The sequence below is a fragment of the Pelmatolapia mariae genome, linkage group LG2 (genome assembly GCF_036321145.2).
Source record: "Pelmatolapia mariae isolate MD_Pm_ZW linkage group LG2, Pm_UMD_F_2, whole genome shotgun sequence".
Lineage (NCBI taxonomy): Eukaryota > Metazoa > Chordata > Actinopteri > Cichliformes > Cichlidae > Pelmatolapia > Pelmatolapia mariae.
In genome coordinates this window covers 22,504,049-22,647,192 of record NC_086228.1, presented here as the reverse complement: position 1 = coordinate 22,647,192, position 143,144 = coordinate 22,504,049, and the positions used below count along the sequence as shown (strand labels likewise).

General features: G+C 40.3%; 7 protein-coding genes and 1 non-coding gene across 20 annotated transcripts; 3 read left to right on the top strand and 5 right to left on the bottom strand.

Annotated features, from left to right (window-relative positions):
• Positions 1–34,918: 34,918 nt before the first annotated feature.
• On the bottom strand, positions 34,919–50,580 carry cenpi (centromere protein I). 2 transcript variants are annotated; one of them, XM_063486027.1, is made up of 20 exons: positions 50,271–50,580; positions 46,630–46,767; positions 46,029–46,147; positions 45,350–45,457; positions 45,122–45,170; positions 44,933–44,979; positions 44,604–44,693; positions 44,385–44,516; positions 43,893–44,036; positions 41,378–41,498; positions 41,016–41,110; positions 40,751–40,868; positions 40,453–40,517; positions 40,167–40,276; positions 37,635–37,770; positions 37,139–37,263; positions 36,611–36,659; positions 35,950–36,168; positions 35,553–35,594; positions 34,919–35,386 (listed from the first exon to the last, which is right to left on the bottom strand). In XM_063486027.1, exons 1-20 carry the CDS (start codon positions 50,431–50,433, stop codon positions 35,252–35,254), a joined length of 2,205 nt encoding a protein of 734 aa, XP_063342097.1. In that variant the 5' UTR covers positions 50,434–50,580; the 3' UTR covers positions 34,919–35,251. The 2 variants fall into 2 exon arrangements, with proteins under 2 accessions (XP_063342097.1, XP_063342106.1); XM_063486036.1 differs by having other exon boundaries at positions 35,950–36,165.
• A 2,109-nt stretch (positions 50,581–52,689) lies between these two features.
• Positions 52,690–55,243, bottom strand: tmem35 (transmembrane protein 35). The gene is made up of 2 exons (XM_063486015.1): positions 54,967–55,243; positions 52,690–54,027 (listed from the first exon to the last, which is right to left on the bottom strand). Exons 1-2 carry the CDS (start codon positions 55,084–55,086, stop codon positions 53,662–53,664), a joined length of 486 nt encoding a protein of 161 aa, XP_063342085.1. The 5' UTR covers positions 55,087–55,243; the 3' UTR covers positions 52,690–53,661.
• A 3,693-nt stretch (positions 55,244–58,936) lies between these two features.
• On the bottom strand, positions 58,937–63,903 carry arl13a (ADP-ribosylation factor-like 13A). 2 transcript variants are annotated; one of them, XM_063494800.1, is made up of 10 exons: positions 63,786–63,903; positions 61,942–62,058; positions 61,696–61,766; positions 61,357–61,609; positions 61,118–61,223; positions 60,785–60,990; positions 60,600–60,708; positions 59,723–59,996; positions 59,519–59,635; positions 58,937–59,405 (listed from the first exon to the last, which is right to left on the bottom strand). In XM_063494800.1, the coding sequence occupies exons 1-10, from the start codon at positions 63,803–63,805 to the stop codon at positions 59,350–59,352; spliced, it is 1,329 nt and encodes a 442-aa protein (XP_063350870.1). In that variant the 5' UTR covers positions 63,806–63,903; the 3' UTR covers positions 58,937–59,349. The 2 variants fall into 2 exon arrangements, with proteins under 2 accessions (XP_063350870.1, XP_063350879.1); XM_063494809.1 differs by having other exon boundaries at positions 58,937–59,230.
• A 4,760-nt stretch (positions 63,904–68,663) lies between these two features.
• Positions 68,664–81,385, top strand: xkrx (XK related X-linked). Its single transcript, XM_063494787.1, has 3 exons — positions 68,664–69,546; positions 75,677–75,936; positions 79,714–81,385. Exons 1-3 carry the CDS (start codon positions 69,197–69,199, stop codon positions 80,577–80,579), a joined length of 1,476 nt encoding a protein of 491 aa, XP_063350857.1. The 5' UTR covers positions 68,664–69,196; the 3' UTR covers positions 80,580–81,385.
• Positions 81,386–81,724: 339 nt separating this feature from the next.
• Positions 81,725–91,786, top strand: nox1 (NADPH oxidase 1). 2 transcript variants are annotated; one of them, XM_063494774.1, is made up of 13 exons: positions 81,725–81,817; positions 81,993–82,088; positions 84,278–84,388; positions 85,604–85,688; positions 86,482–86,627; positions 87,072–87,253; positions 87,343–87,469; positions 87,565–87,657; positions 87,737–87,978; positions 89,440–89,602; positions 90,021–90,167; positions 90,290–90,414; positions 90,902–91,786. In XM_063494774.1, the coding sequence occupies exons 1-13, from the start codon at positions 81,773–81,775 to the stop codon at positions 91,026–91,028; spliced, it is 1,689 nt and encodes a 562-aa protein (XP_063350844.1). In that variant the 5' UTR covers positions 81,725–81,772; the 3' UTR covers positions 91,029–91,786. The 2 variants fall into 2 exon arrangements, with proteins under 2 accessions (XP_063350844.1, XP_063350835.1); XM_063494765.1 differs by having other exon boundaries at positions 87,069–87,253.
• Positions 91,787–91,861: 75 nt separating this feature from the next.
• cstf2 (cleavage stimulation factor, 3' pre-RNA, subunit 2) lies at positions 91,862–106,430 on the bottom strand. 4 transcript variants are annotated; one of them, XM_063494744.1, is made up of 14 exons: positions 106,330–106,430; positions 106,002–106,080; positions 105,717–105,886; positions 105,492–105,628; positions 104,513–104,632; positions 104,246–104,374; positions 101,398–101,515; positions 99,056–99,115; positions 94,462–94,561; positions 93,695–93,891; positions 93,466–93,590; positions 92,804–92,887; positions 92,252–92,404; positions 91,862–92,143 (listed from the first exon to the last, which is right to left on the bottom strand). In XM_063494744.1, the coding sequence occupies exons 1-13, from the start codon at positions 106,424–106,426 to the stop codon at positions 92,279–92,281; spliced, it is 1,542 nt and encodes a 513-aa protein (XP_063350814.1). In that variant the 5' UTR covers positions 106,427–106,430; the 3' UTR covers positions 91,862–92,143; positions 92,252–92,278. The 4 variants fall into 4 exon arrangements, with proteins under 4 accessions (XP_063350814.1, XP_063350806.1, XP_063350798.1 ...); XM_063494736.1 differs by having other exon boundaries at positions 92,262–92,404; XM_063494728.1 differs by having other exon boundaries at positions 91,862–92,404.
• Positions 106,431–112,341: 5,911 nt separating this feature from the next.
• On the bottom strand, positions 112,342–112,414 carry trnav-uac (transfer RNA valine (anticodon UAC)). Its single transcript has one exon. It is a non-coding gene; the product is annotated as a tRNA-Val (tRNA).
• A 90-nt stretch (positions 112,415–112,504) lies between these two features.
• Positions 112,505–141,716, top strand: bcorl1 (BCL6 corepressor-like 1). Of its 7 annotated transcripts, XR_010096324.1 has the most exons (13): positions 124,059–124,182; positions 127,794–127,879; positions 127,977–130,586; positions 130,849–130,978; positions 131,246–131,710; positions 133,887–134,074; positions 134,254–134,520; positions 134,613–134,779; positions 135,266–135,411; positions 137,677–137,754; positions 138,820–138,991; positions 139,961–140,547; positions 141,009–141,716. XR_010096324.1 is itself a non-coding variant. In XM_063494706.1 (12 exons), exons 2-12 carry the CDS (start codon positions 127,874–127,876, stop codon positions 140,307–140,309), a joined length of 4,578 nt encoding a protein of 1,525 aa, XP_063350776.1. In that variant the 5' UTR covers positions 112,505–112,609; positions 127,794–127,873; the 3' UTR covers positions 140,310–141,715. The 7 variants fall into 7 exon arrangements, 6 of the variants coding, with proteins under 6 accessions (XP_063350776.1, XP_063350773.1, XP_063350787.1 ...); XM_063494706.1 differs by lacking the exon at positions 124,059–124,182 and adding an exon at positions 112,505–112,609 and having other exon boundaries at positions 139,961–141,715; XM_063494703.1 differs by lacking the exon at positions 124,059–124,182 and adding an exon at positions 120,450–120,543 and having other exon boundaries at positions 139,961–141,715.
• The last annotated feature ends 1,428 nt before the right edge of the window (positions 141,717–143,144 follow it).

The following is a 143,144-nucleotide window of genomic DNA, read 5'->3' as shown; positions in this document are numbered from 1 at the left end:
GGAAATTCTATATTTCTGCTAGCTTCATGTTCTTTGCTGACACTGAATAGTGATCTAGTTACTCTCATGGGGAACAAGAGCATTACCACACCATCGCCATGCAGCTATCCCATTTTCCTAATCCATCTAACAGCGTCCTCCCACCGCCTTGCTTCCCTTTGACAACTTTAAAGCTCTACCTTACCCATTACCCTTGGGCAAGAGCTGCCCTTCCCTGGACCACACTGACATTCAGATGCTATTTAGAGCCATTAGGCCACCAAGGTCAGCACTTAACTTCCATTTTCACAGCCTCCGGCATTACCATCCCCCCCCACACACTCTTCTTTTATTTCTCATTATTCCATTATTGTTGTTTTGTGTGGCGCACTGCACACAAGTCAGTGAATCGCTCATTAGTGGCAGCTTATGGTGCCATAACGTGCTGAGTGGAGAGAGAATGCCAGAACATACAAGGCGACATTTTTAGTCAACACAGTTACAGCATCTGATGAATTAGCTTGCACTGCAGGCTCTCCTTGTAACCCTGTGGAGAACATCTTGATTCTTTAGAGGGAGGATGGGATAAAGGCCAAGGATATGTCATTTTATTCACAAGGAACCATTTTTAGCAGGAGTGAAAGCAAAGACAGACCATCAAGCAAGTCCTTCTAGTTTCCTTTGATAGCACAGTCATGGTTCATACATTTCTTGATGGAATGAAGCTTGACTTTGTCAGAAATAAGACTTTCAAACAAAAAAAGAAAACTGGCCAAAGCCTTCTTTGGGGAGGTTGGGAAAAGAACAAAATATGGTATCAAAAGGCTAGTGCATGACCCTTCAACAGAATAAAGATCACGCTTTCATGACTTATCCTGTCAGGAAAGCAAACAGCCTCTGGAACAGATCTCATCCCGTCTCCAGTCCATTTAATGTGTTATTTATTGAGCCAGAGGGAAACTTTAAAAGAAAATCACATTCTTTAAACCTTTACAGAAACAGTCACAAGGAATTTAGTGTATTCATTATTTTTGTTTCACTTTTTTTTCACTTTTAGTCTTTTCACAGTCGTATCAATGTTGAGAATATACACAAAGCATTGTTATATAATGATCTGGCAATTTTGCAAAGAGTAGATGCAAGTGATGATCATTATGGAGTAACACTTTGTAAAATGCGTGAGAAGTTATGGAAGCAAAGTGAGAAAAGAAAACTCAAATTCTATATATAAAATTAGAAAGAAAAATTTACTTGCATTTGCAGTGAAGTTTTGCCAGATTGGGTATGCATGAATGCTTGGATTCAATTTTTGCACCCCTACTATGAGGTGATGATGCATTTTTATATTACAGTCACATGAAAGAAAGTACACCTTCTTTTAATTAGGAGGTTTTATGTATGAGCCATTTTCGTTTGCTTATCTGGTTCAGGGTCATGGGTGCCAGCAGGACAAAAGGCAGTGTTCAGGTCAAATCATCACCCCTCCACTCTTATGTTTGACTGTTAGTATTGGGTGTGTGTTGACATGCTGTGTCTTAACAAAACACATTTCTACTTTGGGCTCTTCTACTCCATGGATTTTTTTCCAAGTCTTGTGGTTTGTCCAGATGCAACATGGCAAACATAAGCCATGCTGCTATGTTCTTTTTTTAGAGAGAAGAGCCTTTTTCTTGGCGACCCTTCCAACGGAGCCAAACTTGTTTAGTCCTACTTTATTTGTATTGTCATGAACTTTAACATTTAACATGCTAACTGAGGCATGAGATGTAGCTCTTGGGTTTTTAGCAGTGTCTTGGCATTGTGTTAAAACACATCTGAACATTCCAGGCCGCAACACTCCTAAAACATCTGCTTTTCCAGTGGTGCTCACGCATGCTGATGAACAGTTAATCAAGTGCATTTGATTAGCAGCACCTAGCTGCTACTTAACTTAATCCTTTAAGGACAAAAATTGTGTATTACTATTTCCTAACGCATGAAAAGTCGCAACCGAAAGAAGCTGTACTTTCTTTTTCACATAACTGTATATTTATATAGTCCTGAATAATAAAATGATGTGAATGTATAATGTAGAGTAACTGAAATGAACTGAGCCTTGATAGCTTTAGGGTGGGTAGAATATTCAGTGAAGTAATTGCATTAAGACAACATGAACATTTTATTTGCTGTGTATTTCTGCTTCACCCTGCAGCCATGTGCAGATTATCTTTTGTTTCTTTTCTATTCCCTGTTCAAGATGTTTGCCAATTGATCGCTTCTCCTGGAGTGAATCCCAAAGTCACATCCCAGCAGAGCAAATGAGCAAGCTGTAAATTAAGTTTAATTTCCTAATGACAAATGCAATTCTACTGCAGCAGGGGTATGACATTCATATTTGATGAGCCAGTATATCTCACTTCAAAGGTCTCAATAAACCAGCAAGAAAGGAGTTTTTTTGTAAATAGGAAGCACTGCACCGAGTAGACTGCAGCCCCTCATTGCCTGGCAACTCCCCATAGGCTGCTATTGCTCATTCACAGCTCTGTGAGATGTCAGGGTTTGGCGCTTATGAAAATTGAACTCCAAACTCATCTTCACCCCAGGCCAAAAAAATGCTGAACAATGCCTTGTCATTTTCACACAGCAGAGACTAATCTGCGAAGGAGAGCAGGCATCCACAAACCTAATGACACATTTTGATGTATTGACCGAACGAGGAGGGGAAGGTGTGTGTGTGTGTGGGGGGGGGGGGGGGGGGGGGGGGGGGGGTTTGGGGGGGTGTGGGGGTGGTGGAGGATGTGGATGTGGCGAAGTCATACAAATGGAAAAGTGTGTGTAAGAGAGGAAAATGGACAACGGGGCAGGGGGAAGTGGGGGTGGAGGGGTGCCTTTATTCAATTCTACCAACATTTATTCCAAACATTAATTTCACTGCGCTATCAAAGCCGTTTCAGGGTTGTGGAATGAAGGAAGGAGGAACAAATTGCTTTCAAGTTCTACGGAGCATTCCCTGTGGATGGCACAGACTGGGACGTCTCTCCCTCTAATTAAATCCCCACTGTTGTATTTAAAAGCATAAGATGTAATTAGAACATTTAGTTTCATTTAAAAACACTTGAATTTTTTTTCCCCCTCCTACATGCCACAGTTTAATTATATTCAGCATATCGGGAAGTCCTGGCAAGAACAGAGTTGCTATAGAGATGACCATGGCTGAGCTGTGCTTGGAAATCCTTCAGACTGGTGTAAATTTACATAGTGAACTCACAAACACAAGCACACTCACACACAGAGAAGCAAAACTGCAAACAAGCGTGAGCAGGTGAATACCTCTTTATCATTTTTCTCCTGTATATACATACAAATATGCAAACACATGTATACACAGCCTCAAGCTCAGGCAGCCAGCACCTCCACCGAGCGGCAACAAGCAAGCACATTATTCAATCAGGTGTCAGCCTCCTGCACAGATACAGACCACAGGAGATGCACCTTTATCACTGGGAGCAGAAGCCACCCCCACTCTCTCTCCTTTCTCCTTGTCTGTAGCAACCTCCCTGCCTCCTTTGTTGCCTCTCGGCATCCTGCAGCGGCAGATGGTGCCGTAGGTGTCTTCTTCACTCTCCCCCTTGTTGTCTTGATTGGGGCTTTGAAGCTAGCGCAGCAGGAATCAATGGCATGCCCACTGTCACACTCATTAGGTATCCTGCTATGATGAAAGAACGGACGGCATTGCCGGTCCTCAATACAGAAGATTTACCCCAAACGCTCACAGAACAATCATACTCTCACACATTGTCTTTAGGCTATGAGCTAGTAACTGTAACTGTAATAAGTGACAGTATTTTTGCAGATACTAGTTGTGGCGCAGTTAAAAATCAATGCTGAAAAGCATTTTTTGCAGCGTTTTTTAAAAGTCACACCAGTGATTTACCCTGTGGTTTACAAATCAATAGCTATAGCACTGATGCATTGGCAGCTGGCAGAAGAGAGGTCACAGATATTATGAAGAGGGTTTTTTGTCATGCAAGAATATACAGCGCTCCAGCGTCTTATTATGCGCAGCTTAGACATGGCTGCTTAACATTTGGTGAGCAGAAATAGCACCAAATAACTGTTTTCACAATAACTGTTTAGAAACAAGTCTAGCAAAGACTGACTTAGTTCATATATAAAAAGAGATAATGTTATGTATGGTTGACTAACAAGAAGCCAAAACCAAGTTGATTGCCATGTGTCATGTTTTTATTTAATCACAGAGTGCTTTAAATGCCAGTTTGAAGAAAAGTTTAAAAAACTTTTAAATGCTTTAAATGTTTGTTGATGTACTGCAAGCGGGATGTTTCATGGTCAGTGCTGGTTAGTAACACAATAATCTGTAAAATGTGATTATGTTTTCAGTAGCCTAAAGGAATATAATTTAAAATTCAGTTATTACATTACATTTACTAATTCCAGTAGCACTCCTGCTGCTTTGGCATTTTCTGAGTGCATTTGCTGTCTTACTGAGTGTGTATACTGTCTTGATGTAGCAAGAAATAGCAGCAAAACCCAAAAGTCTAAGATGAATGTTGCTGATAAAATAGCTTAAAAGACGGAAATTTGTAGCAATTTTTGTATTTAAAAGATATACTGGTTCATAAAGTGAAACTTCTGCAGTGTACTTCATCATGTGCTGAGTAGGCACAACGTGCTTTCCCATATTTAAACAATACTAATCACCCTCCTTTTCTGGGTCAGTCTCCTTTTCAGTCTTCTGATATATGTGGCCATTTGAAACAATCATAAACACGTTGATTCCCACCATGGGCTACTCCTCACTTATTCCAGTCCAATTAGTCACACATTGGAAAAATAGTAGACCTCTCAATCCACGAGAGAGAGAATTACGCTAAATAATCTCAAGGGGCATGACTATAGTGTCTACACTGCTGCTTAATTGAATTTAAAAATAATGATGTGTGCTAGACAATTGTTAAGAAGTGGGTTAAATTAAATGTCCGTAAAGCAGTTAGGTGGATTTCCCTTTTATGTAACCAGTATTACCAGTGTTATCTAAGTCGGTATGGCCCTCAGGAAAAAGCGTTGCCCGGCCCTGTGTAAAAGTAGCAAAGTGTGGCCTTAAAATACTGTAGAGCACTCAGCGGAGTGTCACTTAAAAGGTGTACGAGTCCAAAATATTTCAGAGCATTTCCAAAAAAGCATGAATTACCTTCTTAATTAAGATTTAAATTATTTTGAAAAAAAACTAGACTTAATTCAGGATTACTATTTAATAGATTTAAATACTACGTTAATTACGCTTTCTTGGTTCAAAGAGAAATATACTGTAATGGTCAAACGGTTTCTTTATAATCCACAATAATCCTAGCTATACTGGAATCTGAAATATAAACATCGCAAGAGACACAGCAGGGCGGGTGTGTACCAAAGCACTGCTGTGGATCATCCACCTCCTTACTACGCAAATCAGAAGCCATTAGTGTCAATAACGACAAGAAAACCTAGTCATGTTTTAAAAGCACATCACCTGACTCAAGCAGTCGCATGCAGTGATGATAATATTTACGGTATGGTAAGTCCCTGCAGTATCACACACACACAAATACACAGCCCTCTCCACAGTGGCTGATTCAAATAAACTTCAGTCCTCCACACGGCCTGTCACAACAACTCTGCCCTCATCGCTACAGGCAGAACATTTCAGTTACCTCTCGCCCACACAGGAACTAACATAAGAGTGAGCCTCTGTTCACTTCTAACCCAGCTGGTCTCTCACTTTATATAGCAATTATCCACTTCATCGGCATTCACAAAATATATTTATGGAACAAGTAATTGTTCTTTTTAAGCGATATGTAGCATGAGCTATCTTTCAAATCACGCTGGAGAAACAACAGAGCTAAAAAACTGCGTGCTAATATTCTCACCATTATACTGAATTTGCATGCTTAGATTTTCTGATTGCACACAAAATACAGCTGTAGCTGAAGTCTTGCATGCATTTGGACATAAAGCATAGTAATATATACATTTACACTCACCAGCCGCGTTGCTGCATGAGTTCAACTGCTTCTTAACAAGACATAACTACACACCAAGAGACAGCAAAAGAGAGAGAGCAAGACAGAAACTGGCAGAGCCACACAGGAGGACTGAGAAGCCATGACAGCTACTCTATAGATCAAGTTTCACATAGGTTTCCCTTCCTAATTGTAATAACCTTAAATTGATATCTGCAGACACTCTTCTGGCTCATTTTCAATATTTGAATTATTGCATAAATGATACTAGATTTAAAAATGTGTTAAAGACAAGGCACTGAAGACAGTTTAAGGCAGGTCAATTTCACTGCGACTACCTATCATTAAGTTAGAAAACAATAACTAGTATTATATTTTAGTCTCATTCTCGAATACAATACAGAAAAAAGAAATTATATACATACCACTGATACTTTTGCAGTCAGCTATGGGATTCTTCAACAAAACTACAATTAATTAATTAATTAATTCCACTTTCAGATTTAAACAAAGACGAAATAGTGAACTGTACTCTCTCTGTACACCTGTTCAACTGCACAGGTAGACATGGTCAAGACGACCTGAAGAAGTGAGGATCATAATAGGGAATAAAGTGGATTTAAGTGACTTTGAATGCGGTTGAATGTTGTTGGTATAGATGGGCTGGTGTGAGTATTTCAGATATTCACACAACCATCTCTAGGGTTTACAGAAAATTGTTGTAAAAGGAGAAAATATCCAGTGCTTGGTAGTTCTCTGGACAGAAAATGCTTTATAGATGTCACAGAGAATGGTCAGACTTTGACATAAAAGGAAGGCAAGGGTAATTCAAATAACCACTTGTTATACCAACAACTGCACAACATCTCCAGTCTTAAATCAGATGGGCTAAGGCAGCAGAAGAACACACTCGGCGCCACTCCGGTCAGCTAAGAACAGGAGGGCACAGTTTTCAGGGGCTCACTAAAATGTGACAACAGAACAGTGCAAAAACATTTCCTGGTCGGATTAGTCAACTGAACATTGTTGAAATGCCACAGTCCACCTGCTGCTGACCATGTTCTACAGTCAGGTCCATAAATATTGGGACATCGACACAATTCTAACATTTTTGGCTCCATACACCACCACAATGGATTCCAAATGAAACGAACAAGACATGCTTTAACTGCAGACTGTCAGCTTTTATTTGAGGGTATTTACATCCAAATCAGGTGAACGGTGTAGGAATTATGACAGTTTGTATATGTGCCTCCCACTTCTTAAGGGACCAAAAGTAATGGGACAATTGGCTTCTCAGCTGTTCCATGGCCAGGTGTGTGTTATTCCCTCATTACCCCAATTACAATGAACAAATAAAAGGTCCAGAGTTCATTTCAAGTGTGCTGTTTGCTTTTTGAACCTGTTGCTGTCAACTGCCAGGATGAGATCCAAAGAGCTGTCACTACCAGTGAAGCAAGCCATCATTAGGCTGAAAAAAACAAAACAAACCCATCAGAGAGATTGCAAAAACATCAGGCGTGGCCAAAACAACTGTTTAGAACATTCCCAAAAAGAAGGAACGCACTGGTGAGCTCAGCAACACCAAAAAACTAGGAAGACCACGGGACACAACTGTGGTGGATGACCAAAGAATCCTTTCCCTGGTGAAGAAAACACCCTTCACAACAGTTGGCCAGATCAAGAACACTCTCTAGGAGGCAGGTGTATGTGCGTCAGAGTCAACAATCAAGAGAAGACTCCACCAGTGTGAATACAGAGGGTTCACCACAAGATGTAAACCTTTGGTGAGCCCCAAAAACAGGCAGGCCAGATTAGAGTTTGCCAAACGACATCTGAAAAAGCCGTCGCAGTTCTGGAACAACATCCTATGGACAGATGAGACCAACATCAACTTGTACCAGAGTGATGGGAAGAGAAGAGTATGGAGAAGGAAAGGAACTGCTCATGATCCTAAGCATACCACCTCATCAGTGAAGCATTGTGGTGGAAGTGTCATGGCGTGGGCATGTATGGCTGCCAGTGGAACTGGTTCTCTTGTATTTATTGATGATGTGACTGCTGACAAAAGCAGCACAATGAATTCTGAAGTGTTTCGTGCAATATTATCTGCTCATATTCAGACAAATGCTTCAAAACTCATTGGACGGCGCTTCACAGTGCAGGTGGACAACGACCCAAAGCATACTGCAAAAGCAACCAAAGAGTTTTTGAAGGGAAAGAAGTGGACTGTTTTGCAATGGCCAAGTCAATCACCTGACCTGAATCCGATTGAGCATGTATTTCACTTGCTGAAGACAAAACTGAAGGGAAAATGCCCCAAGAACAAGCAGGAACTGAAGACTGTTGCAGTAGAGGCCTGGCAGAGCATCACCAGGGATGAAACCCGGCGTCTGGTGATGTCTATGTGTTCCAGACTTCAGGCTGTGATTGACTGTAAAGGATTTGCAACCAAGTATTAAAAAATGAATGTTTGATTTATGGTTCTTATTCTGTCCCATTACTTTTGGTCCCTCAAGAAGTGGGAGGCACATTTGCAAACTGTTGTAATTCCTACACCGTTCACCTGATTTGGATGTAAATACCCTCAAATAAAAGCTGACAGTCTGCAGTTAAAGCATGTCTTGTTCGTTTCATTTGGAATCCATTGTGGTGGTGTATGGAGCCAAAAATGTTAGAATTGTGTCGATGTCCCAATATTTATGGACCTGACTGTATATGACCACACCTGCTATATCACAAAGCTCAGATCATCTCAGATTGGCTTCTTTAACAGGATACTCAGTTTTCTATACACAAATGGCATCCACAGCCACCAGGTTTCAATCCAACAGTGCACCTTTGGGATGTAATGGAAGAGGACATTCACATCACAGATCTGCAGCAACTGTGTGATGTTATCATGTCAATATAGACCAAAATCTCTGAGGAATGTTTCCAACACTTTGTTGAATCTATGACACAAAAGTAGGTCTGAAGGCAAAAGGGAGTACAACCTGTACAGAAAGGTGTGCCTAATGAAGTTTCCTGTGAGTGGGGTGACAGAAAAACAGAAACATCAGATAACGTGACTGATTTTCATCTTTTGGATATTATTATAATTCTCAACAAAAGTGCAAATTATAACCAGCTGAAGTCATTAAAATATTATTCAGACAATGACAATAACTAATGAATTAATTTACTATTTTATTGATGAAAAAGTATCCAACTGTCATTGGATGTATTTCAGATCATAATTTTATAGCCAAATCCTGGACCCCAGCATTTTGCCATACAAGCAAGAAAGAAATTATGAATTTTGTTCTTTACACGGCTATTTCTTTTCACTTAATGTCAACAACCCAGTGCAAAAGGAACAACACTATTCCCCTACATGATCTTTGAATCTCACCCTGTTCTCAAATGTGGGCGTTTAGGAAACCTTTAAACCTTTAGTGTGTTTTCTCACTTAGTTGGACAGCAAATTAGTTGATCTAATTTCAAACTAGTTCTTTTTGAGTACATCCGCGCCTTGAGACATGCCGTGCTGCCTCTGAGGTTAGAGATCTGACATTCACCCCCTCGTTCCCACCCATGGCCCTCTCTGTATGTCATAAGACTTAACGACAGATAAGGGAGTGAAAATGGGGACGTTCGCAGGTTTAACACTCAGATGAGTGCAGCATGGGGCCTGACAGCCTCACGGAAAGACGGGAAGGTGTTTGTTCGTGTGAGCGTGCGTGTATACAAACAACCTCTTAAGACAGCCGCGTGTCCGTGTTTTAAGTTTGTGTGTTTCTGTCTATGAATATCTGCATGAGTAAAAAGTGTCCAGAGGAGCCGTGAGAGTAAGTTATGGTGCGATGTCAGGTCTAATTAGCCAGCCCTGCCTAAGGCTAATTTATCACAGACCACTGGGAGGAGGAAATGGGGAAAAGATGCGGTGGGGGGATGAAAAGGCCACACGGGAAGCACTCACCACAATCGAAGCTTCATCTCTACAGTTCTACCCAGGTATGAGACAAGACTTTGATAAGGGCACACGCACCCCCCTCGTGACCTTGCATCAACCTCCTCCTGTTCCTTTATGCCTCCCACACTCAACACTTTCTTCAAGCATTTACATGAAGACTGAGCAAGAAAAAATGTTAAGGTTAACTGAAAGCATCTTCTTACCTTGATGATGAAGTGGTTGTCACCGAGATATGTGATTAGAAAAGGTAAGAAAAACAAATTCACTGGAAGGCATCACATATTATTCAGTTGTTGAAGCTTTCATCAGGGTGGTTATTATTAGTGAACAGTATGGCTGATTGCTAACAGGTTAAGTACAATGCTTAATAATCAGACCCAGAAAAAGGTTTGAGTTCATTCAATTACAGTCACTCTGACAAAGGCTTGTTCTAAAAGCAACTAACCGAACAAAAGAGTTGTGCCTGTTTCATTCTGAACCAGAACTGAAGTAAAAGAGAAAAAAACAGAAGAAGAAGAAATAACAGCCAGCAGCTCAAAATTGAGATGTGTGTGCATTTTTGACTTGTGGGTTAAAATCTCAAATACTGCAGGCAAGAGCTCATTCTGCTATTGTATTCACTGCGAATACAAATACTTAAATAACACCTTTTTCTCTGACAGTTTTCATTTCATTCACTGCCCAAGAATTGCCTGTTGGGTCAAACAGTTCACTCTCAACTGTGCTCCACCTCCTCTACACCGAGTTGAAAAGATGTGTGGTGCATCCCTTTGCTTTGTACGAAAAATAAAATAAAATAAAATAAACCTCTGATTCTGCCTATTTTGTCATTTCTTGACATATCTGCTTTGGAGATTACAGGATTATAAAAAAAACATTTCTCTGTGTTAGTCCCTCTTTGTGTGATAAAGAGGTAAACACAAAGGGAATGGGATATGAAAGAGATATACCAGAAACCACTAAATGAAATTTAATTTGCAACTGCAGTGCAGGGGACGACCTTTAAATTTTACAGGACTATGTGATAATAATAACACTGCTCTCTCCATTTGAGGCTGTCAGACAGACGTGTGGATGGAACCACACAAATGTCGGTGCATCAAAGGTGTTCAAAGGTCGAAAATCACATGCAACGCGATAAAAGACAAAAGCTCTAATAGACATATTACCAAATCGGAGTAGAACCCTACACTTGTTTATGGTAGTCTTATGTGCAGTTTCCTAAGGATAGCATGTGCGTCTTATGTTGGTCTAAATAATGGCTAAATGTAAGGTAATATTTTTGAGAGAAATGTAACAACATTTTAGTTAACTGGAAACATACTTTTTAGGAGATTAGAGATAAGGGTTTTCCTCTTCAATGTGGTTGAAGAACACCTGTTTAGAAGATCAAATTTAAAATTTAGATTTTCAATTAATCCATTTTGATGTTGTTGTGTTGTTCACTTTGGAACAGAAATAAAGGGCGCTGAGGCTCTCAACAGCAATATCGCAACTAAAAGGTTAACGTCACAGCTGTAGATAATGCAATATAGACTTTAAATATGGTAAGGTCACAATCTCACTATAATAAAATAAAAAATATTGAGTGAATAACATAATGCCTATAGCTTTCCAGTGAATGAAGCCTTAGCTCAACCCTCCACTTAGTCGCTCTTTTCCTTTTTTCCAAAAATCGACACGAGTCCTTGGTACAGTTTTTAAATATTTACTTACGAATGTCCAAACAGGTACACAGTAACTGAAACCAGAATGATCAAAACTTCAGTTCAGTTCAAACCGGATGCAGAGAGATTGAGAGGTGTGGCTCCACTCTCCTCTAGCCTAACTTCCTGGCTCTGCCAGACTATCAAAATAAAAGTATACATTTTAAGCACAAGAAATCAAATTTTAAACTTATTCCATTATTCGTAATATGTCAATCTGTAAGTATTACTTCCAATATAATACAACACTAAGCAAGTGAGCCATAACTTTATAGTTTTAATCACATAAACTCCACAAATTGCATCTAGTCTCCTACAATGCCTTTTGTGCATACGTTAAAAAGTTATATGTTACTCAGATTATTGCATAAGTTTAGAATGAAATGTTCTTTGTAATACGTCCGTCGTGGTTCCAAGGTTTTTTTTTCCTGTTTATCTATCCAGGTCTGAGTTATTATGATTGCCTTCTAGTTTACATTGTCTAGTCTTCTAGTCTTTGTCTTAGTGTTTATGCTTCCTGCTCTATTTTGATAGTCTCTTATCTCATGTGCATTATGTTCAGTTTTGCTTCCCTTGCCTCACTAGTTGGGTTCAGTTCACTGTGTTTCTCCCCAGGTGTCTCTATTCTGGCCTCATTTCCTCTTGAGTATTTAACCCCCCCAGTTTGCTTGTGTTCTCCATCATAACTGCATCCTCCTCGTTTCATTTGTGAGCCATAGACTAGCTGGTGCCCGTTTTTTTTTTTTTTTTTTTTTAATGCTTCTCGAGAAATTTAAGCAATAAAGCTGTTACCATACCAAAGACATGCATGCTTGGTTTATTGATGGTTTTAAATTACCTGTATGTGAGCATGAATGATTGCTGTCTTTCTATTCAGGGTGTACGCTGCCCCTCCCCCAGCAGTCCAAAGATTCAATCATCTCTTCTCATTTTGCAATCCCTATTAACTTCTCACCTTCAAGTGTTTATGACTTCATAGTGTCACACTGCAGATCATCCAAATTATATCAGAGCTTCTACTAATAAAAAGCTTTAAAAACAGTGTTATCAGCAAACAGGAGAGATTCAGTCTGGAGTCATTGTAGAGACGAAAGGCAAACATTACATTTACTCTTGAGCTTGTTGGGAACAGCTGCATGAACTCCAAAAAAAAAAAAAAAGATAAATTAGATGAACCAGATTAAGAATTTTCCATGACCCATGACAATCTGAGAGCAAGGGGAAAGGTCTGCTCAAGTGTACTACATGAAATAATGAAATTAGCATTTTTCCATCTGAATCTGAATTGGAAAACTGGCTGGAGCCCATCAGTTATCAGCCCTCTGGCATCAGCTTTTCAAAAGAGATTTTTACAGGGTGATTCCAGTAAAATGCTCCTGTTCCTGGAGGGATGCATAATTTCCTTCCACAAGTGCACATAACTGCCACCTTTCATGACCTGTTCTTTTCTCGGGTTGTTTGAGTATCTGGTAGAGTCAGAAAAGGTCAAAGGTTTTTTTTCCTTCTTTTTTATACTCTGACCAGCAGAAAATTCAGTGTGAGTGATAAACAAAAATATATACCAATCCACATTATATATATATTTCTTTAATTTTTAATATATGTTACTACTTATGCTCTTTGTGTTAATACTGAGGCATTATTTCCAGTAGGTGTATGAGACCATGAAAACTTTAAAAACTGAATACCAGCTACAGCATTGTTCTTCATTTGCTGCATTCATTTCCACAAAATCCTCCCTCCACCAGACTGTGAGATATGGATCCAAATATCCAAATAACAATTTCCATAATAATGAAAAGTGGCATTGTGTTTTTCAGCTGTTCTCTGAAGTGTAGAACTAATCCAAATGTAATTAAAAGTTTATAAATGTGTATGCTGAATGTAATAATAATAACTAACACGGTCAACTGTGGAACTCCTTTTAATTTCACCTCCTGGATATCCTTATTTTGCACTTTATCTTTCACCTGGACCGCCTAAGGCTTCCCACGATGCACTTGAGTTTTCCCATGACAACATTTGCAAACTCCCAGCTGCATTTTAGACTAACGAGATGTAGCACACGCAGTCCCACAGGCAGAACCAAACACCGTCTCATCTCCCAAGAAGCATAATTCCAGGGTTGTCCCTCTGTCTTTTCTCTGTATCCTTTTCTTTTTGTTCCCTCTCTACAGATGAAAAACTAACCCTTACTCAAAATGATGAAAAAAAAAGACACTAGCCTGATTCTTTGAATTTCCTCTCAGAACCATATTAAAGAGCTAGAATGAAACAAGCCTCACCAAATCTCTTGTGTTTTGAATAACGGCATGAAAGAGTACAGGGATAAGGACTGTCAGTCTGAATTCCAGAGATAAGTTTTGATGTTAAGGCTGTATCTATGGAAGACGAAATCAGGCTCTGGAGTACACAGCAAACACAAGTCTGGCATTCAGAATAATAGCAGTCAAGACAGCCTTAGATAAACAGTCAGCTCCAATGGAGGTCAGTGTCCTTCTAGCTCAGCACCTGCTTCAGTCTGTCATCTATCCATCTATCTGCAGCCCTGCACTACTCAGCTGATTAAACACTGCTGATTGATCTTTGCAGCAATCTAAAGTTCGTGTCTTTTATTCTTCAGGCTCATTTGCATATAGACTGAGCTCTAAGAACAAATGACTCTTTGAAGCACTCGCTTAGTTCCTCCAATCTATTAGACAGAGAGTTGAAACTTTGAATACTTTATCTTAACCAGTAACTGGGCTGAAATAACACTACTGCCTCACAAGAAGAAGCTCCTGGGCCAGGTCTAACTGTGCACAAATCTCATAGTTTGCAGGGGTACTCAAGTTCCTCATACAAGGCAAGATGAGGCATATATGCACCACATTTATTTGCATAAGACTTGGCAACTAGACAGTTACGGGTATGAATTTAATTAAATGACAGGTAAAAGTCAAACAACAGAAAGAAGACTGATGGGAATATTTAAATGTTGCTTTTTAATTAAAAGTTAAAAAGATTAATAGGTCAATCCTGTGTGACATTTTCTGAACATTTATTCTGGATCTGTGCAGCATTGTAGCTAAAAGCCACTACCTTGTGTCTGTATTTGATTGGAAGGATGGTTATTAGACTTATGGTAGTCAACCTCTGTGGGCTGATGCTGCAGTGGAAGGTAAGAGATGGATTTTTTTATCAGTTTACTAATGAAAACAGTGTTTCAAATTAAATCTTCTGAAAGACTTAGACTACAAGGTGTTCAGACATTAGTCTCATAAATAAAACGTTTGCTTTTTTTGATGAGTTGCGTTAGAATAGACGCTTTCAAAAACTGGAGCAAAGCTTGTGACACCACATTAACTTAAAGACAAATCCAAGGATGCCTTTTTGTCCTCGGTTCTTCTCTGTCACTCTTTGCTGGTTCATTTCTTTTCAGGTGATGAACTAGGTTGACTTTGTGGTTACACAGTGTGACAGTTTTCAAATGCAGCCATTTGTGTTGTTGTAGAGAGTTAGGTGAGAGGATCAATACCACATATCTGTCTGTCAAGTGCCAAGGTACCGCCAAGAGGTGTTAGCGATTAAGCTAAAAACAACAACACCTTTAGTGACTCTACTGAGCATTTATAAGAAGTAGACAGGTATTTTAAGGACAATCGACTGTCTTTCACACAAGAATGTATGGTACTCTGCAACAGTCATTTCTGTATATTTTAAAAGGAAAATGGGAAATAAGCAATGTGCTGACATGCACAAACATGCTTGGGGAAACAGTATATTAGGCAAAAAGAGAGTTTCTGTTGAAATTTGACAGTCGATATTTGGTATGACCCCCTTTATTCTTCAGCATAACCTGAACTCTCTTAGGCAAGCTTTCCTGTCATTTCTTTTAGTCTTCAAAAACTGTTTGTCAGGCTTCTTGAAGGACATTCACAACTCTTATTTTGGATGTTGGCTGACTTGTGTTTCATTCTCTTTCAAGATGATTATTCCGCACTGCTTAAAAATGTTGATGGTCTGGATTTTGAGAGGCCAGCTGATGATTGATAGTGTTTGATTGTGTGGGGGTTATTTTGTCCAAGTGTGCTTTTATTGCATTGGCATTGTGTTTGGGATGCTTGTCATGCTAAAAATTATATATAAAGAGCTGAAGATACTTCTGTGCATTCATAATTCAATCAATTCTGACAAGATCTCCAACACCACGAGTTGAAATGCAGCCCCAAACCACAACAGAGCCTCCAGTGCGTTTTACAGATTGCTGTAGGCACTCACAGTTGACCCTCTCTCCTGACCTTTTCTGTAAATTTTAATGACAATTTGAAGAAAAGATTCAAAATTTGAAATCATCACTCATTAAGATCTCTCGACAAATTTTCAGCTAACAGCTCTTTGGGACTTACCTTGTTGGTGCAAAAATGCTGTTTTATGCTCCTCAGACTATCTTGTCTTTGATATAATCAAAGATTCAAGTAAAGAAATAGGAAAAAATGTTATGTTTTTGCAACGATTCCCTAAATATATGAGTTCAAGATGTGTCTTTGCTAAGTTGTCTGTTATGTGTAGCCTCAACACTGGTTCATCCCTGGAGTTAGATGCCTTTTTAGTGACCTACTGCTACTGCTTTCTTTATATTTTAAAAATTACAATAAAAGTCTGTCTCCTTGGAAGCAAAATATAAAGAAATTAGATTTGGCTCAAGATATTTGAACAGTGTTGTGTAAACTGAGCAGCTCTATGTACAATAGGAATGCTTTTAAAACAACTTAGCACTAACAAATAGCTACATTATCTAATTATAAACAGGCTTTACATAGGACACAGCATGCTGCTATTCTCCTCCAACTGAAAAATAAGCACGCTCTCATTATTCAATACCCTTCAGAAAATGCCTTTAAATACCTTGTCTGCATTTTACTGAGTCTTTTTTTTTTTTTTCATTATTCTTGTATGTGACTCATAACACTGGAGTAGCCTTTTTTTCCTTTTGGAAATTATTCTCCAGTCCAAAACTTCGAAACGTCTTTCATAGCGTGCATTCTTCAAATCCAATTTCATCCAGAAGTGTAACCAAGGCATTTTCTATCATAAGCCAAGGCTTAAAAGAAAACACACACACACACACACACACACGTCTTTCTCGCTGAGGTGGCTACATAATTACCAGAGACTGTGGAGTGTTTTCCGACCGCTCCATGTCATTTCAATCAGTGATGACAAATTGTTGCATAACTAGCTCAGATTAATACGTTAATCACTCCAACAAGTAAAAAGCAGTCTGTGGGGAGTTTGTTTAGACCGCAGACAAATATTTGAAAATTGGAAATTAGCTTGCAGATATTTCTTAACGTCTGCGGTCTCAAACTTAAAGATAGTGAATATATTTTTAATATTTAATAATAGATTCTGCAGACTACATCTCTGGAGAAGTAATCTTCTGTAAGTTTATCTTTAATTTAAGTTGTCCAGCAAACTTTCTTTGTTCCTTCTGCCTCTTCATGTTGGAATTAGTTCTGGGATGAAAATTTTGTTGAACTTTCAGACTTGAAAGACTACAAAGTAATCAGAATCTCCCTAAAGCCCAGAATATTTTGGCAGTGATGTGTTGGATCTTTACAGAGATTCCACATTTTAAATAAGTGGCAATCTAGCTGTTACATAACTAATTCACACAAAGTGTGGCAACCATTCCTGGACAGCAAAGCAACTGTAAACCACGACCCTTACCTCTTTCTTTAATGTTATTTAGATCTGAATCCACCAGCGTATGCACGTTTTTTTCTGTGTTTTGGCCACTGCAGGTATGAACAGCGAAGCTCAAGCTCAAAAGAGTTATTCTTACTCTGTTGCACATTTAATTATTTCAGCTTTTGTTTCTGGTGCATGGCTGTCTCTGTCTCTGGCTCTCCCTGGCCAGTCTCACTCACCTGATTTCCACCCACCTGCTCATCTGTTCCTCATTCCCCAATCACCCCTTCAGTATTTATACCACCCATTTCCACCTGCTCCCTGCCACATCGCCACACTGTCAGTGACGCCAGCTTGTCATAACGCTCTAGCCTTCCTGCCTGTAACCAGTTCCTGTTCCCACCTTTTTCCTGTCGTCCTTCCTGTGTTATGACCTAGCTGTCTCCCTCACCACACAAAGTTTCTTTTTTGCTCCTTTGAGCTTGTTTCTCACTTGTCTATTTGAACTGTCATTAAACAAAAAAAAAAGTCCACCTACTTCATTTTTCTCCACAAGTGCAGTTAAGTCCTCTATTCTCCTTTACTGACACGTGGGGCAATTTCTAAGAAATCCTGTTTTGTCATTTTAGTAGAGCTTAACGCTCAGACTGCTAACCATAAGCTTTGGCCATTGTAGACACGAGAAGAGGTCGGGCAGGGACGTAAATTCGAGCAACAGCGAATTCAAAATGACTGTTGCTGACAACAAAATACATCATACTTGTGAATTCACAAACAATTATACCAGAATTTAATCTTTCTATTGATTTATGCTGCACACTGTGTTCACCACCATCTTCAGCTCCTACACACTTTTAACTGCATTACACAGAATATAAAGCTTGGTGACTGGAGCATTGAGAGGCATACTTAGTAGCTTCAAAGAAGCAGATAATGCAGTGCTAAATATCTTTTGCACTGATGATTACCCAAGTGAGTTTCAGGTTTAACTGAGAGTCATATAACATATCTATGGAGAAACTTTACTTACACAGTTGAAATAAGTATATTTTTTTCATATTTTAGCCATATTGTTTTAAAATAAAGTACCCTATCGTACCCTTAGAGGTACACTTGTTCCTTGGAGATCCTACTTGACAGATGAGCCTTATTTCTACCCTTATGGTTTACCCAACGGTAAGTGGTCCTGAACCTGTGACAACAATTATCAACATTAATCATTGAGTGCTGAATATTATTTATATATTAAAAAAAAATTCATAGACTTGGAAATGGGCTAGGATATGCAGAGTGCTTTCCCCATCTTACTCTACATCTACATCTGCACCAGGCAATGGAAGAACAAAGGCAGGTTCAAAACCAGAACCTTTCTGCTGTGAGACAACAGTACTATTCACTGAAAACTCTGGAAATGGTGCACATGTACACCTTTTTTACCTGGAAACACAAGTTTTTGCAAGTTTGGCCCACAAAGAAGGTACAAAATTAGCCTGAGTTACAACAATTAAAACTAAGAGATATGTGAGGGACTGGTAAGACATGAGGACACGGTGGGGATTTTGAGAAAAGTGGGTTTTATTTACCCAAAGATGCAAAAATATACAAAAAAAAAGAAGGACAATACACGACTTTGATCAGAAGCCAAATAGCAACTTAACAGAACTCCAAGTTAACTGCTATCCAACATAAAACTGATCTAACACACAAGAAACAAAGGTGACTTTAAATACTGGTTGATCAGACCAGGTTGAAAAAAAAAAAAAAAAAAAAAAAACAGTTAGTTTAATAGTTACTTCAAATTAACAATACTCAAGGCAAGACTAACCAAATAGGCAACTCATAAGTCAAAGAAAATATACAACAAACTGCACATGGTATTGACCAATCAGCACTTTCGGTATATAGCACATCGTTGTTCTTCATGACTCCAGCAGCCCTGAGCAGGCACATGGACCCGCCCAGCACCGGTAAAGAAAAAAAGCCAAAGAATGACCCAATAAAATCAGAGGACAGTAAAAGCTCAAAACATAGGTTGACTAAAATTTGCATTTTGGGTGTTCAAATGCATCAGCAATACATGCATGTCTCCAGACTCTTGGTTGGTGGGCAGAAAATATGCTTCACTGTGAGAAATAAGAATGTACTGCTTTGATGACTGAGTGGGTGTATGAAGTGTTTAGCGAACATCCTGCTCCAACTAATCTGTGATGCAGAAAGCCAAATGAAGCCAACCAGAGTCACACCACGGCAAAACACCGGCAAAGGATCCGCCAGCTGGATGTTTACTGATCAGAAGGACATATTGTATCTGGTGGGGAAAAGAGCGCTTTTTATGCTACCAAACAATATATACTGCCAAGCCACAGGGGCTTGGCAGTTCACATCCATTGGTTTTAGCATGACTCACTGCTTCCTTGCTAACAGCGAGCATCAACAGGAGACTGAATCTAAAAATAAAGAAGCACTATCAGCATTTCCTCTCATTCTATACATCTTGCACTGGTACTGAACCAGTCAATCTGGGGTAAAAAAAAAAAACAAACAAAAAAAAAAGGTAGTAGGAGTGCATGCTAATTTCACAGACAGTCACGAAATAATTTTGGTGCAAATTTGGTGACGTGAACAAGGATGTCTGGAGTATATGTCAGCATTTAATATGATAAGACGAGAGGCTTGTGCTGGCACATGGAAAGGTCAGCATGATTGGAGGAAATTTGAAAGGTTAAGCCAGTAAAATGATCAGATATCCAAATTACTGTAGTTTAGTCAAAGTTTGTTCCACAGCTCCTGGATCTTCAAGAAAAAAGCACAGAAGGGGAAAAAAGCTTTTCAAGACTAGCTGCCTTCAGTCCAATGCCCTGCTGCCTTGTGCCAAAAAAAGCAGGATTTGTCATGAAGAAGAATTTTCTGCCTGGGCAAAGAGTTCTGCAGCTTTGCAAGATTTCTCTGACTATTGGATTGTTTTGCATACCAATAAGAGTGAACTCTTAACACTGCAGTTTCCATAGGAACTATGTGATACAGCTATCAGCACATAAGACAGATTGGTGAGACATTTTTAAGTGCATGAGAAAGAGTACTGATGTTCAAAACAGAACCAAAAAAAGGCAAAACAAAATGATTTGGGAACTGATTAAGAAGGATTATAAACCATCTTTATGAAACATGTTGAAAAATCTTGAAATTTTGCCATAATGCAAGCAGTATAAATATCACAAAAATAAACACTGCCTAAGGCAAGGTGCCTAATCTGAGATGGAAAACCTTTTCCAAAAACAGAACTGCAAAAGGAAAAGAAGCTGCCGGATTTGCTGAGGGGAGAAAATCCACAACAGGCGTTTAATTGACTTAACTTTTAATTATGAACATTCACACTCAAGACATATTCTGTGTTTTAGATAAGCTCAACTCTTCCGTGTTTTTTGTTTTTTTTGTTTTGTTTTTGTTATTTTGCATGCACAAATATATTTATTTTACCATTTGTCATGTAAAATTCCATTTTCATTCATGCTGGTGACATAACTTTAGGAACAGCCCACCATTTTAGTCTTAACCAAGATATCTCAACAAGTCTTACAGAGATCAATATTACAGTCCTTTATGGTTCCCAAAGGCTATGCCATATAATGGTATGGTGCCAGGCACGAAAGCATATCCTTTTTCCAATAATGTATCCAATCTAGAACCAGTTCCATGCTCTTCTATCAAAAAAAGGAAATTTCCCACAGTGATGACATGGCAGAAATTCTTGGAGCCAAAGGTAAAGCCATTGATTTCAACATCTATGAGAGAGGGTACTGCAAGAAAAACACAAAAGATATGTAGATGCATGCAGTACTTCCAATGAAAATTATGCCAACCTCTGCTAGCATCACTGTGCAACTTTCATTATTACCTGAAATGTGTGCTGGTTATCAAAAAGCCACAGAGGAAGAACTGTATTAATGTAAAAGTGGTATATAAGGTTGTTTTCGTCCAGTTCTGCATGCATATTTATGTCCTCATGATGAATTCTCAGAACAACTTGTTCTCTAGTTCCACCGTCAGGTCTAATATTTGAACAACCTCCAGTAAAACTAATAAAATCCCAGCTCACCACAGCTGGAGCCTACTTATATTAGTACACCAGATTCTAATGGTAAACATGAACACTATAACTTTTCTTCTAAGCAGTTTCTTTACCTTCTTCTTTTTTTGCTTTATGTGTGTTGAAAAATTTCAGTTGAACATAGAACTGAACATATGCAGTCGCTTAGGCCCAATATAGAACTGCCCTGTCTTTATTTAACTGCCATCCCTTCCTGAAGCCTCATCCTGAAGACAGCCCATGTAATGATATCTGTCACTACAGGAGCGAGCACTCCTGAGCAACACCAAATAAAAGCAGACAGAATTAATTGCAGCTCGCTGTAGTGACCTTTTCTGTTTGATAAATCATAAAGCCTAAGAGACTGCCATTAGCCTTATAGAGGGAAAATACGCAGGTTTGAGAAATGATCTCAAATTCTCAGGATCCAAAGCGGTATCGACCGGCCACTCTGTGCTTGAAGCACACATACAGAACACACCCACGCTTGCATGCAAAATTTGTATTACCCTATCCTATTCACTTGAAATGGGATAGAGACACTGGTGCTTTATTGTCTGAGAAGAAGTCAAATTCCTATTTCATCATTTAGTAAAGGGAAGCATTCCCATGGCGCTCAATTAAACTTCAACAGTAGGAGCCACACTAGTCTCTGGACTGTGCATAATGTAGACAGTCATTAGGTTATTTTCTGATCCATTTTAAGAGGAAACCACATTTCATTGGCTTTTCGAGACAATTTCAACACAGAGGCTTTTGAACTTCCCGAACTCTTCCGACTTTTTTTTTTTTTTTAATCTGTAGCTTTTAAATAAAAATTTCAAAAATGGGAGCTGAGTCAGAGCCAAGACAACACTTTTAACTAATCAGGTAAGCACAGATTTAGAGAAGAGTAATTATTTTCAAGGTGAAACACGAGTTTAAAGAGTCAAGGGTGATTTCTGAGGGATTTCATCATGTACACAAAGTAGTTTTTGCTCTATTATCTATAACCTTCTGTACAATGTGAGGGTATAAAATCTGAGCAGCCGTTTCGCTCCATCCTAGCTCAGCTCTGCACAGATTCATAGCACTGTCATTATATTCAAATAGAACGTACACACAATGTGTGTTTTTTCCTCCAAATGCACACACTGATCCATGATGAAGGAGCAGCCTTACAGCTGAGCGTGTCTGCATCATCCTTTGGTGTCTTGAAAAAAATGATTAATTATCTCGGCGGAGTGTTAGAGTAAACATAAAAACTTGTGTTATTACATGTTCCTGGAATACAATAATAAACAAACAGGTGGAAGTCAGCACAAAAACAGAAGGTTGTCTGCTGGTGGGGTGAAAGTGAAAAGACTACAAAAGAGAAAAGTATGGATTTTTAGGTTATGCAATCGTTTACCTCTTTGAGGGGAAATCTGCACCGAGGTAATGTGAAAATAGGCTCAACTTGTACATGTACCACACTGTCAATTTTAAACAGTATTCCCTACCGAGGCTTTATCGATGACATCAACAGCTTTGCCTTTTCATTTTGGGCTTTATTTTGATTTTATTCTGAAGGGAAGGGGTATCATGATCACCTTTATTTCACTTTAACTCACCTGGATCTTCTTTTTTTTACTGTTAATGATTGATTTAAAATAAATAAATCAGTCTGAGTTTCACGTGAACATTTCTGGACTCTTTTTTTTCCCATTACAACCAGGCCTCACTCTTTGAAAACCTTTAAGACTAGCATAATTACAATTTGCAAATACTAAAAATGATTGCCTCAGTTTGTCCAGTTACACCATGCGGTTTGTCTTTCAGCCTCATTACACTGATGAGTTTCCACCAGCAAATGAAAATGACAGTAAAGTTCTCAGATGCGTTGCTGCTCAATTTCCATTTCAGCAGTCAGAATGAACTAGTGATCACATTCGGCAGAATGCACTGCTTTACTGTATGTGACTCACCTCTGCGTTAACTGCTCCTCATGACGCAGAGCAGACAACTAAAAAGCCTTAGACATTTCATTTTAATGATATTTAAACATCAATGCAACACAATCAAATGAACAAAGCGATTGCTGCGTGTACTTGAGGAGACCCTGGAGCTGATCGAAAAGGAGAGAGCATCACTTATAAGGGGGGGGGTTCTTTATCAGCTTGGCCCACATGATTAATAAAAGTCTTCAGCCACATTTTTATTTCTTTATATTTTGTTTCTAAAGAGCCAGACTTTCTGGTGCTTTTTTTAAAATGGTCTTGAGCAACAGGCTTTTTGAAAGGTTTCAAAGCTTTTCTTTGGACAATGAATATTTTGCTACAGTCTTTGTACCTGAGAATTTTCAGAGGAATGTGTTTTGTTTTTCGTTTTGTTTAGCCACTTAACATTAATCTATAAATGATTCAAGCATAAAAAAGACACCGAACTCCAGGGCTGAACCGGTGCTGCATCTATACATAACTTAGCACAGAAACAATTTAAAATTGTATCTGTAGGCACTTTGTAACTAGCAGCCTGTTGCAAAAACACATCATTTGTTCCCATTTTTTAAATCTGAATCTATTAAAGATATCAAAGATAACATAAAAATACAGCATAAAATAGTATTGTTGCACCAACAAGGTGATTCCCAAAGTGCTATTAGCCAAAAGCATCTACGTAGATGAAAAGTATATGAAACAGTCGTCGTTTGAGTCTTCGTTACAGCCAGTGGTGATGGGGATCTTTTCTAAATTGTTGAAATTATAAACAAAGAAAAGTATTGTCAGATGTCGATCTACCATCTGGAAAGACTCTTATTGCCAACAGCTTAATTTTTCAGCATGACGATGATCCCAATCGAAGAGCCAGTGCAGTAAAAGCATGCCTGCTACACTATCAGTCATGGCCTGACCTCGCCAGAGCCCAGACTTTAACACTATTGAAGCAGTGTGGGATCATCTTTACAGAGAATAGAACAAAAATTAGCCAACATCCAAAGAAGAGCTTTGAATGTCCTTCAAGAAGCCTGGAGCACTATTATTTAAAGACTACTTAAAGAAATTACAGTAAAGCTTGCCGAAGACAGTTCAGACTGTGTTGAAGAATAAAGGTGTTCATATCGAATATTCAATTTCAAGCTGAAGTTAATTGTAAAAAATAATTGCATTCTTTGCTTTATTTCCATGCACGTTTGCATATGTTACAGTAAATTGCTGCAGGTATTTCCAATTTTCTTGCGAAATAAGAAGAAATGAAGGGCGACTCAAGACTTTTTGCCAGTAATTATGTGATGGAGGAGAGTAAAAATGTTGTAATAACAAAGTGATAAAAAAAACCCATTTAAACAGAGGTTTACTGAAAGAAATAAAGAAATATATTCCCTGTAATACTTATACCGATAAATATAAATTCACAGATTAAAACAAAATAAAATAAAGGTCAAACCTTTTGAAAAAAAGCCTCATAATGTTTAATTTCTTCAGACTGTGATCTCGTTCGGTATATTGAACATAAGCTACCTGAGAACAACACATAGAAAACATGAAGTGAAAAGACAGAGTGGAAGAACTGAATAAGAATCATCTCTAGCACTACGTTTTCCCTCCTACGTTTCCCAGCCTGAAGGTTAGACTAAGGAGGGGGAACATCATGAGTCATTTCGAATGAGTTCACCACCTTGTGTATGGTAAAGAGGGTTTTCAAATTGCCATAAATATGCCATTATGTCTGCAAAATGACATGAAATGACTGTCACCCAGCTCAGTCAATCCTATTTCCTGAATCTAAAAATAAGGGATAAAAAATAAAGAAAAAAAAATACCAGCCCCGATTGAGGTGTAGGCCAGGGGCCTGTTTCACAAACAAACTACTCACATGCAAATTGCAAATGGCATCCAGTTTCACTGACAAATTGCAGATAAATCTGCCTCCAGTGTTGTTGCATGAGTCACAAGTATTATGTTTCTTTTGATGAGTGAAAAGTGCCAAAATTAACACAGGAGAAGATGATCTATTTTTGCAAGTCACAGTGTGCATGTTTCAAATTTGATGTAGTGGGTGTCAGTGCCAGAATACCCAACACACACCCATAATGTCATCCCCATTCATGTCCTCCGTGAATGTTCTGGAGTGAGCTGAGGGAAGCCAACATGGGTTGCAGAAGAGAATAAAGCCCAAAAGAGGGTCACACTGCCAAGCACCGATCAGAACATCAGAACTTGTCGGCTCCAATTAGAAGCGCATAAGCAGAATATGAAGTGTGACCAGACGAGCGGCGGCGCCACGTTACCCTAACCAGAGCTGACACAAGAGTGATCACTCCACCTGAGAATAAAATTTACTGGGAACCGTAAGGAAGCACATAAGTTATTTAACACAGCTTGGAAAAGAAGCTGCAAGTGGCGAAGCACACTCTGCAGCAGCCACAAGAAGTATGTTGCACTCAGTGCAGGAGCCATTAACTCCAATTAGAGGGTAGCAGCTGGAGGAGACTGCTGAAGTTATGTTATTGACCAGAGTGTCTACTACAGCCTGAAGATCCATCCTGAAGAGCCGTTATTTCAGTCTTTTTGAAAAAGATTAGATGGAGCTTTGCATTTAAATGATACACTTTAGCAGGAAAAGATCATTAAATCATTGGAGTTGTCGCTGGGCAACAAACAACAAACTCCTGCCCTGCACGCTGACAAATGCATATAAAAAGCAAGATAACCAAAGCCAGCATCTCTGGTGGAAAGGCTGAAAAGATTAAGATGTCACCTTCGCATTTTGAACTCTCCCAAAACTGTTTAATTATCTTTTAACAATGTGGATTTTTCACTGTAAATTTACCATGAAATGTATTAAACGCAAGTCTGAAGCAAGTGAGCGAGGCGACTCTAAAGCTGTGCGTTGAATAGAGATTCCCAGCATCCTCTCAATAATGATGCTGACACACGACACAACACACAGGCTGAATCTTTTTTGTAATATGACGTATTATTATTTGTTTAATTCACATATAACATTTTCTGACTATGCAAGCTTTGCTGTTTTTAATACTTTATTTCCTAGTCGGTCTGTCTGTGTGGAGCCTAAATCTTAAATTGGGTGCGATTGTATAGCGTCTTTAAACCTCAACTAGGTTCTACAAGGCGCTTTACAGTTTGTTTTGCAGTCACCTATTCACACACTCCTGCAAAAAACTCCTCGCTACATAATTGAGCTCCTCATAAGAGACGACTCGGGGCTTCGGGTGTGCAAACTAGCTGTACAGCTGAGAGAACTGCATCATTTATATCATGTCATACACTCAGTTCTGGCAGCTGTGCCATGCAGAGTGCCACTGGGAGCAACTTGGAAGCAACTTGGGGTTGTGTGTACCCAAAGGAATTTTGGCACAAGCCTGCATAGCAGACAGGCAGCCTCACCAGGTATCAGTGGACACCTATTGTAGAAGGAATTACCACAAGGGTAGTTCTGAGTATGTTTTCAGGGGTTTGTACCATCTGCCTGTGATATTTCCTGTGCAATAGAGCTATAACCATGCAAGCTGCAGGCACAAAACATGTTTGCAGCTGACATCAAAATGCAACTGCAACATAAGCTCTAGTTTAGTTTGCAGTAATTTGGTTGTAAAGTAAAATAACTGAAAATTATTTTTTAAATAATTTCCTTTAAAAAAAAATAAGCTAATCAAGTTTCAAGGCAATACACCCTACATAGCACATACTGCATATGTTAGAGTTAAAGTAACTAGATGTATCATCTGAGAACCACAGATGTCTGCATTCAATTTTGTGCCAATCCATCAAGCACATTTTACGATATCTCACAGGGTGTGTGACAAATTTAACCTGCAGTGTAACTGGATAATAAGTCAGAGATTCTCGATTCCAAATTTCATTCAATACATCCAGAATGTGTCAAGATATTTCAGACTATAACAAAGTGACTGAGTTACACTGCTGCCCCTGCAGCCTTGCCACCAGGAGGGCATAAACCAGAATACCACAGAGAGAAATTTATCAGCTCGCACAATATTGCACCTATGCAAATTGAAAAACCCCGCACAACATTCTCTGCAAATTAAATGAAGCAACTGGTCGGCCATTCCCTCCCTCACCCATCGTGCCATATTACAGATGACTTGCCACGCGGGGCCTGACTGTGAGCTGGCCCTCAAAGCAGCTCCAAGAGCAAGGCCTGCAGTGCCGGGCAGTAAATAACCAGCATAAACGTGTCGTGGGAGACACCCCGCAGACACCAACCCATTTAATGTTAATAGGAAAGCATCGGTTACCAGATTCTAAATAATAGCTCGCAGTCACCATGGCCAAGGATAGTTACCACAGGCGCAGGAATTTATGGAGTTAGCAAATTGCTTTTCTATCCCCATTCTTCCCCTATTTGTCCGTTTTGCCATCTCTCAGCGCAGGATGGGGATGATGGAGCAGTGCAGGGAGATGACGGGACTACTGCAGCCTGCCTGACTGAGCACACCTGTCCTACGGCCACATAGCTCGGGATGATGATGCTCCTAGGTGTACAACAGCTATCATTCCATCTGGGTCTCAGGAGGGACAGCCACTTGACAGGCTGCTGAGATATTTTTATTCCAGCAGGGCCTGAGGTGTTTCAGTGTGACTGCTGGCACTTTTATTTCTTGGACAAGAATTGTGTATACACACTGCTCAACTTGAATATGCTTGCCATTGTTATATGAGCCCAATAAATGTCATTTTCAACTGTTTATTGAAGGTATTAAAGACTGATGAAGGATCTGTCTGTTATTTTGCAATTTTCTACCTAATTAAATGTCTGAAAAATAAAATTACACCTGTTTCTTTGTTTTTACTTTACAGTGTCTACAAAAAAAGAAACGATGTGGTGCCAGTAGACTATTTTCAGTTCCTTTACTGTCAACAAATATCATAAAAACATCAGAGGCAAAAACATGTCAGCCTGTCTCTTAATACTTTCTGACTTCTCCACCCTGTCTTTGGCATCCTGCTGTCTTTGAGATCTTAACACCTGCTGAAAATCCTTTTTTCTTACCTTGTTGCAGTGAGATTCAATACTTTGTGAAATCACTGTCAGGTGCATTTAAGCAGCGTTCACATGTGCATATTGTGCTAAAACAAATGGTGGGTGTGCCTGACATTTAGGGGGTAACTTTGCCTCTGTCACAACAAGGATTGTTGCTCACCATAATGATCAACATCTCCTTCATTTTGACAGTGAAGGACAAAGGCTTAGTCACCCAAAAATTGATTGTGCAACAACCTCGACCTCTGAGCGTCCACTTTGAATCGCAAGGAGATAGCACAGGTCGCCCGGTAGGAGGAAACCTGTCTCCAATCGCAATCTGACTTGAACCGACGGCAGTCACTCTCAGACAGGTTGACAAAGGTTTGCAAAATACTGACATGTAACATATCAAAGCAACAAACTGCAATCATTTCCAAGTCGGTCTGCACAGATTAGTACAACTTACCTGTGACATGTCTCTTTGCAATAGTAGATTCATGTATTCTGGTTATATTACCGTATAAACAAGGGCTGCTGAGCGTCAATACAATCTCATTTTGTGTTAAATTGTGATCCTTTCAGCAAATATGTCACCATTTATGAATTATTATTTTAAATCTGGAAGGTTCTGGCTGGACTCTGAATGTAAGTAGTCATTGTAACTGCATATATGCAGTTTTTGCCAATTATTACATTATTACAAAAAGATGTCATGTAATTGCAAAATGACATCAAACTTATCACCATCTCATCATCGCCTAGACGCACCAAAGTTACTTTGAAGATTCCAACTGACTGCAAGCGGTTGCAGATCTGGTCTCCCCTTTTCAAAGAAACCAAGGCTGCAAATTCATTGCCCACGGTCACAGAAATTTTGGTCATGCTGTGGTCTCCAACCACTAAGGAAGTTTAGCACAGCATTCAAACTATTCAGTCAAAAACAATGATCAATGATTAATTAACTTAACACTCAATAGACAGGAGCCTGGCAACTATTGCAAGTCTATGACTAAGACTCGGCTACACAGACAGTTATTGTTGTTAGGATGAGTTCAGTGTTGGATTTGCATTTTCATTGTAGGAATGTACTAAAATTTCACTGTACTTAATTTTAACAGTGCTGTCAGCTAACAAAGCTGCCCTAAACAAGAAGACACAGAAGTGGCGATCAAGGTTCCACTTCTTACTGATGTATATTCACCTTCTTCTTCTTCTTCTATACTGTCACAGATGACATCTCGTCCAGTCAGATGGTCTCACATGTTCTCTGCATGCAAATGAAAACCTTAAACTGAAAAAAGATGACACAAATGTAATTTACAAACTACGAACTGAGTGGATTTTTGTTGTTTAGTCAAAGCTGGTTTTCATGCTGTGCAAGGAGTAGTATGAAATGGTTTCATCTGACTGGAGGAAAATGAGCCCTTATGTCTGCAGCTATGATATCTGTGTGCAGATTCCAATGGGATTACAGTACATTATTGCTAATTATACTTATGTAAAGATGAAAGGCAGCCCACATTAATGTCACTTTAAATACTGAAAAATTAAGTCACAAAAGTGCCATTGCTAAAGATATTCAGTCTGGCAGCATGGAAAACAAATCACTGAGGTCCTCATCTTCCCCACTGGAAAGCAAGGTGATATCAATAAGGTCAGAAATATGGTCAGTGCTAATAAAATCACAAAAGCACTCAGTTCAGCTCTACTCCATGAGGTACTATTGAGGTCTCAACCTGTAAATTCATCTCAATGTTCCTCTTTGTAGAAAGAAAATACGAGACCAGACTGATTATTCATGATCACAGCATCTGAATCTGACCTACAGTCACTTGTTCATTGTAAACAAAGAAAAATCTTCTGGATAAGAATATGCAATGTCACTACAGCACTTGGTAGGTTGCTAATTCTTAACGCTCTGCTAGAGTTACTGGAGACCCGGGGCAGACTTTAACAGAGGATGACATTTTCAGATCACTCTCCTGAATTAAAAAAGGAGAGAGAATAAAAAACATGCCCGAGACAATCTTTAACACAGTTTGCTCCCTACATAACATTATAAATAATGCAATCCCGAAATACATTCTTAGGATTCATGAGAGGAGATTTAAACAAACCATGAAAGGCATCAGCTCTCCACTTGGATTTTGGATTAACCTTGCACCCTCCCAAAACTGTGAAAAGTTGTACAAATCAGAAGGAAAAAAATGCTAATTCCCAGCCAGGGTTGGTGTGCTATTGAGCATGGATGCATGGAAATAAAAGAATTTACAACCTTTTACAATTTATCCATCACATGCTGTTGAGAGTGTCAAACCTGTTAATGTAGACTTCTAAAAAGGATAAAAGTCAAATGTCTCAAAAAATTCCCTAAAAGTAATGAAATTGTTTCTGTTTGATATCTAAAAACGAATGCATAAATGGTTCTAAATGCTACTAAAAGCATCCCTAATGGATTAACAACTGTAACAGTTGTGATTCACTGATTGAATAAGATAGCTTTCCAAGAGACTGTACAGCCAAGCGGTTGTAAATGTGGCCAAACCAATTGTTTGACACGAATTCAAATCCACATATTTGCATGCAACATGACGGCTGGTGTCAGGGAAGAGGTACTTCAGAAGTACTTCAACTGACAGGGCTGCGAGTGCGTAGCAGACATAAAAGGTTGGGAACCCCAACCTTTACATTATCTGACACGAGCGGCAGTGGCGCCGTCCTCTCCAGAATGAATGAATGACATTAAAACAGGAAGACGCTGAATGATTTAATCTATATTCCGCTGAAAACAGCTTGAGGGAGAGTGTTGAAAATGCATAACATGAAACATGACCAGCAGGCATGTAGAAGAAGAAAGGCGCTGAAAATAGAACACGCTCATAGTCCTTTTAGAGTCTTTCACAATTATAGTTCATCACTGCGTGGACCCTTAAGAGTTCTGCCAAATCTGACTACAAAAGAGAAGCACACGATATGTGAGCTGCTAGGGCATATGCTACCATTATTAAACCCGCTACGTGGATTTATTTTTTAATATTACAGATGTTTTGCAGCTGTGCTCAAGATCAAAAGCTGTGCAATCCTGTCATCAAATCAAATTGGATTTCGAGAAAGAAAGAAAAAATCTGATGGGCTTCTGATAGCCTTTGGGCTTGGAGGAAAATGCTCTTTCAGTGTAAGTACAGGAAGATTACTGACCATAAAAATGCTCCAAGTGAATGCAGATTGATATAGCTGGAAGGTCCTGCAGAATGACAACATTAAAGTCATTTTAAGATGAAATTCCTTTTCGAGATAGGATGTCACTCCAAGCCCTTTTGGGAGAGAAATATTGTGCGGCTCTTTTTCTTTACCAGCAAAATAAACCATTTAAAGCTCAGAGAGACATTCAGTTTCAACCTGGGCTGGGCCATGAATAAGAGTTACCGGGCTTTATGATCACAGATGAAAGGAAAAGAATAAAAGAAAATATCACCGGCCTTGTAAGAATGAGGGAGAGCAAGGCTTTTGATGTTGAAAACCAAGATTTTTTTTATATTTAACTGATTCTTAGAATAGCCATCACAGCCAGAATGTGGACTGTGGACAGTGATAATATGGCAGATATTTTTGAGGCAATACTTAAAAGAACCAGTCAGTAATAATGCAGAATATCCATAAATGAAAACTGTAAAATTGAGGCCAAAATATGCCAAACGTGTCATAAAATCTAAAAAATAAACTTTAGCGTAGTTTATGTTGACACCTGTCAGTCAGCTCGGGAGTAAGAGCGGGTTCAGATGTCATTTAGTTAGTGGGGATTTCATTTGGTTGACATTTGGGTTTAAATATAGGCTGCTGCTGCTGCTGCTGCTGCTGCTGTCACGTCCACGGAAGCGCACAGGATTACCTTCCTCTCCTCCAAATATATTCCCTAAATTATCCCACACTGTGTTGCATTCTGGGGCCCTGAAAAGAGTCTCGGGGCTTAAGACGCACACCGTGTAATTGTAACCATAATTACTCGCGACATCCAGAGTTCAAATCCGGCTCAACACCTCAGCCTGCCATCACACGTCAGTCTCCACCCATACAAACTGATGAGGCAGAAAAGCCCTATAAATTTTTCTTTCTTTCTTTTTCCCTGCAGAAAGCGACACTCGTGAGGCAACTTGCAAGGGAAGAAGAGAGGGATCTGACAGGCTCTTTTCCTGTGAGCTCCACAAAACTAGCGCTGGGCGCACACTTAATCACTGTCTTTGAAATTACTTCCTTTCCTTCGCAGTTAATGAATTGATAAAAATGTGGTCTGTGCACAGCCTAATTCATTCATTCATTCAAAAGAAGAAGAGGTGAGAAAAGTCAAAAGAACAGTAGAGGTTGCCTAAACGCCCGACACCTTTTGATCTGGCAGCTCCACCGGTCAGAAGAGCGCGTACACTGTGCATACACAGGTTGTAGTCCTGAAGCTCATCCGGCAAACCTCATCCATCACACAGATGTCCTGTTTTAAAAATACATCTGGCAGACTGCGACCAGGACGATGGCCAATACTCAACTGCAGCAGCACAGCCAGTCTCCATCTCAACACGCACAAGAGTAACCCAAAGGCAATTTAAGAAGCCAGTTACTGTCAACACCGCGTTCCTCTGTTTGCTCTGAATGTGAGGGTAACCGCTTGAACACATTTCCTGCAGTAATCGCTTAAGAAGAAGAAGAAGAACCCTTGAACAACAATCTTACCTTTCTCTCCCTGGAGCGAGGATTTGGCTCAGCTTGGACTGACACGGCTCAGCTGCTGGCGAAGAAGCCGCTGAAATAAATGAGGTACTCCAGTGGATGCAGCCGCGACATGAGCTGAAGAAAGTGAGGAGAGCAGCAGCGCAGAAGATTTGAAACGGCGGAGCAGCGCAGCGCTGTACCGGCGGCGGAGTCTGTGCCTCTGACGCTGACATCAGAGGGCTGCTTTAAGGTGGCTCCGCTCGTTCACATCAGCGACACGGCACACACGGGGAGGCTTCCATGCGCCCGGTTTAACTATCGCAGTAAAGATTATAAGCTGCGAATAAAATTAAACTGTAATAGAAAACTTGCGTTGTTGGAGGTGAGGTGGGGGATCGGTGGGGGCTGAATGGGAACCGTCCAAAAAGAGCTCAGGAAGTCATTTAGCGCAAGGTTGAGAGAGAGCGCGCACAGCTCCGTAACTCTTCATCATTTTACAGCAAACCCAAAACTTCAGTCAACCCTGGAAGATGTGAAACAAAATTCTGAGTTTCGGTTTTTCCTTCCAAACCAGTTCTGGGTTATGTCAGCCACAAAATATCAGCAAACAATGAGCATAAACATTTCTGTTGTAGAGGTCTATAAGTACGGAAGGGATGGCGCACTTCTAACATTAATGGAGAACTACTATGCTCATTTCCAGCCTTATATTTTATTCTTGGAAAAAAACAGATTTGCTTTGCATGATCAACAGTTAAAAAAAAAACCTCACTCTTAAAACCAACTTTTCTCTGATTGGCTGCCCCTGTCAAACAGAAGATTTGAACAGCAGGTGGGCGGAGCTTCTGCAGTTGGAGTTTGCCGTGTGACTGAGAGGGCCACATTAAATATATCCCCACTAGAATGCCGGTTTAGCTCCTTTGGTGGAGCAGGTGACCCATATGGCAAAGGCTAATACAGACACCTGGTTTGAATTTACCCTGATCAGTCCTTCACCCAGATTTTCTATGTTATTGCAATAAAGGCCAAGAATCTACCTTAAAAAAAAGGATATTTCTCTCTAAACATTCTGTAGAACAAACCATAGATAAACTTAGCATTTAGAGGATTACTTTCATATAACCTGACCTTATCATTCAAAACCTTGGCCATGTTTATATCAGTATCTGGGCTGCAAAGGTACATATGTGAAAGAAAATATAAAGCATTACAGATTTAAAAAGCATTTAAAGTAGTGTAGAGCTCAACACACTGCACCATGCACAGGACTCCAAGGATGCAACCACGGGGTTTGAGTCAGTGGTTTTTCATTTCCTCGACAAATGATGAAATTAATAATTTGTTGCATACCCAAGATACACTGTGCTTAGTTCGAATTTTTTTCCCAAGGGCCCACTTGAGCTCAGGCAGTTCTCTGAATATCTTTCAAATTATCCTGCAAACTGGGTTCTATCCAACCTTCACTGGGTATAACCAAAACACTGAAATTAAAAAGAAAAAAAAAAAGAATTCAGCATTGAGTATGTGGGAGTTCTTTTCAATTGCTTTTAGAAATTATTTTCTTCAATAAACTTACAAATTATCCTGAAATGAAGAAATGCGGACAATATACACACACGAGCACAACAGAAGTTAAACATTCAAGATTCTGAGTAAGGATAAAATAGAAAAAGAAGAAACTTCAAGTCCATGTAGTGGTTTTGTTTTGTTTTAAAGCATTTTTAAAAAAAATAAAAAGACAAGTAGGCTTGTCCAGGTTGGCTCCTACCAAAATTAGACAAATACCATTTTATAATGGTGGACTAAAATTCACCAGAAAGAAGCAAAACTCAGGGATTTAAATTATTTTAAATAAACTATGAACTGTGTGTGCTGTGTTGTTTAGAAACAACAGGTATTATTTATTTGTATAAAAAGGAAAAGTCTTACACTTATTTATTTTTCAAGAGTGCAATTAATAGGTTTTGCAGCTGATAAGCTGTACAAGGGGGGGAAAAAAAAACACATTATGCCATCATTGTTAAATGTACAAGACTATAAGGACAGATAAATGTATTTACATAAAAACTACTGGTACACTTGGAAGAGGCGAGGGGATAAATATGTACAAGTCTTTTTTTAAAAGGCGGGGTATAAGAAGCGAGTTGGCGCGTTTTTCCTTCTCCGCCGGGTTCAGCTTCTACCTCTGCTGTGCGTCAACCTGACCATCGTCTGCTTTCAGCTGCCAGCTGATGTTACTCTGAACAAAATGTTTAAGGCCGTCATAGCCCTGAGTGAACAAATACTCCAGGTACCAACTCCATGGCTTGGAGTGCTGAAACACACACACAGACAGAAACATGTCAGGTCAGATTGCAGACATCTGAAGATTTGTGTGATCAAAGATGTCTCTATTAATCTATGAAACATGACCGATGCACATCAAACTACACCTGAACTTTATTATAAATGCAGGGAAATGAAAAGGAGACCTCTCATACCTTTATGGAATTGAGGTCCATGTCCTTTTTCCCCGGCCAACACTGATAAAAAGAGAACATTAATATTTATCGACAGCCAGCCTTGGTGAATCTCACAGGATCACTGCTGGATGATGCAGTTGGACCCAACCAAAAAATAAAAAAGGTGCGTATATTATTAAACTTGATGAAAAACCCCATCTCACGCTGCACTCATTAATAATAAAATCTCCTTCTGTATTAATGCATCATCTGCGAAAGATACATTAACACCACATTTAGCTGGTCTGTAAGATGATTAACCGCGCTGCCTGCTGATTCAAATTCCCTGTGCGGTATGAAAATAAGCATGGGTTTTACTGTAGCATGTAGCATGTAGGATTCAATCCAAATCAAGACACAAATGACGCACACTCACCTTCTGGTGAAAGTTGACCGCGTAGCTCATGAAAGCGGGATGGTGGACGATGTCGAAGCTCGACCCGTATTGTGGCACGTTACTCTTGAGAAGCAGCTCCTCTCCCAGCTGTACGCCCATCCCTGGATGAAACATCCTGGAGTTCCACAGGCAGTTGACCATGACGACAACGTAGTGGTTGAATTCACGGAAAGTCTGGCGGCTGATGTGAAATGCCTGCTGAGAAGCACATTTCAAAAGGAGAAACTAAGAAAGTGGAGTAAGAGTATAGCCGAACTACAGAGATCTGATGCTGTGATGATTAATCTGAATACCATTTACAAAGGCTGTTTTACTTAATAAAGGCTGCCAATGACATTTTCAGGCGCACATACTGGCTTGCCTGACATGTACTTTCAAATTCGCAGCTCACAGTGACTGCTGTAATAAAGAACAACTTTAAGTTCACATCTGAGAAGATATTAAAGTCACCAGGTTTAAGTAGATGCTTGCAGACTCCTAAAGAGCTTTACTATTAAATCTACAAAAGTGAATGAAGGGGCAAAACACAGAGAGAGCACCGACTAAAACATTAAAGCAGAAAATTAATGTATAATATTGTTCACATGTAATTACACATGTTCAATTTCATATAACAAAAACAATAAGCATCAGTCTTTACCTCTGTCACTTTCTCTTGGCTCTTGGCTGATGTCAAGTTCACTTTGTACCTGATGAAAATAGAAGAAAAATAAATAAATAAATAAAAGCAATGGACCAGTGGCGTCTGTGATCATAAATCACTGCACAACAGCCAGTTCTCTATGGTCAGTCAAAACACACCGTGCAATTATGTTTCACTTTTGGAGTCATGGCTTTTTACTCTTAGCTTTGGTAAAATTATTTTAAAACCCCAGGGTGTACTCAATTAGTTAGGCTATAAGGACGTGTGTTATTAAAGCCTGGAGTTATAAATGATACTTGAATTCCACGTAAGGAAAGAATCTGAAGAGGGCTTTAGTGTATTGCCCCTTGGCCTCCATCATTAATAATGCATTAACATGCAAGTTCAATTAAGCCATTTGATTCCAATTCAGTCCCTTTATCAAATATGTATAAGCAGCATATGACATACTACATTTAGGGCATTGCTAATGTATGCATTAAGATAAGCTTATGGCAGCTTCCCATAGAGGTGCTGAGCACCCACCTGTGCATGATGTAGGCCAGGCGGTCCACGCTGACGGGGTCAGTGGCAAACAGGGCTGGGTAAAAGACTCCAGCTGGAGGCATCACTATGAGGGGGAGGCCATACTTCAGAAATGTGTCACAAACCTGCGGGAGGAGAAAAACACAAACACCCACAGAGATTAAAAACGTTAAAGCAGAGGCTCAGACACAGAATATGCATCTCCGCTGAACCTTTTAGAAAGAGTGTGCTCTGCTACAAGTTGATTTTTAAAGCTGTTCAGGGAATCTCATGTTCTCTCCCTCTACTTGCATTTTGCTAAATAAGACTGGGCTTGTGTTTTTAAGGAGTCAGACCCTACAAATACCATCATTCTGTAAGGTAGGGATGGTGAAACATCGAGGATTTTTTATTTTTTTGTGTCACTATATAGAGGCAATAACAAAGCACAAACACAGATTATGACAAAGCTACAAAACAGATAAACTCATTAACTCCAGCTTCTTCTTCTTTTTACCGTCTCATAGAAGTCCAGGACGAAGCTGAGGAGGAGACAGTGACAGCTTTCAAGCTGAAGGCCCACAGAGGCCAGTCGACCCACAAAGTGAATCAGCTCCATCACCGAATCCTTAAACCCCGACAGAGTCATGTTTCTGGAACACAGGGCAAAAGAGAGTCACTTTACCCAAAACTGATGTTAAATGACACCTGTGACAACATTTAACTCATGTCCTTTGAAACTTCGTTGCAATTTTTCATATAAAAACACAGGAATCTATCCAAAGCAGCTCACTGCAAACACAAATGACAAACACTGAATCAAACAGATATTAGGAAAGCGCACACAAACACAATGCGTGATCAATGATTTCTTCAATGAGTTGTACACTGGGTAAATACCACAGGTGAACTTGGAAATGGCACTGAGTAAAATGGATCTTTCCACTTACTGAAGGCATTTATTGCAGGATTATACATGTGATGAAGCTCAGGCATTTAAACACAATTGACTCGTACACCACCCTTCAATTTGGAAGCTAGAAAATCGTTTCCCTGGATATTAAGGTGGCACTTGTTCCCAAACAAATTTCAAATAAAGGACTTGTATAAACGGGCTCAAAACCCAAAGGGAAAACATATCAATAAAGACTTCCGCCTGATTTGCTTTAGCTGCCAGTGGATAACAGATGGATTCAATTCAAGATAAATAGTTGCAACATATACAAATGTCAGTTGTCTTTCACGATTTAACGTAATCAAGAATTTTAAAAAAAAGTTGCAACGAGAGACTTGACATTTAACTTAATTTGCCAATAATCAAAATTAAAACTACTCTGTTTTGTCCTTGGAAAAAAGTAATTAGTCAATTAAGGCACAATAAATAAAAAGCCAACTTCTATGAGAAGGCATTTCGTGACACAAAGTACAAGTTTCAAGCATCAAGAAAGCAGGAAGCAGATGTAATTTTGTATTTAGGTTATCATATTTGGCACTTTAAGTTCTCAGAACATGGGTGTCTAACCAGATACCGGCTATGTATTACATTACTTGGCCTGCAGGATGTGTCATTTACTCCCTAATAAACTTAAGTTTGAGGTCTGGCTTCTTTCTCTTTACAGTTCTACCAATATTCAAAAAATCCCATTTCAAAGCAACAGTGAAAAACTATATCATGGATATTTTTTTTAACTTCTAGGCTGAAAATCTATAATTCCATATTATCAGGTTATTCTAAAGGCTCTCCAAATCTAGGATTACATTCAAAATCATTTACATACAAAGCCTTGAATGATCAAATTACATCATCATATTTTAAAGACCTCTTAATAATTTCGAACTTTCCTTTCTGATGGAGCCTATTGTTATGGTTTAAACCGAACCATCCACTAGTTATACTTCTACAGGCTCAGGCGAAACTTCCCATGATGTACTGAGAGTTTTGTCTCGATACCTCTTTTTTCTTTCCTCTACAAATTTCTCACTATTGTAAGCCATTAACTTCTGTCTGCACTCTCCTGTAGTTTGTGTTTTGTTCTGTTTGCTGTTCCTGGTGTTTGTATTTTCCTCTGCCTTGTCTTCACCAGTTGGTCGTGCTGACAGTTTTTACTTCCACGAGCAAAGCCTGTAATCCTGGAGAAGCTACGGAGAAAACAACGGGGTCTCAGAGCAGGAGCTGTTCCAGCGATCATCGTGGAGAATGTGAGGTGTTTGGACAGTACTATGGATGAGCGCGGTGAGCTGACTGAGCCCCACGGGGGAACACAGAGAGTGGAGTTTGATGTGCTTCATGGAGTGTTGCAGCGAGGCACTGACACACTCATACTTCCCCGACCACAGTGTGACTGTACCTGGATTCAGGATCTTTCAGGCGGACAGGGACATTTATCTCCAAGGTAAGAAGAAATGTGGAAGGGTTGAACTAGTGATTGAAAAGGGGAGTAATCCTGCACATGTTACTGCACAGGAATGTTTATCTGGCTTGAGTAATGAACCACTCGCTGTTGGAAGGTGTCCATTTCACTTGCGTAGGGAATTTGTCATTACTGATGTCTGCTGTCTGAATCAACACACTGTTTGTTCCCTCCATCAGCTGATGCCGAGGTCATCCAAATGACTGAGGATGTGTTACATGGATGTTGATAATTAATGGATCGTGACCTCTGCATCGCTTACTGGTTATGCAGCTGAACACGTTCTATAATATCTGAAACAAGGGAAGATTTTTACCTCTGCATACCACAATGCTCTCCTTAGGGAATCGTATTAGATTTTCATTTATTGGGGTCTTCACGGTTTTTTGGATTTTCTATTCAACATATCTCAGATTTTGGAATAAATCAAGTGGCTGTCCCTCCCTGAGCCCGATTCTGCTGCAGGACTCTGTCTTCCTCCCTACTTTCTACTGCATGCTAACGTCAGATTGCTAAATCATCCAGGTTTTCTCTCTAAATTCTGCACCTTACAGTATTAATTCCCTTGAAGTGACTGTTGTTCAGAAAACACTCTATATACCTGGAACTGAATACAACTGAACAGATGTGAAACTCACATGGACGTGTGGCTGTTGAGGCTGATGTCCAGGTCGTCTTCCAGAGCATAAATGGAGTGCCAGGTCAACCACTTCAACAGCATATTGTTAAGACACTCCACCAGTCCACACTGCAGAGATACAAAGATGAAAGAGAGAAAAAGAACCAATTATGCAGCATGTTAAACACTGAACCATACAAAGGCTTTGTTGCGCTGTTTTTCACTACTGCATTTTTTTTTCTATTAACTTTGAACAGTAATGGGAGCAAGTTTGATCTGTTTGTGTCTGCGAAAGAAAAGCCTACCTTGAAAAACAGCGAGGATGTGAAGAAAAGCTGCATGAGAGGCTCAAACAGAAGCCTTCTGATTTCTGAAGGGGGAGACAAAAGGTCACTATTGTACCTGATGTACAATTCAATGCATTACAGTTCCCTACATAAAGGACAAAATGACAGCTTGCTGTGATTTTATTCAAGTGCACGACAAGGTCAGAGAGAAAACCAGTGTTATGTAAGTGTACGTTGACAGACATAAGGAGAGAAAATTGAGCTGTGAAGAAAAAGACGGTCATAGAAAGCAGTGATCTGTGGAGGTAACACTCACGGGAACTTGGAACAACCGGAATGTTGCTCAGCAGGCCGAGGATCTGCGGACGGAGTAGTGAGCCGTCCCAAACATTCAGAAATTTATAGAGGAAAACCTCTGAACTGGAAAAGCCCTCCTGTTGGAGAAAATTATGATGTGAAATAAATCTTTGGCTCAGCTTTGGTACACAGCACGTATCAGGTACGCGTGTGGCGCCAGGTTAATGAGCATCAGAAATAATGACAATGTTAGTGAGCTGTGGACGTCGCTATCAGGGGCTCACCTGCAGAAAGTGCTGTGCAGACAGCAACTTGTTCAAAAACTGGAGAGCTTCTTCTGAAGTCTGACTGGGTCCTCCATCGCCACAGAATAAAAACTCTTTAAAAAATACAGTCAAAAAGGGTATTTACTGAGTGAAAAATTCAGAGCACTACAAAGAGGACAGCAGGAGATTTCAGATGCACTGCATCTTCACACGGAGACATACTCTCATATGTCTTTAAACCCTTCTGTAAAAGAATCCCTTTAACATGGCAACAAAGTTATGTTGGGGTTCAGCTCAAGGTCAGCTCTGCTTTTCCTCTAACTTCTAGAAAGAACATGTCACAGCAGTTACGTAGTGTGTAGTGTGTGTTCCCGACTTACCTTCATGAAAAGCGTAGCCTAACCAGAAATTGAGGCGAAGGAGGGCAGACTCATCCTGCACACAGTCCAGGTACTGCAGTGCCAGACTGGAACCCAGCAGCGAGCCCATCTGAGCAGGCAGCTGGTGGAAGCAAAAATATGATTAAGAAACTAAAATAACCAGAAAGACACATAAAGACAAACAGGTACACAGAAGCAAAAAATAAATAAATAAATACAGAAGCTGAAGTAAATAAGAAGAGAGTAAGAACCAACAGATGCTCGTGTCCTTGTCACAGGGTTGGCCACCAATCTAATTTTAAGCCAGTTCCTCGGTATCTGGTAATCCCCATAATGGCAGTACTGGGACACTTCTTCCACCACACTGGATAGTTTATACAGTCCCTTATTGTGGCTGAACAGCTGCCTCTCAATATGGGGACTTTGTCAATTTAATACACGAATTAGAATGAGAGAACGACAGACTGTAAATGGACACAACTCAGCTCTTCAGTAATTATGGAGCAACTGTATCGTTAAACTGAGAAAGCACCATTCTGCTTTTGACAACAAGAAAGCCGGCCGTGAGGGAAATAATCAATGATCCTTTGTCAATGCCGTTGCTCAATAGTTTTATGAGGGAAATTGATTGTACTCATCTGTCTTTCCTAACACGTGGCAAAGCACCACTCTCCCTGCCATAAACACATTTGGCACCAACGTCCTCCAAGCCTTATTGTCCACGTTTGCTTTGTGGGCAATGAAAGAGGTGAATTTATGTAGCATGACGCATAAAACCCTGCAATCCATTTAAAATGACTTACATTGGTTTATCAGGTCACTGAATCTGCAGGGCAAATAGACATTTATGGAGAGGCCTCTCTAAATGACCATTTGCTTTGCAACTTTGTCCAATGCATTACTCAGATACATCTCCACTAACATCCCTTGCTTTCATTACTCATAAAGGACAAATAACACGCTGATGATATCTGTAAAAATAAAAAAAAGCAACAGCCTGTTTAAAAAACAAATGACAAGCGCTCTGCTCATGAAGTCAGTTTGTGCTCTAATATAATAAACAGCCACAGGCCACTTAAGCTGTGGTTTCTCTAGGACAAAGTTTTTAATGGCCAAGCACAACGTACTCATACAAACATAACAGTAACACAGCGCCACCCTGTGGTCCAGAGGATATATCACAATTTAAACACAGCTACTAAAGGGAACAAAATTCTTATGGACCAGTCAGACTTGAGGTGTTGTGCCATTTTGCATCAACAACATGTCTTCTTTCCCACTTGTGAAAATAAATGCCCAAAATACGCATTTAGATATTTTTACTCCACTTTCTCTACTGTTTAAGCAAAGTAATAATGTTGGATTTTGTGTATGTAATCAAATGGTGAAGCTTCAAGTGTATGTTTAAGTAAAGAATTTCTTTTACTAGTACATTATAATTGTATAACATTCTATAAATACTTGTACTCTGATCCAGAAATCCTCACTTCAGTAGCATATCCAAACTTTTCAATTTGATATCTATGCGCTGAGTTTTTACTGAGTCACTCAAAGCCTGGTGAACTGGTGACTTAAATGTGATTTGATCCAAGATCAGGATTTCTTGCCAATTTACACACATAATTTAACTGGCAATGCCCAGTTTGCATATTTAAACATAAAAGAATTACTAATACAAAAAAAACTTTCTTTAATGTAAACAGTCACCTAAGGAAGTTGGTATTTTTGTTTTGTACCTTATACGCCTGTCATGAGACCCCTTAAAAGGACTTCTCTTTCTCTTCTGCCTTTCTTGTGAACCCGCTGTGGGGGCTCAGCATGAGATGCTGCATCTTTACATATATATTCCTTATGAAAAAGCCTGTTTAAAGCCACAGACACGGACAGCTGGAGTCCTCACAACAGAGTATTCTCTCCTGTTTTACTTCTTCCAAGTCCACTTTAAACTTGCTGCCTGGGCGCATGCATAGTTGGCGAGTTCTCCATGGATGAGTTCCTTGCACTCACTCTTCAATGGCAAAATTTACATGACAGGGACCCAAGCAGTCACAAAAAGTATAAAACCCGTTTAAGCCACAAGTTCTTGCCATCCATTCAAGTAGCCAGTGTACTTTTTCTAAAAGTGAAAAAGTAATTTTCATTATATATTCTCTTTTCTCTTAATTCCATGTTAGTAGTTTAGATCATAGATTTGTCTTTTGCTTTACTATTAGTCCATCCTGAGACCGCAGTGTTCCTTTGACAGCTGTCATCACTGCTGGTGTTTCATGGTAGTTAGGAAGAAGGGATTCTCATTTTCCTGCTGCATCTGATTTACTGGGACACTACAGTGGCCATGCATCCTAGAAAAAAGTACCAACTAGAATACATTATATTCTGTTGCTGAAATGATTTACAGCTGATCTGTAAAATTGAACTAGATAAGAGGAAGCAACACAGCGAAAGATCAAGATGCCTCCCCAGTGTCGGCACTCGACAGATGCCGAACTCTGAGATTTATCACAGGAGAAATTACCTCTATGCGATGCATATTTTCCAACAGCTGAGCAAAAGAGTGGAGCTCCACCAGTGGGACCACCCTTCTGCTGGAGGACTGCTCAGACTGAGCTTCTTTGTTCAGTGCAGGAATCAAAGGAGGAAATTCCAGGTGGCAGTGTTTCTAAGAAAGAAGCAGAAAGTAAAAAGCAAAGGAGTTAAAATCATGATAAACTGCTTGAATACAAATAATTATATATTTCCTTTGACTAACAGTTCAAAACACAATGATAATGAATGGAAGGAAAAAAAGCATCAGGCAGCACAAGAAAATGTACTGTGGTCTAACATTTCAAAGTAATCAAGAAAATGATCTGCAGTGTAAATCTGAATGAAAATATGCCAAATTTTCTTGCTGGCACAAATAAAGTACAAACTAATGTGAACCTCCAACAAATGAAAAGCTGGGAAGGTACTGTCAGGCAGCAGTAGTAGCTGACGGTTGGCTACAAACCCAATAAAAGATGCATACCCTTTTTCTTGGGTTGGTTTTATCCTTGTTTGTGAAGACCAGACTGATGCTGGAAGCGCCTTGCAAACCGTTCCTCTTCTGGACAGCAATCAATGCTGATTTCCAGGGAGAAATGTGGTTCTTAAACCCACTCTGCAACAAAAGATGAAAACCACCATGTTTGCTTTGTTTTCAAGAGAATGGTCGTATTCCAAGACCAAGTATGTTTTATGTACAAACCTTCATCCGTGATGGAATGGAGAGTGTCACCAGTTCAGGGCAAAACACTTTGTAAAGTGACAGTAGGTGCAAGAGGAAAGGCTGTCTTCCCTGAGAAGAAAACAATAAACATCAGCACATGCAATCAGTCCCATCTTTGTACTCTGCATCACATTTTTTGTGTCTTTCATAATGAGATACGCGACAAGGGCAACTGGAAGGGTAACTGTTAATGGGAAAATTGTGCCGTTGCATTTCTGCAATTAAATTCCAAAATGATTCTCACACTGAAGAAGGAAATAATGAAATTCACTTGATTAATGATGACATCAAAACTGCAGGATGCTTACCAGTTTAGATTGTAGTTCCAGTAGCTTCCTGACTCTGAAGACTCGCACTACCGCGACAAAATGAGATGTTAAAAAACCTCAGAAAAGTGATGAGGAAAAAGGTGAAACAAAGAAGTAAACTGAAAAAAGGGGGAATAGTATTTTCATAGTATAGGGATCTGATTTCAAGGATAAAAATATTTGGCTTACCGCTTTCCTTTCGGGTCAAAAGGTACAAGAGATGGCAGATGAAAGGACACTGAAAAATTTTGACAACATGATTAATCAATTCACACCTTTAAAACATAACTATTTATCTTGCCAGCTGTTAAAAACACAGTCTAGCTTAGTGAAAAGCGTGCCTGACATGTGTAAATGCCATTAGATTTGTCTAAACAGTCATTTCAACCCATTATTATAAAGATCGCCAGCACTTACCAGATTTTCATCTGTGACAAAGTTGAAGATGAAGCCATAAATTGCTCGTAGCTGGTCCTTTGCATCAATCATATCAAATACAGTCAATACCCACTTTATGAAAAGAACCTGCATGGAAGAGAAGTAAGTTTGATGATCGTTAATGTCACACTCTTATTAAATAGAACAATGAAATTATGTCTTCAGTGTGACCCCAGGAATAAACAATGCATAAAACTAAACAAGTCTGAACTTCAAAACACACCAGAAGAACTTCAGAAGTGGAGTATTTGAGCCTGAGCTGTATTTTATTATGAAAATTGGCTGGTATCTCTTAACTGCTCCTACATCTCACTTCCTGCACTTTTCAGCTGCTCTTTGGAATCCCAAAATAGACCTTGTGCTAATTTTAATGTGGCAGAGCTGAAAAGGTGGACTTGGTGGATTTACAATCATTATACTAAACAGACACGACTAGCTCCAGTGACTGCACTGGAGCTCAAACAGAGCTGCAACACAGCCAGACTCGCGCGTTCCCTGGACAAATATTCTTCCAGACAATAATTAATGAACAGAAAATGAGAAGAAGAATTTAGGCACATCAAACAAAGTTTTTCTGCCCCAAAAGTTAACTGAATCCCTAGAGAAGGATTGGAAGTTATAATATTTCCTTTAGTGCAAATATTTTACGTGCACTTACTTGAGTGCTGATGGGCATCTTGCCAACGCTGAGCCAAACCACTGCTCGAACAACAGCCTCCTGTGGCACCACAGAGGCAGGAATCAGACACTTTAGCACCCGGACACATGCAGAAGTCCCTGCACAAAAAATTCAGAGCAAAATTTATCAAAAGAAACCTTAAAGAGTGCAGAATGACGTAATATCAAAGACATTACCACACATTTTTTCACACTGTCCAAATGACAGTACAATTAAAAGAATGAAACTCACATCACATCGATTAGAAATAATAATTCTTTATACTGTATAAACCATACAATTAATATTATATTACTATAAAGATCTTTTCAATCAACCTTCACAATATTAAATTGTGGAAGACTACAATAGATCTGTTGTGCTTATGCTCTCTTTTTCTATTGACAGTACAAAGACCGGCAGGCTTGGTGAATTGTTGTTTTCAAATCAGTTAAGTGTGAAAAGTGTAACCAAAAGAACATTTGCTAGGTCCTCAATCTGACAGACTCTTGCTCTCTACAATTCTGTTACACAAGCCCATCCTTCCTGCTGGAAATTCCCCAATTTACCCAGTTCGAAGCTGATGCAAAGACAGTCTTACCCATACGGAGGCTCATGGCAAACTCCAGCATAACAGAAACTGCTTCTGGGGGAAGTCCCTGACTATAGGCCACCTTTTCCACTTGCACCAGGTTCTTCTCCAGCTCATCATTCCCGACAACAGGAGTCCCTGCTTCAACTACAGGGAGGAGAGAGGTGACATTGTATTAAAGTGTGTACATTTATATAAATGGAAAAAACACTTACACTGATATTTCCTAAGAGACTTCAGGAAAGACATGATTCTAAATTGCCCATAAGTGTGAATGTGAGTATGAATGGTCTCTATGCGTTAGCCATGCGACAGACTGTCGATCTGTCCAGGGTGTACCCTGCCTCTCGCCCTATGGTAGCTGGGATAGGCTCCAGCCTACCCTCATAAGGATCAGTGGAAGAGAATGGATAGATGGATGTAAACAGTTTTATGTAAAGAAGTGACTTGCAGGGTCTTAAAATGGAACGTGTTAATGAGCTGATAAGCAAACAAAACAAAACAAAAACATAAACAAAACAGTTTCACACACTAGAGTAAGTCAGCAACTTTGATATCGGATGACAGGGTATGAGCTGAAATAAACAGTTTGCTTCATCAGACCCCCCCCCCCCCCCCCCCCCCCAGAAATACAGTTTATTACATGTTTACTCACTGCGACATAAAAACTGTCTGTTTTCGCAATTTAGCTCAGTGTTAAATCCATCATCAAATATTCACGCATTTGCTGGCTTCTCATTAAGAATAACAAAAACAGACTACAGCGCTGCTGTCATCTAGAGTCAAATCACAGAAATAATTTAGACTTTTCTTGGTTACAAGGACATAGGGGGTTATTTAGATACAACACAGCTCCAGGGTGAAAATATTTGTCAGATTAGTTAAAAGTAATAACAAATTAGTTGGCTGATGCTAGACAATGTTTGATGCTTTATTGCTTACATGCTAAAGTATTTAATCAGAAGGTGTGTGGTACATTCCTTTTTCTGCATTTTCAAGAAAATAACAAAAAATACATTACAAATGTGAAGACAAAAACAACTAAAATGATCTGAAATAAAACATCCAAGTGATGTCAGTCTCTTGAATCATTTCATCCTTGAATCCTTTTATGCCAAGCTGAAACACTATGTACACAATACACTTTGGCTTATACGTGTTTATGGTATTTTGCTTTAAAAACAATTTATCAAAATTCCATTTAATTTTGAGGAATTTTGAGCATGCTGAGCAATCTGGACATCTTGTGAAATTTTCAACATGTACTTTGGAGGAAAAAATATATATCCTATATATCATTATGTCCTTCTTCTCAAGTATTATAATTGTTAAGGCTTTTGATTACCAGTTATAGGCCCTTTTTGGATTAATTCATCCAATGCCTTTTAAGATTTTTAATAAGTTGCAGGAACCAGGGTCACTGTAGGCAAGTTATTCAGGAATGCATCACTAACAGTGCCTTTAACCACTTCATCACTAGTACTAAATAGAACTAACATAAAATAACAAGAATAAGAACACAGATGGTGAAGATATGGAAGAGAATCCTGGATGAATAATTAACTCATATCTAAATATTTATGAGATATAATTTCTGGAGGGAAAAATAAAACAAAGAGTCATAAGAGCACAATTAAAGAAATATAAAGACTCCTGAAAATCACATGAGATGGTTCAAAATTCAATACGGCACAGTTTTTCAGTCCTGTTGTCATTCACCACGAATGTTCAAAGACATGCAAAAACCAAATCATGGGAAATCTACTTGAACTGGAAAGAACTGCAGCTCCACATATGCTTTCTGGTTAAGAAATGCTACACTAACGTCTAATCGGCTAAAAGACTATAATAAAGGTTGCGCTCAATTATTAAAAATGATGAAGTTAATCAAATTTCTGACATGTAGTAAAGCATAATGTAGTGTGTTGAAAGCCTTTTTACCCAGTTAAAGTTACTTGTGACTGTCGTAGGTCTATACTTTCCTGTTCATGTAAATACTGGAATGTTTGTGTTTTCAACGCTGGCTTAATACTAGGTCTGACAGAAGATTGCTTACCCATCAGTAACTACAAGTTACATCACCACTCCATTGACTGCAAGTGATATTTTAGTTGAATATTTACATCTTAGGTTGTTTAAAATAACTATAAGACTCTTCTAACCACCTATTTGAAGGAAATCCTCCACATAAGTCAACAGATTTTGAAATACTTAGTTCAAAAGAAAGCTGTCAATCTACTATATTTGTCTGGGTTATTGATTTAATGCATTAACCCTGTAGCAAACAGGTGGTCTGTCCAGGGTGTACCTCACCTGTCACCTTATGACACCCGGGATAGGCTTCAGGCCCCGTGACAATGAATTGGGTAAGCAGACGATAAATCGATAGATGCCCCAATGGATGGTTGGTTTAACCTTTTCTTTATAACACATAAATCTTTTAGAACAAATTAATCTATGTTTTCACTGAGACTGTAAGAATAATAGCCCTGTGATACAGTTGTGACTCACTTGCTGTCAGCTATGACACAGAAAGGGGCAAGTGGTTAAGGAAATGATTGGATGAGATGGATAGTAAGAGTGACTATTTTTCCATCTCAATTCAGCTAAACCTCTCAGGTCATGTATCAACTTTTCATCCATGATTTCAGGATGAATCCAAGTCGCTTCAAAATCCTAAAGCTCTACTCCAAATGCTCCCTTTTACATATGTTAACATAAAATATTAGAAGCTCTTTAAAATGTGCAGCATTCCAAAACCCACTGTGATCCCAGTAAGTATGACAATCACCTTTCTGGCAACCTCCTTAAAAACTGAACTGCAGGAGATTCATAAAAGTGGAAAATATTCCAGAGCTGTATTATCTGATTAGACAGCACGCGTACCCTAATAAAGAACTATATGTTCACCACATATAAACATCAAGGCCATCTTCATTGACATGAGCAGCAGTCAATTAACTTCTAAATATGGCATAACTACACCCAACCAAAACATGCTTAGGGGACGTGGGAAGACGTTTTTTCAAAATAAAAGACTCTTCGTTTATGTAGATTATATTACTGCAAAAAATACAGTAACAAACTTTGGGTGATGAGTAGAAATTTTAATCAAATCCAATGAAATATATATTTTAATTTGTTTAGCTCACAAAGATTATGACCGACTTAAAATTGCTTGAAGTAGAGCTTCGAGATAATACGAGTCCCATAGACGTATTAGAGTATTTTCTCACTCTTTCTTGTTTTAAAAGAATATCCATGCAATCAAGTGAGAGGTTTAATCATCAGAATCAGAATACTTTATTGATCCCTAGGGGAAATTATTTTTCGTTACAGTGCTCCATTATAAACAAGCGAGCTTGCATTAGCTGACCCCTTTGTGTTTTGGCACGACACAATGCCTGTTACCTAACAGCCAAAGACGCTGATATTTTGGCTTCCCCGGGGTCCCAATGCTAATACATGGGAGGCGTATGCTAGCTAGCTGCGTTAAACGCCACATTAAATACAAAGGTAACGAAAACATACACTTTTTTCAGGCCTCGTTGGATTTTCTCCATCTGTTTTCTGCTGAGGTTAAACACTGGATAGTTAGTAACAGTAACGCCACAGCCTGTTGTTGGGCGGAGGTTTATATTTAGACGTACCGTCAGAGAAGTATTTCAGAGCTAAAACAAACGGGTCCTCCGCCTCGTTCTTCCTCCTCTCCTTTTCTGCAACTCTTATACTTCTGTTACCGCTCCGACTGGACACAGATTGGTCGCTTACAGACGATTGGTCTGAATCCGACAGATTTTGCGTTGCTGCCATCTCTACATTGCCAAAACTTAAAAACACGGTAACCCCCTTCGTCTTCGGCCATTCAAACAAAACTCAAATCATCCGCGCGACCGTTTGCCCTGCGCTTGCGCAGTATGGGCTTCCTGTTCTGTTGCTTCGCGGGAGTTGTAGTCCTTTCGTCTTCCACCTCGCTGAGTGCCGGTCGGTTATTCTGTGCCTAATAGTCACTGGTGTAGATTTGTTCTTCATAATAAATGCTTTACATTTTTAATAAAGTGATGAACAGAATACAAAAGGTGAAGAGACCGGTCAGATATCTTAAACACTCTGTGAACAAAGAAGCTGACACTCTAAAATTACTCATGTATCTATGGGTTGCATTTATTTAAGAGCCACAGGCCTAAAAAAACTGGACCCTATTTTGAGAAAGCAAAAATAATGCTGTGTGTTTACCCTAACTGTATGCATAGCAAGCCACTACTGCTCACTCTGTTTTCAATCCATTATATGTTTGTAAAGCACATTTTTTGTGAAAATGCAGTTTACATTCATATGACACTTATAAAGAACTACAAATTACAGATTAATTACAGATAATGAACTTAAGGAGGGTTAGAAGCCTTCACATCAACCTAGCAATAGCTGATATATATGCTATATCAGTCTTTTAATTTACTTTTGTGCTCACAGCAAAAAATTTCACCTCACTAATGAAGTTACATTTTAGCACCTCATATCTTGCCAGCCATTCTTGAATCCTGTAGCCTTCAAACACTTTGTCCAAAATTAAATACCAACACTTCTGAGTCTTCCTACATATAGACACCAGATCCTTAGTTGAATGCAGTCTACAGTGGGAGGACAATATCCCAGATGTATACAATCTTTTTTTTTTTTGTAGAATAAAGCTATTTTAATGCCCTTCTTGACTCAACTCCAAAGGGATTTATTTCTCCTCCCTGTATCAAACTTGGCATCTTTTGATTGTTTTAGGCAAATCTGTAAACCATTACAATATAGATCATCTCACATATATTCTGTGGCATAATTTCCATGGAATATTGATGCTTAACTAATTAATGTAACAGCCATATTGGACTTTATGGATTGGTTAGAATATTTTTGATAACTCGCCCTTTTTCCAGTCTTTTCCAAAACTGGCACAGAAAATCTTCAGATCAAGCCTTGCAGAAATCAGCCTTGTCAGGTGGATTTTTTTTTTTTTTTAAATCTGTCATTTACAATTTAAATCAAAAGCACAGTCGACACACATCAAGTGGGACTTTGTATGAGCTTTTGGAACAAAGATCCTAGCTCATCCCAAAATATCAACATGGCAACCACAATAACAGCTTGTGAAAGTGTGATGCTTTAGTGCCTCCTTATTTATCCCCTTCAGAAAAACATCCTTTGCAAGCAAAAATAATGCCCTCCTGTAATTCAGCAGCAAACCCCAAAATGCTATGTCTATCCTGAATATTTTTTTTCATAGTTATATGTATCTATGTTAGTAAATATGCCTGTAAAAGACATGTCCATGTCTAAGAACACACAGGGCAAAGGATCTAAGATGCCTATGCCATTTTGCAGGGATTGAATTAGTTTTCCAGAGATCATATTATATTTCATTTACCTAATATTTTCTTCAGTATGCCAGAAATCTCAGCTACAACTCACAAACAAATTTCCCTTTTCATGTGGACAAAGCTGTTCTTCAAACATCAGTCATAATTTGCCCTTTGGGGAATGCATAATGCATGATTTTTAAAGCTTGTCTTCTTCTTATAACTTTCATCCAAACTGTAACAAATATCCCGTCCAGCTTTCATGCTCAGCAGGAGGAAAAGTGGCTTAAGACAAACAACCATCAGAGCCAGTCTGTACAGTGAGCCTGTTTGATTGTTGCTCATATGAGGGGTTTTTTTTTCAGGCACAGCTTTGAGTTTAGGCCATCAGGAGTCATCTTATGAGAAAATTCACATAAACAAAACACGGTGCGAAAGTCAGTCCCTTCTGACAATAATAACTTAATGCCAGCCTGAGTTAAGCAGTATTTTATAAACCAATCTATGTGCAATGGACAGAATAAAATGACCAAGAATTCTCTTGCAGAGCTGTTGCAAATAGTACTTTTCTAGGTAGGATGTAGGATATGTGCTAATACGAAGGAATTACTTTGACAGGGACTGGCTGAAGTTATATAACAAGGCAAGGGGGGGGGCAGCAGCTCGTGATTCATATTTAAGGTATTTTTAGTTAACGTTAATGGAATGAAATGCACTAGTCAGGCTGAGCTCCAATTCTTTATTTTAAGTATACCATTTACAGAAATATTGTGAGTCTCAAAATTGACAGTATTTTCAACCGCAGTAGGAATTATTTTCATATCTTTAGAGAAGAAGAAACAAACCCGTGATTAGAATTTAAGACTTCCAACTGTGAATTACAAATGGTAAAATTGAGTTTCAATGAGAAAATACCCTTCTGATTTGGTTATGTTCTGCAGTAGAAGCCGGCTGCCGACGTCTGAGGCAGCAAACACCGTCATTCCCAGCTAAATAACTTCAGTGTAATAACAGAACTGAAAGGATGATATTCAGCTTATTTTACTTTGAGAAGATTTCATGCGTACTTCTGCAAAAGTCTACTGAGATGAAAAATGAAAAAGGATTTATAGGTTGTTTTTTTAACTGAAGGAGTTATTGGGTAACACTGCATCAACATCAGACCTGGATATGTAAGACTAATTAAAAAAGTACAGTAAGTCCAAAATTCCCCTCATCAGTGCCATTTTCAGTTTAAATTCTGTAAATTTGACCAAATTAAACATGCTTGAAATTCATCATTAACCTCTCCTACCTACAATATAAAAACAAATTAGAAAGAAAAAAACGACAAAGATTCTTCAATGAAAAACAGCATTCTCAAATCAACCTAAAACACAACAGCGATTCTTAGTAGAGTAAAACATTGAACACAGTGTAGGACTGAAATAAATAGGGAAACAGGGATGGATAAACGTGACAATGAGCTGAGCTCATCAGTTTCCAAAGGTACGATTGTCCACGGTTATGTAGAGGACGGATGGGTCAGGAGTTCTCAGTTTCACAGTAAGAGTGTAGAGGAGTAGGTGAGAGTCATCAGTCAGCAGCTGGATGGGACAGAGGATGTGTGTGTTGTTGTGTAGTATTATTACTAGGAGTGAATGTTTCCTTCAAAATTTGAATGACTACAATCCATAGACCAAGAGGAAAGACCTTAAGACTGCTTGACCTTGTTCTTTTCCTGATCGTTGATGTGCTGTTCCTCTCTGCTGTCCTCTCTTTCTGGCCGGTCATCACTCTGGCGAGCAATGAGCAATCGGCAGGTGAGCAGAATACCAAAGACTAGAGCATGGGCGTACCGTTTCAGGGGGTCTCCTACTAGCTGGTGAAAGAAGAGCACAGCCAGCATGACAAGCAGCAACAAGAAGTTGGCTACGTCCTTTGGCCGGCCTGGTACAAGCGTGAGAACCACCCCACAGCCCACCTCCAGAGAGCCAATGATCTTACGTAGCAGGACTGAGCTGATCCCGATCTTCTTCAGGCCCGGCAATGCTTTGGCATAACTCTTGTATGCCCTTTTCTAGAAAGAAAAAAAGAAATCTTCATGAATACCTATAGTGTGTAACTTTGGCCTACATGCTGCTATGAATGTCCTTTAGTGAGGCCATGTAAGGACCAGGTGGAGTCACCACACTCAGGTCAGCAGGTACAACATCTAAATGACAGTTTATCATCACTGTGGCTGCACAATGACTCTCCAGCCTATTGCTCACTGCTCAAGAAAACATGCAAACTCATGCAATTATGATATTCAGTGAGCTTGGGAATGCAGTAATTAAACCAACAGGCATGCCATCGTTGATCTTCCACAGGATAGTTCAACATCAGCACCCGCAGGTGCATCTCACAGAAATTGCTCGAATGCGCCACCATTGCTCTCCAACTGCTAAGTTGCTTCTCTCTCTCTATCTATCTATCTATCTGTCCTTGGGAGCTACACGACATTTTAGGTTATAAAAGCCAATCTCTCACTTCCAAAACTGTTAATTATCCCGCATGCTTGTTTGTATCTTTAAGCTGAATTACAGCATGTTTTAAGAGGAAAGAAAAAGGAAGTGCTTTTATTCATTCATTATTCATCCATATTCAGCTAAGGATAGGCAGGTTTTAAACTATTTTATGTATGCTATCTGTTTAAATGATGTTACAGGGATGACTGCTAAAATAATTTGAGTCTTATCCTAAAACACGGTGGCTTAGCATGCGTGCTAAAATTATTATTGCAGGCAATATTAGCAGGTCTAAACATTTGTATAACCGTACAGGACTCTCCACTGGGAAAACAAGCAACAGACAGGCCTATTAAAAGAGCAACCCAGCATCTAAAACACTCATTTTCCCGTCCTTTTACTATTTAGGTCAGCTTCCCTACACATTGAGTCTGTAGCCACCGCAGAACAATGGCCTTTACCCCCACAAAGATGCGGACACTTCACGGGTAAGACTCAACGCTACTCACCATTTCGTCGTATGCATCTTTGCTTAGTCTCGGGGTGAGCTTAATGGTCCCCATAAACACGAAAAATAAACCCAGAGCAAAAGAAAGAGCCACAATGGTTATTGTCCTTGGTGAAGCCATTTTTCAGTACCGTGCATGCGGCCGGGCGCTTCCCGCTGAGCTGAATGAAAGTCGGACCGTTTCCCGGTGAAGATGCGCGAGGGGGATGGGCTTCTGGAGCTACCATAAAAATGGCGACCGGGGTCCCTGTCTGCTCCGCATCCAGCAGCTCCCCTCCTGCTGCTGCTGGATGCGGAGCAGGCAGAAGACCAACTTCTCATCTTAGTTTAAGAATAAGATTAAAGGGAAGGGACACACATCCTACGTGAAACACTCATAGTGCTGAATTTTGGCATTAGCTTACAGCCAAGATAAAAGCTCTGGGTTCAAGTTGCTTAACAACAACTTTATATATGAGTTTTGTGCCTCTCTGCGATTATAACGAAAAGAGGTAACATGTAAAACCCACTTCTGTGCTATATACTGAGATAGATGTTTGCATGCATCATCATGGGCATGAATGACATGGTAATTTCAATAATTTCAATTATTTCTTTGAAATGTTCTTTTTCCAGAGTGTGAATGGTTATGCAGCATGCACCTTTAATGATTTTAAAAAACAACAAATGGGTGCACAGATTTGAAGTGGCTCAAATGTAAATCTGCATCACCACTAATATTTGCTTGAATGTCCCTTAATAAGTTGCACCTCAACTAGATGCTTGTGGGAGCCATCAACTAGCCTCTGACATAGTTCTGGTTGGATATTTGACCACTCCTCTTGGGAGAATTTGAAGTTCATTTAAATTGGTTGGTTTCCTGGCATGGGCCCCGCTTTTAAGTGCAGTCCACAGATTCAGTAGGGTTCAACAGGGTTCAGGTTGAGAAGCTTAAAGTTGCCCTGCTTTATCCATTCCAAATAAGTTTTGATGTGTGCTCGTGTTCATTGTCCTATTCGAACACCCAGCTGTGTCCGAGTTTCAACCATCTAGATGTTGATTTGAGTTGAAGTTAAGAGGTAGCACTTAATTATTCCATCCACTTTGTGCCATGTACCAGTATCACTGGCGAAGAAAAAACAGGCCCAGAACGTGGTGCTGCCACCATTTTGCTTGACAGCTGGTACAGTGTTGTTAGGTTTAAAAGCCTCCCCATCACTCCTAAAAACATACCTCTTGTCATTGTAGCCAGATAGTTTAATCTTTGTGTTGTCTGACTATAAAACATTTCTCCAGAAGGCATTTGACTTATCCATGTGAGCAGCTCCAAATTTCAGTCGAGCTTGAAGATGCAGCAGGGGCTTCTTTCATGGTTGGCACCCTCTCAGCCCATGGTGAAGAAAACCTTGCTTCACTGTCAATAGTGACGCTGGTGTTCCAGCAATTTCCATTTCATAACAGGCTTGAGCCTTGCTGGTCGCTGGGTTGCTCCTGAATATCCTGACAAATTTTCTCTCATATCTGGGTGCCAGCTATTCTTCCTGACCTTGGTGAAGGTCACATTTAAAGGACTTATACAATTGTACATCTTTTTGGTGACTGCTGAGGTCTTTGCAGTCCAGGACAGACCAGCATAAGCCCTCACAGTCACCACTGATGTAGAGGGGGAGCTGGTCTGCACTGACATCTTCCTGATGTCGAAGATGATTTGCTTTGTTTTCCTGGTGTTCAGTGTCAGGTTGTTTGCTGAAATCCAAACTGACAATTTCAGGATCTTATCTCTTTTGGTAGACTTGTCACTATCTGAGATGTGTCCACAAACTGTGTTATCATTTGGTAATGGTGTTGTTAATGGTATGGGCTGGACTGCAGTCATGGGTGTAGAGAGTAAAAATGGGGATCACTGGTCACACAAAGGACAAAAAGGAGAGCAGTTGTAGAGTTTCATAGGGAGTAGTAGGATTGATTTCCTGAAGTGTTCTTTATGGCAGCAGAGTTGAATTAGTCTGTGCGAGAAGGTGCTCTGCTCCCTTCTGTAGTATGGAATGAGATGAGATGAGATGAGATTTGTCCATGATGGAGAGCAGTTTGTCGAGTGACCTCCTGTCCCTCACTGACTGAAATGCCTCTGGATTCAATAATGAATCCACCCTTATGTACTAGTTTGTTGATGCCACTGGCATCTCTGATACTGCCCCGCCACTAGACAAAAGGAAAATAAATTCCACTATGAAAATGTGGTATCATTGCAATCTGATGATTGTTTTAACATCAGCTTTCAGTGAGTGAACCATTGACAGGCTGTCAGTGAAAGCTGCACTCAACGCGATCGGCAAACTGCGAGCAGCTGTGGAAGTGCGACAGTCCTGCCTCCTGTGGAGGACATGGCTGCTAATGCAGCCAGTAGAGATAATGCAGTAGACACTATCTCTACTTTCAAGATTAGGCTTAAAACTTTCCTTTTTGCTAAAGCATATAGTTAGGGCTGGACCAGGTGACCCTGAATCCTCCCTTAGTTATGCTGCAACAGACGTAGGCTGCCGGGGATTCCCATGATGCATTGAGTTTTTCCTTTCCAGTCACCTTTCTCACTCACTATGTGTTAATAGACCTCTCTGCATCGAATCATATCTGTTATTAATCTCTGTCTCTCTTCCACAGCATGTCTTTATCCTGTTTTCCTTCTCTCACCCCAACCGGTCGCAGTAGATGGCCGCCCCTCCCTGAGCCTGGTTCTGCCAGAGGTTTCTTCCTGTTAAAAGGGAGTTTTTCCTTCCCACTGTCGCCAAAGTGCTTGCTCATAGGGGGTCATATGATTGTTGGGTTTTTCTCTGTATGTATTATTGTGCGATCTACTGTGCAATATAAAGCACCTTGAGGCGACTTCTGTTGTGATTTGGCGCTATATAAATAAAATTGAATTGAATTGAATGTTTTCACACATCATATTTGCACATGTTAAAGAAATTAGACATGAAATGTTAACACAGAGCTCTTTCACTTAGTATGTGGCTTTTGCAGCCATTTCCTCCTGCGTTAATTGGCAATTTTCTTTTGTCTGCACAGCTTTAGAAATAGGATTTTTGTAGATTTTAAAGATTGAGTTACAATTAAATGAAAAATAAAGCATATGTTGCTAATGTCGCAGGGCTTTGGCATTTGATGATCAGAGCCCCGGGTGGTATTTTAGGATCCTAAAAAGAAAAGCTTCCCTAAATATCCCTTTTATATAGTCACTAGTTTCTCTTACCAATTGAGCAGGTTTTTATAAAACACAAAAGAAATATCTGTTTAATGTAAAATGTGAGTCTATAATGTATTTAATTTACCATTCAACCACTCCTTAAGCGAACACCCATATTTCTATGAGAGCTGTTCAGCTTATTTCATCCTATTTGATTGGATTTATTATACTTTTCTCCTTGCAGTAATAATCCTGTGACATATTTTAGGACAGCACTTTCACCAGTTTAATATGGAAAGGTCCTAAATTCATCAGTAAGGAATGAAGAAACCACAAGCTTCATCATAACTGATGATCAGGACCACCAAACAAATCACAATTATCTTCATCTTTTGTTCCTTTAATAGGTTTTGCTGAAAGCTATTGAAGTGCAGCTGATATGGATGAAACTCACAAATCATTCTGCCAAATCCAGAAACTGCAGCGCTAAGTCTCAAATCTGTCGGGCAATCTGGTAAACAGTTTCTCCAGATGGAGGAAAGGTGGAAAAATGCATGACTAATTATCAAACGACACCTAAAAGTACAGATTCAGCACCTTATACTACATTTAAGCCGTCTAACCACCTTATCTTCACACCAGTTAACATCACGTGAATGTTTCTGGACTGTGGGAGAAAACAGAGGAGGATTGTGCAGCCGCTGCCCAGCACGAGCCAGTTTCCTGAAATTATGCAAATGTTTTAACAAATGTTTATTATATAATATATACTAGTGTATCATGCAAGTGATCCATTCAACAATATGCAGAACGTTCCCCAGTACACTGTTTATTATGGGAAAATGTTTAAACAATAATTTAAAAAAACAAAACAGAAAAACAGTTTAAAAATCCAGTTTTCTTTACATTCAAACCTGCAAAAATGTATATAAACAAAATCCTCTCAGATGCATTGGCCGTGTACACAAGTTTATATTTAACACACTTTTTTTTTTTTACAATGTGATATTATTTTATCAAAGCACAGCTCTTCAGACCTGCCCTTCACTACACTTCGGAGTCTGCAAATTCCCTCCAAAGGTTCAGGAATCAGGTTGAAAGTCTACAATATGGAAAGAGATACAGAAATAGTAGTGTGATAAGGGATGCAATGTGTTGTGTACGTCTGCTGTGGACCCACATCCTCACACTCAGGCGGCAGGACACACGCACGATTCACTCTCACTGTCCCTGATCCTGACGCTCTTTCAGAGCTAGTATTGCTTTCCGGTAAAGATCTGTCAGGAGACAGGTTGAACTTATAATATTAAAACTGCGATTTCATGCTGTCAGAGTCCAAAGTGTGGTTACTGTATTTTATTGGTGGATGGAAGAAGTGGATGAGGCTCACCAAAGGTTGCAGAAAGGTCCACGGGCTGCGAATAAGCTGCTGGCATCTCCTCTGTGTTGATCTTGTTTTTTCTTTTCACTTTCACAACTCTCTTCTTCTTCTTTTTTTCTCCTTTAACTAGACAGAAGACAAAAAAGTAGATTTGAGATTCTTAAACAGCTAACCACTAAAACTGAGTGTAATCCAATAACTGCTTTTGGGAACCTTTCAGTGGTTTCTCGTCATTCTCGGGTGATTCTGGCACATCCAGCGTCTCTTCTTTCACCTTTGTTTTGCGTTTAAGTTTGCCCTTTTTTGGAGGGATCAGAGCACTGCTGGCTTTGTCTCTGTGACCAGAGTTATCTTGCTCTCCTTCATTGGCGTCACCGTCCTCTTCCTCTTCGTGTTCGTTCGGCGGTCCCTCATCTTTTTCACCTTCCTTCACCTTAACTGTCTTCTTCTTCTTCTTTGTCTTTAGCTTCTTTTTCAGTGATGTGTCCTGGAAATAGATTTAATTTAAAGCAAAGTGCAGTTTATACACCTGCCACATCACCAAAATGAAAATTCAAAAGAAGAGAATGGGAGAATTTGTTCTCCAAAGCTGAGGTAGGCATTTTTCTGTATTTCTGAAAATGCAGACTATTAAACGAATCGTGCATCCCGACATTTAGACTCATCATCAATAGAATTGGCAGATTAATCATTAATCGTAGCCCTATTGAAATGAATTTAAAACAGAACATTTAATGTAACAGATAAAATCATAGTAGAACAAACACATGAAGACAGACAGCATCTACAGTACGAATTATGTGCGCTTTAATACAACCCAATACAACAGATATGCCACAGAAACAAATTTAGGATTTTAGGATTTAGGAGTTTTTGCTTACACAAGTTTTACTATTTATTTTTCATTTAATGGTTTCTAGTAGATTTAAGTGTGTTTCTTATGATCTTGGCAAAGCATTAGAAATTCTTTGAGAATCACCATCATTATTTGCGATGGTACAATCACTATTCTATGAAGAATTTATGACCTAGATGCTGATCACATTATATTTTATAAGGTTTTATAAAGAATGCAAGATATGTTTCTGACCTTTTGCAGCATATTCCGAATGGGTTGCAGCTTTCCTTCGCTCTTGGGTTTTTTCTCCTTGTCTTTGGGCCGATGAACCTTGCGCAGATCTGACTTGCTGGATCTTATTCTGAGGTAATAACAAATTCATGTTAAAACATTAATGCCTTTATCTGCAATATTTGAGCTCTGAAGGCCTTTCTTACCGTTCGACCTTGGTTTTTCTTTGCACTTTCTCTGCTTTTCCATTCCTCTCCCTCTCTCTTGGCTCCAGAGGCCTTTTGCTGTCCTGAGCTACACGAGCACACAGCTCTGGATAATCCAGACAAACAGCTCGCAGCAACCAGCGAAGACCTCGCAGAGTCTTTCTGTCTGACCAGCGCCGCAGGTCCATTAAGGCTGAACAAGGCTCCTGAGTGGAAACAGAAAGAAAGCTCAGTTTCTTTGTACATCTAAGGTGTCCCCCTTTAATGCAGCGCTGTCTATATTTTATTAAATAAGATTTAAGTCTGATTAGATCATTTCGAAATATTACTTACAATATGGCACAGAGAGCGGCTCTGGTTGACCAACTTCTCTAAAGACAAAATCTCAATCAATTCACTACCCAGCAAAGCATTCATTTTATCCTGTTTGTTGGCCAATCTGAAAGCAAAAGAGAAGTGTCACAATTAATATTTTGTTCTGTATTTTTACATGTGAGCCACCAGGGGGCATTGTTTGCACATGATTTGAGATCTGATGTAAAATTCAGACATATAAAACAGAGTGTAATTACACTAGTAGAGGTTTTCCTGCTACCCTCGGCTGCTTCAACAGGTCCGAAAGAACCTCCCTGACTTCTTTTATCCTCTGCCTGTCACCAGAGTCCACAACAAAGATGATGCCATGAGCCTCTCCATAGAGCTCCCTCCAGGTGCCACGGGTCTCTGCTGATCCTCCAACATCCAAGAGTGTGACCAGGTAATTCTCCACCCTCAGCTCATGTCTAATGCAGCCATGTGTGGGTCCTGATTCGACAACATTGGCGACTGAAGGGGGAAAACACAGGTGGTTACTTGTTGTATTTCTGAAATAAATACTTGAGGCTGAACCCTTGGTAAAGTCACATGCATACCTCTTAGCATGCCTCTGATGGAGGATGTTTTTCCCGCTTTGTCAAGACCAACCACAAGAATGGTCACTTTCCTGCAGACGAATACATATTCATACTAGCTTAAGGTGACTTCTGTGGATTTTAGGAACAATCAATGAGCTGATGCTACAAGAATGTCTAAAAATAATCTCCTCGAGTGACTGAGAGAGGAAGTGTTTTATTTTTAGTAAGTTCGGCAGGAAGATTGCGAAAGTGTAATATCTGTACCTGATTGGCTCCTGTATTTTGGAGACCCAGTTGCAGCAGTTGCTCATCAGGTTGAACATGTTTACTTGAGGTGAGCAAGGTGTGCACAGTGGCCACCATCTTCTCTGGAACTGGTACCTGCAGACAGATGGTAAATCTCAGTGTGACTCACACACACATACGCAGATAAGGCTGGAAGGTTGAGTCACTTGGGAACGAGGCCAGATCCATCGCAAAGATGCTTTGTGTCTGTCTCCTGTGGACTTAGGAGACGTTTACAGATGGTCACTCGCAACAGTGCATTCACTGCCCAGGGTTATCCAGGGTGCGGCTTCCGGGCCAGTAGAAGCCCTCATTGGAATTTTATATGGCCCTTCATGAGAAGGAAAGAATGCACTACTTTAAACAGTTCATGTCTATGCATGATAGTTGCAAAAAGCAAGACTGCAGGCAGATTTGTCTTTAACATAAACTCTTCTGTTCACTGAAGCAGATAAAATTTCCTAAATTTGATGTCAAGACATATAACAGCCCCCTCATTAATGGGTAAACAACCGTAAACCAAATCATAATTGAAAACATGAAACACCATGCTCTCTACTCCAACTAAAATGTCCATTATGATGCAACTTATCCATGTCGCCCTCTCATTTAGCCTCCTAGGCATCGCAGTTCTGAGAACCCCACCACTAACACCAGTTCTGTAGAAAGTCCACCATAATAGCTAATCTAATTTTGAGAGCTTTTTTTTTTTCTTTTCCTTCTGGAACCGATGATCTATCAGAACTACATCAAGGATTTCTCAACAGCCACACTCTTCACAAATACTTTCTTAATTGCTAACATATCTAACATATGGGCTCAAGCCTCTCCAAGTACCCCTGAAATAGGCCATTTGAAGCAAGTATTGCATGATGTTTCTCAGTAACTTCTCTTGATATTGTCTTTATGCCACTGAATGTGTGTTTGCCTCATAGAAGCTCTCTAACATGTCATTGGATGCATGAGCAGTCATCCTGAAACTTCCCAATAAACACACAGCAGGTTCATCTGAGGTAGGGCATGTGCTAAAAACACACACACACAGGCAGATCTTCCTTTGTCAACTGCATCTGTTCAGGTCCTGTAATCTGCTAAAGCCAGTTTAGAATGGCCTGCTTTTACAGTGTTGTTAACAAGCTGCCCCATATTTGTACTGGCTGTAGAAGAGGCCGCCCCTGTTTCTGCTATGGTGTAAGGAGGACTGGTTTTCATATCTCATTGTTTTAGACATTTAAACCAGGTTAGTTAGTCATGAGTAGTTTTGAAACACAAGGGAATCACCTATCCAGGGTACTAAATGTGCATGTTGCATGTATTAATTTCAATGACTTCAGTACATTTTAAGCATCACACCCATGTAGCGCACAAAACATAACATTAAATTGTTTATAAAATACAAAACATCAGTTAAGTTTTATCATTTTAAGAGGCATAAATAAAGGAGAAACTGGACTACTAACAATGGAAAATAAGAAACAGTTTTATGTCATTTGATAAAAATCCCAAATAATCAGAACAAAAGATTAAAAAAAAAACTTTTTATGAAAACTTTAAATCTACCATAAAAGAACGGTTAATCAATTTGGATTCCCCACTAAAACAAAGCAGCAGTTTTGACTGTTATTTTTTTCTACATGAGAAAAACTGCCCTGAAAAAATCAATTTTCATACAAACACCAACAGTGTCACATGCCTGGTAAAATGCAGTGACTCTATAACTCACAGAAAAGCATTTTAAATTCAGCAGGAGCTATTACCTCATACCACTACATATAAAAGTTGCAAATTTGAAAGACTTAGCCTTCTGCTCAATGAATACTCACAGAAGTATTTCTATGTCCATGCATTTGTTTGGGTGCTCGTCTTCACTAACATCTTGTACCCATCGGCTACAGAACTAATCAGGCTCACACTAAGCCTTTGGTCACCCCATGTGGGAGGTGCAATCTGGAAAATGTTGTATTGGCTTTTCAACCAATCCCAGAGCTCTCTGGCCCAACTTCTAATCCCATTGGATGGCGTGGTCCTTCTGGAACTCGACCAAATGAAGGCGCTTATATCCATCCCCGGAAAACTAAATTTGTCGAGTGGTGTGATCTGTGGCGTGCTGTGATCTCCTTTTCCTGGTCAAGACAGAAAGTGGTAGCAGAGACAGATTTAGGCTGCACAATCTCAGTCTCTCAGTGAGATAATGACACTATGAGGGCCGTTTAGTGTCACACTGAATTTACAATTAAAACAGAAAGATTACAGCCACCTAATATTGTGTTGTGCCTCCTTGTGCCTTGAGAGCAGATCAGACCCATCAGTTCTTGGACAGAGGATGCCTGGGGGTGTCCTAGTGGGGGAGGCAGCTATTGGGGGTGCAAGTGCACTAGGAGAGGGTGCTTTATAGGCAGCAATGTTTTTATTGCTTGGGTCTTGTAAAAATAACATCCTTGGGAACCCCAGGACTGAAGGTTTATCAGGAAAACATAAAATGCCATTTGGATGTTTTCTCCTTTTTTGGCTCTCCTTTGATATCTTTTAGCTTTTCTGACAAGAACTTACATGAAAAAATTTCTCTTTAATGTGAAAGTGAAAACAGATTTATACAATTAAATAAAAATATATAATGTAAAATAAGTTACTGCATAAATATTTCCCCTCTTTTAAAGTGACTGATCTAATTCAAAAGCGGTCCAGCCAGATGGTTGTAGCAACTGCACAATTTGTGAAACGGATATCACCTAACTGCAGTGAATGTGTCTCAAGTGATTTTAGTACAAAGGCACCCATGTCTGGAAGGTCCAGTCACTGGTTAATCAATATTTCTGGCTACAGTTACACCATGAACATAAAAGAACACCTAAAGCAACTCAAAGAAAAAGTTATTGAAAAGTATAATTCAGGGAATGGGTACAAAAAAAATCTAAGTCACTGAACATTCCCTGGAGCTCAGGTAATGGAAATGTAAAGCGGCACATGTGTAAGTCAGCCTAGAGCAGGTCATCCTCCTTAAAACTGAGTGACTGTGCAAGAAGAAGAGTGGTGAGGGAGGCCACCAAGACAAGACACCTATGACCAGTCAAAAGTGCCTAGAAAATTATTTGCTAGTGCTTAAAAAAAGGTAGAAACATCTCTTCGTTGCAAAGAAAGACCCAAATCTCGCATTCATCCAAGGGCATGTGGGAGACTCCGCTGTTGACTGGAAGAAGGTTGTTTAGCCTTCAGACTAGATGCTATGTTTTGGTGGACATCAAACCATGCACACCATCTCCACTGTGAAACATGGCGGTGGCAGCAGGCATTCAAAGGCTTGTAAAAGTAGAGGGAAATCCTGGAGGACCGTCTGATTGAGTCTCCAAGGGAACTAAGATTTATTAGCTTTTATTCAGCAAAAGCTACACAGCTATACAGAAATGGTTTAAAACAACAAGAGGAATGTTTTAAGTGGCCAAATCAAAAAGAGTTGTTCACACCTGATCCCCGTGCACCCTCAGAAAGCTTGAGCAGTCTCCCAAAGAAAAATAGAGCAAAACTGGCGTTCACACGTGTGAGGTTCATGCTTCTATTGTGGAAAAATGTGGCTATACTTGAAAGGGGTGAATATTTCTGCAGCCAGTTATTTTACATGATAAATGTTATTTTAAGTGAAATTAATGTAGAAGTCTTTCTTTTTTACTTTGACATTAAAGAGGGATTTTTTTCTATTTTTTAAAGCCAAATTCTAGTGACCATGATTCTATTTATAAAAGGAATACATGGGAAAATATTCTAGGGAATTAAAGGGGAACTGTAGATGAGGCTGGATAATAAAAAAAATATTATTAGCGGATATATGCTCCTTTATGCATATCTGTGTGCATAATATTGTGCATATGATTTTGTTTTTAATGTTCTTTCTTTTTTTTTTAGGGTGACTTTTTACCATTTCGGCTGGGATATTACTTGTGACTTTTGAGATCTTTTTGTCTTAATTTTTTCCATTTCTCAAAGAGCACAACAACAAAAAACAGATAAAGATAAAAAATGTATTGAGTGTGAATAATTAGGAGGAAATAAATAACGTGTTATTTTATTTATGTTTTTTTTTCTTTTTAAAAAAAGCAAAGTCAAGTTTGTTTACATATTTATTTATGTAACAGCCATTCATTCTAACATTAGGAAAGCATCACCTGAATATATTACATAATGGTATTAATAATACCCTAATTAAGCCGCCCGATACAGTTTGTGTGTAACATCATCCGCTAGATGGCGACATAGACACCGGATCTATTATTGTTGCCTGTGACTGCTGTGCACCATACAATCTAAATCCAGAGTTTTTCCTGGCTCAGCATTGGCTCAGAATTCACACAAGCACAATCACTCTGAGTATATTAAAGGCTGTTAGTCTGTGTTGTCTTGTTTTAATCAAATCGATATATTTTCTTGTTGTTTCTGACCATTTGTAAACAAAAGTGTGAATGAGTAAACGACAACCAAATTTAAAAAATTGATTAAAATAATGTAATTACAGTTCTGCTGATTGTTCTTTGTCTATAGTAGATAAAACTCTTTGGCGGATTTAGTTATGAAAAATTCCTCAGTGCAGGTAAAACCCTTCAATACTATAAATTAATCTCAAAACAAGTCACCTTACAGATTCCCCTAAAGCCCGATGCTCAGCGAAAAACCCACACATAGTTAAGGGTGAGTGAAAGAGGTGGGGTTTCTGCAGCCATGATTTAATTTGTGAGCAAATAAATATGTAATGGCTTCTTTCAGAGACTGGGATCAGTGGCTTCTGTGAGAGCTTTATCTCATTATGTCATTAAACCGACTTCCAATCAGGCACTGCCTCCCTCTGCTGAGTAAACTCATCCAAAGCTCTGACCACAGCCCTGCGTCAGCTGACACACACACACACACACAGTGATAAACAGCAGCAGTTCAGCACCACACCCCTATCTCCTCCTGTTGTCCACACTGCTATCATGTTTCAAAGACCCCCAACTTCCAATATTGCTACTGCTTCTCAGCTTACATTAGGCTGCTTTTCACATTCTGGTTTGAAAAACTGTCGAGTGAACTGTTAGATATTTTGGAAAGTAATCGGTGTATTAATGAATGTATGCTTGGGATTGCATTGCTCTTTCTTATGTACACATTTGGACAGACCCAGGGTGACTGTTAAAAAACTGTAAACAGACAACCAGCGCACCCTTTTCCTGACCTGACTGACCAATAACACGGCACACCAACACATGTCATTCTTGGAGCTTTCTATCTTCTGCTTTCAACCTGAAATCTGAAACCACAAACCCCTCCATCACTGGGCATATGCATTAATAGTACAAGAACCTGCTTAATGTTAGGTCCCTTTCGCAATGCCAGGCATGATTAGTTACAGGGCAGCTGATTAGACGAGAAGGGGTCACGTTTGGGTGAGCTGTGTTGAAAAACTGGAAGAACTTCCTCTGTTTTTTGTTTTTTTGTTTTTTGTAGAGAAGAGGAAATTATGGGCCAATGTTATATCCACAATGGTGTAAACTGAGCTTCTTTTCTTTTCTAGTTTAGCAAAATAAAAAAAAGGAGGGTGGGGGTTTATTTAAAAGCTTTTGGTCCACCAGCCTTTTAATCTAGTTGATCAGAAAAAGGGTCAGATACTTACTAAAATGAACCCCCACACTGAAACCTAAATGTGCGGTTGAGTGGAGGTGTCAGGCAAGTCACTCCAGCTTGTGGCTTTCTCATGCTCCTTGAACAGTGATAACCCTTGTTTGCGTGAATAGATGAGCAAACAACCAAATGGTTCCCACTTGTACTGCAGAGCGCATTGACTAATGAGTGCCCTTCTAACTAACAGTTACATAGGAAGGAAACATCTCTGTGAGACTGAGTGCAGTTTTAGGAGTTCCCTGCAGCTGTTCGTGTGCCTGCTCCACTCTCAGGCCTGAAGGTTACTACAATAGAACCAACCCCGGCCTGCATGTGGCAACTAAAAATGGAAGTGAAAATGATCTCCGTGCCCTCGCCCTCACAGTGCTTTTCCATTTGGATACTCTATGCAATAAAAGTGTAGTGCTGTTTCTCACTGTTTCACCTCTGTGTGTGAGAGAGGAGAGGTTAGTCTGAGAATAAAACACAACGATTGTTAGGGTTTGTATAACATTTTCTAACAGATTATTAGTACTTACTGAAGATGACCACTGATGCACTCCTCCTTCAGTTGTAGTAGCTCTAGTGCCAGTGGGAGTTTTCCTATGCAGCCAGCCACATGTCGGCCCACTGAAATTAAACCTTAAACAATTTTTAAAACTTCTACCTGCTTTGTTTTGCTATATTTTAAACAAAGCCTGACTATCATTAAAAGTTTCTCATCTCTGATATCTACTAATTAGGTACATACTCGTTTGATTAATCGTGAACCATACTGTATTTCATTGACAGAGTAAACACTGCACTTTAACAATTACAAATAATGTTTATAATATTCTCATATTGTGTGTGTGTGCGTGTGTGTAGCCTATATTTTTTAATATGAGTATATGTCACCCCTTCTCATTTCCTTTCCTTCCACCTTGTGTACTCATTTGTGCACATACTCAGCATGTTGAATAGTCTTCCTTGTACCCGTATTGCCCATATTTGGGGGAATTTACCTATAACCCGACCTTCAATGAGCTCGTCTTACTTATTTTGAAAGCTGCCACCCATCATTTCCGGTGCCTCTCTGAGTTTCGGCCTGACTTGACGCAGCTGTTGCATGAAACACTGAAAATATGACCCGACAACAGCCACACGCCAACACGGAGGCACTCAAAACACCTCCAGCCCGGAGCCAAGTCCTCTATGTTTAACCAGGAACAACTACGAGCGATCGGGACGCTTCAGATCACCGCCGAGCTTGGACGATCGTCGGCCGGTTGGAGTTATTGTGAGAAATGGGTGTATGACTGGGCTGAACTTTGCCAATCCTGCACACTGACGCTGCACAAACGGACAGTGAGGTGATTTCCATTTGGCCAAACGCGGAGACACCGAAACGCAATATAAGACGACGACGACGACGACGACGGGAAAACAGAATACAAAAGCCTCCGGGGGGAGTCGGGGATGAGTGAATGCCTGCAGTCGGATAGTCAAGTTATACGTAATGAGGAAAGTTTGGAGGGACAGTGCATCAAAGGAAATATTTTGGAGGCAGGTTCCTATTAAAGTGGCACTCTGACTTCACGCGCTGCGCGGCGTAAACATCAGAATCACTATGTGCGAAGTTGCCATGGAGGAGCAGGACGGGGAGATCTCGGACTTGGAGCAGTGCTCCTCTGTGGCGGAGAACGGGGTCATGCTGGTGGTCAATCACAGCCGGGCCCGTCCTCCATTCAGCGTCGTGCTGGCCACTGTGCTCTACTGCGCTGAGTTCATCACGGCCGCCGTGCTCTGCAGTATGTACCATCGCACCGAGGATGTGATCTGGATGAGCTTCACCATCGTCTTCATGCTGGTGCCCGCTGTGCTCATTCAGCTAGCCTTAACTTTCATCCACAGAGACCTGGGTCGGGACCGGCCTCTGGTCCTCTTCCTGCACCTGCTGCTGCTGGGCCCGGTTATCAGGTAAATGGGAAACGTGGCCAGTGTGTGCGCTTGAAATCAGGATACTTTACTGCTTGTCATTTTTGTTATTACACCTTTTTACCCACAATAACAAGGTTGGTCTGTGATAAATTACCATTTAGGGACATTTAAAAGCAGAAGAAAACATCCCCAGTACCCATGAATCCAGTTTAATTTCCAGTCATTCCAGTTCCAGTTTTGATTTTACACTGTAGGGAAGTTCACTAGATGTCAGCCACTGCTGACTGCATGAAACGGTGACAAGTAGCACATAAACAGACAGTTAAATGCCATTTTAATATTTGATATATATGTTTTAGCAATAATGTTACAGATTTTTACAGACTTGATGTTTCTTTATCTGCAGTGCAGTATATAAACACCGTAAGACTTTTAAAACTGAAAAAACAAGAGCGGTTTTTCACTGATTGCTGACATGTTAGAGACAAAGCAGTTAACAGAGAAAACTTGCATCGCTGAATCTCATTAGTTCACCTTAAGTCCTAAGTGGGCATGCCAGTTCCAGTTTCCATGAACAGTGCAGGACAGTTAATGGCCTACAAATTGACAAGTTCTGCAGAATGCATTAAAGCCTGGCAGCAACCTCTGAGAGCTGGAATGACTCTGCAGCAGGGGAAAACTATGGAGACGAGTTGCTTAAAGATGTAAGATGCATGATATAAATGAACAGTAACACCTGTTCGGGTTCAGTACCTTCATGAACTACAAACAGCAAACAAACTGCCACTTTAATTAAATCTAACAAGTCTAACAGTTGCAAATGTTGGAGCTAATCTTGCAAAATTTCATTAGCTTTTGCTCGCGTACCCAGTAAACTGAAAACTGCATAGGACTATCAGTCATTTTTGATAGCTCATAATCTCTTGTGGTTGTAAGGCAGATATTCTCCTAATCTACCCTCTCAGATGAGTTTAAGCTGCCTTTTTTCATGTAATATCTGGTTTTTGACATTTCATCAAACACGACAGGATGTCATCTTTGGCTCTGCAAAGCTGTAATGAGCTCTAATTTGGCCACGCTTAAATATATCCACGTCCACTGATGTCAGTCCCTTGTTGTTCACTCTTGCAGCATTATGGTTGAACCAGTGTTTTTGCACTGAATAAAGATTTGCAGGTTTGGTAACCGAATCACACTCCAGATGGACAGCGCGTCCATTATGACGAAGAGGCTAGATGAGTGAACATCACAACCTCCCACATCCTTCAGTGTGTTGAATAGTAATAGACTAAAGAACAAACAGCTTGTCCGATGATATCCGTCGCCCTCTTTTAATTTAAAGTCTCCCTGATGGCCAACCGCTCGACGGTTGTGGTCACTCTGTCAAATGACTGCACAACACTTACTTATGCCTTTGTAGCACATGCTTCACACTTATGATTTGATGCCACTCGGTAGTATGACCTCATCTTATGTTAATGGCATCCAAAGGTCTCTGTGCTGCAGACCAGTCAGGCAAGAGAAAGAGGAAAAGGGTTTTGGATGTTGCTGCAAAGGTTTCTAGAAATAACGCATGCTTTATTCTATTCTTGTAGGTGAGACAAATGAGCACATCTAGAAAAAAATAACACCAGTGAATACATTTCAGTCAAGCAACAATGAGTGTTTGCTAGCTTTGATAAAGCTAGTTCGTTTTTAGAGGGAGGAGTTCTGTTTAAATATGCTCAGCTTGCACTTCCATGTCTGTTGATCTGAGCTGAGATACCTGTTTTGCACATGATGACTCATGTAAGAAAACACAGGTGGAGACGTGCCATGTATGAAAGGAAACATGCATGAAATTCAAACCTATGCTTCCGTCCCTGATTCTCTCCCTGAACTTTGATTTGTCTCTGGAGTGCTCAGACGTAATGAGGTGCGTTTACAGTCCAAACTAAAGGGCGTGTACCCTTTTGTCTTCTGTTGCAGATTAGGTGCCCTGGAAAGAACAGTTTGCAGAAAGAGGCACGGCTAAAAGGTGGCTTAATTTATGGCTCAGCTTTCAGCAAAGCCTAAAAAAACCCAGTTAAATATATTTTAGCATAATTTACACATTTAAAAACAGATTGTGATTAAATTATAACTAAATGACAGTCACAGGCAATGCTTTGTAATGCCAATCAAAGGTCAGGAAATCTCAAGTGCTGAGACAACACTATTGATCTAAGCTTATATATTATGTAGTGTAGTGTCCAAATATGGTAAAAGAATTCAAGACTCACATTGTTCCTGTTTTACCAGTTTTAGTCAGTGAAAATTGCATCGCAAATCATAACAATGTAGCAGAGACATATAAAGAGTATCTACTTGCATGCTGGATTGCAAAATAGAGCTGTGGTTCTTACTGTAAATGAAGTAAGGCCACAGTATCTGGCATCCAGCCACTAGTATATAATTATTAACATATATAAGAGATAAAGCCACATGGAAGAGTAATACAGAATGATATTGGGAGACGTTAGCAGCAGGAAGCATAACTTAACATTGGTAAAAATTTAACTACATTTACTCAAGTACTGTACTTTTTACAAGTTGCACAAAAAACTTTACACTGTCTTTAAGACAAACAGTCAAAACACTGTGTCTTCAAATGTGGTGTTTTTGAGTCTTGGTGATGAACTCAAGCTTTAGTAACCTGCCAAAACAATCTTAATTAATGACTTATTGATTCTCTTGAGTGAGCTGGACGATAGAGAAGCCTCCATTATGGAGGCAGCCATCAGAAGATGGGCACACTGTGCCCAGAACGGAGTAGCTATGGTCAGCACTAGTACAGAGCCAGGCTGTTGGTTTGCTTGATGCTCAGTTGGCACTAAGGGTCCCAAAGTCTGCCAAAACATTATCCCCCACACCATTACATCACCACCACCACCAGCAGCCTGAACTATAACACAAGGTCGGATGGATCGATGCTTTCATGTAGTTCACACCAAATTCTGACCCTGCCATTTGAAAAGGCGCTGCAGAAATTATCAGACTGGTCGGACCAGACAGACTTTTTCTAATCTTCTCTTGTCTGATTTTTGTTAAGCCTGTGTGAACACTAGCCTCAACTTTCGGTTTTTAGCTGACAGAAGCGGCACCCAGTGTGGTCTTCTGCTGCTGTAGCCTATCTGATTCAAGGTTCAGACATGTTCTTCTGCATTCCTTTTGTTGAATTTGAGTTACTGCTGCCTTCCTGTTAGCTTAAAGCTGTCTCGCCGTCGTCCCCTGTCGTCTGGAATTAGCAAAGGTTTTTTGGCAAGAGAACTGATGCTTACTGGATATTTTCTCTTCTTCAGACCATCCTCTGTAAACCCTAGAGATTTTGTTTGGGGAAAATTCCAGTAGATCAGCAGTTTCCGAGATACTCAGACCAGCCTACCTGGCACCAACAACCATGCCACATTCAAAGTCACTTAAATCACCTTTCTTTCACATTCTGATGCTTGGTTTGAACTTCAGCAGGTCATCCTGGTCATATCTACATTCCTAAATGCACTGAGCTGCTGCCTTATGCATTTTTGCATTTGCATTTGCATTTTTAAAGCAGTTGAACAGGTGTACCTAGCAAAGTGGCCAGTGAGTGTGTGTTGTTGCTTCCACATCACAGCTAAACAACTTCAAACACCCCTGTAGCTTGATTATGAAGAGGAACCAATCAGAAGAAGAGATTGTTTTAAATAACAATCCGGTTTAAAGTATTACATCTAAAGGACAATTAGAACTGTGAGTTATGCACAAAAGTTATAGTAGACTGTAAGAATAAAACATAAAAGGGGAAAAAGCCATGATTGGTACCTTCTAATTAATAGGCATAGATAATTTCACATTTGGCGCTTTAATAAATAGGTCCTGATCATGTTAACAATTTCAAATTGTGTTTTAAAGGAGCTTAGAGGGACTGAGTAAAAGGAGAAAATATCAAGGATGGTCCTGCTGCCGACCTTAACAAAAAACAGCTGGGTCTGTCAGCTGTGTACACTTGCTCTCTATCCAGCACACGTCTCACCTCCACCTAAAAAAGCTTTGCTCATGCCAGTGATTCAAAATGGCCTTTGAAGCAGTTTTCTGCTGACTGCATGTCTAATGCTTTTCAGTTATCATCCGTTGTGTCTCTGATGCCTGCCGGTAGTGCAGCAGTGAGGCCGGAAAACAGACACCATGATTGTTTCTACAGTACAGCTCATCCTGTTCTGTTCTGCATCATTATGGACCGCGCTGCTGTGAATAAATCACCTCTGGTGCTTCTTGGCTCAGATGGGAGGCTTCCTGTGTGACTTAGGGATGGCGTAATTGCTGATCTCGTGGCCACACCGTCAGACATACCATATCTGCTGTCAAGAGAGGAATCTCAACCCTTGATGTTCACAGATAACTGTATAGATGGTCCATTTTTTTCAGAGCCTTGTATTACTGGTGCAAAATACTCTGACAGTCAACGTAAAACAAAGACGTTATCTGATGAGAAACTTGTCTTGACTTGTCTCTTTAAGTGTATGAAACCAAGCCAGGGATACACAACACATAGTTACTTTTTTCTCAGCCAGGACTAGTTGAAACATGCTGAGCGTCTTATGTGTCTCAACCTTAACAGTCTGAGGAGGCTTTGCCACTGAAGCTGATGGTGTAATCCCAAGTGACCAAAACAGGAGGATGTTGCTAAAGACTTACTGAAAGAATTTCCTGAATGCTCTTCTGCCCTATATAGTCAGGAATGTCAGCATTTCTTGAGTTGCTTGACATTATGTTTTTTAAAGGCAGTTCCTCTTCTTTCGTGTGGTATGTGGCCCGCAGTGCTGCTGTATTTGTACACTGAGGGGACAGATTGCATGTTTAGACTGCAAATACAGAGCAGTAGCCAATGTTTCCTTCTATAAATTTATAAGATGCTTCTGTTGAAGTCAGGGTATTGATTCTCTTTGCAGGTTCATTTGTATGTCATGCTGTTTTTTTTCCTTCTCTAAGTGAAATTCAGCCTGCCTCTTAGTCGTTTTACAGACTCCTAAGTGGAGACTGGCTCAGGTTCAGTGCCATCATTTTGCATCCCGAGTCTACTGTACTGCCAGAGTTCCAGGAAATGATATCAGGTTTTTGTGCCTTCTCCGTAACGCTGTGGCAAACCTTGTACATGAAAGTCAAGTGGCCTTCCTGTGACAGCCAGTATAAAGAATAAAGTATGTGTGTGCTTGTGTGAGGCTGAGTGACTATGCGATCTGTTTTCCTACTTGCCATCTAAATGTGGGTCAAACACAGTTCAGGCATTGAACAGTGGATCACATAAACACTACAGCTTTCCTAGAAAAAAGCAGTTGAAGCAACAGTGTCGGAAAGGCATTCCAATAGAGTGATGTGAGATTTAGTGCTCCGGTGGGAATACTCAGAGGGCTGTGTTTTGCATACAGATGTACAGCGCTGTCTGTTCCTGGTTATTTCAAATGAATATTATTAAAGTGTTGGCATGGCCAGATGATACTTGCACTTTGGCTATATCACCTAAGTCCACATTCAGTTTATTTTTCCTTTTCATGACGTTTGTTGAGCATCCAGAGGCTTTATTTGAAGCGAGCAGATATACATTTTCCACAGAAACCCTTCTCAGTGCAAAACCTGTTTCCCCTCTTTATGAATAGTGCTTTTTTTGTTTTTTGTTTTTTTTTTCCCTCTGTGACCAAACACTGAGAGCATTTACCTTGCAAACCTTAAGGGAACCACACCCTGAGACTTTCTGGTAATCCATCCAGGCCTTGTGGAGCAGGGTAGTCCTCCTGCTGAGTGCCCCCTGCTGGACTCTCAGTGCTGTGTGTATTTATAGCTGTGATTTACAAACAAAGGCTTGCTCATTCTTCTGTGACATGCATAAGAGCAGTTTTGTGACAGTGCCATAATGTCCAAAGTTTTAAAAACAAAGCAGAAAAACAAGTTCCCGACACATGAGCCCCAATGCTTTCCCTTCTTTCCTCTCACATGTCTGATTTGGATCCTCTGCTGCCCTTCAGCGTTCACGCTCTCATGTGCTGATTCCACAACACAGACATCACAACATTACCAGCGTGGCGTCCTCTAATTTAAACCTAACATCGCACTGCCCTCTGTTGGTGTGAGAACATTACTTCGCTCGCTCTCACACACTCCTCTCTCTCTTCCTCAGGTGTTTTGAGGCACTGGTGATCTATTTCAAGGCAGGTAAAAAGGAAGAGCCTTATGTCACCATCTCCAGAAAGATCAAGCTGAAGAAGGGAATGGGGACAGAGATGGAGTGGGAAATTGGCCAAACAGAGCGTATCCTGGCCACGCACAGGAATGCCTTCAAACGCACCGCGGTCATCCAGGCTTTTCTGGGCTCTACGCCGCAGCTGACACTCCAGCTGTACGCCACCATCCAGGAGAAATACATCCTCCCTACAAGAAGTAAGAATCACGGGGGCTGGGGGGTCAGATGATTATTCCAGTATGAGGGTATCTTTAAAAAAAAATCTTAATAATATTAAAATGATGAAAATCATTCAGGTTGGCAGCTCTTTATAACTATGATTCATCACTTTGAATTGATAGTGTATCAAAAGAAACTGCCAGTTTTAGTTTATGTAAATGCAGTCCACAAACACGGGGAAATTTACAGCAGAGCTATAAAATGTTATTTAAATGTCACATTGTTAACAGTTGTATCACCTTTTAGTAATTACAATATCTGTTCATAAGTTGTCAAGTATGGCAAGGTGTTCCCAAGCCAGCCAAGACTTTGTAATAAAGTGTGTATTGTAACTGAGCTCCTTGAGGAAGACGCCTGTGCAGACACCCTGCGGAGGAGGATGCCAGCAGAGTTTAAAAAAAAGTTGTTGTAAGAAACATGCAGGAAGTTTGTTTAGCAGCTAAAAATAAATGGAAAAATTAATCAAACCGCATAGAAGCAGTCATGGCATGAGTAATCTGATACACGTTGGCTGTGCTTCTGGAAATACTTGGATGAATCTTGAGAGTGGTGCAGTCTGTCTCTGAGATTTCAAAAAAGCAAAAGCTTCGCACGTGACACAGGGTGTCTGTGTAAAACTGAGTTTCTGTGACAGCTCAGACGTGGTGAAAGAAACCACAAAGAGTCAACCTTTTATGCACAAAAAACCCGTTGCTTGCATTTTGACACAAACTATTATGGTAAAATTTCGCAAAATAATCTGAACTGGTGTCTGCAGAATATTGAGAGTGCGTTCTTTTGTCAGATGAGGTTAAGATGAATTTGTTAGGCTCAGATTTTAGCTTATCGTGTCGGCTGTGAACCCACAGAGGTGGGTGTTGGACTGTAAGGAGCCGTTAAAGTGCAATAGATATTACGGAAATGATATTCATGGATGGCGCCATAAATGTCTGTGAATGTATAAAAATGCTGGCTCACAGGATTGCTGCCATTTTTTTTTAAACAAATCTGGCAGAAGGAGAAGGATCAGGCATGACAGTGATCCAAAGCACCTTTAAAAAATTGTCAAGTAGACAAAAGTCAAACTTTGACCTGAACGCGTTATCTGGCTTACGTTTAGAAAACATTTTGGGTTTTTCAAACTAAAATGACAGAAAAACAAAAACTGGAAAAAACATTGCCTGATAAATAATAGAAATTGGTGTTAAAGAACTACACTTCCACGCCAAGCAGGACAGGGTTTCCTTTAAAAAGTAAAAGGTAGAGATGAGAAGTGTGGATGGGGGGGAAAAAAACAAGATTTAAACCACAATAGTTCAAACATGTACTGACTTTTGTTGCTTTGGGACATGTATTCTTAACAATGTATATTTAAACTTTTTTTACTTTCTAATTTTACACAATTGGAAATATCCAAATATAAAACTGATGCTCTAACTTTAAGCTTGGTGACATCTGTGCTTACGAGCAGATGTGGTGTAATAGTTTTTAAAGGACTCCTGGGACACCAAAGCAAACTGGTGTTTTGGGGGTTTTTATTAACAGCTTCAGGCATGTTTTCAGGCATAAATATTTTTGTTTGTTTTCTGTGAATAATTGAGATCTAGATTTTTTTCTGCACACTGCTTAAGCGTGAAAACGGCAAATGTAAAGCTGCTGAGAAGCTGGAGGTGTGCAGCCCGTTGTCTGCAGCTCACTGTGCTCGTTTCTTCTTTTTTGACACTTTGCCATTTCCATTTTTATTTTTACATGATTTTATAGTAAAGTGAAGAACATTCATAAGCAATTCATAGGTTTGTAGACTTCTACATTTATGCAAAGAGTCAATGTTGGTCCTTCTTTACAATTTATGCAGTTCTCTTTTGCATGGTGGATTTAAGCTTCTGTGCTAAACTCTAATTGATTCCAATTCAAGTCTTATCAGGGCTGAGAGCTGATCAATTTGTAGGTGTCTGCCTTTCCACTTGCATTTTAAGAAACGACCATGGATTCTTAAGCAGATAGTCATTAATTCAAAATGTTAATTGATCATCTCTGAGCCCTTTAGACATCACTATCATGTTGGAAAATGTGGAGATTGTCACCATGTTGCTCCTGAGGGGTCACACGAGAAATTAGGACTGTTGTGGAAGTCCTTAACTTCTGCAGCCGTCCACAGTAGTCTACCTCTGCCAAAACGTCTGGACATGATTATATTATTGTGCCCTTTACCAAAAAATAGTGACTAAAAAAAACAAATTTAATTTTGTTTTTTTAAACATTATTTTTAGGTATGTGTGGCAAAGTATAGATTATCCTGTGGCTAAAATTAACTAACTAAAAATAACTAAAATTCAACCTGTGTTTTGCAATTAAAATGTTTTTATCATGATGTTCTGGAAGTAGGCGGTATATTGTGTGCAAGAGCAGTAAGTTAGCCACAGACAGACAACACAGAAAGTCTACGGAGCATGTAAGAAAGCACATTCTCACTGTTTAGTTTTTTAACACGTCAGTCTTTGCACTGCTTTTAGAACAACTTAAAATTTTGACCTGATGATGGCACTAGAGGAAAGATTTTTTTCTTTTTCCTCTGTCCATCTAAAACTAGTTGAGATTGTTCAGAGTGGAACAAAATGATACCCAGGCCAACAGCCCAACTCCTCCTCCCCTCCTGCCATGCTGCTGGTGCAGTTAAAGAACAGTTTGTTTGTTTTTAACTCAAACGCTAATATCATCTTGTTGAATTGGCAAAATTGCAAGCTACATCGTGACCTTCAGAATATATAAGTACTTCTTAGTTGTATCTTGGACTTGACACATTTCTGGAAAACCTGGAAAAGTTGCCTTCTTCACTCTTAGTGTCCCATAAATATTCTGAGGGGGTTCAAGTCAAGTGACTTAACACTGGTTTCAAGTAGTCCTTCAAAGTTTTGTACTCATTATCCTGCTTCGGTGGGAATCCTTTCCCCCAAAAATGCATTCGAGAGAATGAAGCAGGTCTCTGATAAATGGACGTCTGCTTGAAAGGCTGGTGTTGATCTCTCTAAATCCAGTGAAGGCTTTACCCCATCATGTTTCACCACGATTCTCCTGTTCTTCTTCTTCACTTCAAATCTTTTGCTACTCCAACAAATCTCACAATTTATCAGCAGGATGAACTTTTCTCCATCATTCACAATGAAATGCTGCTTTGTCTCAGCTGACCATTAGATTTGGTTTCCCCTCTTGATGCTGCTCGTCTCCGAGACCAGAGAGCATTTCTCCACTGAACTTTTACTGATTGAAGTTTTTATTTGTTGAGAAAATCACTGTTTTTCTGATGAAGGCGCTCTTGTGCTTTTTTTTTTTTTTTTTTTTTTTTTTTTTTTTCAGTGATGGTGTGAACACTTTCGATTTGACTGATTGTACTTTGGATCCAACAAATTCAGCTCCAACAAAGACTAGATTAATGCTGAGCCCCTCTTTCCTTGCAATAACCGATCGATCTCTGACACCTTCACTTAGTTCTAACACCTGATGCTTCCGTCTTTGCAATGCTCTAGTTATACTGCAGAGTCTGCAGTGCAATATTTCTTATTTTCGTGTCAATGAACTTCCTGAAAATTTCCAGGTTGACATGAAATTTTGATGCGGTGTCAGAGCCTGCTTTACGTCTGTTAAATTCTGATCATTTTAAGTGAATAAATCATGTTCTCTGTGTCCAAATCATTAATAAAACTACTTTTTTTTAAACAGTTTATAGTTTCTTGTGATTTTTGAGAAGTCTAACAGGTGACTTGTGTCTGTGTTTCCAGTGGTGCTGATGGTCATCACCCTGATCTCCATCACCTACGGGGCCCTCGTGTGCAGCGTTCTGGCCATCCAGATCAGATTCGATGACTACAAATTACAGCTGCGCCCCTGTGCTTACCTGTGCATGATTGTCTGGAGAGGCTTGGAGATAGCTACCCGGGTCACGGCGCTGGTCCTCTTCAGCTCGGCACTCACTCATTGGGTGATCCTTGTCGGCATGGTTAACCTTCTTTTCTTCTTCTTCCTCCCCTGGGTTGAGTTCTGGGCCAGGAAAGGCTCTCTAACTGAGAATGTGGAGAAAAACTTTTCTAAGCTGGACACTGTGGTGGTGCTGTGCATGTTCACGTTGCTGTACGCCTGCATAAACATCTTCTGCTGGTCGGCGGTGCAGCTTGACCTCACCCATCAAGAGCTCATCGAGAAAAGGCAGCAATGGGGCCGCCTGGCCATGTACTACTGTGGGCGCTTTGTTGAGAACTTCCTCCTCATCACGCTCTGGTACTTCTTCAAGTCAGACTTTTATGAGTATGTGTGCGCCCCGCTGTTGGTGGTCCAGCTGCTGGTCTGCTACAGCCTGGCTGTGCTCTTCATGCTGCTCTTCTACCAGTTTTTCCACCCTTTCAGACGCCTCTTCAAGTACAACGTCCACGACTGCCTGCACTGCGTCTGCTGCCATAAAAAAAGGCGTGGAGAGCAGGGGAGGCGAGGGAAGCCGCCACACTCGTACTCTACCTCAGCCACCATGGTGGTTGGGGCTGAGGAGCCGGTGGAGCTGCTGGACAATCAGGGTTCACAACCTCCTGACCTCACCAGCCAGCTTGGAGAGCGGGAGACGGCTATTGTTGACGATATGATGGAGGCGGCCTAAGTAATTTAACATAAAGGTGCATCGCTGAACAAAGCCTGGAGTAGTGTGTTTTTTCAGAGAAAGTGAGGTGGCATGTTAGAGAACAAACTTTTGCCTTTTTCTCTTCAGTTCAAACTTCTCGTTCTGTAAGGTATTTAGGGTGACTCCTGGTGTTCTCATTAAAGATGATCCCATACACTGAGGGCCCCACAAAGGTCGGTACACGAAATAATGTAGCATGCCGAGATATGCAGCGACACACAAAGGCCGCTGTTGAGAGGGCAGCCTGAGCCAGGTGTGAGGGGATACGTGCCAAGTGGAGTGTCCCAAACATCGACCAGGAGACCACACTGTTTTCTTAATCTCAGGGTTTTCATAGCATGAAGGTCCTTTTGCACAGGTTTGCATCTGAAGTAGGAGACTTATTAACGGGAAAAAAAAGTAAAAAAGAAAAAACACACTAACAGGAGGATGACAAGGAAAGGTCAGAAGATGAATTTATCTTCCTCATACCAACTGCTGTGATGAATGCCTCGTCTTGTTCATTGTCCACTGTGGCTGGCTTTTGTTTAAAAAGAAAAAGTGAGGGGGGGGAAGGGCTTTGTGTTGTGAAACAGAAAATTACAAATGTCTAAAAGCCTATGAGAATATTTTTGTGTCTTCTGTAACACACAGGAAACTGAGAACTAGCCTTATTTTTGATGTTGCATTAAGGAGACTGACACTGATGAGCTTCTATTTTATTGAAGTGCTTTAAAAATCATTCTTATTTTTTAATGTTTTGTCCTGTTAATACAGTGCCTTCACTGCTACTACTGTGTTACTTGAACAATAAATAAAATTATGTCTGAATATTCAGGCTTGCTTTTTCTTTATTTTTCTTCTATTGCATTTACATATACAGTAGTACACCTTTTCTTGCCATAGAACAACTTGCATAGCCGATCGGCAAAGTGAGATATATGTTATTGTGCAACATATACTTCCTCATTCCTGCCATCCATTACAGTTGATCCGGTTTCCGGGAGGTAGGAATGCGATCAGCAAGACTCAGGAAAACTTCCTGAACAGCGCAATTTCAGCCACTGCTGCTTTTGTTTCTTTGTCTCATCACCATCACACACCTGTAAATGAAGGAGGAGTCCAGACGAGCAGGTATGAAATAAAAGTGCCAGCAGGTTAAGGATGCAGTGAGTCGAGATAAAGAGCTCAACATGGCGAACTGCATTGTCAACTACGGCTTTTCAGCCTTCATACTGGTAAGTTTTTCATATTCACACGTTTGCAATTTCATTTTTCAACGGAGGAGTTTTGTAAACGCAGATGTGGGACATTTACGCACAGCTTTAGTGCGCAAAGTCACGTATTTCAAATACATTTTTCAATGCTTGCAACCATTGTGTGATGGAAACATGGTTCTGGTTATGTTTGCAGTTTGTGTGGATGGCCATCAACATCTTCCTTTTTGTGTATTTTTATTTCTTCTACGACTTGGGGCCGCAGTTCTTCTACACGCGTCATCTTTTAGGGGTGAGTAAAGATCTTTGTTATGATGCTGGGTTCGTTACTTTTACACGCGGGTGGAGGGAGCGCTCATATGCACAAGAAAAAAACAATTACTGCTTCTCTTTAAATGAATTTAAGTTCAGACGAACGGGGATGTAAATAGCTGAGAATAGCAATGGTGTTGAGCTTTTAACTTAAATGCTCTGTGTCGAAACTATGTTAAACTGCATCAACAATGACAAGTACGAATTACAGTAATATAGAAGAAAAGCGAGTTTATGTCACACATAGACTATTTGTATATATATGTTTTCCCCTTTATATATAGTGCTTCGTTTGGAGACTGTTATTTTTCAAGTTGTCTGTCCCATTCTTGTAAAGATGATGGTTTTTGAATGTCTCTTCAACCGTTCATCTCCAAGAGATTAAGCTAAACTGTCAGAGAAACATATAATATAGCAATAAAAGTACGTTTGTTTTTAACTTCGATCTCAACTGATTTTTAAATACAGTGTATTAATTAAAACCGCATATGACTCAGAAACATGTACCTTAATCTGCCCATAAGTTGTTGTGAGGCGTGGAGGCACTAGATTCTTCCTTTTTGACCGCATAAATGTCTTTAATACATACCGAATGTATTTTAATTCATGTAAACTGCAACTTCGCGTGTTCAAGCCGCATGCAATCACACAGAAGTAGGGGAGACCGGGGATAGTTGTAACATTTTTGACATTTCTGTCTGTAAATTGGAGCTCTTTTAAGGTAGTGGATTCAAAATTTAATGCAAAGTATTTACATGTCTCTGCTATTAAATAGTGCAGCTATTTTCTCTGCAGCACAACTACCCATTGGATGGTATGGTCTCAAACACAAAGAGTGAAATGTTACAATTAACCCCATAGTCTGGGTTAGTTGTAACATATCCTGGGGTGAAATGTAACACAATGAAATAAGGGTACTGACAAAACATTAACATGTAATCTTTGTTTATTCAACACATGAATGCACATAGAGCCATTTATGTAGCTATGTGTGTGTGACAGAATGCAGAAATCCAGCTTTTGAACATATTCCAACCACCCAAAAAAGACAAATGATGGAATTTTCTGCAACTGAATATTTCATTAATTTTGGTTGGTCTTCCTTGAGTTTGGCCTCATTGGCTCAGTGGGCATTATAACCTACAACTCTTGCACCAACTTTTGAACATAACAGTGAAGCTGAAAAAATGTAGTTGTGCACCAGCATCGCAATTCCATTACTTTTTATCATGGCTTACCTTGATGTGGTTTGCAAAGTGCTTCAGAAAGATGAGGAAATCTGTTTCTTGCACCCATCCTGATTTATTTCCACTACCAATACTTCCTACTGGTCCATCTCTGACAAAGTGGTCTGCATAATGTATGTGTGGGAACACAAACAGTGGCCACAACCGCATATACAAAGGTGACCAGTGAACCTCTCTCTGCTGATGTCGTTGCCCCAACTTGTTTAATATGAGTTAAAGTAATAGTGTGGTAAGTTGTAACATCTGCATTATTGTTACAACTAACCCAGACTCCTATAGCCATGAATTAGCTAACATTACAGCCAACGGCTAAAACATTAGCACTAAAGACCTACACAGAATATATCCCCATAGACATACAAATAACATAATTTAAGTTTGATGAGTTTAACTGCAAAGCAGATAATGCTATTAGAAATTGAAATAAAGTAGAAAAACTTACTTTTTGGCATATGAATTACTTTTTTTCGTGTTAAATTGTCTGTGTTTGACAAAATGTGCTGATTTTTCACATGTGATAACAGAACTGAATTGGGCATGCACAGGATGAATCACATCATTTGAAACTTAGCCCTGATTGGAGAAATTGGAAGTGTTACAACTGACCCACGTTACAACTATCCCCGGTCTCCCCTACTTCTTAGAACTTTGCCATATTAAAAATTCAACATCGTTGGACCCCCAATGGTTATTTAAATAAGCAATGTGTAAGATTTAAGGGGGGAATTTCTCTAACTGACAGCAGACTCTCTTTTTAGCAACAGTGAAGAGGCCAGGTCCAGCAGTACGGCAAATGTGGTGGAGGGTAACGCCTTTAAATGGAAATAGGAACTTAAGTGCAGTATATAAGAAAATGCAATGACTACTACCCTCTGTGATTTACTTGAAATGATGCTCATATGAAGATGCTTTTTTATTTTAGTCTGCTTTGCCTTGGGCCAGAGCTCCTGCAGCTGTCCTCAACTTTAACTGCATGCTCATCCTCCTCCCAGTGTGCAGGAACCTGCTGTCTCTGCTCCGAGGCTCTTTTGTGGTAAGTTCCTCATGTTTTCATTAGGGATGGACCGATCCGATTTTACGTATCGGTCCGATACTGACCTAAATTACTGGATCGGATATCGGAGAGAGAAAAAATGTAATACGATCCATTAAATACCACAAAGCATCTCACAAAATTTGCGACATGGCGTAACCCAGCTCATAACCTTAAGCACGTCGGAGCAGTATGCGTCACGTGATAGAGCGGCTGTGGCGTGTAGGCGGTGAGCATTTGGAGCCTCTACGTGCTTCCAAACCGTCATTTCATCTCCGAGAAAGTTATCCCAGAGAGAAGTAAAGCAAGTGTGTAAGTTCATCTCTGAATGTTAGTAAAGCATTCCCACTTAAACTTAAGACCCGATATATGGAGCGACTGCCTCTTCTTCTCTCCCCCTCCCTCTCCTGTTGCTACTTCAATCATGAAACTGATCGGCTTTTCTGTCGTGAGTCCGTCTCTCTTGTTTGTTTATCGCCCACTTTACGCCAGAAAGACGAAACAATAAACGGATAAACAACAGCAGCGCGTTTAAGCTTGATAAGCTGTTGTTAGAATTTATTTAATATTACTTTCTACACCAGGATCCTTTTCTACATAGCTGACAGCTGGTAACTGTGCAGGGGCGGATCTAGCAAAGTTTTGCCAGGGGGGGCAGGTAGGGCATTAACAGGGAAAGGGGGGTACAAAGAAATACTCTTTTTTTTCTTATTCTCATGTCTAGCTTTTAATAAATAATTATCTGAATCTGTTTTCATCTGATGTAAAATGTATAGAAGTCCATTATTGTATATAGTAACTATTAAGTCTAATAGTTAGTAGGCTATAGTACTTTTTTCTTTGGGAAGGTACCATCTGTGCTGGCTGCAAAAATAAACCCCCAAAACTGGTCGGGTGGCCACCCACAACCTCAGACACCATGAACCAGCATAACAATGTGGTGCACTCGTAAGGTGTCCTGGAATCAAACCCCTGACATCTCATGCCTGTTTTGTGTTGAGTTTGCATGTTCTCTGCATGCTTGTGCAGGTTTCTCATGCTGTCAAACTATGTAAGGTTTAATTTGCTTTGTGCTTAGAGCTTAAGTTACCTTTTACTGCTTGCGGAGATTATTACAGAGAAAGGATAACTCATCAGGTTGGGTAGCTTTCTGTTTTGTAAGAATGTCTCTCCCATGTTTTGCCGTTCACTCCCTTTCTTTCTTTGTCTTTTCAGCGTTGCAGCAGAACAATGAGGAAACAATTGGACAAGAATTTGACTTTCCACAAGCTGGTGGCATACATGATTGCTCTGATGACAGGTATGTAATGGTGAATTTAATTTATATGGTAAACGCAATGTAAGGTGAATTGTGCGTCTGGTCCTCCTTATGTCCCTTATGTCTCTTTTAAGTAGATATTGGAATAAAATCTGGCAATATTCTTCCGTTTAAAGATGACATTTCAATGTTGTTTCTGTCTATTGTTTTTTTGGGGGGGGGGGGTTTGGGTTTTTTTTTTAGGTGCTATAGTTGTGCTATAGTCATAGCGACATGAATTATGCTCCAACAATAAAAGACAAAGAGACAAACTTCTCACTTTCTTTTCAAAAACGTGTTTTTGAAAAGAAAATGACACCCATGCACGTCATTTTTGAAATGACGTGCATGGGTGTTAACTATTCGCCACACTCTGCAAATGTGCCTACATGAGTAATAAGCACATGTTTACTCAAGTGTCACAGTAAAACATATCTCAGTCTATTGTGAAGTTACAGTAAGATTAATTTTTTCCCCTTCCTTCCCTCAATCACGCAGCTAGGGAAACCACACACACAACACACACACAGGTCGACAAGTGTTAAGTAAAGATCTGGAATTAATTTTGGCAAGACAAGTTACAGGGAAACAGTGTAAAAATAAATGACTAAGAACATATGATAACAAAAACCTTTTCTCAAACGAGCGACTGCAAATATTTGAAACTCAAAAAGCTTGAACTGTTTCCTTTGATCAACTTGTTAAAAACACTTTTCACAACTTTTTTCTTTTTTTTTGCAAACAAATACAAAACTACATAAAGCAGCCGTAACGTGTCTCCTCTGTCTTGTCACAGCTGTTCATACGATCGCTCATTTGTTCAACCTGGAGCGGTACAACAACAGTAGACAAGGTCTTGACGACGAGCTCAGCACCGCTCTGTCCGATCTGGCTGACACAAAAAACACCACCTACCTGAATCCAGTCCGTATAACCAACCTTGTAAGTCATCTACTGATTGCTCCGAAACTGACATGAAATGAAACGCATCTCTCAACAAATACAGAGCTTTGCATAAAACAAATAACAGGACTCATACTTATCATTTATCAAACTGTAAAATGTGGGGGTGCCGCTTTCGCTCACAGGTGAAGCAGATGACCACATGTCTCATGACTTAATGTAGTTAGCCCAGGTTCATTTTTGACCTGAGACCCTTTTACTGTGTCTAATGAAGACAAAATAATAATACAATTTAAATAAAACAACTTATAAATGTGCTGCTTGCAAACTTAAAGGGGAGTTCTGCTCTGCTAATGGATCAACTGGAAACTGTTGATGCCAGTCCAATAATTAAATCTGGGGATACTTCATTGGACATGTGAACACTGTGACCAAGTTGGCTGAAAGCTCACGCGTCTGCTTGTGTCTCAGGATCCTCAGCAGATTCCCACCTACTTTGCCTTCACCACCATCGCCGGCCTCACTGGTGTCGTCATCACTCTTGCGCTCATCCTCATCATCACCTCCTCCATGGAGGTCATCAGGCGCAGCTACTTTGAAGTGTTCTGGTACACGCACCACCTCTTCATCATCTTCTTCGCTGGTCTCGTCTTCCACGGAGCCGGGTACGAGACAGGCTTCAGCCTTTGTTGACTTTGGCTTGCATGTTGTTATTTTTGCAAGCAGGTTTCATTTGTGCAATTTGCACCTGCAGGCGCATTGTGAGGAGCCAGCAGAAGACAAATCCACCACACAACACAACTTTTTGTAAAGATCGCCCTGATGACTGGGGACAGATTCCTGAGTGTCCCATCCCTCAGTTTGCAGGAGGGTTTCCACAGGTTTGTCCTTTTGTACAGAGAGTAGTAAATTAAAAACTTCATCAGTGAAACCTCGTTAATGTAATCACACCTCTTCTTGGTTTTTTTTTTTTCAGACCTGGATGTATGTGATTGGCCCGATGGTTATTTATCTCTGTGAGCGCCTGGTTCGTTTCATTCGTTACATGCAGAGAGTACGATACAAGAAGGTATGTTAGACTCACATTTCACCTGCTGCTTCTTCCACTTATTTTGCATGGGATCCTAATCCATGTGCTTTGTCTTCAGATTGTCATGCGACCCTCTAAAGTGCTGGAGCTGCAGCTGATAAAGAATGGTTTCACAATGGAGGTGGGTCAGTACGTCTTCGTCAACTGCCCAGCCATCTCACAGCTGGAGTGGCACCCGTTCACCATGACCTCTGCGCCTGAGGAGGATTTCTTCAGCATCCACATCCGCTCGGCAGGTGACTGGACCGACAGACTCATCGAAATCATGAAGAAGGTACCAGAGGGAGCAGAGGGACCCAAGTGAGTCAAACAATCTGACCAATCTGTTACTGTAGATGTTTCATGAGGAGGTAACTATTGCTACCTGTAATTTGTTGTTTTTTTTAAGCTTCTAATTTTTCTGGGTAAAATCAAAACTATTGTTTTTGTCTAAAACTGTAACACCACAAAAATACATGACTCTCAAGAAAACAGAAGCAACACCTTCTGCCAATCGAAACGTCAATGGTTCAATCCCCGGCCCCTCCAGTCCAAATGTCAAAGCATCTCTGAGCAAGATGACACACTCAGATTGCCTCAGGTGATCCCACCTTGAACTTGTATACAGTGTAAGCGTGCATAACTGTGTACAAAGTATCCAGACTGATGCCATTATTAAACATTTTTAGGAGAAATCAAATTTCATGTTTCCAGATACTTTAATGGAGGCTGTTAAGCCAACTAACCTACATATATGGAACGTTTATTCACTGTAATGAGATCAATGGTAACTAAGTTTTCTCACAAGATCAACATTGCAGCTTTTTTCAAGGGTTTTTATTGTACATTCATAAACAGATTCCAATTTGCACTTTGTCACAGTGTTGTCTTTTAGAGCCAAGGATCAAACAGTATTTTTGAAATCTTTGCAGTGAGATTACAGTTTCACTCTTTGTATGAATGAGTATTGTGCATGAATAAAAAGAAACAGTCACTGCAATTTAGCTGAGATTAAAAAGGGTGTGGATTGGTATGTGGCATTTATCCAGATTACCTACTTATACAAATTTAAAAACCGATTTCCCAGGAGTCGTCTCCAAAGTTCAGGAATGCAGTTTGAAACTTAGGTGAGACGGACAGAGTCGCCCACAAAAATGCACAATAAGTGCATGACATAGCAATATCAACTTTACAATTAAATTTGGTCTGAAATAAAGGGCTTTAATTAAATGGGACTGCTAAGTCTGGCACGACTCATGTGTTGCAAGGCTCACTTATGGCTATGATTGTATGATTAACAAAGACAGATGCTAATAAATGCATATGTGAAATGAATTTGTGATTGCTCATGTGAATTTTGACACAGAGTCATAAATGACACTCATATTTCAGACAAATGCCCTAGTTACACCAAAGAGTTGGTTTAACGAGTACTACTAGTACTTTAATTGTTTTTGATTATTGATAAAAACTTTTGTCATTCTGTTATGTAACTGGAAAAATTGTGTTGCCATTCAGAATATTACATCCTCAAAACAAACAAACAAAAACTGAAGATTATAGCATAGCAATAAGCAACAATACATGTATATTTAAACTATAACAAGCCTAAGAGGGAGCCTTGGAGTACGCCACAAAAAATCAAAACCTTTACAAACTGATACTGACGTCCAAAGTCACATCCAGCAACTCGTTTCTTGACAACCTACAACTAGCTCTTTGAAGATATCTCAAAACCTGTAGTTTATTTTTCTTGTTAAAAAAATTTCTTTTTGCCCTCAGGTTGGGCGTGGATGGACCTTTTGGCACAGCCAGCGAGGATGTGTTCGACTACGAGGTCAGCATGCTGATCGGTGCCGGCATCGGCGTCACTCCATTTGCCTCCATCCTCAAGTCCATCTGGTACAAGTTCAAAGACTCTGATCCTAAACTGCGCACCAGGAAGGTAACTTAACCCAACTGCTCCCCATCAGCCTGTTTTTAATCGTTTTGTTTTTGTTTGTTTTTTAAATGGGACTATCATGATCATATACACAAAAGTGATATATATTTTCATCCACCCACTCTAATATTTGCTTGTATGTTCACATCATATGACCACATAAATTATTAAGTAGATGAAACCAATTCATATAAGGATTATTTCTTTATCCCCAAGGGTTGGGGACAACAATAACGTTAGTGTTTGTTATTAAATGCTTTTGACCTTATGTTTGTGTGAAATCAAACCAGCTCACTTCTTCTATTCAAACCTAATACCGGGCCTTCAATTGTCCTGTAAATAAAGATGCTTGTGTTTTAAACAGCACACCCATGCCAGAGGATGAGTCATTGTTTAACATGCATTTGCTTCCTGGTTCCAGATTTATTTCTACTGGCTCTGCCGGGAAACACACGCCTTTGAGTGGTTTGCCGACCTTCTACAGGTGCTGGAGAAAGAGATGGAGGAGAGAGGCATGGGGAATTTCCTCACCTATAAACTCTACTTGACTGGATGGGATCAGAGCCACGTACGTGTGTGAATCAGTCATCAACCTACTCCACCCTCAGACCAAAGTCCACAACAGCAGTTTCATATCATTTCATCTCAAGCTCAGTGGGGGTTTTTTTTCTCTCCCTCCTCCCTCCACAGGCTACTCACGTTATGGTTCACTTTGATGAGGACACTGATGTAGTCACTGGGCTCAAACAGAAGACTCACTATGGCCGGCCCATCTGGGACAAGGAGTTTGAACAAGTCCGCAAAGAGAACCCCACGTAAGCTTAAGAAAAACAAAAAAGTGTCTTTAATTCTCTGGATTCAAACGAGTGCTTAAAAAGACTCAGAAGAACAAGAACTTTTAAAAAGTTACCTTAAAGCTTTGAAATCTGCTTATTTCAATATGTTGGGTCTAATAATATTAATGTAAAGATGATATTGTCTTAATGAAATAATAGTTGTTTCCTCAAGTGTAATGCACTTGAGGAAACAACTAACAACTAAAGACTAAAAAAGTTTCATTTTGTCATTATGGATTATTAAGTCTGAATTAATAGGCTTTGACCTTTTAAACTGCTTAAATATAAAGTCTGCAACACCAACTACACAAAAACTGCAGGAGGCTGAATCCACTATGTGTGTTTTATTGATTGTAACAGCATGTAGAATCTGAAAACGAGCACGTTTTCATAGCTGTAAAATGAATGAATGGAAGAAAAGTTTGAATGATAAAGCAGCTTTGTTTTGTTTTTCTGTGTGTTTTAGGTCCATTGTGGGAACTTTCTTGTGCGGCCCTGAAGCTCTGGGGAAAGTCCTGGAGAAGAAATGTGCCAAATACTCTGACGTGGATCCTCGCAAGACCAGATTTTACTTCAACAAGGAGAACTTCTGAGCAAAAAAAAAAAACGTAAACGAGAGAAAAACAGGAAGCGCGCATTCACATATTTCAAAGGATAACAATCAGTTGGAACTTTGTCTAACTTCAGAAGAGAAATGTCAAAACATCGAGGAAAACCAGTGTGACAGGACGAGTGTTTACAGACCTTCCTCATCTACTCTGAAGGGAGTACAGAGGCATGGTGGGTCATTTTAATCAGTGGTGCTCAGGGATTTGCTCCATTTTTTTCCATTGTGAAGTAAGAAATCACTGAGGCTACATATATATTATATATTTGTGTCATATTAGGCTGCATTATTTTAGTGCTTGACTAAAGTTACAGGGACGATTTATGCTGTTATTAAGACGAGGACCTTGGTTCTTACATCTACTGAATATGAAGGTGTTGACAGAACGTGAAAAACTTTTACTTTACAAAATACTCACAAATGGAGTGAGTATATTTACTATTCATTATGATCTTATAATCGTATATCTTCCACTCAAGACAACTGATTACACGGCTGATGCACGGTTTCTACTGTATATAACCCATTGTTGTTTGAATGCATGCGTGTAACAGGATACAAAAAACTTACTTTTTTTTTCTTGGCAAGAGTTTCTAAACAGGAAACAGGTTTACTGGAAAAATATGATGCACAATTACGACCTCCTGTATTCTCGAGCGTTTCCTTATCAGAAAAATGTGAAAGATAAAACCATGCTAGTCATTAAGTTAGTGGTTAATGATCCTTTAAAGATGTGGAAGAAAATAATTTACCTGCTGTTTTTCTTGTAAATAATTTCTCATGAATAAAAGAAAATAAAGGCAATTGGTGTATTTTTGTTGTTTTATTCACAAAACAGCTACAACATAACAACAGTTGGCTTTTCTAGGGGAAAAACAAAAACGTGACATTCTTGCTCTAGCTTTTATACAAGTTCAACATTCACCATCATCACCATAGAAAGTGACTTTTTCTTGCCTCCACGTGAATCAATGTTACTCTCACACAAAACAAACATGATTTAAAACAAAAAGAACAGGTACAATATTCCAGACTAAGATGGGATATCTTCAGATCTGTTCACACTTTGCAGCCTGGTCCAAGTGGGGCAGACGGGAAATTCTGACATGATGAAATGGGGGGAAAAAAAGGAGGATGTCACAACACTTCAAAAACCTTTGACTCTAGCGCTAAGGTTTTATTTGCGACTGGAAAGAAAGAAGCTCTGACTTTTCAGTACTTTAATCAGTCAGACCATCAAGGTGCCCCACTCGCCGTCTTCTGAATCTGCTCTTTGAGGATAAGGATGCTCTGCCGCTGCTCCGGCGGCAACATTGCGATCTGTTCTGGGGTCAACTGCAAGACCTGCATGATGAGGGCAGCCTGAAAGAGGAAAATGAAAATGTTGCTGAGCAGGTTAAACGTGTTTTTCTGGCCAACAAACTGAACAGAAATGACAGTCTAATGATAGTGTTCGATAACACAGAAATCATACAGCTTTGCCAAAAGCGTTTATACTTTGCCAGCTATTGTTCCAGAATAACAATAGTTACTGTTCTCAGGTAAGGCAAACATGTGCAATCAATGATCAGGAATGCAGAAAGGAGGCTTTCAGTGAGCTGATAATGAAAACACAGGTCATTTATTTTACGTGTTACGTGCATGTTACTACAACTCAGTAGTTGGTATAAAATACTTCAGAAGTAATTATACTGAGATATTTTTAACCGACTCATCCTCCTGACTGATAAAAATGCAGCAGTGACAAAGAGTGACACTCACCTTCTCTTGATCCTGTGTGGAAACCTGATTCTGACCTGGACTGAAGCCTCCTCCTGATGGAGGAACCCCAGAAATACCAGCACCCTGCAGATCAAATACAGTGTTACTGTAAGATCACAGTTCTTTACCCATGAATGATTATCCAGACAGCACAGATTTCTCTTGTATTTTGCAGATTTTCGTGCTTTTGTAAAAGCTCCCTATGAAATAATTTAGAGCATTCTGATTCCCTGATAGCCCTGAAGTATAGATGAAAACATATGGAAAAAATTAAAGTAAGAATGAAGTAACGCAAGTCGTACAACTGTATAACTGATGTCATAACAATATCAAGACTCTTATATATATGCGAGTGGTCTTCTTTCGGCAGTTCCCTTTAAGGATCGCAACAGCAGATCTTCAATATCTATCTCACCCTGTCCTTAGCATCCTCCTCTGTCACTACATCCATGAACCTCCTGAGGAATTCATCTTTTTCTAGCAATCCTTTGTCCGGTATGTCCACTATCCCTCCATTTGACATCTCAGCCCTGTCTCTTTAACTTTGTCTCCAAAACGCTTAACCTGAGCTAACCCTCTGACTTCTAACCATGCCTATCCTGGCAAATTCCAGTTAAACCAAAACACACAGCTGACACAGACATGCAGAGATGCAAACGTACCGGTCTTGCAGGTGGAGGAGCATTTGGACCCATTGTATGAGGGACAGGGCCTTGCATTCCTGGTGCTATGGGAACCCTCTGACCCGTAACTGGAACACGAGCATCCATCGCCCTTGGATCACGGCCTGTATAAGGACACATAATACTGTCATAAGTGCTCATAATCAGATGAATTTACCCTCAAAGTACGAGATTTTCTCAAACTATGACGCCTCATAGGGGCAGGTACCTCTGGCTTCCATAGGGGGTCCACGTGGCTCCATCATGGGGGCCGCCCTGGGGTCAACCATCATGTTCCGCGGTTCACCCATGGGTGGGCCTCTCATGTCCATTGGAGGCCTCATATCTGGAGGGGGTGCACCTACCATCTGTGGCATGTGTACAGGCGGAACTTGGTGGGGGGGTGGAGGTCCCATGTAACCCCGGCTAAACGCACACAAAATGAGAGAAGTTAAACATTTTTAAAACTAACGCAGCATAAGTCATAGTTTTTAGACCATAAAGTGGTCTTTGATATAGTCTAGCATTAAAACTCAAACTATATTAAGCACAGATTTTACTATATAGTAGTATTTGTGGTCAGTAGTAGAGTAGAGTAGGGCTTTATCATCACTGATGAAGGGTGGATTTTTTTTTAAGAAAACCAGTCACAGGAAATTAGATGCATGTGTTAGTGAATCGTGAAAAAGAATCCAACAAAATATACATCTTTTAATTTATATTTTTCCACCTGGAGAACTATTAAAGCAGAAGGCAGCAGATACAGTGAGCATCTCTGTTGACAAGCTGACACATCCATCTTCCGTGTCCTGCTGTTTTGTGCAGCCAGAGACCAGACTTGCGTTTCAGTTGTTGTTTACCTTTCTTTAATATTACATTTCCCCCAAATCAGCCAGGACAAAATAAAGACTTTAGTCTTGCAACATCAATGACTGGAACTGACACTCCTAAAAGTCACACCCAAATGTATTGTTAAGGTAAAATGGGATGTCTTACTTGGGGTCTATGACCTCTCCAGTGACAGACAGCAGAGTTCCTCCTCTGGGGTCATTGGGACCATCTCCCAGTAGGCCTCTTGGGGGGATACCGCCTGGTCCTTAGAGGAAAAATTCATAAATTTAACCACAACACATACACAATACAGATGACACACGAAACATCTGCCAGTTAATTAGTGAAAAGAAATGGAGATGTGTCATCATAAAGAATGACTTTCAAAGCTCCAAGGGCTGAAATTCCAGTTAAGAAGAACCACGTACACTCCTAAAAAGCTGAGTGTTTGCTCAGAAGAAAAAACCTACACAGTTAGCTCAAACTGCACAAAGGCCACAGCAAACTGCCACAGAACAAGGTCACAACACACGGATACATCACGGACACACACACACACACACACACACACACACACACACACACACACAAAGAGGAGGAAGGGTAGAGCATTGTGGTCTCATCAGCATTAATATACAGATCTAAAGATTTGAAAGCTAATATATAAAAACAAAACAAGAAAAAGAAAAACTCTGCTCCCACACGTATACAGAAAGCTGATTTGAGAGTGTTCGCCTACTTATTTGGCCATGAAAGCATGGCGAACAGAGGCATGCAGAGAAAAGATCAAGAACAATGGATGTCTCATAGTCCATTTATACGGCGTTACAGCATTAAGGCAACAACCTATAATGATGCCATCAGTTAGCTCAGTGCAAATTAGGCTAATTTACTGCACTTAAGCAGAAATATATTCATTACAAATGAATAGATCTTTTTCTGTTGATCGGGGAAAGCTAATGTCTTCTGATTTACTCTAAGGAAAACGAATTTAGAAGAAACTGATAAGATAAAGATCATCTGGGCTCCTTGTCAGTGTAACGCTACTGTGTTTGTGCAGCAGAGCGGCACCAACTCCATTGTTTACAGTCCTCTCAGCAGCACTTGTAGAAGAGTGTCATGACAGCTAAGCAGATGGTATTCCAGATGTCAAGCAGTGCCAACTAGTTCCTCACATATAGTATTGTTAACTGTGAAGCTCTGTATATATGTATGTAATGCGTTTATATTATATAGAACAACAGCAACTGGTCATATATTCACCTTCAAACATGTCAAGATTATTGCTGGGCACCCGAGTAAGAGCAACGCCGTGTCTGCGCTGGTTTGAATGAGCAGTTCTCATATTTCGACTAAATTGTGCTTGATGTGTGAAGGGGGAGGTGCGCACACAAGGGTACGCTTATAATGCAATCTGATGTAATTTGTATTTATAAATTTTCTAGTCTAACTGACCAACTGCAGCAGACTATGAATCATGCATAAGTATACGTTAATAAAACACTTTATTCTATACATGTAAAGCTCTTTATCTACTTCACTTCTACAGCCAATTTAGAATCGCCAATTAACTTAACATGCATGCTTTGGACCTTGCCTGGAACAAACAGAGGCACAGAGAGGACATGCAACTCTACACAGAAAGGCCCCAGCTGGGGCTCGAATCGTCTCAAGCAGAATTTATGGTCTTGCAGAGGTGGCGTGTATGCTGTCTGCTCCACTCCAGGTGCTGCCCCTTTGCGTGCAGTGAGCTCTGTTGTCAGATTGAGGCAGTGTACAAAGTATGTGCAACAACCGGTCTGAGGGTACTTGTATGTTTGAAATTAGCTCTGCGCTACATCTGACTGACCAACATTCAAGGAGCTGAAGCAAAACAGGTAGTTAAAACCAATGAAGAGTGTCCAAATCAACCATCGCCTGTGCTTATCATGCTTTATTTTCTGGATCTTTGAAGTTTTTTTTATTTTTGTCGTTCTCCCATTCTAGATCAACTCCACTATTGTTCCCCTCTCTATTACGCCCACTTGTCAGCCAATCAATATTCGCCAGTTGCTTACATCATCTGGTTCAAGAGACATGCAGTGAGGATTCTTGGAGGACTGCATGGAAGCGTGTCTCTTTGTATCGCTGGGATACAAATGGTGACATATCACTCCAGTCACTCTCCAGTGTAGTAAAAGCTAACTACAGCACAGCCACATTTTTAACAAGCATAGCCCGGATATAGCCGTCCTATTTAAACAACAGCAGTTCTATGATGTGTGTCAAGTGTTTAGCAATCTGAAAATTGTGTCTATAACACAATAACCTGTTTACACTCTCTCCAAAAGGGCTCTGATAGCTGTGGGTTTTTTGTTTGTTTTTTTAAACTGAACTGGCTTCAGCCTCACTTCATAAGCGATAAGTGATGCTTACAAACACAAACAAGAGCCAATCAAGAGAGTAGCAAAGCAGCTTCATTGTAATACGCTTCTTAACAGTACTGTCCAGCTTGAAAGCAAAGCCAGCAATTTCATGTCATTATCAAGTGACTAAGCTTTCCTGGAGTAAAAAGAAGGCCAAGTAGTCTCTTTCCATTAGTGCAAATGACATGTGCCTTTTCAAATAATGAATGCTGCTAACACAGAGGGCTTTCACTGTATGAGAAATTTCACCGCTTTCATCTTTATCTTTAGCAACTGCCATAAACCGTCTTTATCAATAATAAACATCTCACATCTGAACTTGTTACCCTTCAGGCTCAACTCTATAGAAAAGAGTGGTAGCTCTGTAAAACTCAGCAGTCAGTGAGTATCATTTATTACAATTTTAGAAACAGATCTCGTTTGATAATTAAAATCAAATCATTTTTGTCAGATATCTGCAAGCACACAGGTGTATGGATGAGAAACACCACGCCACTGGCTCGCTAACCCAAATTTGCCCAAACTGCCATGGCAACAGCGCCACGGCTAAAAATGTAACATAAACAGAGAAAATTAGAATGAGCAGGCCTTTTGGGCAGAAAAGAAAAATGTCCCGCCACCCCCTCAAAAACTAAGATTGCACAAGTGTCGAGCAGGAGATCTCCTCTGGTCGACATCCATCAGTCTGGATCAATGGGAGCTCAAGTCTCCTTCCAACTTTGCCAAATTTCAAACAGCAGAATCTGCTGATCACTCTGTAATCCCCCAAATAAAGTAGTGACTGAAAGCTTTTAACTTCATTTGTATTCTGTTAAATTTCGAACAGAGGAGCAAAAAAACGAAGGAGACAGATAAAACTAGCTAAAAACATGTCGAGGACAAGAAGTACAGAAGAAGCTGCAGTTCTGTGGAAATCAGATAACACCCATTTAGGATTCAAGGTCTTACTGTGTAGCCATTACCTGGCCGTGTACCCTGTCTGACCAGTGTTTAGATCCAAACTCAGATGACCCACCTTGCAATTACACCTGAACTTGTACCGCTATCTGATATTCCCGTGTTACTGTTGTTCCTACAACATCATGATTAATGTTGCTCGAGGACTATCATTACAAATTCCCGGTTACACTGCCGTGACGTCATTAGTTTAAGTTAGGCTTCCAGGAAGCAGACAAAAAGAATTAAAAAAAAAACCTTCTCGAACCATTGTAAAAACAATTCACATAATGTGGGTGGGGTGTGTCACAAAGCTGTCAACTAGGATTTGTTGACACATTTGTCCTCAGCGGTTTCTGCAGATTTTTATAGTTAGTGAAAATGTAACCCAAACAACTTTTACTGAAACGTTCAGCACTGTTCTGGTGCCTAAAAGTAACCAAACTACAACAGAGAGAGAGATTAAATAAATAAATATAATAACTTATAAAAAACTCAAACAGCACATAAACTCAGGTATCCCAAGTGAGATGGATCCACTGATCCGCCCCAGTCTCCTCTTTACACGTACAATGTTGCATTTTACACTTTGAAGCGGCTGTGATGACGATCCTGGAACAACAATAATTACATGGTTGTAGGAACAATACCAACTGGGACGTCAGATGCACCTGCAGGTCACTATGAGGCGGTCTAAACTTCCTTTTATATCACATAAACGCTCCATGAAATCTCATCAGTACTCCTTGTCATGATAATACATCAAGCTCCACCGTGCAGGATGACAAGTAAGCTGAAGGCTGAACACCTGCACCATCTGCACAAACTGGTCCCAGCTGCTGTTATCTGGAGCTGATCAGCCCAACTGTGCATATCTTTACAACAACAAAAAACAAAACATTGATTTTACATTCACTAACATGCTCAGAACATCTACAACCAAGCATCAGAGGTATTTCGCCACATTTCTTTTTGATTAATGCTTTTACTATAATTTATTTTGTTTTTTTTCTAAGAAGTGCTGCATGCACTTCTTTACAACTAAAATAGGAAGGAGGTGATCAGAATTTAAAACCAAATGATGGCACAGTACTCTGCAGCTGTCACCACTTCCTCTACTGACGAGGTAATGATGCAAAAGGAAAAAAAACAAACAAACAAAAAAAAAAAACAACGCACTTTCATACACACTTTCTCCATACTCATGACCTGGTATATTCCTGTGTAGCTGTGGTAATGCTCTGAGATTGTAATAATTATATACACAGATTTATGAACTTCTCTAAAGGCTGCATGTGTGATGAGTCATTTTTATCTATAGTGGAAATGCTGTCAAAAATATATGCTGTATATTTGAAAAGTGTCACTGCTTAGCAGGGCTGCGACCTGACTGAAGAACCGAGGAGGTACAGTGATACCTTGAGGCCGCTCGATAGCAGCTTGACCAGACGATCCTGTGGGAGAATGCTGAAGGTTTCCTGAGCCAGCATTAAAGTGAGAAGAACAGGAGACAAGACTCAAGAGGGCAAAGCACCATTTTAGCACGCTCGTGAAATCATCTCATGCACAAATAAAGGTACAGAAGGGTGAAGAAGAGGGAACTTTTACAAAATCATCAAGATGGCATACAAGATTTAAGATAAAACAAAAACAGAAGATGATAACGAGGACACATGGCGTATATCGTTGTGGATAAACTTCCACTATTTATATGACTGTGGTGACACCTACTGATCCAAATGAGCCATGACATGTGCAAAGTTTGGACTTAAGTGGATTCAGTAAGTATTCAGATCCCCTTCCTTTTTTGCAAGAAATTATCATGTAGATTTAATCTTCCACTAGAGTTGCATGGAACTGCATTTAAAAGGACTCCATCAGCATGAAGGAAAAGATTTTCTGGTCTGATGAGACAAAACCTGAACTCTCTGGGTGGAAATGCAAACTCTGATTGTTGGGTTCTTGGTCACCTCAAATAATGAGGCTCTTCTTGTTGTGTTACACAGAAGAAACCCCTGTTTTCAATCAATGCCTTGGAACAATTTTATCACAATGGTCTATAGAGTTAAATGGACCTCATGTCTTATCTTTTTTTTCCCTCATCCTAGCAAACAGTTTGGATTTCAGGATCCAGTAAAAACAGGTGTGCCTTTCTAATCCATGCTACAGATGGACTTCAAATCAAGTTCTAGATGCAGGCCACATGTGTTTGGGTTTGTAAACCTTCATGCACAGAAATCTGTCTGTCTACAAGAAAATGAGAAAAGAAAAAAAAATTGAAGTGCTGTCAAAAGCATGTAAACACAACGCAGTTTTGGCTGCCCCACTTTAGAAGGTGGGGGAAAAAGTCCTCACTGTGCAGATCCCACAAATTTTAGATTTTTTTTTTTTAGATATTTTTGAATTTGGTGAATTGCTATTAAAAAAAATGGGGGAAAAAAGGCCAGCATTTCACAATCAACAAACTCAACCTAAAGTTAACTTCGGTGTATATTTTGCCCTTGGTCGTGCATGCTCTACCTGTGGTGGCTCTAAGCCCCACCAGCGGTCCCTGCCCCAGAGTTTGTGGGCCACAAACTTTGGCCAGTGAGAACCTATTGGGAAAAACCACTTCATGTGTAAATAAATGTAAATGTCCTTTTTTATTAATGTAAATAAAAAAGGTAAAACCACAGTCTCTGACATCACGTGCCAAAACCTCTGCGCATCAATGAAGCAAAGGAAGGCGTTTCCCAAAGGTCACTTTCAGAACAAAAACTGTGTTTGCATGTGGACGAAGGCCAAAACACATGAAAACGAACCACTTTAAAAAACACCGGTGTAAATGCAGAAAAAGCCTTAGACACACCTCAAGAATAATTAAAGCAAATAAGATGCACAGAATCTGGGAACCCATCAGCTAATGTCTGGGGTCAATGTTTCAGGCTTCCGGATTAGCCAGCTGATGTCGAGATAACAGATAACCGATATCCAGGCCACGACTTCCCATTACATGTGCTGACTGTGTCAGATTATGAATGGAGATGAATTTTAAAAAGCAAATATAAGGCACATCACGAGGCACACAGAGTGCTCCTCTGAATCCTGAGCCAATCTACTCACCACATGGAGTGGTAACTGAACAAAAATCCTCTAATAACAACTGGACACCAGAAAGTTTTGGGTACCAAAATTCTTCAGATTCTACATAAGTCACATCTGGATATGTGGTTATACTAATTACCGGCTACAGTATGACTGCCACAGTAATCATGAGATAACTAATAGAAATGACAGATCTCAGCTTTTGAGATTACCGTTTTACAAAGACCAATCTAGAAATAATGCTAATTGTATCCACTTTAAATTAAAATGTATGCAAAAACAGAAAGGGGGTAAATACTTTTTGAATCCACTTTTGTCTAATAGGAAACACTGCACTGAAAAACTGCTTTTCAATTACTGCCGTCTACCGACAAACATTAGCATTATTGGTGATTGTTTTATACACCAAAGAAAACAGCTAATAAAATATGACAGGTTTTCAAATTTAAGTCATGCCTTCATGCAGCTTATTCATTTACATGCTTGGAACATTTGTAACAATTGTAGATTATTGAATGTTTAATGGCTTTATAAAGTTAATGTCTTAGAGATATATACCCGCCCTGTATTTATGGTTTGTTTGTGTAACTTTATACTACAAGTGGCCAGAGTCACACTACCACAACCAATTTCACAACTTCTGCCATTTCAAGCGTGCATATGGTCTGATGATTACCTGGAGGTCCAACTGGTCCCGGTCCAGGCCCAGGTCCTGGTACAGGCATGGGTCCAGGGACAACTCCCATGTTAGGGGGCTGCATCATCTGGGGTGCTCCATTGACATGCATTCCGGGCTGAGGATATAACAAAATAAAAATGATTAAGAAATGAATGGAAATAATATCTCCTAAAACTTTATCTATAAAGAAGAGAACATATGGTGATTTATCCCCTCATTGAGGACAAAAACATGTTAAGTGACATTTATGTTACATTTCTGTCTGCATGTTTGCTCCATTTCTCAGTCGTTTGAGATCAGACGAATGAATTCAAGCATGGAGCTCTTGCTTGGGCTGGAACTCCTGCCAGCTCTGGACTAACTTTGTAGCAAAACATCCAATCTACAAGCAGTAGCATTGCCATCAGGCACTGCTTACAGCAGGGGTGTCAAACTCATTTTAGCTAATGGGCCACATTCACACTGTTTGACCACAAATGGGCGGGACCTCCTCTCCTACAGCACAAAGTATAGTCACATTTATTGAGCCATTCACTTACAAAAGAGATAACAAACAGCTTTAAGATGTAAAGAAAATAGCACAATTTCAACATTGTGTTGGTGTTTTCATAGTTAGACTGCTGCTATTAAAATTTACAGCTCACAGGGGATCTACAAAGGAACAAAACCTTTACATGTAGGTTTTACCTTTCTATAATTCCACCCTGACCACACCGACACAGGTATTTTATAAAAACGTAGCTTTTTATAAAAAAGCGTGCTTTGGGCTTTTCCCCACACAGAGCCATTTTAGGTCACTGAAAAATTAACAAATCTCAAACAAATCTCAGGTTCTGTGTAAACAAGGAAACCAAAAATTTTCTCTTGCACTGTCAAAGGTGTGTGCCTCCTTTTTTGGTATCATAGTCTACCCTGTGTTATTGTTGCCCCAAGGCATCTGATTGGCCAACATTTCTACACGGTTAAGGGTTATATCGCCATCTGCTGCTTGACAGTACCGGACACTGGTTTGGTTTGGTTTTTTTCAATACAGTGCTTGTGTGGATGTGACTTTCTTTTTAAACCAAAGCAGAAAATCCTTGTTCTAAAATGTAGTAATGGACTAACCCACAAACTGCCATGCCACATGGTGGTGCAGACGTTGCCTCACAACAATAAGATTCTTGGTTCAAACCTTCAAGTCATCTGGGGCCTTTCTGTGTGGAGTTTCTGTGTTCTCCCTGCATGGTTTCTCTTGTTTCCTCCCACATCCCCAAAACGTGTAGTATAGTTGAGCAGCCCCCCAAAAATAACCTCCTGCGTCCTTTTCCTAATCACCTTTCCCTAACCTCGGTGAAAAAGCTACGAGGTGTGAAGGGGAAGTTATAAGGACTTAGAAATAGAGAAGCGTGGTGCTCAGAGAATCCAAATGCACATACACTAGGCTCTTTAACAATGTGACGGTGCAGTGTTGAAACTACAATGTCCAAAAGATGTATTAAAAAATGCACATTTTACTTCACCCCAGAGTGTTCTTATATTGTTGTTTCGTCCAGGTCATATAAACAAGAACCACTGGGGAAAAACATCATATCATTACAGGTGCTGGAACTTTAAAGCCTATAAAATGAAAAGCATCTTATTTTTCCTACTGAAGACTGATCCAACTCATTCCCTCCTCCTTGTTTAGGATCTCTATGAAATTCCCTGTATCCAGCACTTATCTAAGGTGGCTCTAAGTGAAAATTCATTGATGATAATCCTAAAAGCTGGCAAAACAACAAATGCACTGAGATCAATTAATGCAGCGTATGATCAGGATTTAGAGAACATATAAATCTGCGCTTCTCATGCAAACCAACTCCTATTCACAGACAACCAGTGGGTTTAACAGAAAAATTAAAAACATATCACCAGGTTATGGAAATGGAAAATGCACTTACAAATAACATTTGCATGATCAGGTCTACTTTATCAGTTATGTTGATCGTTTTTCAGGAACGCTCAGATGGTCCTTCGCTATGAATTATGAGATAAAATTGATCTACTTTCCTTTCATAAAGGTTGGTTCAGCGTATGATCTACTAAAGGAAGTAATAAAAGAAGCACTGAAGCCGTTCCTTATCATTTTGAGAATTCGGATCACCACGGACTTAACTTCATAAGCAAAATGAATTGTTCAAGTGCACCCATGCATCTTAGGTTAACTGATGATTCTAAACTGGCTGTAGGTGTTAGTGTGAGCGTGAATTATGGTCTTTCTGTGTTAGCCCGGTGATAGACTTGGTGCGTGTCCGGGATGTACCTGGCCTATCACCCACTCTCAGCTGGGACAGACTTAAACACCTCAAGCAAACTACTTGTTGAGATCTAGAAATATTTTAAACTTTCCACCCCACACATTTTCACACTTTAGAAAGCCAGACCGGGACTTTTGGTGGGCCAGACTTTGTGATCCTTTCACCAGTATTTATTCACTCCATGGTAAATGGAAAATGAAATGGTTCATATACAATGCTTTTCTAAGCACGCAAAGCACTTTATACAACATGCCTTATTTGCCCATTCATACAAGCATTTTTTCTACACCTAATTGCTTTCTATCTAACATTCACACATTCATACATCAATGAATGCATCAGAGACCAACTTGTGGCTCAGTATCTTGCCCGAGGATACTAGCCATGCAGGCTGGAGAAGCCAGACTGAACTTCTAACCTTTTGATTAGTAGATGACCTGCTCTACCTCCTGGGCTACAGCCATCCCAGCAACACGTGCATGCGTGTACATTTTTCAGGACCCACAATGGGAACATTTTGTTGAAGAGAATACACAGTAATATGACAAAAGATATGTTCTGCTTACCACAGGTTGAGACACTGGCTGAGACACGGGCATGGTGGGCTGTGTAGGTGGAGAAGTGACCGTCGGTGCTCCTCCGCCCTGTCCACTGGGAATCAGAGGCTGGACTGTTGTTTGACGATGGAGCATTTTCTATACAAGGAGTGAGGGGAACATAAAAAAATAAAATAAAAATACTGCTTGCTTTGGCTTTAAAATGCAGGACAGAATAAACATTTACTGAGTCGAGAACAACTGTCTTCTGACTGTGACTCATCTCTTCATTCTCACCAAGGCTATCTCAGGATCAACAATCCTCATGACCACTTGGGCCTGCAGCAGAGCGTAGGCCAGCTGAGGGTTCTGCAGCAGCATGTTCCGTGCCTCCTGAGGACTGTTTTGCACACACAGCTGGAGAGGGAGAGAGAAAAATATTTTTTTGAAACCAACAGGATCTGATTTTAGAAACTACAAGAAAAATTTCTGACTATATCCTAAAAGACTTAAAACAAAAAAAACCACACTCTGGTTTTTAATCCCACCACCACTTTTTGCTACCCACTCATGACTCAGACATAACTCCATAACAAACAGGAATTAGACCAAAATCTGCAGAAATACCACTACTATTAAATCTGGAGCCACTGACTCCAATCAGCATCTGGAGCGGTCCTACTGACACAAGCTTTTGGTGAAACAAATGACTTTCTGAGTAGAGCAACAGACGTCTGCAGTGTGGTGTTTCTTTGGGCTTAATGAAGCAGACTACCAGCTGTGCAAAGACGAGGCTTCACTGGCAGAGCTGAGAGTGGCAGGCTGCACAGCACAGCCTCTGTTAATGAAAGGGAAGGAGGAGCATCTGCATACAGTCAAGCTGGAGGTGATTCAGACTGTGTGAAACATTTGTCACCATCCTTACTACTGACAATAAAAAAAGAGTAAGGAGCCTCATACATACAGTTTTAGATTATGTCATCTGGGAAAACTAATTTTTTACTTTTTAAGACTTACTGTTGTTTCATGCATTTTTTAAACGCTCAAACACGAGAGGTTTTATTAAATTTGGCTGTGTACAGGAGACCATAACGTTTTACACAGAGCTGAACATGAAGTCATCAAATTAATTCTTAAATGCACCACAGACTACCCATTTGATAGATGATTCTACTACTGATAAGTTCACCTCTCACCGAGAGTACAGTAGAGAAACCTCAATCTCAAACTCCTCTCTGGAGATGGTTATAAGTGTATATGAGGGGGGACACCCTACCTTCATCTGTTTCATGAGTTCAAACATCTGCTCAGGTGGCAGACTGGCTACTGCTCTGCTGATGGACTCTGGGGCCTCCTCTGGCTGGACGCTGTCTCCATAAGGAGACTCAATAATGGGGGCTCCTGTTCCCAAACCTGTGCAAGACAAAAATAGCTTGGGTATTGGAACAGATTATGACCAGCAGCTTACCTAAACAAACTCGAGAGGAAATTAAAAACTTACTTTTCAGCTCTTCCTTGTTCTTCTCACTGGCTGCGTTGTCAACACGGAGAGCCCGACCACTAAACTCTCTCCCATTCAGGTTTCGCATGGCACTGAGGGCAGTCTCCTGGTCTTGGTATTCACAGAAGCCATATCCCTTTGGCTTTCCTGTCTCCCTGTCATACACTAACCTAAGTACAAGAAAAGGGAACAATCCACATTTAAGACTGTGTAAAAGGACTTATTAAAACCCTATAAAACGTGTTAGTTCAGAGAGGACCACGTCTAGTGCGTTCCTTCACTCACCTGAAACTGACAACAAGTCCGACTTCAGAGAAGATGTCTTTCAGCTGTTCTTCTGTGGCTTCATACGGAATATTTCCCACTAAAACAATTAATACACACAATATTTAGTGTTAGTATGACAATAAACAGAAGAAGGACTTGTAATTCGAGGCTCCTCCTGCTTGCTATTTCTTTTTAACTTTCCCTCGCGCGGTGTTCAGCTAACAGCAACACTAGCCTGACATCCATGTTAGCAAGTTTTCATTCACAACCCGTTTACTTGCATTCTCCCTTAGCACCCAGAGGATAAACTTACCCAAACACAGCGACCTAAAAGCAACAAACTTACCGAACACTGATCGTAGTGACCGGTCAACGGCTGGGTCTCTATTCGCGGCTGCAGCTGCGACCGCAGCAGCGGCGTTGGCAGCAGATACGTTCGCCATTTTGGGGACAGAATTTAATGTTACACCGGAAACTAGAAGGAGACAACATCCGTTCAAAAAAAAAGAAAAAAAAGGAAAAAAGGGGGAAAAATGGCCAAATTAAAATCCCAGCAGCGCAACCATTCCTAACATCTTGACAAACGTTTTTATTTATAAGTATTAGCACTTGTTTGTAGGCGAAGAAGAAGGAGGTTTGGTGAGTGATTCTTTAATTTAAAAACTGCTTACTTTATAACGGTTGAGGGTTATTATAGGACTGGCAACACCTGGCTAACTGAATAGTGAGGTTTGGATTGTCAGCGAGGCCGAGAATTATTATTTGTTCAACTATTTTATTTTGTTTTATTTCTATTTTATTTTATGTAGTAAAACTGTGGTAACGTATAATTTTTTGGTGCACCTGGATAATCACACACCTGTTGCTATTATTAATTGTTATTATTAATTAATGGGTTACAGTAAGAGAAGGCAAAAGCAGCCGTGGATACTTTAAACTGTTGAATATTATTATTATCCTATTATTTAATTAATTAAAAAGTATAATTAAAAAAGTAATAAGTGCAACAACCCAGAGAAAAACAGAACTCCCAGCGTAAGAGACAAGCCATTGTTGTTCATGAGTAATATACAGTGCTGTCAAAAAGTGTTTGGCCCTCTAGACAAAGATAACCCCGATAAATACAAATTGCAGTTTTTAAATGGTGATTTCATTTAAAAAGGGGGGAAGCAGAAAGCTTCTGCTCCGCAGCTGCTGAGTGACCCCTCATCTGGGGCTCTCCTCAGCTCTTTCCGGGAGAGTGGCACGGTTGCCCCTCCGTTGGTCTTCCTTGGTCTCTTGTGCCTCTGGATGTCTGGAGCCTGGATCTCTTCCATACCTGCTTCATGCCCTGGAGGACGGGGCTATGGCTCCCCACAACCTCTAGCAGATTATTACATGAAGGAACCTTTTAAATGCAAGCGCGCTCATGCTCACAGGTGTACACACGGGTGCTCACAGACACAAACTACACCCTTTTTGGCTCCTACCTCAAAGCACACTGTGCGCTGTCGATCCTACGTGCTGCACAACAATATTCAATATTTAGTATTTACTGTTATATTCACATAGATCATCGTGATGATGTTGTTTATTATATTGCTCTCTTTTTTTGCTTGTTTTCTCTTTTTGCTTTCTCAACAGGTGATCCAGGTGATTGATATATGTATTTTTTGTCTGTTTGTTTTGTTGGTTTTTGTTTTTTGCCCTATATCACTGTTCCTCTTCCCCGCTGTTTTTCTTTCCCTACCTCTCTTTCTTTCTCCCTTTTCTTTCCCCCAGTCATGTCTGTCCCGTGTGTAGCAAGTGAAAATAAAATAAAATAAACAATAAAAACAAAGGTGAATCGAATAGACCAATACGGCAAGGCCGGGATGGTCCATTTGGTAAAGTAAATCCGTTGGGCATCTTTCTTTGCCTTTAGACAATAATTCTGATGGCAAAAGAACCAAACGGGACAGGCGGGGGGAAAAAAAGGGGGGGGGGGGGGCGGGTAAACTACCCAAACCTACCTACCTCTGTGTGAAAAAGGTACTGCACTTCCTGTGAAATCATGAATGAACTGTAAATAGCCACAATTTTTTTTAAACCTGAGTTGAATGAAGAAGTCATTTATATAGAAGCTGTCTGATAAAGTGAAGGAAGCTAAAGGATCTCAAAAAGCAACACATCATGCCACAATCTAAAGAAACTCAAGAACTGAAGGGCATCTATTACAAAGATGTTGCAAACTAGTTTCTAGGGATTCAGGATCCAGCAAACTACAGTGAGAGCCATTACCCACAAATGGAGAAAACTTGGAACAGTGGTGAACCTTAACCAGAGCAACCTGCCTACCAAATTTACTCCAAGAGCACATTGTCGACTCATCCCAGAGATCACAAAAGAACCCAGAAAAACATGTCAAGAATTGCAGGCATCACTTGCCTCAGTTAAGGTCAGTGTTCATGATTTAACAATAGGAAAGACCCTTAATGACCAAAAAGAACACAAAGGCTGCCAAAAGACAACATAAGTTGAACTTTTTTTGGTGCTGTTAGTGTGATGGTCTGGAGCTACTTTGATGGTTCAGGATGCTGTAATTGATGGAGCCATGAATTCATCTCTGTAACAGAAAATCCTGAAGGAAAATGTCCTGCAGTCAGTTTGTGCCTTGAACCTCAAGCACACCTCCACCTCTGAATGGCTCAAAAAAAAGAAGAAGCTAAATTAAGATTTTGAAGTCACCTCATCAAGGTCTGGCTATCCAGTCACATTGAGATGCTTTGACATGACTGTGAACAGCCCAGTAATGCTCAAAACTCCACTGTCACTGAATAAGATAGGGCCAAAATTCCTCCACAGCGATGTAAAAGACTCATTGCCAGTTATTGCAAATGCTTGATTGCAGTTGTTGCTATCAAGTGGTTTAAGAAGCAATTACTTTTCACGTAGGGCCACTTAGGTTTGGATAGCTTTTTTTTAAATACATGAAATCATCATTAAATATCTGTATTTACTCAGGTTATCTTTGTCTAATTTTAAAATTTGTTTGATGATTTAAAACCTGTAAGTGTGGGAAATATGGAAAAACATTCATAGATGCTCTTCTGCATACCTTGATTGTAATGAGTGGTTATTTGAGTTGCTGTTGCCTTCCTATCAGCCTAATGCAGCCGGGCCATTCTCCTGTGACGTTTGGCATCAACATCACTTAGAGAACTGCCACTCACTGGGTATTTCCTCTCTATTGGATCATTCTCTGTAAACTCTGGAGATATATTCTGTGGAAAAATCCCAGTGGATTAGCAGTTTCTGAAGGAAAAGCCTGTCTGGCACCAACAACCAGAGTGTCAGAGTTACAATCAGAGTCACTTAAATCACTTTACTTCCCCATTCTGATGCTTTGTTTGAACTTCAGCAGGTTGTTTTGATTTGCAATGAGTCGGTGTCATATGATTTGCCAGTTAAATATTTGTGTTAACGAACAGCTGAAACGTTGTACCTAATGATGTAAGTGGAAGTTTAATGAAGTCTAGAAGTTTCTTTTCATATGGGCTGTCATTTAATGTCAAACCATGGTCTCACAGTTCTACTTAAATTACAATTTTTGATATTGTTCTTCCGCATCGTCCTACTTCTTCCTCCTTTACGTCACTGCTTTCACCAGTTATTGGTATCAACCTTCAGCTCTCGCTTGCTTTCTGTGTCTTCTAAACTGTCTTGTTGCGGTTTAATTACCTCACTAAAAATTTTGCATTGTGTTTGATAAATGTGCTGTATTGATATCAACTTCTGCCTCGTGTTATTAGAAGTTATGCATCACATGCGAATCACTGTGCAAAAATGTGTTTAGGGAGTGATTGCATGTTTATAATTTTGAAATACAGTTAAATAGGATCTGCAAATTGTGTCTAACTAGGTGAAACTTGTTTTGCCAAAAGGATGATTGATTCAGTTTAGGACACTGAAAATATGGTCTTGAGAAATGGGAGTTAATGAGAGTTTTTGTAGGTATGTGTTTGCAGAATCACAATACTAATTACTAAATTAATGCTGTTAAAAGATAACAATAAGATAAAATATACTATATTTATCTCAGGTGTGGGAAATTCTTTTGTTATACCACTTAAATAATAAAAACAGCAACAATGATAATAGCATTAAAAATTATAATAATTAAGCATTTCAGAATCAACAAAGCAAAACAAAAATTCTAAAATTCAGTAAATAAAGTTTTGTTAGCGCATAGGATTTAAATAAAATGTCTAAATGAGCATACAGAACATTCAGATTATTTTCTGCTTTACTGTACTGTACTGTAGTTATTGCCTGAGGTATGAAGGGTTTCCCGTTTCTGTCCTTGTGGCAGCAGAGCTGAATCGGTCTGGTAGAGAAGGTTCTCTAGTAAGTCTTGTAGAGGGTGGTTAGAATTATCCCAGATAGATAGCAGTTTGTTAATTGACCTCCTGTCCACCTCAGTTTTAGAAGTGTACACCTTGCAGCCAGTGCCTGCTCACTCTCTTCTTGTATACAGCCTCTGTATTGGTCTTCTAGTTCAGCCTGTTGTCGATATGTTACTTGTAGTCCTCCACCACGCCAACATCTTACCCCAGGATAGACACGGGCCATGTAGTCGTCCTCTTCCTTCTGAAGTTGATCCCCACCTTTCTGCTTTTATTTACATTTAGAAACATGATTCTTCTTAGACCACACCACAAAACCATCCACTAGTGGTGTGTAGCCTCCTCTTGCCCATCACTTATTCATCCAGACACTGCAGAATCATATTTCTGTAGGGCCTGTTTGGGCCCTAGGAAGAAAATTAACAGGCAGCCTTTCAAACCAGTATTTTTCACCATTATAGTGTAAATAATCTCACACCAACAAGAAACTTACACACTCAACTCGGTCATGTCACGGCCAACAGAGCTGGACACATTAGGCTGCTCTGCTGATTAAGTTTGCTAATCTTAAACGTGAAAGTAAACAAAAGAAACAATGAGACGCTAGCAGAAGTTGAATAATTCACATCTCTCCCCCACAGTTATGGCTAGACTAGCAGTATTTAGTTATCTAATATGATATTTAATTGTGCAAAAGACTGGCGATCAGTCCAGGGTGTACCAGCCTGTTGCCCTATATCAGCTGGGAAAGGCTCGAGGCCCCTCCCCTGCAATTTTGAATTGGATAAGTGGAAGAAAAGATGGATTTTTAGATTATCTGCCCGACTTATTAGTAACTTGCTCTTCCTCTTTTTTCTTCTTTTTTTCAATCATAATTTCTCTTCATTGTTGTTCACTGTTCTGTGAACTCTAATTATCCTGAACTATAAGTCTGTTTTGTGCGTATATCCTTTTGAAATTCACAAACTACATACAACATCAAAAACACTCCATTCATTGTTAATGTTAATGTTGAAACATCACATGGAGATTAAAAAGAGCTCCAAGCATTTGTTGATTTCTCTGTAACCCTTGTTCATGTATACAGTCAGTGTGGTATGACTAATTGTTTGGGCTATACCTTCTTATTATTTTCAAATAATTAGCAGATTTTAAACAAAAATTTGGTTCACCAGCCATATATATATATATACATATATATATGAACCTGTTTTTCCATACTTAAACATTTAATCAATTTTATGTAATGTGTACCATGTTCATAGAATAGCTTTTTAAATTTTCCCCGGGATGAATCTACCTATTTTTGCTGTTCACATATTTTTGAAGACACATTTAGATACTTAGAATTGATTCCAAGAGGCCAAATTGTTTTTTAAGGGGTGACTCAAGGGTTTTCCACAGTGCTGTATCTAATGCACTTAGAGTCTCTGGATGTTTTCCTTACTGAAAGAAATAGTGATGCATGACATTATAACAGGGCCTTTCCTTGCTCAAAATGGGCCTTTCTGAAGGTTTCCACACATGTAGCTACAATCGGTTGTTAAGGCAGTCTGTGTGGTCTTACTTAACAAAGTATTTGCTTTTTTCTGGATGTTTTTAACAAAAATGTATTTAAGCTTGCATAAATCAAGCGGGAAAACAGAATAAAAGCGATGTCAAAGAGATCCAAACGTATTTGAAAATAGGTTGGAAAGACAGACGTATAGAAGACCTACCTATTTTCAAAGAGTAACAGGACAACCTGTTACTCTTTAGACAGGTTGAGTAACAGGACAACCTGTTACTCTTTAGACAGGTTGTCCCGTTACCCTTGCTTCATATATGCTTTTTTGATTCAGAGAATATCGCTATGTATTTTTAAGTGGAGTCCAGCCTGAACGTTGTATATTTGTAAAGTTTTAGAAGTATAGACTAAGTGTGCATTAGTTTCATTTTCATAATTTATCAGCATAGTAATCTAATGCAGCAGTTTCGAAACAGAAAATTATTCCTGGTTCCACTGGGGCTCGAACCCAGGACCTTCTGCGTGTAAAGCAGACGTGATAACCGCTACACTATGGAACCAGCTGACTGGTCTTTATGAAGTGTAGTATAATAAAGAATACACCATACATCTAACGTGGCTAATAATTGCTTGTTTTTCCGATATGATGAAGGAAAGCCGCTCCGAGAGTCCGCTGGTATTCGCTGCTCTTTCAAGCAGCTCCCTGTGCTTCTCTGCTTTTTAGACAAAGTGACGATGAGTGTCAGTCTCTCCCAGTAAGTCATCTCGCTCGGATACTAACCTAACTATGTCCTAATCTAACCTAGCTGCTGCTGTTTTTAGTTCCAGCGCGAGTGGAGCCCCCCTTTTCTTTTTGCTTGTTTGACCGATCACACGTTATGGTAGCTAGCACCGAGCTGCTACTTGTGAGCTGAAAATAATCGAGCGGGGCGAGTCGCCTCCATTTGTCCGTGTGTCCAGCCTTCCGACTGCATGAACTAACAACATACCAAGTCAGGATTAGCGTTTCTAGCTTAGGAAGCTCTCTTGGCTTATCCGGCTAGCATGGCTCAAGTGTGTTTGTTGCTCAAACATGTGATTCCAGTCCTGAAAACCTCTTTTGCCACATAGCTGAACACTGTAACTGTACTTCAGTGTATTATGAAAAGACGAAGCAGGCACGATGTTGGATCAAAGACTAACTGATAGCCAGACACACTGAAAGTTATTATTTACCTTGGCCATGTGTTAAAAACACACACATAATGCTGTAACATTTACACTACTTAGCAGGTTTAAACATTACACATCACCGGCTGTATGTGACATTTAGACAAGCCGAATAACGCGGCAGAGAACAGCAACAAGCAGGGTATTTAAACATGTCCTGCAGCAGAAGCAGTCTACCTTTCTTAACGCTGTCCTGCTTATCTGTATCTGTTGTATCTGTTGTGCATTATTCATCTCGAGGGCTCCAGAGGTGCCCATCAGAGGGTTCAAATATAAATTCCTAAGCGCTCTCATCCTCTTGCTAAATTGTGATAAGTGTGTTTGCTGCTGATTGGTGAGGCTCCTCAATCAGGCTTCTGTTCAAATGGCCGGTCCCTCCTGTTTTTTTTATGTTCCTGTGGGGTCTGAAATATGTATTCATATTTATGTTCTTTGCAATGACATGATCTTCAACCATGCACACTATAAGTTATTTGTTCCAGAGGTTTTCCTTTCGCTGGCCTCTTGAAATCGCCTCAGCATCTCATTCTTCCATTTTTAGCCGTTTTGACTCCAGCTTTCTTCAGTGCCAATGAGGGAAGGGGAGTCAGGCTGGCTGAACAAGGTGGGGATGACAGCTGCGTCTGTTTATCATGTGGGGTACAATAGCACACCTTGAGAGCCAGCCGGATCTTGTATTCTCACTGATCCAACACAGTGGGCCAGAATTAATCATATAGATTCATATGTGGGCAGGATCAAAATGCAAGACATGCTAGATCTGTGCCACAGACTGCATTTGACCGAATGGTATCTGTGTATGATGATAGACAGGCCATACAGTATCACAAAGTAAACTTGGAAGTTAAAAGTTAAATTGCTAAGGAGATATTTTAAATTATTTTGTTTTAAAAAACTGAAAAGCTTAAATTGCTTACATTTTCTGACCAGTTCCCTGAATCCCAGTGTATTATCTTTGTCTGACTGAAACTTAAAATATGACACAAAACTCAAATAAGATAGCTGAATTACCTTTCATAAAATAACTTTTTAATAAAAATTGTTTTTTTCTGTTTAAACTCTCTTGTAAAGTAAATAGAGTTATTCATCTAAACACCTTGTAGCCTAGACTATTTAACAGTTTTTAAATAGTCATTTTCAAGCAATTTCAGTCTTATAAATATTCATTTTCTACAAAATTTCCTACCTGACCTCTTTAGAATGAGCAGGGCTTCTTTTTTTTTTACAAAAGTAACTTTAATGTGTGTAAGATTAAAAAAAAATTCTTTATCCCCCAAATGAGAAATCACTATATTAAAGCAGCTAAAACATGAAAAGCAACTTAGCTCAGTAACATATGTACAGTATCACAAAACAAAATAGCTTGAAAAGTTTTAAATAGAAAAAACAAAAAGTTAAGAGCTCAATAAATGTAAATATAATATAATAAGTGCCTTAAATCTGATGATTTGGTGAAGACTTTTTGTACGTGTCCTTGTGGCAGCAGAGCTGCAACAGAGAAAGTGTTCAGCTGTGTGTCCAACAAGTGCTGCAGAAGGTGGTGAGGATCCATTAATTATCCGTAGCCATTCACTACATCTTCAGTCATTTGGATGACCTCCTCATCAGCTGATGGAGGAATCCAAAAAGTGTGTTGACTCTAAATGGGGCAACAGGGATGCTAGATTTCATCAGCGAGTAAAATGGATGCATTAAAACAGCTTTACTCAGTGTTTAGACCCCACAAACATTCTTTCACAGTACCGTGCTTCGGAATGATTTAATTTACTGAATTAATCCAAATTTTTACCTTCATAATATGCATACTTTCTGGGTCAAAGACCGTAGAAATACACTAAAGGCTCCAAATTCATGACTGTTAAAAAATTATGCATATGAACTAGACTTTTTATATGCTGTGAGTTGTTATAGCCATTTATCCCACATTATATGATGCACTTTTCAAAGTTTTCTCAAGTGATAAAACATCCAGGGCACCATTGCTGGGCTCTGTTACTCTGGACCATGAGCATTCAATTGATGCAGTTTTGTTATTGAAGCTATAATGTATCTAGTGGAATCGATGCTCATAGTTATTCATAGGAAGAAATTGTTGTCAAAGAGATTTGGTTTCAGTTTTTAACAGAGCTCAAATGTGTTAGTCATCCCTGAAAATTTTATATGGATATGTCCTCTACTTAAGCAGTTACAGATGTTTAAAATGCTGGGAAAAAAGGTCAGCTAAGCCATTTCCTATGTACTCTGTAGATAGGAATTGGCTTATCTCACCTATGTACAATTTTGAAATTAAGGTCTTATATTAATTTCCATTTATAGATCAGATTTAATTATCTTAGAGCTATGTTCATTTTAAAGGACATTTTGTGTTTCTAGTGTCAAACAGAAATACTGAAAGCATTTTTTTTCCTTGTAGCACATTTGTAAAGATTATTTAAAATTGCTTCTTTTTTGGCTTATTGCTCAGTTGATGGAATTTTAACTTCACCAGCTGTCAGTCACCTTAATAGTGTGTGGAATGAAACAGGATCAAGGTTTGGGACAAAGTTTCCTCATTTTTTTGTCAAATGAGGACATATCTGCATGTACTTACATGTCCACTATTGATGCTAGGCAGTTCCAAATGCCATTTCTTGGACTTGTAATAAACTGCAACTTTTAAAAAAAATTGGATTATTGCCGAGGATTGCACCAGAAAAATTTTCTAAAAATAAATAAATTAAGATACACAGAAGTTAAAAGTAAGGTCTGTGTTGTAATTTTAGATATATATTTACAAGTAATGTGATCACAGTGAGAGAATGTTTAAATCATCAGTACTCTCTGTCAAGGAAACTCCTGTTAGGGATGCTCCTTTCAGGATACAAATGTTCAAATTTTGGGCAGAGAAGACAAACGGCTGGAGTGAGAGGTAAAGGGGGCTATCTGCATACATCTGAAACTGACCGATGCCACAAACTATCAGCCCTTTTATAATGCAGTCTTACGATCCCTTCCCAGGCAATTCAACCCCCATTCACACCTTGACCCATGTGACCTTAATGACTCACACAATGGCAGGTTGTGGCACTGTCTCATAGAGAATTCACACCTTGGCTCATGTCACCCTAAAGACTCACTGGATGACTGGGTGGGTCAGTATCACCTCCAAGGTGACAACTTCAGTTAAGGTTAAATACCTGGGACTCATATCACCTTTTAGAACTAAAGAAGCCTTTCAGATCAGAATGTCTTCATGAACGTTATAAAAAGAACGCCAGTAGCTTTTTTCTCAAGCACTTAGGACGAGGATGGCTGGCTGGACCTTATCCTATCTGACTTTGGGCTAGATCAGAGACAGGTAAAAACATTTTCACAGTGAGTGGAAACCAGGGGAAACCCACATAGCCACGGAGAAAGCACGCAAACTTCCCACACAAAGGCCGCAGCCGACCATAAGGTTCAAACCAGGGGCCTTAGTACAAAGCGAGAGAGCAATCTGAGTCCTGAAATAAACAAAAGATTGGAATATGTTTGCCAGTGAGCAGATATGGATCAAAACAGTGCTCGATTTGAAATACTTTAAAATTGGCTTAGTGTTAATGTTAAATGTAAAAAAATATATATTTTGTTTGTTTACAAGAAATCTCCACAGGGCACAGGGTGTCTTGTACGTATCTTACATTTATCAGCATATTGCTCCATAGTGTCACTTGTGGTCAAATATTCCAAAGCATGCCCTTAACACAGGACTGAAAACAATGCATTTTGGATATATTTGTATTGAAGACAGCATGGCAATGAAACTATTCTCTCTCCCCCCTTACAGCAACAAGGTCCTAGGTTTGAATCTGGCAGCTATATAGAGCCTTCCTTTCTGGGGAGAGTATCTTCTCCCTCTATCTGTGTGGGTTCTGTTATGGACTCCGGCTTCCTCTCAAAGTCCACATACTTGGTGATTATTGTAGGTGGGAATGTGAGCATGAATGATTATCTGTCTCTATGTTAGCCCAATGATAGACTGGTGATGTGACCTTGGTATACCTCACCTCTCTCCCAGTGACAGCTGGTATAGGCTACAGCTTCCCAGTGACCCTGAATTGGATAAATAGTTAGGAAAATGCATGGATGTGTGGATGAAGCTCTTCCTTTATGATGACGTGGGAAGGAGGGTGTTCAGTTTTCTAACAACAGAAAGAGGCTGGCCATAAAAAACTGAAATCACAAATGCACTTGTGATAAACAGAGAGAATGTGGACACATAGAGGTGAAACTGAAACTGATAATTATTTGATGCAGTGCACTTGTGTGATTTACAGTGAAGCGTGTAGTGCTACACTGCAGACCGGTCTGTTAACAGAGTGACAGCTGTCTTGTATAAAAAGTTTATGATGCTTTGAGTCAGTCATAACTGATTGGAAAAATGTAAGCTTCAAATGGGTGAAAGAATTTACTCCTAATCTTCTTCTACACAATAATGTGTACCCACCATCAAGAGTAGACGGCCTGATTTGGTGCAGACCACTGCAGATGTTGTACCATCTTGAAAATCAGTCACTGGAACTAAATTGCTGTTTCAATTGGACTTTAATCTCTGCAGCGTGTTCCCAGTTTTACAAGGAATGTCATTTACATTAATGCCTGTGGCCATTTTGATGGTCATCTTCTCGGACTTATGCATGATTCCAGTGACTGGAGAGTGTGACCTGCAGAGCCGTCTATGTCTCAGTCGAAAGTTTGTGCCATATCTATAAGCGGCATCTACGGTTTTCTCATTCTGAATCATCTTCCTTTTATGTTCTTGTCTGTCTATTTGTCTTTTCTCCCCATGAAACACCTTAAATTGATCACATGCCACATGAACATCTGGCATAAAGTGTCGGGTTGTCAGAATTGCTCAAAAACATTTCATTTAGCCCTAGTGTTGTGGGTTGCGGATGTTGTGCTAGTGTTTCTTGTTAAATTGTAGGTCTCCCATCCCAAAATGATGCATATTAATATAAAATGTGTTTTTAAAAATCAGCTGCAGTGTCCCACTTACTCGGATAATTCTTAGATGTCACTGTCAGCAGTTTCCATAGACTCTGTCCATCAGTGTGAAGTTGTGTATTTTCAGTGACAACTGCTCACAGCAAGGTCTTTAGATCATCCAGACTGTCCATTATCAGTCAGATATCTCAAAATCTGGGCAGATAAAATCTAAACTGTGAAATCGTAAAGCTTTCATGCGCAGTAAGCATGTATGTCATTTTGTATTTGGGCTTACAGTTTAACCGATATGATGGTGTCTAAAAAATAACCAGCTCAGGTTAACCTGCAGTCAGTCCCCTAAATAGATAATTGTGTGAACATGAATTCAGTGGAAGCAGTGGCCATTACTGGCACAGACAGCTGTCCTACTGTGCAGTGTGTGTAGCAGTTGTCTGATGAGGCTTTTATAGCATCTCTGACAGTTTTGCTCGGTCAGATCCTTTATGAAAGATCTCAGGTGCTGCTCCCCAGTTCCTCTCTTCAAGAAAAAGAAGTATGTCTCCTGCTTAAATCTGCAGACAAGCCTCATTTGGCAAATAGACCACGGCCCTATATCATAAACTTTCACTAACACACATTCAATCCATCCATTTTCGCTTGTGTTCGCTTGTAGCGCTTATCCTACTGGTTAAGTTTTGATCCGTTGAAGGTTTGTATCCTGGAAAATACATGACTACTTTAACAGCAGTCATGATTTGTTCACTGATTTAAGCTACTTTTACAGCCTCTAATAAGTTGTCTGGATGTCCCGACCTTTCTGGCCCATTGAGAGGTCCAGGCATAGCGATGCAGTAAAATGCTTTAAATGAATTTAACTAAAATGAATTTGTTAACTGAAATAAAATAGACATTGTGTTATGTGAATCTCTATCACTAGTGCTTAGACTTGCTTTTTAAACTTTATTTTTCTAACATCTATATTTGTGCTGTTGTAATATTTACTCTGTCTTGTCTGTCATGTTGCCAAGAGAACAAGCTATTTCTGTTTTTATTAGCCTCTGTGAGCTTCTTTCAAGACTTTTAAAGTGAGTCATTAGTAAATCAACAATATATTTATCCACAGGTTTGGTTTGTAAAGCAAAACTTTTGGCCATCATATCTACAGATGATGTCAGACCCTTTATTAGCCTGTGTGTGTGACATTTAGGGCACAGGCCCTCCATGTTGCTTGTGCATATTTTGGTTCTTTTTTGGGGGGGGTTTTGTTACTTCATCTGTTCACAATCCAGAGACAGTGAACTGGCAGAGAGAGGGAGGTGTGGCATGCAACAAATGCCACCCAGTGTGGAGTTAAACAGTTACAGTTAGAATAATATGGTATACCCTTAACCTTTTTAATATTATGCTCTGTCAGTTTGCAGATTCATCATAACACTCACTGCCCTCAAGTGCTGTTGTTTAAAGACTGCATCTGAACTACGATATTTCATTCACACAGGAAATATATATAGGCTGTCTAACTCATGTCCAAAGCTTCCTGCCTTAGCAGATTCATATTAACACCTGCTCTAGAAAAGGTATTACTCAATACCTTTATTTTACAGCACCACACAGAATGGTAAAGCTACAGCCTGAGCAGTGTAGGATGTTTTAAGGAGATCAAATGATGGACAAACCATGAAACAGTGACACCACATAAACAGTATTCAGTATTTAGCATCTGAAATTGCAGCTGCGGTATATCTGCTGTGAGCTAATATCAGCAAATATAAAGTCCACCAGTAAAGGTAGTTTCTAACCTTTTTGTCCCCACTGCTAAACATGTGAAAAGTTATTGGGTAAACTGTGCAGCAGTGGCAAAGAAAATGTGTGTCACAATCCTGTCACATTTGTATTTACACTTCATGTAAGTGGCTACGTTTTAACAATGAATGAACCTTTACAGTGAAAACTGGTCACTGTGATTTTTGGCTTTTTACTTCTTTTTGCACATCTGCAGTGAGCTGGATGGCCTCGTAGGAGACTGCAGCGTGCCGTGATTAATTGGGCTGCACGGGTCTGACGCTAAACCATCATTACAATGTTAAAGTAATGCGTGGGCAGCTTAATTGGACTTGAAGACACGCTTAATCAAAATTTAGATCACACCTTTTTCTTTTCTTTTTTTAAGTGACCTCTAAGCAGAACATCTAAATCTGCTGTGAGAAGCTGCTTTATAAGGACTGTATGTCTGACTCGCCGAAGATCGTTAATTTAAAGATTCAAGCCCACCGAGTACCCAGCGTGTTTGTTATTCACCTGTAGGGCTTTACCCCGGCGCTAGGACCCAGGGTGCGCGATTTTCATCTCCAGCTGCTGCAGACCGAAAACTGGCAATAAGGGAAGATCGCGAGGACAAGCCAAAATTACATACTGTATTCATTCTACTTCAAAATCACATCCCCGGACCCGCAGCGAAGCCACCGTGGAGACAACAATAGCTTGTTGCGCTGTGTGTGAAGGCTTTGTGGCTGTAGACGGCTCGGAGCGCAAGGTAAGACGGTGCAATACCATGCGATTACTAATAACAAAGGCGTTACGGGCGAGCAGGGGGCATTAAAGGGGGCATTGCACAATGCTATTGAGGGCGAGCAAAACTCTGCCAAACTTTGACCTGGATATCTGCATTTTCTAGTTGTCGCTGTCTTGCGGGAGCCGCTACCGGAGCCTGTAGTTGCGGAGATGTTTCGCTGTTATCCCACGGCATTATGTAGGATCGTGTCACATGTAGCCTATGGACAAGCCAACTTGTGTGTCGAGATGACATCTGAGTGTGCAGTCCAAGCGTGCCGGCAGTGGATGCAGTCGGTTACCCAAACGCGGACACGGTAACTAAAGGCAAAGAGATATGTTTTAATTTCATGCAGATTTTATAGGCGATGTGGACGGCGCATCGGGCCATCCATTAACCTGGAAAATAAGAACATCACCCCTGACTGTTTCTGTGATCGGCTGCCTTCCTCCTTTCGTTCGCTGTGGAATAATTCATTACTTAGACCAAGATGGAAGAATAATGCGCTTGATTTTCACTCAAGCGCGTTATTCTTCCATCCTCCCAGCCTCGACATTCAACACTGACCAGGTGAACCACCAACTCAGACGGGACATCCTCGTCGCTGCTGGAGAGCATGGCGGCCTAAATAGGTAGGGTCGATAATCTCCAATATGACTCACAGATAGATGACTGTGAATGCCCACTTTGAAGACGGCGTATTCTTTCATAAAAAGAGATCGGGCCTTCGATATAAACAACGTGCCTTCATCTATATCGCAGTTGTCATAGTGCATGTGCGGACTGCTACATCCCTGCTCGACTGATTTACAAATGCACGTATAACAAGTTTTTTTTTTTTTTTTTGAAGCCCTCAGATGTCCGATGTGGAGCCCGTGAACCAAACTCGTCTATAATTGGTGAAGCGCCGAGCGGCCGGCCACTACCGGGATAGCTCTTGCGCGGTCGTTGAGGTCTCCGGGTTACCCCGACTCAGACACAATGCGATGTGTCAGCTGGCGACTTTGTGATACTCGTGCTTTACGCCGACTCGGTCCTCTTCGGCGTTCCTCCTCCGTTTTCCTTCTTTCTTTTTTACTGATCGGCGTTTTCTTGTTTCCCAATTTCACGTTTGGCCATCTGTCAACGATTTGGCTGCCTGCACGCAGCCATTACTGAGCGAATGGCGAAGGGCATGTTAGAGGCTCTCACACACCGATCCACTCCGCGATAGGAGAGCAGCAGCGAAGTAGTTTCTGCTCGCGGTGCTCTCGGCGGATGGACGCGATCGTTTGTCCTGCACCGCCGTGCTGGTCAGGATCCGACACAGATCGTGCATGGTAGTAAACAAACTCTTTTTCAGTGGCACGACGATGTCAGGGTCCCCCCGTGTGTATGCGTGCACGGTTATTTCCTCACCATCGCAAGTATTGAGAAAAGTAGGAAATTTGTTGGCCTAAAGGAGCGGATACCCTTGTAAACAGCAGGCCTGCGCTGCTTTCAGGATTCAGGTAAGACAAGTGGCCTAATTACAGCAGGGTAACCTGTACCGCTTAACTACTGAGCCAAAATGTGATTATGGAGTGAGAGGGCTAAATATCCTGTGGTTGTTTATCTTTTGAGGGGAGAGAATCGGGCAGGACCAAGTGTAAACCTGCTGCTCCACAGGCTGGGTTGAAACTTTAAGGCTTTTTTTGTTTGTTTACCTTTGTTTGAATGGAAGCTGCAGATGTGTTGTCATTCACTTCATAACTGCACACATGAGCTGGTGGTCGACAGATATCCAGCTCCCTGCAGTCAGAGAAGGAGGAGGCTGCTCATGTTTCAGTGTGAACTTGTTCCAATTCACAACAGGCTACAAATGGTTGTAAACGAATGGGGATTTTGTTCTATTACAAATGAGGCACACAACCTTCTAGAGAAGGTTGTAGATGATATTACCTTTTCAATAACGTGTCTTGTTTTGTATCCGACCCTCTTTGGTTGTGTTAAACACAGTGCGGCTTCTATATTAAGCATGTTTGGATTGTTGTCAGTAGGTTGCAGGCTCTTGTCCTTGTGCATTGGGTCAGCTGTCTGGATTTTTATACAGAGAAGAAATCTGAGGGCTAACATTAACATTCAAAACCCAAGCCTCATCCATATTGTAGTTATGCCCTGAACTTATCTTAAAACCACTTCTCTCTATCCAGTTAAAACCTGAGCTGACCTGATAGTAACAGGAAATGTGATTTTGACACACAGCACTGCAAGAGGTGAATGACAGGGAACTGAAGAGGCACCGCTGAGGGAATGGCACTCTGTTTGTTCATATATTCATTATAAATGTTTATTAGCGGCCGTGTTTATAGAATTGCTTCACAGCATGAGGCCTGGACTGGCTCATTCCAAGTCTCACATAAAATATTAATAATAATAAAAAAATCACATGCTTCAGTTGGGATGTTTTCAGCATAATACATGTGGTGACTGTGCATGACAAAAAGGAAGTAAATTTGCCAAGAAGAACGATGAGTTGTGTTCTTGGTGTTTTCTATGAAAGAGAGCAAGCATCTGCGAGCAAATTGTTGAATCTGTGAATAATTCTAACTCAGCACTTTAATAACATCACTTTTGGTTTTGTAAAGGAATGTGAAATCAGTTAGATTAAACACGATGAAAACACAGGTGTAAAATTTCCAAAAGAGCTTGCAAGCAAAAGTTGGGTTTGAGCTGAGCTGACAGAGGTCAGTGCTGGAAGCTTAACCTCATTCGACTGGTAAGGTTGGATGCATGGTATCGTCACAAATAACAAAAAATTTCTGTGAGGATCATAGGTTTCATGCGTATCTATTTCAAAAGAATTCAGTAAAAAAAAAAAAAAAGAAGGAAAAAAGTAAGCCTTTCCCCTCCACATCTTCTCCCAGCTATAGTCCGCCAGTCTGCAGCCTACAGCATGTAACTGGAGAGCCTCCAACACCCCGGAGTCTTTCTTCCTCGCGTTAATTCCCCTGCAACGGACCCAAACCTCTCCCACTCTTTTTTTTTTTAATTCATATTGTGGCCGTTTAGAAACCATCACCCACAGCTGACTGTTAATTGACCCGGCTGACACTCAGGCGCGCACGGACATCCAGCGATACTCGGGGCTAAATTTGTTGTTGTTGTGGGTTTAAAAAAATGTTTTTGTTTTTTAAACGAGGTTTATTACTTCGTTACCCCGATAAGCCTTTTCAGTTTAGCGCACCGTTACACTCTTTTGGTCGCGATCCCCCCCATTCCCCTTGAGCGGCTGGAGCTCGCGTTGCATGCCGGTACCTGCAGTCCTCACCGCTCCCTGCCTCTCCAGCGTTTAATCCTGGGCGTGGATAGCCGAGCACTACATCTCCCATGCTGTCACCGTGCACCCTTCTGCTCCCCCCACCCCCCTCTCTCGCTCTCTCTCACACCAGACTGGAGACTAGAGATACGGAACGGACCGTCTTGGCGACCCCCCCCCCCCCTCTCCTACCCTCCCCTCCTCCCTCCCCCCGCCCCTCGGACTTTTAGGACCGAAAACCGTCGAGATCAGTGAGCAGCCGCGGACTGTAGAGGCGAAAGGCTGGACACGGCCGTATCACAGTCGTGCCTGCACGGTGGTTCACATGCCATCTGGACGAGCAGGTTCGTAACTGTTTGTGTCATTAGAAATCTTTGTATCCCCACAGCTGATTGTCTGGGGACTATTCAGTATTTTGCGTAGAAAGAGAGAGTCCGAAAGGGGCCGGAGAGGAGAGCAGAGGAGAGGCTCGGTGGGTCGGGGGCTCTGGTGAATGCCTTTCCACGCCGAAGTGGCTCAGTCGGTCCGCCAAAGGGCCGATAAGAGGGACGGGAGCACTTCGCATTAGGTCGGGGATAAATAACAGTAGCTTGCCTCAACATGCAAACCGCCGGGAGAGCTGCGAGGGCTTCGCGGAGAATCTGCTGCGCAGGGAAGCTGAAAACCTAACGTTGCTGGAGGTGGTGGTGGTAGTGGTGGTCAGCGGAGTTAAATATATTGTTTGCCCCCTTTTCATGGCCACTCCAGCCGCACAATAAGTTGTGTCACCCACCCCTATGGTCGTTCTCCTGCTGGTTACTTTTCTTTCCCCCCCACACACACTTATCTGCCAGTAAGTCTGCGCCTCCAGTTTTCTGTGCTATCAGCGGCAGAAACAGATTATTTGTTTGTAAAAACGTCTACCGGCAGGGTTACTTTGTAAGCTGATGAAACGGGTCAGGAGTTTAGTTTGTTTGGCTCTCCGGTTGTTCTCCCCGCGTCTTCGCATTGATGTTCACTTACCTTATCAGGGGGAGATGTGACACATTGTGTGCTCCTACGTCGTAGCCCAGGCAGCCACTCGACAGGAGCGGAATCTCTCGTGTCACTTTGCTATATTTTCCTCAAACATCTGTCTTTCATCTCTGGACCTTCCCATCCCACCCTCTCCGGGTTATTTAGACGAGGTTCAGAGACGCAGACAGCCTGTCTGCTCAGTTTGCGCCCGTGTTTGTGTACGGATGGACCGATCACCTGAGAGCCAGTTGCCATTCTCTCATTATGGTGACTGCTCGCCATCTCCAGCGAGAGAGAGAGAGGAGGGAGCGACCCGGAGCTCTCCAGAGTTTTTTCGTGCTGATAATTATAACAGAGGTAAACGTGTTGTTTTCGGGGTGCCCTAACGCTTCAGTGGGCATGTGTTGTTATTGTGCACTTTTCAGATGTGACATTGGGAACGTGTGTCTTTTGTGCCGTGTACGTGGGCTGGGCAGCGAGCTGACCGGGTGGAAGTAGGCTACATCGGAACAATTTGGCTTCTTCGCGGCTGTTTTTCCTCAAAGGCTTTTTCTTTCTTTCTCTCTTTTCTCCCAGGCTCGACTTTGTGTTGTCCACGGTGTGTGTGTGTATTTGTGTGTGTGTGAGGCTGTCTGTGTGCGTATGCGCGGACTGCTGCATATATTTACTGGCCTACATCAGAGCGGATGAATTCAAATGTTTAGTGGCGGAGTAGACCGCGATCGCAGCACAAAGACAAAGTAGCTGTAAGCAACTGTTGTACGGTAATGTATGCAGACCGTCGCTGCACACAGCGGCATCTGCATCGCTGGATTTCCCTTTTTTCAGTCCGTGCTCGCAGATTCCAGCAGAGATTGGCTTGTCAGTCATTATGTGCATCATCTTCGTTATGTTTCACTGATTCAAGGGTGAAGCATTTCCATTCCCCCCAAAGCTTTGGCACAGATTTTCTTGTTGCACAGTCCCTTTTGTAGTCGTCTCATTTACTTGCAGATGCGCTCGTCTGCGCTCACCTCTATCTACAGTAAATACTAGGGTCAGTTCCAGCGTGTGTCCCCAGTGTAAGCTGTGTATTTATATGATATGAAGTTGATTCACGCTTTAATTATAATTCCTAATCGTGTGTATGGCCATCAGTGCGTTTTAACTTGTCTTGTGCGAGTTTTCAATAGAAAAGCAGTGAGTGGGATTGTCTGGTCATTAAATCTGGCTGATGAGCATTTAAGGCTGCATGCCAGTAACTGGTCCAGTTATGCATAATCATTAACTGTATGCGCACATGCAAAAACCTTTGCTCGTTTCGAGTCACTCGCGGGTGTGCATGACTTAATCAACACAAAACACACACACTGATGTCGGCTCTAACAAAAGATCATTTGAGCAGTAACAGCTGATTGCCTCATGGATTACTGAATGAGCCTGCTGGGGACAGGCCCTGGGTCGCCTTAGGAAGAGCCTCTATTTGAAGTCACTGTTAAAAGCATTTCTCACTGGGCTCCTGCAGTAAAAACTAGTGGTATCCCATTCATGTTTTTTTTTTAATCCCAATCTTGTAATATTGAGACCCTGCTGATTCCAGATCTAATCTAGCATTGATATTTATTTTTTGCACATTTTCCCTTAATGCGTTTGTATGCCCAGGCTGCATTAAAGTTAGCACATGTTAGCCTAATTTTCGCTTTTTTTGCTAATTGCCGCTTGATGTTCTCAAGTGTAATAGATATTTTTGCTTATTAATAGAAAAAACTGTGCACCATGAAGCTTCTGGCACAGTTTTTGTGCTGATGTTAATGTCAGATAAGGAGGTTTTGAGCTCTGCTGAGTGAGTAGAGCGTTGATGACATATTGCATATTGGAGACCCCATAGTGTAGTTGTACATGGTGGCCGAGTTGCACTTTGCAATAATACCACTTACAGTTGACTGTGAATTACCTAGGAGGGAAGAAATTTCACATTTGTTGCGGTGATGGCATCCTATTACAGTACCACACTCAAATTAATTGAACACTTTAGAACAACCTATTTTTTTGACAAATGTTTGTAAAGGCAGTTTGCATGGCTAGGCGCTTGATTTTATTCATCTGTGGCAATGAGACTGAAAACACCTGAGAGATGTGGCTCGGTATTATTGTTCCTACTGTGTACACCTGCTGAAGGGGAAACCTCCTCTGTGTTCAACCAGGACGATTTTGTAAAGTCACAAGCATGAGCGAGAACCACTAGTGAACATGTAGACGTAGAAATTGTTATGCCCATTTTTGTTACTGAAGACAGTAATAATTATTTGAACATGATTCAACTTTTTGGCTCAAAAAACTTTGATGGTTTCTCATAATTTTCTTTTTTGTATGATGTAATATTTTGTATGATATGGGCTCTGTGGCAGGGAGGTTGTCAGAAGGATTAAAGCCATCTCCTTTAATTTCCAACATAAAAAGTTTCAGGAGTACATCATATTTAAGGTTAACTTGCAGAAATGAAATGGAACATGAAAGAGGTGATCATTGGTGGTAGTTTCTTACGTGTCTCTGCCAAGGGTTCATTGGATCCTAATCCTTCTATGCTGCAATTAATGCATTAGATCTCATTTTACGCAGTGAATGTACAATGTTCTTTTAGGGAAGAGAGTTCACATTTCAGATGGATGAGCACTGGCAGCTTTCCACATTCCCTATGTGCAACAAAATAAAATCAAAGGGAATAACACAACAAATACGTGCCATCAGTTTACCACACTTCTCTCTGCTGCTCTAGATTGTCTCCTTGTTCTTAGGAAATTGTAACACAGCTGAACTCCAAGCATATCTCGATGAAAGGAAGTTTTCAATTACCCAAAGTTAGTTACTTATTTCTTCTCGAAGGTTTAGTCGAACAGATATTTTCTGTAGCTGAAAGGAGAACGGTGCTAAAGTAATCACAGCACGTGGTTTTATGTTTTTTCTCTTGTGTGTTTTGCAGCATATCACTGTATTTGAAGGAGAACTCTCACCTGACTGACGCAGATACCCCCTAAGGCATGTTGTGCTAAAGAAACACCTATGCAGGTAATTGGCTTTTTTTTCTGCTGAAGTTATATTACTTGAATAGCGCTGTTCTCTTATCTAATTAACACCGGCCTCATGAACTTTTCTTATTACTCAGGTGGATCCCACACTAATGAATGTAGGGGATGGAGGCACGGTGAGCAGAGAGATCAGTGCTCCAAATAAAGCGTCTGCTAGCATGGTGGGAAATCCCCCCCAGACGCTCCCCCCTGAGTTCAGAGGAGATGTTACTCTCAGTCAGCAAAATAAGACAACTCCAACAAAAGACTGTAAGACTGTAAAAGCCTGCCCGGACAACTACAACCACAGCCCTGAACTTTCTCCACCTCAACTCCCCAACAATGCACCAATGTCCGGCTTGGTCCTCACCAGCTCAGAAAAGAGAACAGACAAAAGAGCAGAAACCTCTAAGCTCAAAGCTGATGGTTCTGGGGTCTTCCCCACTCCTCAGTGGTCAAGTGGTGTAAAAGTTAGCCAGGAGGATTCACTCAGCCCCTGTCACAGCAATGTGACATCCAATAAGAAATCCCATTCACAAACACAATCTGTGCAAAGTGTCCCACCTGGGTTTCAGTGCTCTACCATGTTTAAACCAGCCCAGCCTGTTGCCTTCCTTCCCACAGCAAATTTTTCCTCTCCACTTTGTAAAATGAATCTTCCACCAGCATTAGGTCAGATTGCAGCATTGAGAGAAGCCACAGCCACTCAGTTTCAGAAAGAAAGCCAGCCTCAAAGCTCAGGTGTTGCTGGGCCACCTCTCATGCGGACCTATCCCTACCCGTTGTCTGTGGCCCGGACTCCGGCTGCAGAGAAAAAGACGGGCACGTCGACCTCAAAACTCAAATCTAACCACGCATCAAGTAAGAATGCGAAATCTGTAGGAGAACATAAATCTTTAGCTTCTGTGGTAGCCTCACCAGCTATTGCCCTACCATTGCAACACCCATCATTAACTTCAGCTGCACCCACTCACTACACCTTGTCTCCGACTGCTGCCATTTGCTGTGGCTCTGCTCTGGCCAACATCGCCTCACAGAGCAGAATGCTGAACCATGTAGAGAAGAGCAACAGCATAGATAAGACAACCATGGGCTCTCTGAAAACCACACCTCCTGCAACAGACGACCACACAGTCTGCTCAGTTGAATCAAGAGATGTACCTCTTGATTTGTCCGCCAAATCAAAACGCCCTAAATGCTTAAATGACCCTCCTGTTACTATAATGGAATCCCACAATAATGAGTCAAATCAGAGAGAATTTCTGAATTCAAAGAAGACTCATTCTGCAAATTACGGCTCCGCTCTGCAATACCCCATCTTACCAAACACCCACCGAAATGGATCTCATCAAAAGCAATTAAATAGGTCTCAGAATCACCAGATCCCAGAGGCCAAACCAGCCTGGGGTAAGGGATCTTCACAAGATTCAATAAAAAACATCCCTGGTACATATGTAGGAGTTGCTAGTCCAATATTGGCTTCTACTCTAAGGGGCAAAGATGGAAAAGGGACGTTTGCGGATGAATTTCAGAGTTTTGCAAAGCAGGAGTTTATATCTATAATTGACCAAGGAGAACATCTGGCCTCAGGAGGAAAGAAGCCATCCTGTCTGATGAAGGGTAACCAACACGCTCACAGTGTCAAGCATGTTAAAAACACCAGCACAACCATAACTAAGAACTGTCCCTCAAAAGGAGCCTTAACCTCTGCGTTGTTAAGCTCAACCAATGCTCAAATTCCTCAGAAATGTGGGCCTGGCAAAACAGCAGTACCATACTCTGCTCCCCTTGTCAGTCCAGCTTGGCAGCAGGCATCTCATCTCACATCATCACATCAAGCTTCTTCTGTTCATCGAAAAATCATACAAGGATCTCCAAAGACTAAGGGCACCGCAGTTACAGACAGTTGTAAGTTTCCAAGTGCCCATCACAGCCCGTCCAAACCTGAGGATGATAAGTGGGAGAGAATGAAGTCTCCTCTGTCTAACCTTGCGTCCATTGTAAAGCAGCAAGCTCTTGATACAACAACACTGACGGATGAAGGTCATTCCCAAGCATCGCCTGTTGCATCACGAAAAGCTGATGGTCTGAATCCACTCGCGGGAAATCAAGACATACAATCTAAGCATACCTCTACTTTTGAATACCCACCATGCTGGTCTGTGGAAAAGTGGCCTAGTGCACCATCTCAAGGGGATTTTACTCAAGCTATGAAAAGACATGACAAGGCAAATGCTGCTGAGCTTTTGGAGAATAACACTGACATGCACACCGGTCAGGGAGAGCACATGAGACTTCAGGTGAAGCAAGGCTCCTCAAAGCCCGCAGGCCAGTCTCATCTCTACGGGAGCAGTGCATCAACAAATGGGAACAGAATGGAGAGTAAACTAGCCCAGGTGTTAGAGGGGGAGATATTGAGGAAAGAAAGTGGGCCGTCAGACAGTCCTCCTGGTGACAAATTGGAGGGCATGGCTGCATCTATTCTTACAGGCCAGTGTGCAGGGGGAGGCGACAAGTTTGAGAAGAAAACAAACGGAACCAAAGAGGAGTCGCCAACCAAAGCAAAAGCTGCTGCCGTCAAACAAAAGAAGATCAGTCCTAAGAAGCGAGCAAAGGAGAAATCTCCAACAGATGCATTACAGAAGGCTGCAGGAAGGAAAAAGCAAGAGACAGAAAATACTCCAACCAAAGTGTCCTCTAAAAAGAAGGTAAATTATTAATTCCTATTACTCTCATTATTTCTCTTTGGTTAAATTTTGAAGAAATATTTAAGGTAGCAATCGTCTTTTAAGAGTTTAAAGAGCGAAAAAGCTATTCAGAGCTCCCTTTCATATTATTAAGTTATGACTGATGATTTTACTTTCGAGGGCTTATTGTGAGTCTCTTGCATGCTCTCTGTCACCACGAGAGGCTCATGATCAATAACCTCCAATAGAGCGTGCTCACTCTGTCCCCTGTGTATTTCTGCAGAAGAAACAATGTGCACCTGTGCTGGAGCAGAGTCTGTCAGCGGGAAAACTTTCCCCTCCAACTAAAGAGGCGATTCCAAGGGAAAAGATCAGTCCCAGCAAGGCCGAGCAGCAAACCTGCAACAAATCAGGTAGAGTCTTTGTTTCTTTCTTAATCCTACAGCTTTTACATTCCTTAAAAAGTCTCCACAGTATGCAAAAATGTGGGTATCTGTAATAAATTTAATGATGCTTTTATTTGGTTAAAAAAAACCGTAGCCTTTTGTTGTAGTATATGGTTTGATTACTCTGGGTTCACATTTTCAGTTTTAGAGCTAAGTAACCTGCAGTCAGTGTCTCAGTCTTACTCTCGGCATAGAGTCTGGTGTGAATGTAACAATCAGATGTGATTTAATCAGTTCCAGATAGCAGTCCTCAGACTTTGGAGACTTCAGCATCTCTCATTAGTCCCGCCGTATCCACCAAGGAGGCCGAAGCCACAGAGTGCTCCTTCCCAAGACTGAGGCGAAGACGGCGGCGAGTTGATGACGCTCGACTTGACCTCTGGGGCTTTGCGACGCCCTCCCCTCCACCCCCGCCAATGCCTCCTCCCCCAGTATCCCCTTCACCCTCTCTGACTCTGGCCCAACCTGTTCGCCGTCCGAGAGGGAGGCCTCGATCAAATCCTCTGCCGGAACGTACGCTACAGGGCAAGGGAAAAACATCTGGCGCTGAGGGTGATACGCCATCTCGTAAGAAACGTCGGCGATGTCGTAATAAGAAGTATCAGACTGGGGAATACATCACAGAGAAAGACAAGCTGGAAGATGGAGAACACCTCGAAGAATCTAACTCTTTGATAAAGGACACTGGAGTCCCAGAAGGTAGAGATCAGTTAAAAGTTATCCTGGTCAGAAGGTTAAAAAAAAAGATTCACATATTACAGTATTAAAAGAGAATGATTTGAGAATCCATGAAGTTCAACATTTGAATACAGCAGCTGTTGAATATTTTTTATGCAATCCAAAGCTCACTAAATGACTGGTAGTAAGTAGTCATTTAATCAGTTAATCAACTGATTAATTGCTAAAAAATAATTTTCAGATATTTAGATTATTAATTGTTTTAAGTCATTTATTATTCAAAAACATCAGTGAAAATAGTCAGAAGTGTAATTGAAAATAAAAATTATTGTTAGTTGTTTTTTAGTCCTTCAAGCACATCAAACATTAGTTAGAAACAGCCTCACAAAAAAGCCTGAATCATTCTCTTTTAATACCATTATACATTAATCCTTTTTTGGCTGCTGACCATAAAAAGCGACAAAACATTTGGCTCTGTTGGCTCGTGACGGGTATTTGTCATCTTTTCTGACGTTTCATAGACTAAGTGATTATTCATTCTTTAAAAAAAAAAAAATCTGATGAATGAATCGGTACAGACAATAATGTAAAGCTCTGTTCTACTCTGTGAAGTAGCCAGTATACATATACATACAAATTTAGCAACTTTTGTCCACAACAACAGAAAAACTAATTTGCCGTGTATTCACTTTAATCTTTTCTGATGGTTGATTTTAGTATGGAAGTAACAAAATGACCAATTCATGTTGCTTTGATGTTTTTCTTCCATTATAATTCAATATTTATTTGGTCAAAATAGAGCCGAGTAAAGCTTTAAAAAGCCCAAATCCTCCAGATGTTATGGGATTTAAGGTAAATGTTAGATAAAATACACATATTAGTAAATAATTTAGTTACTCGCAGGTGACGATGCTGGTTTTCCCTGAGTTCTGAGATTGTTCATGAAAGAAATTTCTGTTTAATGAATTTAAGAATGAATGACTCAAAACTGTCACTTAGCTTGGAGACTCAAGCTGTGTCCATGCTTGTTGCGCACTGCGTTGTCGCTGACAGCTGGTCGCTAGCAGACATTCCAGTCTACGGTTGCCAAGGTAACCGTCTAACGTATTTAATACCCTGTGATAGGTAGTCACTTCAGTACTTCGGTTCAGAAAAGTTTTGCTTGGGACCCGCTCACATTGCGTCTCTGGCTGTTTTTTTCGCAGTAATAAGATGTTTTAGCTCCGCTACCTTTGCAATAACTTTCTTCTGATTGGCTGCCCCTCGAAAACTAAAGATGTAGAGAGCAGGCAGGTGAGGGTGAGAATCTGTGCTCACAGCTAGAGCTGAGCGCCTGGGAGGATGATGTTAATAACGATATTCCCTCTCGCTGACATGATACAGTAGGACTGTGCAATTAATCTGTGGCATGTTTAGTTCAGCTCCAGGCAAGATGATGGAAAGAGAGGCTTTGGTGAGTAGCAAAACCATCAGCTGTTAGGAATCACTTTGGTTTGGTTTTTCTGAAGAAATTACACAAATAAATTCTGGTTAAAAAGTTGAACTTCATCGAGCAGCTCTGTCCCACTGAGGAAAAAGTAGAAAAAAACTGTCTGAAACTTGAGATTTTGACTCACAGGTATTATTTATTTATGTATTTACTGATGTCATTATTTAAAAATTTTCCTATGTTTATATATATAATTGTTCTATTCAATTAATTTCAGTTTTATCTATAGCACCAAATCACAACAACAGTTGCCTCAAGGTGTTTTATATTATATTGTAAGGTAAAAACCTCACAATAATACAGAGACCAGCTTGGGATCTCTCTGTCTATATCTATATATTTCTCTCTAAGAAGATCCACATCATCTATCTGTTAGTGTGGAAATGACATGCATCGTGAGTGTATATGTAGAGAAAAAGCTAGGACATGGCAGATTTGAGCATAAGATTGTAAAATCAGGGTAGAGTAGCTGGCAAACAGCAGTTTTCTTGTTTACGTGGATAAGATGGCTAAGCTTCCGGAAGTACCAGACAGTCTGATATCAGCACCTAAATTATTCCATTCTCCATGTTAGGCTTGGCAGATGGGGATGAGCACAAAGCTGCATCAGTGCATTGTTGATAGATGAGTGGTGTGTAAAGATTAGGATTGTTGGTGTATCTCCTGTCTACCACTCAGTATAACGGCAGGTCTAATTTGCCATTACAGTTCCACAGGTGGAACGTTGTCCAAGTCCCGCTGCCCCCAGTCCAGAGCCTCTTCCCAAGAGACCGTCAGTCACTCGCTCAGGATCGGTTCGCTACCAGGAGAGTGAAGAATCTCCAGAGTGCAATGATAAGCCTTCAGGGAAGAGGAAGTGCAAAAGCAAACACCTATGTGACAGTGATGAGCCGAAGGTAAGCTGCCGATGCTGCTTGTGGGAGGATAGCGCATCACAGATCATGCATAGTTGATAGAAACAAGGTACAATGGATATACAAGCTTACAGTGCCCCCCTGTGGCCTGATTGAAATTTATGTTTCTCACGTTTGTGATGGCAGCTGGAAGTTCTCTAATCAGTAAATCTGTGTTTTAGAATAAGACCAAACGCTGCAGTTTGGGCAAGAGTAGCGTCTCCCTCACCTTGGATGATGATGGAGCTGATGCAAAAGTACCAGTTAGCCCATCACCAGCTCCAAAAAGTTTGCCGTCCTCTCCATCTAAAAAGAAAAGCTCATCAGGAAGAAGCAGCGGTCCAGATTCTCCGACCAAAAGGCCCGTTCCTCCAGAGGTTCGCCGGCTGATTGTCAATAAAAATGCAGGGGAGACCTTGCTGCAACGTGCTGCGCGCTTGGGCTATCAGGTACAACCCGACACTGGTAACAGGAATTTTGACATCAGTGGAAAAAATGCATGATAATCTGACAGTTTATCTTTCCTTCCGGTGTTCTGCAGGACGTAGTCCAGTATTGTCTCGAAAAGGACATCCGGGAGGTCAATCGGCGTGATAATGCCGGTTACACAGCTCTCCATGAGGCGTCCTCCCGGGGCTGGACTCAGATTGTCCAGATGCTGCTGAACAATGGTGCAGATGTCAATTGTAGTGCTCAGGATGGAACACGGTGAGGCTTCATGCAGCATGACAGTGGCTTTATAATAGAGAGATGTGTTACTTGAAAAATCTTGAAATGAGATTCATCCACAGAAAAGATGGTGGTGGAAGTTTTTTAAAAACCTATTTAAAGATAAGCTTTTTAAAGACTTAATTTGGGGCATATTAGTAATTTTTTAAGATTAAACTGGGGATTGTCTACATGACATTTTTTATGTCCTCATGACCATTGAAGTTAAACTATTTAGATAATGCTTCAAAATATCTGCCCAAATAAGTGCCCAGATGTCTTTCATGGCAAAAGTTTCTTCTAGCAGGACTCTTCTTGAGTTACTTGTCATATGTGTAACCTTTGTAATAAATCTAAGCATGACCCCTGGAAACAGCATGTATAACTAAAGTTAGAGGTCATTGTCCTACAGTCTTCAATATTTTCTGTGTAATGTAAAGTTGTGCAAATGCTAAAAGTCTTTTGTGTTTTGTCTGTTCCCCTCAGCCCACTTCACGATGCAGTAGCAAGTGATAACTTACCAATAGTCTGGTTGCTTCTGAACCACGGTGCAGACCCAACTCTGGCAACCTACTCTGGACATACACCAGTCAAATTGGCACATAGTGCAAGCATGAAGAAATTCCTCACAGGTAGTTCATGCTTCTTATTCACCTTTACACCACTGGACAAGAGATTAACAGTTTATTCTTTGTTAAATTCATTTTTTTAATCATCAACAAACATTTGGTGACACAGCAAATGCTTTCATAAAGCTATTTAGAATGAGACGGGAAAATAAATAATTGAAGTTGTAACTTTACAGTCATCCATCAAGCAGTGTGTCAACACATTAGTAAACTCTGCGCCCACTCCCACTGCATCGCTTTTGAGAATTAAACAATACAGGTTGCATGAAGAATACATAAGAATTTCAGTCAAATCTTCTTCCATCCACAAAGAGCCTGACAGTTGTTTAAATCGTTGTTTTTGTTGTCTTCCAGTTGAATCTGGTTGTGTACTAGGAAACTGAAACAAACTGAGCTCATCAAATATGTCTTGTGACTGTGACTGATTAGGTGTTGATTGATTTATGCTTAATCCTGTTAGGAATGGAATGAAATGTTTGTCAACTGATATCACACAAAGCAGATATGACATTAGATAACGGTCCAGTGCACTTGTGAGTTGGGGAAAATGAAAATCAGCAACATGTGGGTGTGGCTGTGGCTCAGGTGGTTGAGTGGGTCATCTACAAACCTGTGGATCGATGCCTGCGTGACTTTTCCTGGTTATGTGCTGAAGTATCCTTGGGCAAGATGCTGAACCCCAACACATCCAAGAGAGTGTTTGTGTGTGTGGATGTTAGAAAACAATTAGGAGACATCACTGTGTGTTTGTTATAAGAACCAGCATCCCTGGTTTGTTTTTGTTTTTTTTAAGTAACAAGGAGAATTTAAGTAAAAAGCTGCAGCGATGAGCGGCGATGAGCTCTGACACGTCTGTTAAATTTGGAAGGACTTTTTAATAGATTGCTGTTCTGTAAAAACAGAAGAAAAACCTTTCTGAACAAATCATTTTTTGTGCTGTAAGCTTTTAATTAATTTTTATAAATAAGCATTAGGAAGGATGACATATGATTGCTGTAAGTTGCCTCCCTGGAATCAGTTAAAATCTGCTTTCCTCAGAAACTGTTCCCCATCCATAGTTACTGCTTTGTGTGGCTGCAAGAAAAATCCCAAAGCCAGCTTGTTACAAACATGACCACTTTCATGCAATGCTAAAGGTGTCTTTTCAGCACTTTGCCAGGTTAAACAATAAATAATTCACATAAGTCAATGTTTTCTTGCTGCTGAATCTGGGTAGCATATTAGTCTCACGTCGTACGTGCATCTCCAGGCAGTTTTTACACATCAACAGTGTTGAGAGAATAGAGTGCGGATATTATCCAGAGTTGCACCACACAACAGGAGATGGATGATGTCAGCCACGTTCTCACTGCACTGTCTGGTTGAGGTGAAGGGTGGCAGCTCAGATGAGCATGCACGAGGCAGGCCACATGACGCATTTTCACTCGCTGTGAATTCAGACTGTCAGACATCACCCCTGCCTACCGAGCAAACACCATTTACTGTCCGATCTCATTTATTAGGGCACTTTGATTGTCATAGACACAAAATTACTTACAATTTTGGGTTCTCACAATTATTAAAAATAATCAGGGTAAATTGTTTGCATTCTATTTCACAGTGAAGTTAGAGGTCCCCGTCTTTGTTTCGTCTTTCAGTTCACCAAACTTTTAATTTTGTTGCTCTCTACGAGCTCACAATTACACTCCACCAGGCTGTGGCTTGTTTAGTTCAGCTCATATCTCTTTCGTTATGTTTTATCAAATAGTTTTTTGTAGAATTCGTGTTAAAATTCAATGAAAGCCGCAGTAAAGAAGACAACTTGGTTATTTTTATTGAGTTTTGTCTGTAAGTCTGTGAATAGTGGTGTTAAATAATTGTGGTCTCAGTTTTGACTAAAATAACTGTGTTTATATTTGCCATAATCAAGCAGCTCTGCTGCAGTGCATGTGTGAAAGTGGCTACAGATAAACAGAGAGATGAAGGCTCAGTAGATGGTACAGAAAGACAGACATACAGCTCTGATGGCCTGTTTTCTCCTTGCACTGGTAGCTGCACAGAGCTGCACAATGGACCGTATTACATGCACAAGCTTTAACTTTGTTTTCTTTGCTGATGGTCTTAATTTAGTCCACTTTTCTTTCACCCTTATACCATTGTACGTTTTGCTTGGTCCAGAACAAGCACTAGCATCAGCCTTCATCCACATATTTCCATGTAGAAGTCATAACATGCAAACAGCCAGAGTCATAAAAAAAAATAATACCACATACTTTTTCTTTTCTCCAGAATATTTCACAGACCTGGAAGGCCGCAATGAACAGGATCCTAGTTTACCCTGGGATTTCTACAGCAGCTCGCTGTTCGGTGAGTAACCTTCACGCTGAACCTGTCAGTCTGCTGAATGTCAGCCCATTGATCAATCAAATACTCAGCTTTAATTTGTAAGCATGGTGGCATAAAAGTAATTGAAATTGCATTCCTGTGCTGCTCCTGAGTCACAGGGAATGGAAGCCAGTTTATAGACTGGGCTCAAGCTTGACCACTGGCACATGGAGGGGGTGTTAGCTTTGAGTATTAGCATCCATGTTTTGTTGTAAACAGCCACAGGGAGCCAGTTATCCAGTGGAAGGAAAGCAGGATTAGAGTTGCATGGAGGAACTGAAGGAGACTAAAGACAAAGTGGTCTACAGCTTCTGAACAGTCTGAGTGACAAAAGATAATCAGGTTTTATAACTGCAGCTGTTTGTTAACTTAGTTTTTTTGTTTTTCATTGAGTAATGCCAGCTATTTCAGTCATTTTATCAAAATCTGCCAGTCAATGGCAGCATGGATCTTATAGTTGTCATTGTGCGCTTTATATATCCACTGTAGAGGTTTGTATTTTGTTTTTATACTGGTTTAAAGGAGACCTTTATGTTCATTTCCACTTCAGTGTTTCTATTCATTGACTGAACATGTGCAGGCTATTGGTTCATCCTGCCTGGAAAAAAAGCTGTTTTAGCTCCTCTCCCTTTAAGCCAACTGTCTTCTAACTGGAGTTTATACGTGTGTGTGTGTGTGTGTGTGTGTGTGTGTGTGTGTGTGTGTGTGTGTGTGTGTGTGTGTAAAAAAAAAAAAAAAAAAAAAAAAAAAAAAAAAATATATATATATATATATATATATATATATATATATATATATATATATATATATATATATATATATATATATATATATATATAATTTTTTTCCCATCTGCTTTTATATTTGAAGCTGTGACTGACACCATGAAGTGTGTTTATGTGTATTTTTATATGTCACCAGTATGTGTGTAACTGTTGGTATATACTGCCCACTAGAGGGCATGCAGACCTCGTTCATTAGTACAGTAACAGCCAGCTTGTCCGTTCTTCCTCCCTTTCTCACCTCAGTGAACTCTTCCCTTCACAGAGACTGACCAGGAGCCGTGCTGGGACTTCCTGCTGTCTGAGCAGAACCAGGAGTTGGAGGAGAATGTAACGGGGAAGACCGAGCAAGAGTCGGACAAAGATTGTCTTATGTTCGAGTTCTCCTCTGAGCCTCTGCTACCCTGCTATCACGTGCAGGTGTCATTAACACAGGGGTAAGTTCATAACGATGAGAGTTTACTGGCGACAAACCACACGGTAATAAATCAGATTTTTGGGGGGTAATACAATATCAGGCCTTCCTGTTGCCACTCAAATGTCATCTAAATTTGGTCACCGCTCTGCAATATGCCTAAGAATTACAGCAATTTAGGTCAGATAGGCTATGATGATAGCAGATACTGATGGTTAAGACTTATAAGTAAACAGCAGTTGCTTCAGCTTCTGGTACATAAACATTTATTGGAAATGTACTAAAGATATCTGCATGATGTTCCCAACCAACATTTTTAATGTCATGAGTTGTTATTGTTCCTGAGTGTAAAGGGGAACAAGTGCAGGATGATGAGGAATATTTCTGCTTTTTTGTCTACAAAAACACAATATTTAAGCTTCAGTTTCATTGGTCAGGTACTTTAATTACTATCAGATGGTGATGCTAGTATGGGGAGTTATCAGATGTTATTTCTGCAAAGACAACCTTAATAGATCAGGTCATTGCCTCAGCATGTGTTACCTTTGCCAAATAGGTTATGGGTTTAGTTCGGTTTGTTGCATTTTTGTAGGATTACTCAGACATTTGAGGGATTTACATGGGGCATTTACCAGAGTTGGGGCTTGGCCCAGCTTAGTAATGATTTAGTTTTGAAGCTGATCTGGATCCAGGACTTTTTGGAAGGATTCTTAACCAGTGTGCAAGCGGGCAAAATTGGATATTTCCCATCATTTTGGGGCAACCATATTTTTTTTCAGGTTATGCCACTGCTTTGTGACACTTGAAACGATACGATACTTAATAAGTGTCTCTGTGGTGCATTAATGTATTGTTGCCTTTGTTGTCTGTCTGGACAAAAAACTGGACTATAGTTTCATGTTTGTTCATTTGACGACGCTTACACCTAAACTGCCAGCTCTCGTGTTGTGCATGCCACCTTCAGCTGATGTCTGATGTTTGGCTTTTGCAGTTTTTGCAACTGGTTCCTGCTGATGGATGTCCTGAAGCGCCTGAAGATGTCTGCGCGGATTTTCCGGGCACGGTATCCGCACTTGGAGGTGGTGAGTTTGTCGCACGCTGAGCTCTGGAGGCAGGTATCGGTCAGCCAGGTGAGCTCCGCTTTGGCTTCTCCCTACAAAAGCAAAACTAAGGAGGAAGAGAAAGAAGAGGACGAAGACGGACTTGTGGATCTGGTGCGTTGTGTACCGGAGCTCCAGAGACTACTGGGTTCCTCGATTCACATCCTACAAGAGGACGAGGAGGAGGAAGAGGAAGAGGAAGAGGCAGTGACAAACACAGGGAAGCCTCACAGCCGATAGCCTCTCTTGAGCTGCACCCCAGCACCACGCAAACTGTCATTTTGTCAGCCTTCCCTCCAGGCAGCAGCTCAGTGGAAACCTCTCCGTCCGTTGTAACGAGGGTCAAAGATTTTATCTCCAGCTACAGTAACGACTGACACTCCACCGATGACCTCTGACCTTAGGCAGAAGTCATCTGAAGGACCTGCACACAGGAGTTGTCGATGCTGGATAGCAGCTTTCAGGTTCCTATCTATAGGTATATTTGAATACATGAGAACTATTGAGTAAACCTTTTTATTAATTATGTATGTACATGGTAGTGTATATGTATATCTTGCCATCAGGGTAAACACATTTGATTCTATAAATGTATTCTTGTGGCAAGGGACGGATAATGTTTAGGACTTTTTTGTTTTAGTTTGTTCCTGAGGGAAAGCGATATTTTTCGACGGGAGATAATCCAAGGCTTTTATCTTGGTGAACTCTTGCGTACAGCTAAGACGCTTAAGTCAGGGAGGCCATTGGCCCAGATGGTTTCTCTGTCAACCTGAGAGATCTGGAGACCTGCAGAGAAGAGATCGTGGCACATAACATTCAGACCTAATCACCCGCTCAGAGCCTCCTTTCCATTTTTCACTTCCGGTGTCCTCGAGATCATTTCTGAATGGACCTGATAATTTAAAGTGTTGATTTTTTTGTCCTGTGCATTTCACATAGTGAGGCAGGCCCGTGAAAGCTGTTCCGGTCCCTGGTTGCAGTATCAAATAAGGCTGTTTCGGACATTGAGGCGGAGAGTTTGTTTACAGAACTGGACAGACAGTAGTCTTCTCTACGCGTCCTAATACAGAATCCTGTGGATCTCTCTCAGAGGAAACTTTCTACCATCTCTGGAGTCCAGAGGAGCCACGACTGTCCCCCAACTTCCCAATATGGTGTTTCCAGCTCCCAGAGTGCTTTGTGTTGCAGTGTTTTATTTACACTGTTTGTTGTGCTTAATTTAATAGTCATTAATATATTTGATCTCTTGTGTATCTGACAACCCTATCTATGAAAAATGCTTTCTATGGTTGGTGCTTCATTCTGAAATGTACTTATTATTAGGATCCCTTTATTCTGAGATTTCCCTCCTTCATTCAAAAACAGTATTTCAAAAACAAAGGAGAAAAAAAAGGAAAAAAAAAAAAAGCAAAAGTACAGTTTTATTGTACTGGTGCTACTCTAGATTTTGTGTTGACAATCAATGAAGTTTTGGTTTGAAGTCACAAACTAACAAAAGATATTTAAGATGAAGAGACTTAAGGTGTAAAGAAAAGTATAGTTTAGTTAAAGAAAATGGGATACAACAAGTGTGAGATCTTCAGAGAGCCTTTTATTTGATTCTTTTATAAGAAATAAACAAGAATAAAGCATGATTGTGAATCATAATTTAATGTCTTTTATGTCAAATTTATGTATAAAGTCCAATTTTGACATATATTTCCTGGTGCGATTAATAATAATGATAATAATACCAATATTAATAAGAAGACTTTTGAGTCAAGAAAGACTTCTCAGTGGGGCTTCAACTGCTTTACAGTTGAGTTTAGCTCGGTAATAAGCTTTTCCTCCCTTTGTTCAGTAAACAATAAAGCCCTGCCTGCCCTCGTAGTATCTTAATATAGCATTTGTATTTATTTATTGCACCTAAGATTATCCTGTAGCTGAATTGTTGGATTAATTGTCTCCTTTTAAGTTGTTAAAAAGTCATTCGTGTGCTCAAACTCATGAACAAGTTTACAGTTTAATAACAGCTGAGCAAACGGTGAGGTATAGTTTCAAAGCTGTAAACCACTCAGCTGACCTCAGCTTGAGTTTGTTCTGGTAACTTCTGTTTACGAGTGCCAGTGTGGGAAGGGATAAGTGACTGTGTGCTTTCTAGCAGGCTGCTCTTCGACCCGTCCAGTGATGGTTGTTCCCATCATTGTGGGCTGCAGTGATCATGATTTTTTTTCTGGCTATTATCAGGTTTTTGTAACAACAACAACAACTAAAAAATGCTCATAAAAATAAATAACTGACAACAAAGAATTTAATTAGGTGGAAAGAATAAATTATTGACTAAAAAGGTGTAGGTACACCTATTCTGTTTATACAGTATATGCTATATGGCAACCGATTTATAGCTATATTTCACCAAAAATAAAAACAACACAGTAAAGAATATGGAAAAATGTGTAAAAACTGTTTGGTTTTTACACAGTGGTTGATGTATAACTTCCAGGGGGGAATAAAAATCTAAAAAATCTAATCGGATAACTGATCAGAATAAGTTCCCAGGGTTGTTTTGACTTGCTTGTAGAAAGACTTTGTCACCCTGCTGGTGATCTGTTGGTGTAATAGTATTCCTGGTCTGTAACAGAGCTGCAGGTTTAGTCATTTGATGCTGATAAACAAATGTCAGCAAGTCTGTCAGTACTAAAGCTGAAAGCAGCAACCTACTGTCTTTTAAAGCTGTTCCCAGTAATACATTTAAATGTAAGATTTAGATAGACTAGCACTTTATGATTTGTGTGCATATGTTGTTTTTTTCTTTGTTTTTTAATCATAGGGCTTGGATGCAGTTGTGGTCAAACAGTCATCAAGGGCATGAATATCGTGGGACTTTGAGCTTTTAAAGATTTCTTTTAAATGCTCTTTTATCAAGGTGGAATGATTGCGCAGCATTCATCTTTAAGGAAAATAAGAATTGGGTGCAGAAGTTTGAATTTATTTGGGCTTTTCTCACATCAACAGAGGTTCGAATGTTACATAAACCCATTTAAATGTTTTAATTATAGTAGAACCTTCAGCACCACTGTCTTTTAATTTGACAAG

Bases quoted from the DNA above. Each gene is read 5' to 3' on its own strand.
- cenpi (XM_063486027.1), bottom strand. From the start codon at position 50,433: ATGGCAGCAACGCAAAATCTGTCGGATTCAGACCAATCGTCTGTAAGC. The intron at 44,694-44,932 runs GTAAGCATCCTG...TTTTCTTCTCAG, and splicing joins TGGAACTACAATCTAAACTG to GGAAGACAGCCTTTCCTCTT. The intron at 37,264-37,634 runs GTAAAAAGAAGA...CTCCTCCCGCAG, and splicing joins TCCTGGACTTCTATGAGACG to GTTTGTGACACATTTCTGAA.
- bcorl1 (XM_063494706.1), top strand. The intron at 130,979-131,245 runs GTAGAGTCTTTG...TGATTTAATCAG, and splicing joins GCAAACCTGCAACAAATCAG to TTCCAGATAGCAGTCCTCAG. The intron at 138,992-139,960 runs GTAAGTTCATAA...TGGCTTTTGCAG, and splicing joins CAGGTGTCATTAACACAGGG to TTTTTGCAACTGGTTCCTGC.
- tmem35 (XM_063486015.1), bottom strand. From the start codon at position 55,086: ATGGCTTCACCAAGGACAATAACCATTGTGGCTCTTTCTTTTGCTCTG. The intron at 54,028-54,966 runs GTGAGTAGCGTT...TTTTCTTTCTAG, and splicing joins AAGATGCATACGACGAAATG to AAAAGGGCATACAAGAGTTA.
- xkrx (XM_063494787.1), top strand. From the start codon at position 69,197: ATGTGCGAAGTTGCCATGGAGGAGCAGGACGGGGAGATCTCGGACTTG. The intron at 69,547-75,676 runs GTAAATGGGAAA...TCTCTTCCTCAG, and splicing joins CTGCTGGGCCCGGTTATCAG to GTGTTTTGAGGCACTGGTGA. The intron at 75,937-79,713 runs GTAAGAATCACG...CTGTGTTTCCAG, and splicing joins ATACATCCTCCCTACAAGAA to TGGTGCTGATGGTCATCACC.
- cstf2 (XM_063494728.1), bottom strand. From the start codon at position 106,426: ATGGCGAACGTATCTGCTGCCAACGCCGCTGCTGCGGTCGCAGCTGCA. The intron at 105,887-106,001 runs GTGAGTGAAGGA...TCTTGTACTTAG, and splicing joins GGACTTGTTGTCAGTTTCAG to GTTAGTGTATGACAGGGAGA. The intron at 92,405-92,803 runs GTGAGTGTCACT...TTCCTCTTTCAG, and splicing joins CCACACAGGATCAAGAGAAG to GCTGCCCTCATCATGCAGGT.
- arl13a (XM_063494800.1), bottom strand. From the start codon at position 63,805: ATGGACATAGAAATACTTCT. The intron at 60,991-61,117 runs GTAAGTAATATT...GTTTCCACTCAG, and splicing joins GCCGCTCTCTGTGCCATATT to GAGCCTTGTTCAGCCTTAAT. The intron at 59,406-59,518 runs GTGAGCCTCATC...GTCTCCTGACAG, and splicing joins GGACCTTTCTGCAACCTTTG to ATCTTTACCGGAAAGCAATA.
- nox1 (XM_063494765.1), top strand. From the start codon at position 81,773: ATGGCGAACTGCATTGTCAACTACGGCTTTTCAGCCTTCATACTG. The intron at 84,389-85,603 runs GTAAGTTCCTCA...TTGTCTTTTCAG, and splicing joins TGCTCCGAGGCTCTTTTGTG to CGTTGCAGCAGAACAATGAG. The intron at 90,168-90,289 runs GTACGTGTGTGA...CTCCCTCCACAG, and splicing joins CTGGATGGGATCAGAGCCAC to GCTACTCACGTTATGGTTCA.